Raw genomic sequence first — 144,179 nt, 5'->3', positions numbered from 1 at the left:
CAATTAATGTTGTCAGTCCGAGGATAAATATTCAAAACCAACCAATCATTACATAATAGCGAAGCAACAGATTTGGCCATTGAGAATTGGTGTGACCTAGAAAACAGGCAACATGCAAGTCTTGCTGCAATTTGCAAGTTGAATTGATTTCTCTAAATCTGCTTCAACTCGCCTGAAGGAAAATAATATTCAATACGTTGCTTTCAATTCTAATCAATCTAAATAACAAAGAAAAACTTGCTTTTGAGTGGAACAGAAGTGAAAGTTTTCAAATGTAATTGATCGATTATAAACATGGTGTTTTGTTGCAAAATCTGTGCTGCGCGGGAGCGGCTGCTTTTGTGTGTTGTTTCCTTCCAGTGTGTGTCTGTGGCGGAGGAAGCTAATTATTCTCTCTTTTCACGTTTGAATTAGTGGGGGCGCATGGTTTTTAGGAACCACCTAATTTTTATAAAACTTGATCGTAGTTCGCAGTCGCTACCGTAGAAAAGATTTACTGTCTTGTGTTTAGTAATTCGACGCTTCTGATCATGCATTAATTGATGATATTGAGTAGCGCAGTCGTGACGTGTGGGAACAAATTAACGACGGCCTTTCTGCTCGGAGAAGGCACATGATGATGATTGTGACATCAAATTGCAATTCATTAAACCCTACACTCCTACAGTAATAAGAGAACAAAAATGGTTGAGTTTTGTTGGGTGAAAAGACCTGTTTCAAACAGGGCATACCTACATATTCTGTCTTGGAGTAGCACAGAGCCAACGCAGTCATTCTGAGGGTTTGTGCCCCACCCAGAGTTGGTAAGCTTTTTCATGATATTGTTTCTCATGTTAATAAGGGTAAAAACGGCCATTTCTGCCTGATAGGGTTTTCGGACCCTCATAAAGATCTCTGTTAATAGCACCACAACTTTCCAACGTGATTTGGTGCTACTGAATAACATTATTTTAAAGATGAGTCAACCATGAGAGATATCACATTTACACTGAATGCACCAACATTAGAGAAGCTGTCAAGACTATTGTTGCATGTTATTTACAGGAATATTCACAAGACAATGTAGCATTAAAAAGATAAACCAGCCGTAACAATACCAAGAAACTCATGCAAACGACGTTAGAAAACAAGAAACAAACGTAATTTAGTATTAGTTGAGCAGATATGAAGCCCACCCAGCGTGCGATTGTTTGTTCAGCGCGTGATTTCGTCCATTTTATTTGTAATTGCTTGCAATATTATTCACAGGTATCTTTGTTCTCTTCATATGTTGGATTATTTTTCTGATGACAGAAATGTTGCTGAAAATGTTTGATTTTTGTACGTTTGTAGCTTGTTTCTATGGTTGAAATAATGTTACTTAATCCAGTTAATTTGTTGTCTATGCTTCTAAATCGACCATAGCCATAAAAGCATCGAATTCTCAACTGACTGCCGATTACAAATAAGTTGCTCCATACGCATACGTGTTTCCTTTCCGATGCAGATTCCGCGTAAATGAACTAAGCTTGTTGCACACTGCACGGTGCGATTGACAGAAAATACCTCGCTAAAACGCGCTTTCCTTTTAACTTCAGTGAAAGATTCAAACAATACAACATATGCATTTAATTATGCAACAACACAAAATCACTGCACTGGCATAAAACGATGGAAAATTTATAAATTATATTTCGATATTGTAATGTTTGTCATGAAATTCATTAAATCAAAATACAACAGATGCATCATTACAGAAAAAATTGGGGCGCAAGTAATTTAAAAAAATTGGAGCGATAGTTGATCACTGTTTACCCCAGGAAAAACTGTCACGTTTACACAGAAAATTCAGTTTTAATAAACAATTGACTTTTATCAGCACATTTCAACTAAAGGATTGAATATTTTTTTATTTTCACTAAGCAGTCTATGACATGCATTTGATATTATATTCATGTTTACGTCATTGGAAAGCTTTCATAAAATTATTGCTTTGTACACGCGCCACGGTTGGCAAATGAAGAGTATTCACAACGGTGCATATTTTGCAGCAAAATCCTAATGCGATTGTAAGCAATGATTCCACTTCGTAGGCCTGATACAGAATGGCCATAAAGTGTAACAAATCTGGCCGTACTTTGAAAGGTCGTGACTGCAATTTGCATAATGAACAATGTATAAATATACAGTATATACAGGATTCTAAATAAAATGATTGAACTCTATGTTCAAAAAGCCAACAGAATTAAACAACAAAAAACAATCGACCAATTGTACTTGCATTACAGAGTCTTTAATACGAAATGAACTACAGCAGAGCATACCAGGCAACAGTTACACTTGAATTTTTTTAAATGAACAGCACAGAGCTAAAAAGAAAATTAAAATTGATTAAAAAACAGCACATACAATTCTGAAAACATATAGGTATGTGTAACAAAAACGCACAAGTTTCGTTTAGCATGAGTTGTACCTTGGAAAATTTAATCAATGTTGGAGAGATTACGGAAACGCTCTATGACATTATGGCGTGGTTACTTTGTAGTTAGACTATTTTGGCGACAAGTGATAACTACAGTGTTTGCAAATTACAGTATTTCGAGTAAGTAGATTTTATTGAAAACTAGTTTAAAAAAGTTGGTTGGTTGATTTTATTGAAAACTAGTTTAAAAAAGTCGGACTGAAGGAGGAAGATGCAAGGGACAGGGTGAAATGGAGAAAAGGGATTAAGACAATTGCTGCGCGGAAACAATCGGCCACCTCTACTAGTGGGGAAAAACCGACGATGGATTATGATGATGCCTCAGCTCGGTATATTTTATTAATGCTGGTGAAGATTTAGGCCTAGAAACAGCCATGTAACACAAAACGTTCCTGCAAACAGCCCAATATCTATCAGTTGTATTTATCGTAGTCGTCGCCGTGATAAAATAGAACTAGTAAGTTTATTTAACATGGGTTAAATGCAGATATCGAAGAAATTCCACCGTCATTGAACTGTAAACCCTATGGGAGCCGAACCTACAAAAACGATCAATCTTAACTAGTCAATCGCTTGAACAATTATCTCCAAATTTGTCATTGAGGTGCCCATTAAACTATGTGGTTTCCCTTTTCGACGTCAGCAACAATTTTCAGAGGTTTCAGGAGTTATCACTTGTCTGCTCTTTACAGAACCCAAAATAAACAACCAACAAAAATATCATGAAAAGCATACTGGCTTGACCGCGTCAACGCCGGAAATAAGTTTTTGCCAATTCAGATATCTGTCAACTTCTGAAATCAAAGCAGATATTAAACAAGAAAGACCAAGAAATGCTACACTAGAACATGTTGTGTCTTTTATTTGTTTTCCTGACACAGCAGTGTGAACTTTCATACTTCCAGTCCTACACCACGTTGCTTTAAATGGCTAACCTATCCAAAACCTGTCGGTATTACAGTTCAAGTAATGTTGAACCCACGCGGACTATCGTTGTTCGTTTTCTTCGCCTGTTTATTACCAATTCTGCATTTGATTATTAACCGTAGCTTGCAATTTGCTTTGTCATTTATGCGGCTTCCATTCTGGTGCAGCTTTAGTTAGGTAAACAAAATTTTTTGTTTGCAATATTATAAGCACAAGAAACGAGACCGGTAGTGGATTTGGCAGTTTTAAGATTACACTATCAAATACGCGAATGATATCTAAACGTGACATGAAAAGATTGTGATTAAGCTTGCATACACGCTAAAACTATTAACTAAGTTAGGGACAAGCCTGTGCCTAAATGTTATTAAACTGCGGCCGGGATCACCGGTAATAATCGTATCACAGTTTTCTGAAATAGGTCAACATATGTCCAAGGTTCGAGGTATGGTGATGCTGTAATGAAGTGACAAGACTGCTGTGATTACAATGTGTTGATCGCATTAGTGGGAACGGAGATCAGCAAAAACGTTTAGACACAGCAAGGCCAATGAAATGCACTTGAAATAAAAAGTAAAAAAGTACGGTACCGAAACCGCAGTTAATTCATGACAAAAACGTTGCATATAAAACTTTACATTCAACCGATCTAGCAACCAGGTCACAGAGCTTTGTGGTTTGTAAAAACCGGTTTGCTACGAAAGCTGGGACAACTAATCCAACCGAACACGGTCTTTGCAATGCTGTCGGCTACAAGTGAAACACTGCAGTTCTTGAACATACCAATTTTCTAAAACGCTTTTGCTTTTATAGATAGTCGGATCCTCATAAGAAACCAATATATATACATGTCCCAATTGAAAATATGTTTTCGCTATATGAAAGCTGCAAATAATTCTGAAGCCAAACAAATACGGGCGTAAGACAACATACTATAAACTTTTGGGCGATAAAATATGTCACACAAGAAGTAGTTGATAGTTAAGATACTTAAACAAACTAATCAGAACACGTTCAATAAGATTGATCGCCTGCATGTACGAAGCTGTTTACTTCAGCAAATCATAAGTCAGCTACTAATACGTTAAAAAAACAAGAGGTATTCGAGTTTAGGTAAAAACACCATAGCCTATCAAGTTCTACAAAATTGGACTGCACCATCTAATGGTTTTAGTTGTACAATGTACATTCGTAATGGTTTTAGATGTACAGCCATTAGTTTAAAGAGAGCAAGAGACCAGTCACTGTTTATTGTTAAAAAATGTCTGTTAATGGAAAATATTATACTTCTACTCCATTGAAGTGCACTGTTTATGACCATCCTATACATCTGGCTTTTCTAAAGTCGGTTGTACAGAAATTTTAACATAAATTAAATCTTTTTAGTTGCATTATGGCAAGCTCCACGTACTGTGCTTTTCAAGTTCATTCATGATCCAGAGATGCTCATCGTGATTTAAGATCATAGAGAGCTGATTGCAACTGTAAAAAGAAGTGTGATCCACAGAATTGATAAGAACAAGTTTCAGTTTCATTTTTGAACCACAAACAGATAATAGGATCCACGACTTTGAGGAACATAGTCTACCAGGTAGGCACAGACACTGTGACGCATAACATTACAGACGTAATTATAAGTAAAGTGTAGTTTATTGGGTGATTGGTGCAGGTCTTTAAAGTTTATTATTACTTAAAAAGGTTAAAAGCCGAGCAGAGCAAATTACATCAAAGTCAGTTACTATTTTCTAATAACCTCTACAGCCTGTTTCACCCTTACTGGGGTGGTGATCAATCAGAAGGTCTTTATTCAAATAGAATCCTATTTGAAATAAGGACCTCTATTTAAATAGAATCCTTTTTAAATAGATTCTATTTGAAATAAGGTCCTGCTGATAACCCCAGTAAGGATAAAACCCGCTGTAGAGGTCATTAGAAAATAGTCACGAAATTTGATGTAATATTAAATAAACATAGTTGCTGTTCTTCTAAAAACCTTAACAGATTGTTTCACTCTAGATGAGATTTTTAAAAAGCCCCAGATTTTTCCTTGGCAGATTGCTGTGGTAAACCTTTATGCCATAGACCTATTTGGTATTTTCTGTATATATATTATGCCATTTAAGTTATAAATAGGCTTAATAACAATGTTACCATACAAAACTATTGTCACAAATTTTTGATATTCCAGCTTGATAGGTCAATGTTTGCCACACGAACGTTTGAGTGCTAATGAAGTCTAGCACAATTGTGCCATGGTAAAAGTAAAGCTACCAAGCACCCAATAAAATGCATTTAATTCAGAAATGTGTCTAAACCACCAGGCCTTACAGTGAGGCAGCACGTTACTCACCCTGGTGCCATAGTTTGGGTGTGTATGTATGTGCATGGCACGTGTCTGTGTCTACAAGTTGTGCTCTGCATTTGCAACCTTGTATTGATGACAAACACATAGCAACGCATTCTTTTAAGCGTTTTAAATAGTTTTAATTTTTTGTTACAAACTCACACATTTACACTTTTCATTAAACCAAGGGGTGACTGTACACTGTACAGCATTAAAAAAAAGGAAATTTTGTAACATGCTTCAGGTAACATTTTCAAAATGTGGGTATTGGCAACTCTGCATATAGGCCAACTTGCATAGGGCCAACCTGCATATAGGCCAACGATGCACCAGTGGCCATACAGGGCAATAAAACGATACTAAATTTATTGTGTAACAAAAATATATATAATCATTATCAAGCCATTTTATATTGTATTTTGATTTTATACAAAAATGTATTCTTTTTTAATATATTGAGCTTCCACACTTTACTGAACAAAAAATATCAAATATTTTATTATTGAAAAAAATTGGTATAAACTGATGCTTGTGGGCATAGGCACCGACTTTTATTTTTGCACGGGGTGGCGGATAGCACAATATGGCAACCTAAAAACTTTTAAACTGCATGTTTTTGTTTGATTTTTACTAAGCGTGGTTCGTAGATGCAATTGTCTTTTCACATCTGATTTGTAGCTCGATAATTTACAAAGCAACTTTAAAACAAAGCACAGGAGGTATGTCGTGAATTTTATTGTTACGTTGCTGCTCTGACACTTAACATTTGGCAAAAGTATTTTTGCGAACAGCAGCTTTGTCAATCCAACTGTTAATCAACTGGTCAAGTTGTAACCGTGAAGCTTCAGCTTGATAAACATTTAAAATTAGGACGTGGTTCAATCACTGTTACGTCATGGTAGATCGCAAGTAGGTTTTTATGCGCCTGATTGCACTAAACGATCGCTCTGCCTCGCAGGTGGTGGAAGGCAACAATAAGTATATTTTCACAATGCAGTACTTTGTACATTTTCACAATTTTCACTTATGACAAGTAACAAATAAAACGATCGCAACAACAACAAGGAAAAAACTCGTAGCCACGTGTTGTGTAATCTTCACGTAGCTTGCTTGATGTTACGCGAGCATCATGCTTGTGACAAAAACAATCATTTTCTTCGCAATACTGCATTGGTTCACCTCTTGCTTTACGTTGACTTGAAGCGAAAACCAATGATCAAAAAAAGATTTAAACGTCCGTTCAAATTGTATTTATTTGCAGTAAGTAATGTAACCTAAACGGGGTGGCTGCCACCCCGCCACAGCGGTTATGGGGCGGCGTGGCCACCCCGTAAGTCGGCGCCAGTGCTTGTGGGATTGGAAATTAACAATTATATCAAACGAGCTTCATTTATGACATGAAAAATCACCAACGTGGAATGTTGAAAAGAATAGACCTTAAAATCTATTTGCCTCAAAGCCTGATATATATTGTATTATGATAACCACACAAAATATTTTGATTGAATTATTATTCTGTCAATAAAATGTTATTTTGATAAAGTGTCAGAGCTTCAATATAAAAATATGTATATTGTATATATCATATAAATTCTTATTTTACACTCACCAGTAAGTTTTACTTTCTGAAAATGATCATATATTATCTACACAGTGATTTTATCTTTGTATGATGTCAATAAGAACATGATAAGAAATCCTGACAATAAGCCCATATGCTTCACAATAAGACATTTCCAGGGAGATTTTTTTAATTGCTTTCCTGAACATTGTGCCTGAGCTTCTGGTAACATACCAGCTAAAGAAATATAGAGAAATACTCCTCCAGCTAATGCAAAGATCCACTGGGCAGAGGATATATCATGTCCAATCAGTATTCCAACAATCAGCCCTAAATAACAACAACAGGCAGAAGCAAAGTTATAAAATGCTGCTTGTCCTATGGACATCCCAGAACTGATCAAAATTGCAAAATCACCCAACTCATGAGGAAATTCCTCACAAAAAATAGCTAGAGATGTACTGAGGCCCTGAATCATTGAAGTAGAAAACGATGCACCAATGGCCAATCCATCAATAAAATTATGAATTCCGTCAGCAATGGTTATCATCCATGCAACAGTTTTAATTGTCTTATAGTTCTTGAATATCCACAGCTGCTTTTTCTTAGCTTTCTCATTTGGTTGACAAAACTTTGTATCTATGTAGCTTTTTTCACTTGAATTTTGTGTAACTTCAATCACTGATATCTTTGATGTAGATAAATCTTTTTGGTTTGATAAATTCATTTTGCTATTCCACTCTGATGCACTTGAAGGCGATGAATCTTTTTTTTCAAGGATATGATTATCTTCACTCTTAGATGTTGGTAAATGTGTGAGCTCTGAATCATTGTCATTGATACTATGATTATGCGATTGGTTAAATATTCTTTCCAAAATATTCTCAATAAGGTAAAACATGTAAAAACCCACAAAAATAACTGCTGATCTCCACACGGTCATGGGATCACTGTCAATTCCAAATCCTTCAGGTATCAGCTGAAATAAAGCATTGCTGCATAAAGTACCAACAGCTAGAGTTACCAAATATAACAAAATAAAATCATACTTCTTGGTTTTCATTAAAGGAAGAAAACTAATTCCAACTAAAGAGCACAAGCTAATTATAGTGACAGACAAAAATCCAAAACCCCACACCAAACTTTTACTTGGTGTATCTGTATCACTGGCATCTTTAGGGAATTCTGTGCTATTAGATTCTTGCTTAAAAATGTCAAGCAGGTTTATAATAGTTGGACACATTTCATAAAACACAGTGGAATTTATTAACATATCTTGATGTTCTGAATTCAATAAGTTCATCGTGTTGCAGTCCAAATCAGTCGAGACAAACTTGTCAATAGATTCACCATGTGCTGTAAGACGTTGCAGAAATTCTAATAATTGTGCCACGTTAATAACTTTTTTGGAGCCAAATTTTTTTGCTACATGTTGAAATGGCTCATGAGGAAACCCAACTGGGTCACAATCTTTATAGTTTTCAACAAAAGTATTGAAATCCAATGATGTAGATGTCCAAGGAAGAATTAAAATAAGAAACAATAGAAACATGACGATTCTCAAGTATGCCACAATGACACTGGTCTTACTATTCTGCAAATGAAAACATGAATCAAAATATTTAATTTTTACACAATATAAACAGTTAAACACAGACAATTGTTGGCTTGTGGCATTTCACCATTTTTTTTATGGGTTTTTTGATCTTTTGTATTATGTGCTTAGCTATTGTACTTCATGTGATCTATTCCACTCCAAGTCGGTTGTATCTTGTGCATCATTTGTTAAAAGGGGGATCACTAGAAGGTCCTTAATATTTTATTTGAATAAAGATTTTCTGATGATCTCCCTTTTTGGGTGAAACAGGCTGTCAAGGGTTTAGAGATTAATAACTATATGTGATTTAATTTGCTCTGCTTGGCTTTTTGCTTGGCATTGAGCAGTTTTTGTAGTATTACTGTAATAGTATTTTTAGTTTAATTTCAACTACGGTATTGTTAAAACACTGATATTTCTTATGCTTTTGCCTTCTCAAGAAAGCTACCTGCCATAGATTTTATTCCTTTGAACTACAAGAGAGAAAAATTAAAACCAGTAGACTGGGCAAACTATGGCCTTGTTACTTGATTGTAAGAGAAAAAAACAATTAACTGAATTTGTAAATGCACATCCTGCACTACCAACAGGTCATTGTGGTTACCTAGGATCGAAACTTGTCCAATATAAGGTTTATAGGTACACTTCTAGTTGTTATGAACAACGTTATAGACTGGTAACATAGCTTCGCAATTGTTTTTAACAAAAACCACAAAAAATATCGCTTATCTAAACTAACCACGTTAAAAAAAACTATGATTTGCCCATGCTTGACAATTGACATTTGTCACATTCTGAAGCTGACTGATTAGTCTTTTACTGCTTTCTGTCTGTTGTAGTGTCCACATTGCTATGGTGCTATTTTATTCCTATTGTTTGTTATTGTACCGTGCTATTCTCGCAAGAGACGGAATAAAAGTTTTCTCTCTATGAATACAATACACCAATCTCCACGTTGTACCATGACTCATTTATCCATTCCATCAACTCAACTGACCGAGATAAACAGAATGATGAATAGTGATTTCAGATGGTGTTGCCAGACTATTCCGGATAAATTATTCCACGACAGCTACGTAAATTCTTCAAACATAATCATTTGTCAACTACACTTAATATCTGAAAAAGATCTCCCTTAACACTGTCGTAAAAGCTGATTAAAATTCCACACAACAGACGAATTAAAGCAGTGTTTGTTTAGTTTTATTAAAAGTTCAAAATTCAATAGGTCTAGCTTTCATTGAAGCAAATTCAGAAATTATAAAAAAAAAAATTTTTTTCTATCTCTCTTCCAGGCTTGATGGCTGTACAATTTTAAGAGAGTGGTAGTTTAACTAGTAGCCTACTGTTTTATCGATGTATATTTTAAACTTTTGGGTTTTGCCATCTTTCCCCTTTTGTTGGGGTCAAATTCGTAGGTTTACTTTGTCGTTCTATAGCCTACATATTTGCGCCAGCAGCAAAAAATAAAATTGAATATATTGTTATTACAGTAGAATTCGCCTATAGTGACACCTGAAGGGACCGCGGAAAAATTGTCACCATAACCGAATTGCACTCAACTGTTGCGTATGCAAACGGGACTTTGCAACAGGTGTCACTATAGCCAAAGTCACTATAGACGAATTCTACTGTATTATCATTTATAAGCTGACTTCTTTCAATGATCACTTCGTTGTTTGTTGGCGGATGCCCCCCTGCCCTCAATTTTTCTGTGGATGGAGGCAGTACTGGATTAACCATTAGGCAAAGTAGGCTCGTGCCTACAGGCCAGTCAAAAATCCAGGCCACTTTAAAATAAGTAGAAATTTAGTCATGTTTTCAAAATAATTATTTTCTAAACTGATAAGTAAACTAATAAGTAATAAGTATCTATCTTAATAGCTCTGTTTTTCCAGATGAATTAAAGGTTGCAAAAATCGTTAAAAAAAGACGAATTGAAAGATCAACAATGTGTCAACAACGTCTTGGTACACTGGCACTTTTGTGTATTGAAAGCGATCTACTCCGTAAGATTGACCTCCAAAAACTAGTTTAACGCGTTTTCAATCGCAAAAACGCGCAAAGTTGTTATTTAGTTAGGCATATGACCAAGTTTTTGCACGGTACCCTGTGTTATAGTTGCAACAACGATCTTTGTGACAATGATTTGACAACACTGATAATTCGAATTTTTTAGTTGGCAACCCTGATTTTCGGGCCACTTATAAAATGTGCCTACAGGCCAGCAGACCCTTAATCCGGCACTGGATGGAGGGGCAGCAATGGTGCCCTTTTAAGGTCATGTAGCCTAAGCTACTGCACATTTTGCAAGATAACAACTTTTGCTAGTGCTATTCGCTTTTAGCCTAATTATCTTTCATTTTTGCCTCAAAATAATATTCACGCACAAAATTCTGCAACACAGTAGGTTACATCATTGTAACATAGCATGATGCCCTTCTTTGTATACAGGACACTAATTGTATCATTATAGCTCAGTTGGTTAGCGCGTGACTTCTGAAACGAAGAAGCTTCAAGATCAATTCAATTTATTTTTTTCTTTGTCAGAATGCAAAAGAAATGATATTGTGAAAAACAAATGCAGTAACAAAACCAACAAGTTTTACTGTACATTGTGTTTTATTGTTTATTGTATTGTTTATTGTTTGTTTATTATTGATGAGTTAAGGGTGGCTGCTTGACTTGAAGACCTTGAACGGTCACTTCGCAGCCTCCCGCTGCTGTGATGCTACCATCATTTTTTACTCGTTTTTTTTTTTATTGTAAACTTTTCAACAGTTTTACTGTACATTGTGTTTTGATTTATTGTACATATTTTTTCGCAGCGGCCAATAAACAAACAAACAAACAAAAGAAAAAGGTGGCAAAACCTTAATGGTTTAAGACGTGCATGAAAGGATCTAATATTGCGGTAGCCTATATGCATCAATAAATATAGTTAAGCACGGCCACCAAACCTGAGGGCTGCCCTGGTTCCACTCTCGGGGTGTGCGCTTGAGCAACGCACGGGACTGTCCTCCATTCAGCGACACCTAACGGATGGAATAATTCCAGGCAATAAGACTTCAACAATCGGAAACTTCACTCTATCAATCTCGGTGACCGGGCCTGCGTCAGTGATTCAAAGCCTCTACAATAGGGTGGGTCAAAAAAACTTTTTTTTTCCAAAACATGGCGGCAACCTCTTCAGATTATGAGGTTGGTCCTAGAAACTCCCCAAAAAAAATTGGAGCAGGTTTGTTCAAGTATTCGCCAAGCAATGGCCCTTTGAAATTTTCAGTGTAGGCCATATGGGAAAACGTATGGTAAAAAAAAAAAATCTTTTTTGGGTTTTTTTTTTTAATGATTTTTTTTATCTCTATACCCTTGCCAACATTTAAAATAATCATTTCTGATTGAAATCACCACATATCTGGTATCGATCGATGTTTAAAAGACAAAAGAAAAGTTTAACTTGATCAAAAATAGTAGCAATATTATGCCTATTTTTGTAAGGGCAATCTTAGTTGAAAGCCTGAACACCGCGTCAAGGTGTCGCCCATCATCCAGGTTTCTCTTATTTGCTGGCTGTAAGATCAGGCAAACGAAACTGAACTAAACTCCCAATACGTCAATAATTACATCTTGGAGGATGACAATGTGGCTTTTTTGAAATCTGGATAATCGCACCTTGCCCTTTCAACGCAATGAAGAATACATTTTTTTCTTCTGCACCATGGGTTAAAATCCCTTTGTACTCTTCCATAATTTTCACTTCTCTGTCTGCCACATTGTTTACAACTTTGATACTCTTTATCACTTTTTCCAATCTTTTATAATTCTGAAACTCCGGCCATCTTTCTACTGCATACTTCAAATACTGAATTGCAGCCTATGAAACAATAAAGCAGATCTTGCACCAACAAATTCAAGCAATTTTGTGTCTACAGCAGGGGCTCCGGACACTTCCTGAGAGTGGGGGGGTAATTTTAGCAGGGGCGGGAATGATGTTTTTGACACCGACAAGAGGCTTATTGCATTATCGAATTACATATACTTCTGGGAGGTCGCCCCCAGACCCTTTTCGCATTACTGAAAGCTTTAGTTTCTTATACAGCGCCCTGGGTGACATGTTTCGCGCCGAAATGGCAAAAATTTTTGCTTTTCAGCTTGATTTAAAATCAAAAAATTATTTCAACAAGTCTGAAATCGCGAGCACAAGCTCTTTAACATTTGCCACATTTTTTGAAGATTTGAGACAATTTCGACAGGAAGAGGGGACGTACGCAAAAATCCATCTCAGCATTCTTCCTTGACTCAAGTCCTCCAAATTTTGCACTTCAGACGATAAAAGGTCAAAAGCGTTAAGGTCAAAGCTAAGCCTATATTCAACTCAGAAATAAATAAAATTAAAGCTAAAAAGCATTAACTTTTACAACAACTGAAAATAGAGAGACATCTTGATCGATTCGATACTACATGAAGCCCTACCATCTGCGCCGTGTAAGAAATAACATTAAACAAAAAATGGAATTTTCCAAACAATACTATTATTTAAAAATAAATAGGAATTTTACTTGAGTCAGCAAAAAGCTGTCCCTTGGCTCAGCTATTCCTTGCAATCAATTTTAAAAGCTACCCATCGTCTCGCCATCAGCAAAATCGCATGGCATGGCAAAACCATCAAACCCCGCATGGTTCAAACAAAGGCGAAGAGAAGCTTTCTCCACGAAAAAAGCCGCCGAGTTACAACGATTCAACGCCGAAAGACATTAAAACAGTGCAACTGTAGTAGATTTCGTTTGTGAGAGGTAAAAAAGCGAAATTAAACAGTTTGTAGTAGTGAGAAATTATGACGTCACACATAGCGCATTCTGATGCGTATATTTTTGACAGGATACATAGTTTGGCGTTGTCTTGCGAGTCGGAGTTACCAAGCAAAAAACTCAAAAGTTGTGCAACAAAATAAAAAAATGAAAATAAAACACAAAAGTAAAAAATATTAAGAATGAAACTTCTATCTCTGCATTAGTGGGGGGGGGGGGGGGGGGTAATTTTGCATTAGTTACCCCCCCACTCCAATTAGTGGAGGGGTAATCACCCCCGCGGCCCCCCCTCTAACGGAGCCCATGGTCTACAGAGACCAAAAGAAACACTGGCTTTGTGGAGCCAAATGAACACCATCATTTTTTTGGTAGTTGTGATAGGCCTACAGCTTTTTAAGCAATCGAGTAATGGGTACAGTAGTACCAAATTTAAGTCATAAGTAGAGTATACAACCGGAAGCAAACATTGCCGTCGGCTGCAGCGTGGGTCAGGTGTACGTCGGAAGGTGTACACCGATGCATAGCGCCCAAGTCCGCTTTCCGCAATGCAGGATAAAGATATGAAAAACAAACAAACAAACAAGCAAGTAGCCTATTTCTTTATCCTCTGTGGAAAGCTGATGTGAGCATAAAGCCAATGGTAACAGCTCTTCTGTCAAATACCACATGTGGCCGTGAAGGCTTGTACGGCGACATTTGCAATTCCTAAAAATTCAGTTACAAAGGTATACTCCATCATTTTCTTATAAAAAGGTAAATCATTGACAGCCGCTTCAGAAGCAACGGGACACTGGAACCAATAAGGATCATAAAAAATAGCAACAAATTTTCAGAATTGTTGAAGACTTTGCAAAATGTGTGGCTCCAAGTCTAGTTGGTTTCGCAACAACAGAATCTTCAATGCGTAAATAGGTGTTGATATCCACACAACTAACAAAAAACTGATGGTGTTCATTTGGCTCCACAAAGCCAGTGTTTCCTTCCGTCTCTGTAGACACGAAATTGCTTGAATTTGTTGGTGCAAGATCTGCTTTATTGTTTCATAGGCTGCAATTCAGTATGGGAGACATTGGTTTCTTGAAGTATGCAGTAGAAAGATGGCCGGAGTTTCAAAATTATAAAAGATGTGGCAGACCGAGAATTATGGAAGAGTACAAAGGGATTTTAACCCATGGTGCAGAAGAAAGAAATGTAATTCTTCATTGCGTTGAAAGGGCAATTAAGGCGCGATTATCCAGATTTCAAAAAAGCCACATTGTCATCCTCCAAGATGTAATTATTGACGTATTGGGAGTTTAGTTTGCCTAATCAAACAGCAAATAAGAGAAACCTGGATGATGGGCGACACCTTGACGCGGTGTTCAGGCTTTCTTAAGATTGCCCTTTCAAAAATAGGCATAATATTGCTACGATTTTTTGATCAAATTAAACTTTTCTTGCATCTTTTAAACATCGATCGATACCAGATATGTGGTGATTTCAGTCAGAAATGATTATCTTAGATGTTGGCAAGGGCATAGAGATAAAAAAATCACTTAAAAACCCCCCCCCCAAAAAAAAATTTTTTTTCTTTTAGCATACGTTTTCCCATATGGCCTACACTGAAAATTTCAAAGGGCCATTGCTTGGCGAATACTTGAACAAACCTGCTCAAATTTTTTTTGGGGAGTTTCTAGGACCAATCTTATAATCTGAAGAGGTTGCCGCCATGTTTTTTAAAAAAAAGTTTTTTTTGACCCACCCTACTCTACAAGTAGGGGAAGGTCGGGGCCTATGAGCATATTGGGTCCTATGATCCACCCCTTTATTTTTTTAAATAAAAAGTTTTTCCACTCCTTTTCAGTCGGGATCTTTTCTTCATGCTTGAATGCATTTCTCACAATTTCCAGGACAATCTCCTGTGAGAATTCGGGTAGCCACTTTAACAAGTCGAAATTCTGCCACTGAAATTGACTAGAATGCAACCGCCAACCAATCAGAACATGTTATAAGAAGCTGCCGTCCAATTGTGATCCTTCTAGCACTCATCCAGAGAGTTAATGCTTGTTTTGAACATTATTTGGTAATTAAAGAAGAAAAAGAGCAATAGCAGTAGTGGGAATCGAACCCGCGTCAATGAAATGACTACTTTCTAGCCTTAACCCTAACCCTTAAGCCAACCAGCTGACAAAAAATCCATCACTTAATTTGCTTTCTATCATCTTCTTTTCGCCATTTTTTACGTCACTTAAACCGTAGCTTCTGATTGGTTAGCGGTTTCATTCTAATCAATTTCAGTGGCAGAATTTCGACTTGTTAAAGTGGCTACCGAGAATTCGTAGCGAAAGTAGAGTTTCTTTGTTTTTATGTTGAAAAAGTAAATTTTGAGGGGTTCGGAAATTTTATTAAACTTTCTAGTTTTTCAACAGATATTCAAATGGTTTAATTTGGTGACAAGTAGTGTCCATTTTAAAGGAATAATAAAAGAAGTGAAGTATTAAAGTTAATAGTTTAGAGTCAATACATGTGAACTTGTCAATATGGAGAGTTGGAACCTATGACCCACCTTGTGTGCTGATCCTATGAGGCCGGCTCATAGGATCCTACTTGGTGGAAATTCAGATCACAATTATATTTAAGCTAGTTAAGATTATAGTAAATTGTTTGTGTGTATTTTTCAATTTTTGTTTAACAGTTTAAGATACGTTTGTGGGCTATATCTGTACATAAGCAATTTCAAAAATTAGTCCACAAAACTGACCATATAATGCCTCGAACAACTGCTAAATAAACTCATCGTGGTAAATCGCTGTTCCAGTTTTCTCTGTAGTCCACCCATCACTACTGGGTCAACAAGAAGAGTGAAGGGAATTAGAAAAATTTCGATTGACTTTTCTGCTTTTGTGTAAATAGCCTGCCTAGTAGCCTATATTCGATGGATCGATTTTGTAAGCTTGTGATCATAAAAATGATGGCACGGTTGTGGCATGCTTAATTTGTTTCATATTTTCTAGCCTTTTAGGCCTACACGATCTGTCACTTATAAAAAAATGTAGGCCTAATGGGCTTATTAGAAATTATTATCTTTTTTTTTAAAACTGTGGAAATCTTCCAGTTTTATGCCTCTATTTTCAACTTATCACGTCCCATTATCTTGTAAATGTGTTGTTGTGTATTCATGTAAATACGTTTATTCTTTTGATTGTACTGGTGGCTCATAGGACCCCACGCGTTGGATCCTATGAGCCACTTCAACAAATTTACATTTTTTGCTCTACATTAAAAATCTGACAAGATACGAATTTTCTCTTTGGTGATTCAACAGGTTATATTACAAGTTACGCTAGCATGAAATATGAGGTGAAAATATTCAGAAATAAAAAAGTTATGGGGCTAAATCAAAAAAGGGGATCATAGGCCCCGACCTTCCCCTATGCGAAACTAGGGATGGTAGAAGTAGGGGATTGCTCACTCAAAAGTAAGGTGGACAACTGGAGGGTCATAATGTTATGACAAAATTTGATGCAATTACAGCTTAAGATCTACTGCCATATGTCGCATACTCAGGTGCAGTTTATATGACCTGCCCACGTGTGTGTATCGTAAAAATAAATGTAGGAAATATGTGATATCATGTTTATTTAATAGTATTCAAGTCATGATCTTGCAGGGGTAGAGTCCACGCAAAACCGGTAACAGCAGGTAGCCTCACACTGCTGCAGTAAGGTTTTGCAGATTTACTAGCACCCAAAATTTCAACCGAGTATAGCAATTCATTTGATGAGAATGAATTTACCTAAAAGCAAAGAAAGCGTTGTGCACTTCTGCTAATTTTTGAACTTCTTGATAACCCTTCAGCTGTCCATTTCGCAAGAAAAATCAGTAAAGTGAGTCGTCCCGGTATTCTACTGTCCCTATGCGAAACTGCCAGGATTAAGCTCTGCAAGAAGCTTTCCCAGTCTGAGGATGAAGATTCAATCAATCAATACTCGATAATGAGCTGATAGATGAGCATTATCGCTACCGGGTATATCCTATCTTAAAAAAAATTGGCCTTTCAGCAACAAAAGTGCACTTTTTTCATAATCCTGCCCCTCCCCCAGTAAAACATCGTTCCGGCGCCACTGCTCACTGACTTCAACACCATTTGTCATAGCACATGTCTAGGGAACTGTGTTACGAAAGCTAGTGCAATTCGCTATTAGGCTACCACAGCGAACACGCAGCATCAGGCTAAAACAGGTCGTTAAAATCTACATGGTAAAGTAAGCAACGATCATGCTACTAAAAGCGAAACTCAATCAACTGCATAATCTAAACTTAACTACCAAAGTTGAATTGACTGAACAATGCTATCGCTTACTACTTATGAACGACATTCTATTATGACTTCACACAGTGGTGCCGAAGTTAGTTGAGGATTGGGGGGGGGGATAAATCGAAATTTTATCAAATTTTAGACGATTTTGAACATTGGGGGGGGATGCATACTTTAATACATAATTTTAGTGGTACTCGTACTGGTATTAAGCAATCACCGGACCACGGTAAATTAGCTGCTAACAGCATAATATACAGATAAGAAATCATGGAGACAAAAGTGCTACCAGTGCTCTTGTGAAGACTGCTGCAAGACTAAGAAACAAGTAAAGAAAAATTGGTACCTCCAGCGGGATTCGAATCTATATGACCTTCCAATGAATACTTAGTTCTTCCAAAAAAAAAAACTAAAGTTATTTCTTCTTGTCCTCTCCTTCACTAGAATCACTACACTTAGTGCACTATAAGACAAAGTCAATAGTCCGGAGACTGAAAACAATCGAAGCTACAGACAAACATCTGCAAATTTATGACAAAAATAATAACTTTCAAACACATCACAAGAACTTGTTACAACCAAACATATTGCGTCTTACGGTAGTGCGCATTGAAAACTCATTAGCACTGTCATTTATGCTGATACCATTAAGAATATTTTGGTAAATGTTGCAAACAATGCTAGCATTCAACCTTTCCTGTCCCAAAGTATTTCTCAGCCAGGTTTTCAATCTACGAAGATTGGAAAACGACCTCTCACAAGCAACAGAGCTTACCGGGCAAATTAAGAGGATCTTAATCAGCTGGAGTATTTGACAATAGAGAGGTTTTTCCCACTCGGACAATGCCTGGTAAGCTCTCTTAGTATCGTACAAAGATTTTGCCTCTGTTGCCTTGCTGAGTGAATCAATTTGATAACTCATTGATAGTCTAATTCAGCTCTGGATAATTTTTGACCATTTCAGGAACTAAGCCGGTCTTGAAAATTCGTGCAGGTTCTTTATACTTTGCCGAATCGGAATGCAGGCTACTTTCAAACCGTTTGGTGAGTTCAGAGATAACTCTGTCCATGAACTGATTGAAAAGTATTTTATATTGCCGTTGACCGTTAAGTGTCTGCAGTAGCTGCCATCGAGCCTTTACCCAATCTTTCAGGGACTCTTCGTCCCGTGGTGCTTGCAAAGGCGTGATAAAATTAGCAGTAAATTTTTCCGGAAGTGAAACTGCATTTTTGTAATAATACTGTTCTCAAACTCCAAATCACGATATTTCTCTCAGGTGATTTCCAGGGTCTGAAACAGCTCTTCATAAGAGCCAATGTCAAGCTTTTCTCCTTGCAACGTGATACTAAATTGCTCTATAAGTGTCAAAGGCTTCAAAATCAGCATAAGTCCTAAATGTTTCTGCAGTTTCTTCATTACTGCGGTGCCGTGGCCAGTGGCATGGTCCAACTCGTCCTTATTACCTTCAATCTTCTTCTTGCGTTTGAGGCCGCCACAGATCACGTTATTACATCCAGACGCAGCAGCCAATGAATTGTGCATTCATCGAGCGTTGTTAGGTCCACATGTCTATCTTGTGGTCGGTATACAGGACATTGATAGATAATGTGGTGTGCAGTTTAAAAATCTGAGCCACACGCACAAGATGGTGAATCGGCGAGGCCCTACTGGAACATGTTGCTGCTGAAACGGCCCACTCCAGTTCGCAGGCGATTGAGCTTCACCCATTCCTTCCGGGGTAGTTCTGCTCCAGGTGGGGTGTTGGTATTGGGAAGGACTGTGAATTGGGTTGGTCTCGCAACTTCTCTCCATTCACGGTTCCAAACTTCGGAAATGTGGAAGTTCGATTTGCAGATAGCTGCAGCATGTCGGGAGAACGGGCGTCGAGATTTCAAGCGTTGGGGCTTTTGGGAGTGCGAGTTTAGGACAATCTGGTTGAGGAGGTGGTCATCCCTTGACATAGCTTGTAGGACCAGACTACGTACGTGGTTTTCCCTACGAAGTCTACCTGGGGCGATGCCTGATAGTACCGGCAGAAAGTCAGTGTGAGTTGGAAGCAGGCAACCGGTGATTATTCTCATGGATGGTGGTGTTGAGGGCAGTGTCAATTTTGGAAGTGCGTACGCTGCGGCACCAAGTGGGGGAAGCATATTCGGAGGTGCTGTAAACAAGTGCAAGAGCACTTGTACGGAGTGTGGATGTACTAGCACCCCAGGATGTTCCAGCTAGGCATCTTAGCAAATTGTTGCGTGCTGATAGCTTAGTATTGAGGGCTTCAGCATGGTGTTTGTAGGTTAATTGTCGGTCGAGCTTCACTCCTAGGTAGGTGGGACGCGGGTTGTGTGGGAGTGGGTTTCCATTGAGAGAGACTGACAATTGGCGCGTATTACCTTCAATGAAGGTCCTTCGTTGACTAGCGTCAAATCCAAGACAATTTAGAACTGTGATCAAACATCAATAAAAGAAAAACAACAGCAATTCGAGATGCTCGCAAACAAGCAAATCGAAGTACAACTTCATAGCAAATAATTTTTTTCTAAATTATCGGGGGGATATATCCCCCCATCCCCCCTTACTTCGGCACCACTGACTTCACAGCATAAGTAGGCTACCATTATAGCGTTACAAATACCATATGGTGAGTCACAATTCATAAAAGTTGCAAATTAGTTTAGAGAAATAACTTGTGTAATTTTTTGGCTTCACTTAGATCCGCGTTCACTTAGATCGTTTTAGTCTGAGTCTCTGAGAATAAATCAATGTGACTGCCTTTGGTCGTTTAAAAACGTTATCACATTTTGCCGCCCTCCAGCAACGTGCCGCACCTGGATTTACCTACAAGATCCAATGGGTAGCTACGCTACTGACTCAAACCTACAGTAGCCTACACAGCAACCGATATAGGTCCCGTGGCTAACCAAGGCTTCTCGTACAACCCGTCTTTCTCACGTTGATTCAACAGAAACATGTCCATTGTCCAGTGATTTGAGACTAACGCTCAACGAAAGTTCGACATGTTACAATAAGTAAATATAGTCGAGTTCTTGTTGAACGCAAATAATATTACAACCAAAATATTGGAGTTGGTATACGTCCATTTCGTCATGACTGGATCAGAAATAATACAATTGGCCACGAATTGCAGACGTTTCAAAAAAATAGATTGAGCAAAAAAGGACAGAACCTCATCGCCATAATGCAGTGTTAAAGTGAACTCGGCATCGTTGCTGTTGAATAATCGCAACAAAACAAACGGCAGTGAAACACAAGGGCTAAACCTCTAAACAATAATATTAAAATTTTGATACAAAAAGTCCGCTTTTAAGCAACTCTTTTCGTTTTCTTTGTTTGTTTAACGTTCATGTTCGCAGGAGTGGCCGTATTCAAAACGAGCGCAGTAGGATTCTTACTGGTGGACATAGACTGAGTGTGGCGACTGACTGTCGAGACCCCATCGACAAACTTAGTACGAAACAAGACATTGGCGTTGTTGAACATCCCGTCTTTCAAAGAAACCACTATGAACTGAAACAAGACGGAGATGAGTGGTCATGGTCAATTACAGCAAGTGGTGCACTCAGCTAATTCATAACTGGTTGAGTGGGGATTTCACAACTTGATTCTACCAACTCTTGCATGGTTTTACTTGCTTTTATCACAAGAGCGGGTGGAATAATTCAGACAACACTTCAACAATCGAAAACTTCACTCTGGTAATCTCGGTCTGCGTCAGTGGTTCAAAGCCTCCACATGTATGCGAAACAGCCAGGGATAACCTATCAGAGACTTTCTCAGTCAGAGGATAAAGATTCAAACCAACCCACCAACAACTGTGTGCTAGAATCAAGAATCGCCGGTTCAACCCAAGATGAAATTGGTTGAGCAACTCATTAGTTAAGTTTCAAGAAATCTTTGATTAGAAAAAACAGGTAGTTAGACTAGAATTAGACTAAGCAGCACTTGACACAATGACACAAGAAAAAAGTTCACATCATCAAGCTCGTTCGCTGGACGTCAATCTGCGGCACACTGTCTTTAGAAGGAGACTTTTTGAATCAGAACATGGGTTTCCACATAAAAAGCAAATATGTTACCTGAGAGTGCTTAAAGTGCTCGCGCAGCATCCCGCCAATGTTTTGTGTGTGGGAGAGGTCAAGAGCGGCATCGACTTCGTCAAGAATGTAAATCGGAGCCGGTTTGAGCAGGAGCATGGCAAGTATGAGAGATAGAGCAACCAGTGACCTAACCAGATAACGTTGCATGGTAATTAAAAAAGTATTCAAATAACAACTCCCATTGAGGGTACAATTCGGTTGAATGCAGAAAAAAATATTTTTTTTTTACCTTACACCATACACACAACAAAACGCACAGTGGCCATTAATCTTTTTTTGGAAAGAACAATGAGCCTAGCTCGTAATGAACCAAGTAAAGAAATGGAACTGTAAAAAATGAAAATCTTTTTTTTTTTTCATTATTCTGCAAAATGTTTTATTTTTTGAAGTACAGTACACAAAATTGCGTGATTAGCAGATTAATGTTTTTCACACCTCTGTCCACCACTCAGCTCATTTAAATTCTTCTTCCAAACATCGCCGAACCCGACCTGGAATTCCAGTCCTGCCAGGACACTGCCTCCTTCTGGAGGGGCAAGTTTGGCGGTTGCCCCGGGCAACAAGGTAGAGAAGATGGCACCAAAGTTTTTATTGACCTAAATCGTTTTATTTTCATTAATATCAGAAAATAAAAATGTGGCGATTAAACATGCCTGCATAATTGAAAGTCATTAATCAGCTAAGTGCACAGTTCCACACTGCAAAACCCATATTGTATACCTCAGCTGGTTTTTCAACGAAAAGCGAATCAGGATTTTATGCTCTTAAGGCAGGGATATCTAAAGAAGGGGATACGAAGGCTTTTATTACGTCTGACAATAGAAGGGCTTTTGTTTATCGTAAAATGACAATTGGCACCGATAGTAGTTTAATAAATTTTGTTATGATAACTTGCATTGCGCTATTAGCATCAGGCCTGGATATTCACAGCATGCTCATGGTTGCTTGTTAATTCAACTACCCATATACTTGCTTTACATCTAGCCTACTGCGAAGGCTTTGTTCAAAAAAACAGCTTACTGGTAACTTTTCAACTGTCTTTGTAAGCAAGTATTCTTTAAATATGCTTTACGTAACATTTGCTAACTGTCTCCTGTAGCTCACTGTACCAGCTGCACTACAAAACTTTCTACGATTTTAAACAGAACCACATGTTTAAAGCACTACAAACTACCGCCCTGGTAGTGTCACGAGAATAAGGCAATCGCTGCGAGCCTTCATATCCCCTTCTCTAGATATCCCTGTCTTAAGGTCTCAGAAAATATTTGACTATAAAATGCGACCAAACCAAACTTAAATGTGACTTGTATGAATGGTTCACAGCGTAACAGCAAGATATAAAACGTAAAATGATGACCAATCTACTATCCGAAGTCCTGGGTTTTTTTTTCGCTGAGGCTTTTCGGTCATTTGTCCGAAATGACTTGAAAAAATTCGGTCAATTTTATTTATTTTGGTCATTTTTAGTCATATATAGTAAATTGACTATATATTTTTTCGGACATTTTGACCGAATTAACTATATTTTTTTCGGTCATTTTGCTAAAAAATCGGCCAATGACCGATAAATGACCGAAAAAAAAAACAGAATTCCGAACCATTAAACTATGAGAATAAACGTCTCTAGCATTTGACTTTGAAAAACGCGACACTCACAGAGCTTTATAACAAGCAACCGTGTACGAGGTTGTGTGTCTCAAACACATCAAGAATGTTGGAGGGTAGCTTGGCCATAAGCAACATCAGTGGTTTAAACTTAGATTCACGTGGAAAGAAATGATACCTGAGCGTAAGCTTTCGTTACGGCCTCATTCTTCATTTGATCGAGCTCTTCGATTGTTTTCTTGATCTTCTCTTTGTCGTTTTCAACGATTTTCTTCTTTTTCATTAACTCGTTATACTGCGAACAAACAATACTAAACGTCACAAGAAAATTTACACAACAAACTCCCAGCCGACATCACTAGGGAACTGCATCACGTTTCTTTGAGAAGGTCCCGTACCCATACGACAAACGTGAGGCGTAAGTTTGCATAGTTTTTGTAATACAAAAACCTCGTTGGCAAGTCCATACATTCACGTTCAAGTCTTAACAACTCATCCTTATAGCGCAAAAGCAAGGTCAAGCCAAATTTTATGACACACTGAAGGCAGTCTTTATATCCAGCGAAGACTGCACGAGACTGGATCGATATTCCCAGATGGGAAAAAAAGTATTTTTTTTATAGATTCAATAAATACAACGCTAAATCAATGTAAAAAAAACCAGCTGGGTCGAGGTAAATGGAATGTTTTGCTTATTTAGAAAAATCTTTACCCTTTCTTCGGCTTTTCCCAGGAGGCTCATGGCTCTCATGTTGACAGAGTGGCTTAAGCGTTCTTGAGTTTCCTTGAGCTTTTCAAGTCTTCTAGCAACTTCTTTCGGGGGGTTTGCTTGGAAATCGTAGGGGGAGCCTTCTTGTCCGAACAACGCTTTCTCGTTTTCAATCCACTCGTTCTCGGATATCAAGCCAGAGATCTGTCCACAGAATTTTTTTTATCAAAATAAAGGACAAGACAAAAATATCGCCATCCTGGGGTGATAAAAAAAAATAGCTCATTACGAGTGCAAGCTCAGTTGATACCAACTTTATATGACACATTTGCTTTATTTGTGTTACTAGTATACAGCAGTACTTAAACACAAGGAAAGTGAACGAGTTACCTTTTCTGTTGCGTCTTTGCTGTCACGAACATGCTTCGAAATCGCGCTCTCTTGGTCTTGTGCCTTCTTACGGCAAGCTTGAATTTCATGAAGCAGAACTTCTTTCTCTTTGTTCCTGTTACTTATTTCACGGTTTGTCTCCTGGATGTGAGCCCGGTGCTTTTTCAGTTGGTCTTTGCACGTTTTCGCAACTTCCTAACAACAGTGATAGTATTCTCATTAAAGTGTCACCAAAGTTGAGCACGTGACCGAATACCTACAAAGCCTGGCTTCCTCATCAGCACTTACATTTAATTTAAATTGTCAAGCCACGGTAAGCTTGGATAGTGGATACGCAAAAATACAAGCGATTTAAATGATAAAAATAACAAAAAATATCACAAGGGCCAGTCAAAACCTTCTCGCGGGCCCCGGGTTGGACACCCCTGTATTAAAATGATAAAAATAACAAGCATAAACCAGCCCAACAACCCACGCTCTCCAGTGCTGAGAAAATTGTAAAAAACTTGCTTCCAAACACAGAAAATGTTTGAAGAAAAACCATACGCATAGATCGCTTACCGATGCAGATTGTAGAGCAGCTTTCAAGGTTTCAAAAACTTGTTGAGCTTCAACAACAGACTTCTCGGCAGCGGTGATCTGATCTTCATACTGCGTCGCTTCTTCTTTCAAGCCATGTATCTCCAACTTTAGAGTGTTGACTTCCTGAAGAACAAAAGATTAATTTTAAGCAGAAATCTAAACGCAAAGTTTCCCATTTGTTCAAGAGCTTGTTTGCTGAGAAAGTTAATACATTTTGAATCGCGTCAAGCGGTGACATCAGAAAATACTGTGTGCTGGAATTCGAGCTGGAACGCGGCTACTGACGTCAGTGGTTTTGTCGCCACACGATTTTGTTTGGGCGTGAAGAACATTTTTGACATGTCCAATTGTCCATTCATTCTTTATAACGACAACTTATGAGCATTAAATATGACAAAGGAAGTAAAAGTATCTTGATGTAGGTTTTGATGCGTAAAAAATACAACAAATTTGAGACCATGATAATTAGCAGTCATGGATGCAAAATTGAGTCAGATTAAAATAATTGCAGCAGTAGGATAGAAAATCCCCCCCCCCCTCCAAGCGTCTAACCTCCAATTTAGAGTCGGCATCCCGAGCGGCCTTTTCAGCAACAGCTCCGACTTGATCCAGCTTAGATTTAGCTTTCTTTAATTCCCTTTCCCTCTCTGCGGGCGCATCGGCAAGCTTGCGTTCCAACTCTTTAGCACGAGATTGAAGGTCGGCCATTTTGTCGTTGAAGGTGGAGAGAACTGTCTCACATTCCTCTGCAAAATGATAACATGACATGGAAAAAACGAATGTAGGTTCCAATCTTCGACCACTTTCGCTGACGTAATGCAACCAACTGCATCATTGATCATTGAAATATTTTAACTTGTTATTACCTTGAAGTTCCATAAAAACTCCTTTTAGTTCAAACATAACAAAGCGTTGCATTTCGGCAGCAAAATTAAGCAAAAACTAACTAGTTGAGAGCAGAAAAAACTATGAAGTTACCTTTTGTAGTCTTGAAGTTGTTTATTTCTTCTAGCAGTTGCCCATGGGAGCTGCCGGACAACTTCTGTTTCAGCATTGTGATTTCCCTTTCTTTTAATTCCACTTGATTTTTTAGCTCAAAGTATCGTTCAGCTTGCCTACTCACGTCCATCAATTTCTTCTCAACGTTCATGAGCTCGTTCTGAACAAATTCGAAACGCAATTGGAGTTTTTGAAAATAAGATGGTCAAAAAGTTTAATGCAACATTATAAGCAGGTAAAACAAAAACTTAAAAAACTAGCAACTCATCGGATTCCACACTAAACTTAGCATTTAAAAGAGTCAGTTTCAAATAAATAATAATGGCAGTTCACTCACCTCTGCTTCTCTAAAGTCTTTTTTTAAAGACTTTGCTTTGTGAAGTTCGGCAAGTACTGGTGCTACCCTAGGCCTGGCACCCCCGGTTAATGTTCCGGATGGGTCAAACACCTCCCCAGCCAGGGTTACTGTCCTTGCCATTATTTTCGGATCGAAAGCAACCTGATGAAGGTTTACGTTAGTTTTATTGAACATTAAACATATTTTTCCACTTGCACTTAGGACTGTGAGTTCAAAAACAAACCCATCACGGATCGCGTATGTATAATCTGTATGTCGCTGCAGCAGATGGAGTACTTTAACCGGCAGACAGAGTCAGAGAGTTGATTCTTGCTTTGAACTATGTTTGGTAATTACAGAAGAAAAAAGAGTAATAATAGGAATCGAAACCTCGCCATCGAAATGACTATTCCCTAGCCCTAACCCTGTAGGCCACGCTGGAGATGGCAAAACGTTCATTTAATTACTTTCTAATGAGCGTGAGTGGCATGACTGCAATCAGCTGATTTAAATATTGCCTTCTGATTGGGCAGATTACAAATACGCTTACAGATCAGTGGTTTCCGAACCGCAGTGTTCACTATACTGAAAAAGTTTGGTTTCTCAGTGAGAGCAAATAGGGTAAACTGTGGGCTTTCTTTGTTGCTTTATTTGCTTTAATCGTTTCAATCATTGTTTCATATTACAATGATTTTGACCTGACGGCTCCCACATAGCATCAATCTAAAATTTGTGTCAATAGGAAATGATTGTGTGGTTTCTATTTTTTTGTTTTTTTCTTTATAGTTTTACTGTATTGTCACTTGTGTTTTCTATTAGTGAGAGCACCACAAAAGTTCACTCATTTGCAAATAAAACACCAATAAAAGTTATTTTGAAATCACTACTAAAGATGTACCTTGTTTGCATTTGCCATGTTGTTGCATACAATTGTTGTCCCGAAAACATACTGCAGAGCCTTTTCTATTTCTCTTTCTCCACCGACCAATGAAAGCGCCAAATGCGCGTTGTCATCTCCAACCAACGATTTCGCGTAACGTATTTTCTACATAAAAAGAAGCAGATTAACGGATTAGAAGACTCAGTTACTGCTAAAAAAAAAGAACTACCCAAATCTTGAACCGATGAAAATGCTTTATAGCATTTAACGTCACATAAATACAAAATCCAAGCAGTGCTCGACCAAGCAGAGATAACAGAACAGACTGGCTTTGCGAAACAAAGAAGCACCAAGAGAAGAGATTGTCCATATTGAGAAGAACAAAGTGCGCAAAACATTTGAGCTTTATTGACTAGTCTGAACTAAACCTTTTAACTGTGTCCGTCATAAAGTCAACTGAGAGGTGCCATGACAGAGAATGGATTCTTTAAATACTTGGAGAGGTTCACATTGACAATCTGTACACTGACTAACAGTCACAAATAAGAACTCTATTAAGAAACACAAACAGTTCAGCAATCAACAGATGTGTAGGAACATGGCAAAAATGATGAACGTCAAGGACCAGAACAAGATGCCATGTGATCATACAATGATACATTGATACAAGCATCAAAGAATCAGCGTAAAAAGGATTAACAAAAGTCGTATAAATATCTAGAAACAGAACGGACTGGTGAAAGTTGTAGCTGCCGTAACCTAACACCTCAAAAAAAGAACAGAAAATATGAAACATACATCGGCGGCAAGGCTTCTTGCCGATATCTTGTTGAGAGGAATGATGGTGCATCGGCGCTTCAGCTGGCCATTCTTGAGGAGTTTTGCTCCTGTCTCATTGTGGTCGACAACGACGTTGTACAGGCGACCACCAGCTACTACTTCCAAGGCTGCAACACAACGAAATATGTACCGGTTGTACCCAGATAGCAAATGAGTTGCTTTTTTACATTGATTCAACGTCTGGGTAAGAACAGGAAATCAACTGTACAAGTTCTTTGGTGAAGAACATGTGCAAACTAGATGGTGGTAAGTCTCAGGTGCCCAGTAGTTCACAAGAGCTTCTGTGGAGGTGCGGCAGTCAGTGGTCCTGTGCATGCAATAATTTTCACATTTTGTATTTAAATTACGCAAACACAAAGTGTATTTTACCGTCTTTAAAATAGCTACTGATGTTGCGGTAACAAAAAAGCATTGACACTGCAAGGACTATCACTACTGGTGAAAAAAAAAACGAGTTGGGATGATAAATGACAGCAAATTAGGACAAATTTGTGCAAAAAACGGCAACTAGGCCTACATGATTTCTACGGAACTTCGCTAACACAATACCTAATCAACCTGTATTGTAATTGATTGAAAGTGATTCGCGTTGAAAAAATGCATTTTACCTGTGGCATACATCGGGTCCTCTATGTTAATGAGATCAGCAACTAGACCTTTCACTCTGCGACGATCCCAGTTTTTCTCCGGGTCTCTGTTCAAATTATGACAATTAATTTTGTTTGTCGTATCAAGGCTTACACCTGGTGATTGAAGATTTAGATCAAGTGGACGGGAAGGCAAGGAAGCCAATCATCGTGTCCAGGCTTTAAGTGTCCTGCCAAAGACAAAGCCGCATGCTCTTGAGCGGTGTTAAACCGGCGCCCTTTCGATTGCCGTTCCAGAGCTCTCATCACTCGGCTATGCAGCCGACAATTAATAACAGATATAAAAGACCAATGAGGGAGTTGAAATTGAGCAATACTCTTGGTGTGCTCAGGCCTCGAAATTCAGGGCGGACACGGCAGACTTGTCCGCCGTCACAGCATGTGATGTCCGCGGGAAGTACCCTCTAGATCGGTCATATTTGTCCGCCGAGAAATAACACAGGAACTACCGATACAAATCGTCATTGCATAGCACAAACAATTGTTGCAAGAATATAATTTCCCGCACATCTAGAGAATGTGAATACTGTATCTCCTAGCTTCCATTCAAGAAGGAAAACTTTCGATTTTACGTTGTTTCAACGATTGATGACATTGAATCAGCGTAACAAAGGTGAATTCTTCGCTAAGAATCGATGGGAATACCGGTACTTCTACACTACTCACGCGCAACTTAGTTCAAGTCTCACGTCACAATGTCTGGCTTTGATCGAGTAATATTGATAACACGCAAGGTTGGTTACAAAATTAGATTAAATTCGAGTAGGCTATATTACAGCAAGATGCAGCAAAAGTTGTTAAGTTTTGGTATTACAGTAAGAAAGAAAACGCCCAAGGAAAAGTAAATTTCGTTCACAAGACACGCAAAAATAAACCTTAAGAAAAAAGCCCAATGAAACTTTGCACAGCAGAAAATAGTGGCATTAGTGTAGAAGTTTTCCGACCCGTGCCCAAAGCATTGTGACGCAAGAAGCCACACAACCTCGTTCGGTGGAAGTTAATCAGTTATGCGTCGTATTAAGCATCTACACGGCGCTTTGACTCTTCGAGCGATGAAAGCTTTCAGAGTGACTTCACTGAAATTTTAAAAAGCCTTCTCAACCGTAGCTATACAGTAATTCTCAAATGGCGAAGAATTATCAAGATAAAGTGATTAAACATGACGATCAACGCTAAAACTGGTGTGTCCGCCGTGAGACTTAATTTGTCCGCCGAGATAGCTGCTCAGACCGGACACGTTTGTCCGCCGTCAACAAAAACGAATTTCGAGGCCTGTGTGCTAATAATGTAAAAATTTGTTCACTTGTCATTTTTCAATGCTATTTTCTATAAAAATAAAAAATAATTAACTGCTGAGCAAAAAAGTTTAAAAATCATGAGAGATTTTTTGATAGAATATGAACTATAATACAACAGCAAATTAAAATGTATGGATGCACACAATTTTACACCTAGCTTCTCTCTAGCTTGAAAAGCTCCACTTACCTGTAATGAAATTGGAGGTTGGGAAACTGGTTGTACAAAGCCTGCGTTTGTCTTTGAAGATGAGTCACTTTCGAACTTAAATCTCGCTTCTGTTGGATTAGTTCGTCCTTGAGACTCTCTGCAGCAAGAAACAAACTATTTTATCACTCTGAGATAAGTGACCAGGACAACTTATGACTTAAGAGTGCAATGGAAGTGAAAACCTCAACAAATACATACTCGTAAAAGGATGAGGCCATTTATTTGAAGAAAAATTACAAAATAAAAAACAAGGAAGGTAATCGATACTTTTAACAATTTAAAATATTAGTAGTTTTTAAATGAACCACATGTTAAAAAAAACACACTAATGAAATTTTCAACAAACAAGACAAGAGTTTTTGTGAGAAGACGCAAATGAAATTTCTGTACCTTCTGAAAACCATTTATATTAGTGGAGTTTCTAAATTAAAAGCCAACCTTGAAAATTTAATTTGTTGAGGTCTTTTTTAAGATTGTCCTGCACAGTTACTGCTCGTTTCAAGACGTCTTCATCTTTCTTATAGGCTGCTTCTGTTTTCTTCAGCTGAGCTTGTTTGGACTGAAGTTCCTTCTTGGTGTGCTTCAACCTCATCTCGCTCTGAGATAACGTTAATATTGTAACGTAAAAATAACGCCAATAACAAAAAAGACTTAAGAAACACAAAATATGTTCAACTGACCTGCTTAGTGTCGCTTTGAAGTTGGCTTATGTCTTTCTTGACTTGAATAAGCTGGGCGTTCCATGATGCCTCCTCTCCATTGTCCGCGCTTGCTAATCCAGCAGATACGGCCTACACAAGAGACAGATAAGAAGCAGACAAGGGGGAAAACTATAACGAGGAATCTGTCTTTGAATGCAAGTTTTAATCAGCTATCATCAACATAGACTAATAAACTGCACAAAAAAAAAAACGTGGGAGAACGTGAAAACTTCCCAGCCAGAGGGAAAGGTTGTCTTGATCAAATGATTCAAGCAAAATACCGTACCTGAAACACTTTAGGCACAAAATGCGAAAATAATTTCTCAGCCTAAAATGGTTACATTACAAGATAAAAAAATAAAAATGCTGTACCGTAAATAAGTCTGCAAATAGCACATTGTTAAATTAATGTTGGTTTTTGTTTTGTGTGGCGTTCAATAAATAGCAAGCCTAACGTTGAAAGACGTTTCAGTGACAAATTCTACAAGAGATAGCAGTTCGATTTATTTCTGACTATTATCGAAACCCATAATAACATTAACATAACAGGAGTCTAGTGAAAGGTGCAATTGACAAACGTGAATTTCGACTGTATCGTACAGTGACGCGCGTTGTTCAGAAACCATGGCAGAAACTTAATTGTGCTATGCTACCACTGCAAGAGAAATCTCTGAATAACGCAACTTCAACAACAAACACAAGAAATAACGAAGTGTCGCGTCATTCGGGTATGATCGCGGCATTTGAATTGCGTTATAAAATCGAGTACCGAACACGAAAGTGGTGGCTTGGAAGCAAGATAAATAATGTCAAGATAAATATTTCTTAATCGAAAAACCAACCTCAAAATGTTTTTCTGCTGCTGCCAATGCCTGGATCTGCTTGTTATTTTCCTCTTGTGCTTTCTCGCTTGCGGAAATAAATTTTGCCAAAGCTTTGTTGTTCGTCTCTATGCTGGCATTGCACTGCAACACATTTTCGATTTTACAGTAAAACAACAGTACAATTTGAGGAGATGCGCAAAATAATACAAAGTTTGAACACAAATCCCCAAGAGAATATTTGCGATATACAACATATATACCTCACTTTTACTGGTTTGTAAATTTTTTAACTTTTTGTTCTCTCCCTTGATAATGTCCTTTTGTTTTGTCAGTTCGCTCTGTGCTTTTGCTTCCACTTTTTCTTTGTTTCCAAGGACCTGCTCTAATTCCTTCATTTGGCTCCCGGCCTCCTGCCAACAGTTCAACCGTTTTGTTGAATATTTTTTAAGCAAAGAATAACTGTATGCAAAAGATTTGGCATTACTTGCCACTAAAATATCATATTTTAAATAACAACTCCCAATGGAAATTGATTTAAAGCTTGGCAATGAAACAAAATGCATTATATTGTCATTAAACAGTAAGTTTTAGAAACTTTATTTCAACCTGGTCTAAAACTTTTTCCAGCTCTTCTATCTCCTTTCCCATGTTAACATGTTTTGTCTGTAGTTCATCAATCTGAAAGAAACACAATTAGACACTAGAACACAGAATTTGCACTACTTTTGCCCTACTTTTGCCCCAATTTTCACTACTTTTGCTCCAATTTTCACTACTTTTGCCCCAATTTTCACTACTTTTGCCCCAATTTGCCCTACACAGAATTTGCACTATCGGATAGCTGGTTAAACCGAAACAAAAAACTGAACTGATTCACACTGAAAAACCCAAGTTACATATCGCTTCGAGAGAAACCAAATTTATATAATTAAATGCAGAATATTCTAGAATAACGAATAGGCCTAGAATAGTTTCACATTTAAGACAGAAAGTACAGGAATAAAAACTTAAAATTCAAATAAACTTTAAAAAAATATTTTTGATAACAATTTACCTCCACTTCAATTTGCTCTTTAACTTTCTTTAATTCCTCCAATTCACCAGAAGCATTGTTAGCTGTTTTGCTCGCAAGCAGGAACTGATATGCAATCAAAAGCCGTGTAAGCCGTTCCCCTTCACGCTGAACTTTCTGGTACTCCAAATACGAAGAACGTTCATCTCTCAACTTTTGCAATGTTGGGGTAATTTCCTCATCTAAGGTCTAAAAAAAATTATTGCTCAGAAGTTTTGATAAAAAGTAGACCACCCACTTTGCACTTATTTAGTTATTTATATACCGGCTCGGTGTTTTACTAGGCATGGGTTCGATACCTTGTCGGGTCATACCAAAGACATTTTAAAAATGGTACTGAATCTAATTCCTGCTTGGCACTAAGCAACGGAATGGATTCAGGAAATAATGTGCTCAGTTGCGCCTCTATACGGCTGCACTGATATTGTCTGCTTTGTAAAGCGCTGAGGAGAAACGCATTCTGCGATGGATACAGCACTATACAAAAACAAGCATTATTATTATCAAAACGATTCAGCACAAATTCACAAATGTGCACAAGATTCTTAATCACAGTAAATTGCTTCTATTGAAATCAAACCAGAGAATACTTTATTCTGTTTACTATTGTAAATAATATCAAAACATAACCTAAGATTTGCCAGGTGATTTTCTGTTTCTCAAAAAAGTGACATAATGTCTTGATAGAGGTAAATTTGGTCAAAGTGAGTTGTATTTTATAACTGTAGTATTTTTTTTACAAATCATCACAAAAAAAAGTAGTCGTGACCAGACCAAGTTTACTTTTTTCGGGTGTGCCTGCAACACCTTAATTACAATAACTATCATCACCTCCAGTCAGACCAGACAATCACATACCTACCCTATTAATTTGTGATAGTTTATTTTCTTTTTTTTCTATCATCCTCTGGGCTGACTCCTTTTTTGATTCATACATGCTGGTTCCTGTGGCTTCTTCAATCATGGAAAGAATTTCTGGAGGTTTCATATTCATAACCTGAAGCCAAAACAAATGTAGTATGTTCGTTGGCTATATGTCAACAATCAGTTAGAAAAAATTGTTCACTCTGTAAAGAGGTTTGCAATTGGCTCTGCACTCAAAGGCTGAAATTAAAAGGTCAAGAAAAATTGACTTAGCCCCATGGTCTGACCGATAAATGACTTTAGAAAGAGATTTCCTTCATAGCAAAATGATGTGGATGATGTAGTGCTGAACAGCATACTTTTGTGTGAAAACATTGAAATTTAACTATCACTATGCTACTAGTTTATAAAAATAGTTAATGCAACCATTAACTTTCAAATAATATCTTTATAATCATTCAAATACCATGCAAGTAAAGAAAACTGATGAAAAAATTAACGAGTGCTTGTTTTAAAGTAATCTGCTAAAATACTCCAACTAAACTTTTACTGTTTCTCAATTCAGTTACCTTTGTAACCCTTCCTTGCATGATTAGAAAATGGGGATTATTGACATTCAATCCTACCGATCGAAATAAGTCAGAAACTCGAACATTCTGAGCATTCACGCCATTGATCAAATATTTGTTACGCCCACCAATAACAATTTGTCTGGTAATCTGAAATAAAATTTTAAACATCAAAGTTAAAAAAATAAATTTGTATGTTGTTGATTTAAACTACCAATCGTGCAAGCAACAAAGCAAGGGGTCCACGTCGTTTAGGCGCCCGTCAAATAGACGCACACACTGTGGCGTCAGGATATTTAGGTACAGAGCACTGTGGCGCCCGTTCATTTAGGTGCTATTCCTAGTAAAGTCTGCAAATTGTATCAGCTCAGCTTTGGCAAAACCTAGTTCGGGTTTTGACGGAAAACTAAGTTATTCTTCACTCAAGCCTACCACACGCCTACAACCTGGACAAACAGCAAATAAATGCCAAACACGCGCATTAAAAAACAATATATTTTTCTGTTCAATGTAACATTTTGTGTGAAAAGCATTGCCGGTTTAAGCAGCTTCACTCACGGAAGCAATGACATATTTTTCTGTTCAATACAACATTTTGTGTGAAAAGCATTGCCGGATAAAGCAGCTTCACTCACTGAAGCCATGACTAACAACAAATAAATGCACGCGCACAACATATTTTTCTGTTTGTGTGAAAAAAAGCATTGCCCTACCTGCCAAGCTGATACAATCTGCACTCTGCAGACTTTATTATAATAGGAATAGCACCTAAATGAACAGGCGCAGACGCCACAGTGTGCGCACCTATTTGACGGGCGCCTAACTGTCTGTGCCTAAAAGACTTGCTCCCAAAGCAAGGGTCTCTCAAAATCAAACTGCTATGAAGACCAAATGAATACTTAGCCAAGTTAGCCTGTCTCCTTGAGTTTTCGATCCAAACTCTCCTTCCATAGGTATCTCGACTTCACAACCTGGCCCCGGTAACCATAGCCTGAGGAGTGAGGACCTCCTCCGGGTGCATTGATACTCCAAAAAACATGCCACTCCTGCCAACGCAGGTGTGGCAGGCCGATTCTTTGAAGTCTCTAACCTGTCTGGGTTTATTGTGCTCTTCTCGCCATGTCAATTATTTGTACCTTTGCGTTGTCAATGCTGATAAAACAGTTCATCATCGTTCAACAAACAAAATACCATAGTAAAAACGCAATAAAAGAGGTAGTAAGAATGCACAAAAAAATGTGAGAAAGCAAAAAAAGAAATAGGTAGTAGTAAGAACAAAGAGATAGAAAAACACTGCGATAACAATGCAAATGGAACCACTTGAACCTGGAAAGCAAAAACTTTGCAACCAACTTTCAAAAAGCGTGGAAAAAAACAAACTCCTTGAAGAACTAATTCCAGCAAATAGTCTACCAAGATTACCACTGCGATTGACTCAGAGGCAATGTAACTGTGATGTAACAATGTGGCTTTCTGGCACACAATAGCATTGCGCAAAATTAGCCTAGCACGTAAAAAGTCAGACGGAGTTTGATGGGCATTTTCAGATTTTTTGCGCATTTTTAGAGGAAAGTTTAATGGCTAATTATCTAAAAGTTTAAAAGTACATCGTGGGCTGTGGGTGGGTCAAGGCTTTGAGAGCCTTGCTATAAAGGCTTACAAAAAATATTTTAAAGGTTAAAATGTACATAGCAAATGAGTGACATGAATATAAGTTGTAAGTGATTAATGTGTTTAGCTGTAAATTTACAGTGTGTTGTAAGTTGCTATAGTGACTACATATGATAGGGAACACGTATGGTCTGAAGGGTTATGAGATTATGACCCACTGTTGATTTGAGCATGAAGCTTGTCAATTGTTCGAAAAGGATGATCAGCTAGTTTAATGACCACATCCTGAGTAATATGCTTTTGTATTGTTAACAAATAGGTTTGCAGGCTGTACAAAATTAAGAATAGCCTACTGCTTTCTAAAAAAGAAATTGATCAATGTATTTTTTCTTGTCTTGAATAACAACTAATACTGTATAGGCTACTTCAATATCACCATTAATGTTCTGTTGTTATACTTACAGTTATTTCATTATGAGCTTCCATTCCAATCGGGCTTTGCTCTTTGTCACTATTGTCAAAAGTAATTGAAACAGTTGCTTTGTTGATTCCAGCTTGACCATTCTTATACACTAAATCTTGCAAGTTAGTAGCTCGCACCTATTTTGAATTAAAAAATTCAATTAACAGCTGGCAAGATTGAATAATGCACCAATCCTTTTAAAGATTAACTAACTTTCTAAATGTGTAAAAACTTGATAAATTACATTTCAAAATACAATATTAAAGTTCTTCACAAAAAGTACAAGAAATCTTACTTGTGACAGATTAGTGATTCCCAGAAGAAAGCATATTGAATCTAAAATATTTGACTTTCCACTTCCATTTAATCCAGTGATGGCATTAAACAATGGGTCAAAACCATTTATCTCAGTGCGTTGTGCGTAAGATTTGAACCCATCAACAGTGACACTTTTAATATACATCACCAAAATTGAGTTTATGTCTCAACCAACATAAAGCTATCATAATCCTGTTTGATAAAAAGTAGTTTTTAGAATGTAGAATGCAAATAGCCTACAAAGCCAATCGTTTGAAAACTTCATTGTAGCAAGATATTGCTTGGTTGACTTTTTTATGTAGTGGGGAGCTATCAAAACAAATAAAATCATAATTTTACATCTTAAAACCTTGTGTTTATTAGTGTACCAATTTTTTCAGCTTATCATAGGTCATTTCATCTTTCATGTTTCAGAAATCAGAATGTGAAAAGTTGTTGTTTAGCGCCAAAACTGGTCAAGCTTCCAACAGCGATATTACAAATTGCAAACAAAAGCGATGTTTTTTTAAGTGTAGGGGACTCTGAAGTTTTGGACTCAAAACAAAACATAAGAAAACAAATCAATAGTTTTTTTTTTCTCTACAGTTTAAACTTTTAAAACATTTGGCTAGGCTAAAAATTACTACAGTATTTCAATAAAAGTTATATTTTATAGAAATTATAAATTTATAAATTAATACCTTTTATTGAAATAGGCTACTGTTATTGAAGTTACTGCGTTGGTGGGAAAGCAAAATATTAAGTAGGTTTCCGTTTGTAGCCTTTTTTGCTTCTTTACTTGTGAAAACAGTGTAGGCTATCACTCATGGCCTACTTGCATTGAATATGAATCAACTGGAGTAGGCTAAGCCTAATAAGCCTTGTTAAAGAGACATAACTTTAAGAAAGCCATTCACCAAGCTCGTTTATTTAGAGTTAGCCAAATACAAACTTGGAATAACAATATTATATACATTATGGCTAAAACATTATATTTAAGGTAGGCTATGACAGCTGCAGAGGAAGCGTTTTGCGTGGTTTTATTGAGCTGGACTGTCATTCAATCAGGGCCGTAGCTTAACTTCGTCAGTTGGGGCACTGATGCAGTTAAAAATTTAGAGAACAGTTAGTAGGATAATCATTTAATAAAACTGTAGTAGCCTAACGTAAAAGTATGATATTGGATGGTTCTACTTGCGTTGTAGTCTAATTCAAAATGAAAGCGTATGCGTTGCAAACTAAGGACTTTATAATAGGCTACTATATTATAATAATATAAAGTCCCTAGTTGCAAACTTGTGATGTGACTGTTCCTATTTCGACAGAAAGTAAAATTTCAGTTTCAGTTCTGTTCAGTTGTTTTTATTTCTGACCATCATATCAAAAACAATACACGTCAACATAGCAAAGGTCGAGAAAAAGGTAGAAGAGACAAAACGCAAACGTTAAAACGTGCTTGTGACCGAAGTAAGTTATTAAGTTGAAAAAAATTTGGCACGGTCGTAACACCTTCAGAAAAATTTAAGATGTAAAGGGAAAATAAAAAAAGAAAATGTTACAAAAAAATAAAAAAACATAAATTTAGGCTATAGCTTTATTAGCCTACATAGCTTTAGCTGATATATTTAAGATTTGTATGGACAGTTGCTATGAAGATCGGCCATGGTGCGTTATCAAGAGTGCTGATGGTCGTGAGAGGAACACGTCTTGATGCGTTTAGCTCATAGCAAAGAAGAGCAAGGCAGGCAAAGAAAACCCCACAAAGAAATCCTACCACGGGCAAAGCCTTTTCAAGCGCAACGCACCATGCCTTGCACGAATCACAAAATAGATAGGCCATAACTTGACGACATGAAAACAATGACAAAAACAAATAAAACAAACTAGCAAAAACAACATCTTCATCTTGCGGAAATCCAATTATACCCAGGAAAGTTATGTCTTGAAGATATAAAGTGTGCTTTGTTATAAAAATTGCGTTGATAAAGCGATAATTTTAGACCCCAGTCAGCTAAACTCGTCACCTCCACACCGATCCAACGTTAGCAAACGTTGAATTAATGCAAAAATGACAGGCATCGCTAGCTGGGATGTAGGCTAGTAGTGGCATGTCACAGTAGGATATGAGAAATTTGGGTTACCGTATGTTTTACACGTTAAACCAAAATACAAGTAAAAAAAAATCCAATTCGGCATATTACGTAGAAAAAAATTGCAGACAAATAAACAGACAATAGCATGACGATCCAGTCCAAGACATTGATATAAAAAAATAAAAAAAACTGGTTGGAGCACATGGCCACCGCTTCACCGAAAGATGGCGATTGGTCGAAGAGGATGGAAAAACTTATGCAGACTCTGTAGAACTTCTGTGGACAATAAACACAAGAACAAGAAAGCCAGTAGGAGTAGCCTATCTACAACCTTACTATTTTGCTAATAAATCTACACACATTGGCCTATCATTGCTGGGCAAAGAAATATTAGTATGTTTGGTGTATGTAATACTTAGATAGGATTATTTCAAGGAAGATATAGCTTGTTCATTTTTGATTTAAAGCCTTTTACAGTTTTACATTCATTTCTTATGGTAGTTAGAAGCTTGTTCCAAACTGTTGGCCCCATGTACCGTATTGATTGTTTGCAGGTGTCAATTCTGCAATATATAGGAATATATGGAGAGTTACTTCTTGTTGTTAGGCTACTTGATTGTTTACACATAATTATATCATTGAATGTTGTGGGAAGTAGCTTTTTTGAATATTTAAACATGAAAGTTGCAATCTCTGTATTTTTCATGTGGTAAATTGATTTTAAATTATTGAGTTCCATTATACCTTTTATGCTTTCTCTGCAGTCAATTTCAAATACAGTAGCCTACGAAGAAAGTTATTGCATGTGCATTGTAGCTTTTGCAATGTAGTTTTGTTTCCAGGACACCGTTTTGAGATACAATATAATATCTGACTCTCAACTAACGAATGGTGGTCACAGCGGTAAACCATAATCTCTTCGTGGGAAAATTGTAACATAAGATTCTCGGATCCGTTCGTCTGTATGTAATGACCGAAAGAAACACTCTTTTGAAACCGTCTATCAAAATTGTATTTCTGTAAAATTAACCCGCGGCTATCGAAAATGGGGTGCAACGCGGTACACCACTAAAAACCTGTCACCAAAATCCAAACTACTTAGATAAAAGACGGAAATTTTGTCCAGCTAGCAGCACTATGCGAAACAGTTAAATTTGCGACTAACTTTCAAGCAACAATTTTACGAATGATCAGAATAATTTGCAATATCTTAAACTCACGTAAGGAACATAATAAAAGGAATTGTGAAGCAATTCAAACAGGTGTTCAAAGGTGATGATGCAATGTTTCATCAGGTCTTACGAACGATAGTGCAATATTGGCTCATTTTTTAGGAAAAATTCCATGACGTAATACGCTAAGATTCAGTAGACCTGAACGGTTATTATATGACGTTTAATTTGGTGAACAATTGGCTGGAACATAGCGGCCCCTAGTTATGACAGTCTGACATGGCATAACTAAAAAAGAATTGACGACAATTGTGAGCCAATGAATAAAAACACACGATACACAAATTGTTTGAATCACTCACGTTTAAGTTAATACGCAAATACAAAGGGCATGCAAAGAATGAACAACAATGCGAATAATACACGACGATACATGAAATTGGTACCATAGGTACACGCTAAAATGACGCTATATACAATGGTTGCGATAATAACCGACTGTTCTGGGATCAGACAAGTGTCGGCCACCGCAGACAAAACCAGGCTCAAACCCTAACACTTACGTGTTCTTTACGGGGGCGAGACACGAAATATCCCTCAACACGTAGTCTACTTTCACTTTCCCCGTACTCTCATCATAGTTGCAGACGGCAACTTTAGCTCTACGAACCACAGGCTTCCCTTTCCTAATTTGTGGAACTACCTCATGCACCCTCCCAAGTTGATACTTTCCACGTTTACCAATGTCTTGAAGAGAACCCACCACTACAAGTTGACCAGGCTCCAAATTCTCGGCCATTATTAGCCATTTTTTCCAGCCCTGAAGCCCTGGCAATTAAAAGTCTATCCATTCGCTCCAAAACTGCTGAGAAAGGGACAATTGAACCGATAATCCCTTCTTAATTGGTCACGATCATGTGGTTTCCCAATAGCACAGTATGGATCTAAGTATGGGGTCAAAAGTGAGGCAGGGGTGATGACAGTAAAATCCCTAGGGTCGTCACTCAAAGGTACCAAAGGGCGTTCGTTCACGATCCGAACGGCACTGCCTGTGTACGTAAGCAATTCAATAAAATTGGGCTTACGTATTGAAGAGTCCAAAATGTGAAAAAAGTACTTAGTCATGTCGCCACGAAACCAAATCTACCAAGCCGAAATCTAGCCAAGACATCTGCCAGAGGGTTTAACAAATCAGGACGCGAAAACATTACATCATTAACACAAGTTCCTCGAAATTCAGACTTGCCATCGTAAACAATGCGCTTTTTTAATTGTGACGTCACAAAGTATGGTAAATTCCACTCAAATCCCTTCACATTTTCTGCTTCACCAGCACGCTCAATATAGCCATTAGATTGAAGATCCTTCATGGTGTCAGTAAGGAAATCACAAAGTTCAGGTTGTTTTAAAGCTTTCTTTCTTAAAGCAGCAGCTCTATCTGATGCTAACACAAAATTGTTAGGTAAATCAATATCTTCCTTTAACGGTATAGGTATCTCAAATCGATGATCTTTCAACTCAATATTCGGTTCAACAAGTTCTCTAGCCAAAATGTCACTGCAAGACAATTCACAGGTTTCATTTTGCAACGTCAAATCCTGAATGACTTTGTTCAGGTCTGCTATTTCCATATCACGAGACTCAATTTTACGTTGAAAGCCAGAGATGACATCCGACTCTGAAGACGTCTGCACTCTGCACACATTTGCAACGCTTTCATCTAAGGGTGACTTACCACCACAAGCCAACCAGCCGAGAGGAGTGAGTAAAGCATGTGGTTCACTACGATTCTCACCAACACGTTCTTCTTTAGCACACATCAAATAAGCGTTGTCGTTGCCAATCAGTACATCTACATTCAAATGAAACATATTCACGTCATGAAAATGACGAAAACCACCTAAATCCTGCTTATGCGGTAAAGTTGTAACATCGTCAGCCCAAGCTGGGTTAACCACCGAGGTTATATCACAAAACAGTTCATCCGTCTCTAACGACTGGATGTTGAGTTTAACAAGGTTAGCACAAGTAGGTTTCTGACCAGCCAGAGTATCCATTTTAAACGACGCTTTGTCATACGGTTTAACGCCAAGTTTGCACACCAAATCACTCGAAACAAATGTCAACTGCAAACCAGGATCATGCTGACAATACACCAACTTCGATTTACCCGTCATTGGATGCAAAACACAAGCAGCAGTAACGCGGTTAAAGGCTGCTTTAACATTTCCAATCTTAACATTGCGCACAGGAACTCTGGCACCAGCATCATCTTTGCCGATCGAATCCAGAGAATCACGTGACGTCACATAAAAATCATGCAGAAGAAAAAAGTGTTTCCTATCGTTGTTAGGCTCACATTGACGACAGTTGTTTGCATGATTACAGTCCCTAACCATATGCTGGCGCAAACAATTCAAGCATTTGCCAGCTTTCACAATGACATCTCTCCGATCTTTAGGTGTCAAGCGCAAAAATTCTTTACAATTAGACAAAAAATGATATTCAACTTGACCACGTGACGAACAATAAATACATGCCGGCATGTCTCTACGTCTGGCCATACCACCGTGCGGTGCGCCAACAGCAGTCGAGTACTGCGAACTACCTGAAATCACATTATCATGGGGTTTTACCGACGTCTGCCTAACCGGACATGAAGGCAATTTTCCTTTGCCAAACTTTTTAAAATGCTGCGACTCACCAGAATCGCCCATTAGCATAATGCTAAAATCAGTCGATTTGCGCGTTTCCTCCCGTACTACAAATTCAAACAAACTCTGAAAAGTAGGCTCATCAGTGCCACCATACTGATCACCTAAAAAGTCAAGATAACGTTGCTTAGCGTCAAACGGGAGTCGCTTAGCCAAATCCAAAACAAAACGTCCTTCCAATTTGTCACGCTGACCATAAGCTTGCACATAAAGCAGACACTGCGACAATTCATCTTTAAACTCTTTCAAATCACTGAAAGAGATCGAAGTTAATTTGCTACCATAGCGATACTTTCTAATTTCCGGTTCGGCGAAAAGACCTCCACGAACTTCAAAACGTTGGGACAAGCGAGCTAACGACATTTCTATCCTGTCTTCCTCTGACAAGCCAGGAGTGTCAGAAACCAAATTAGCAATCGTTTGCGCAGCTGTCCTAACACAAGCTGCTTGTAACAAAGTCAAACGAGTTCCTTTAAAGGGCGAAGCTGCCATCAAGGCCGTAACACGATTTTTAAAGAAGATAAATGGCATATTATTACCATCGTAACCAATCAAGGCCGCCTTATCGAAAAACGTCCTACTATTTTGGTATTCAAAAAAGCAATCCTGTTGTTGAGAACTCCATTTAGCGGGAGAAGACAAGCTATATCCCTTAAGGGGCTGAGGGGGCTCAGTCACATGCACAGCCCGATCACGATCCTCACACACGTTAAAATCAGTAGACGCGATACGCCTCTCACAACCACTCAAATTACGTGTAGCTGGGCAATCAAAAACTAGTGGCGCAGAAAACTGTGAAGGGGGCAAAACATTACTTCTAATGGCGGCCCCGTTACCTGTACGCTCTGGGGGAGGAGTTCGGCTAAAATTTGCTGACCTTGGCTTTAGATCCTTCGGAAGATCCTTATCTGCGGCCCCGAGACCTCCTGAAACAGCTTGAAAACATGTGGATTGTACTGGTCCACTTACGGATTGAACAGGCGTCTGGAAAAGGTTATGTAAATTAAACTGCGATTGATGTTACTTCTGGAATGCCTAGAAGAGCCCTTCTTAGAACTACGCCGGGAGCCCAACTCTGAACGACATTCAGCTAAAACTACCTCTTTACGTTGTTCAGCCCTCAACTGAGCGTCTTTGAGTGCGAACTCAGCAGCTCTCGCTTCGGCCTTCGCGGCGGCCTCAGCAGCTCTCGCTTCGGCCTCAGCTCTCGCGGCAGCCTCTGCTCGTGTGGCCTCAGCTCTCGTCATGGCCGCAGCAGCTCTTGCTTCGGCCTCAGCTCTCACGGCAGCCTCAGCTCGTATGGCCTCAGCTCTCGCCATGGCCTCAGCAGCTCTTGCTTCGGCCTCAGCTATCTGGAGCTCCTCTCGTCTTAGCTGTAGGTTAATTTGTGCAACTATCCGTGACGAGCTCTCAGACATCCTAGTGCTTACATTTGAGGCGCTATCCTCAGGATGTATGTCAGCATCCAACATATCTGAGAACTCACTTACTTTTTGTTTGAAGTTATTTTTTAACGAGTTAATTTCGGGATCTACCCTATCACGAAGTTCTGCCAAAATTGCAGAGTTGAAAATTTTACTCAAAAGAGCATGGAAATGCCGTAATTCCTCTTCTAAAGTAGACAACTTAGATCTAAAATTTAACAATTCTTGCTTATCACCCAAAGAACCTAGGGCTACAGAAAGTTCCCCAATTTGAGTCAAAATATCCATTCTAAGATGCCGGGCCTCTCGAACTGACTTAGCCTCATCGTTACTGGGTCCCTCCCCAGAATGGCCTGCCCGACCGCAAAGAACATCATCAGGCTTAAACTCAGTCGAGTCGACGGCGGCCGAGTCCCTGTCGCCACCGAGTGTAGACATATTAAATGTTGGGGCTAAATTTAACAATTAAAAAATTAAGTTACACAAACACACAAAATTATTACAGTAGGCCTAGTTATAAAAAACTTAACTGCAAAGACCGTAAAATATACAAAAAATAGTTTAAATGCACAATACCGTAGTTGTACGGGTATATGAAGTCCTAAAGTTCCACAAAACTTGCTTGGATTCGTCCACTTGAATCTTCAAGCACAGATCGATTGTCTTTAATCTTTTATCTTGCCAATCGTAATGAATGTCAATGTAGTTTTTTCTTCAGAACCAACAAAGAAATGCCTTTAATTTTTAGCTTGAAGTTCTTCAGTACCAACTGAGAAGAAATGTCTTTAATTTTCTTTTGCTTCTGTAGACTACCAACCAACAAGATCTTCTTTTATTATTTCTTTGCTTCTGTAGCCTACCAACCAACAACTTCGTCTTTTATTATTTTTACCTCTGCAGCCTACCAACTGACAAGAACTCGTCTTTTATTATTTATGTCCTGCCTGTGCTTCGGTACCAACACTAGCCAGAGAATCGTCTTTTATTATTTATGGTCACAGCGGTAAACCATAATCTCTTCGTGGGAAAATTGCAACATAAGATTCTCGGATCCGTTCGTCTGTATGTAATGACCGAAAGAAACACTCTTTTGAAACCGTCTATTCAAAATTGTATTTCTGTAAAATTAGCCCGCGGCTATCGAAAATGGGGTGCAACGCGGTACACCACTAAAAACCTGTCACCACAATCCAAACTACTTAGATAAAAGACGGAAATTTTGTCCAGCTAGCAGCACTAAGCGAAACAGTTAAATTTGCGACTAACTTTCAAGCAACAATTTTATGAATGATCAGAATAATTTGCATTATCTCAAACTCACGTAAGCAGCTATGCGACGTAATAATGAAAGGAATTGTGAAGCAATTCAAACAGGTGTTCAAAGTTGATGATGCAATGTTTCATCAGGTCTTACGAACGATAGTGCAATATTGGCTCATTTTTTAGGAAAAATTCCATGACGTAATACGCTAAGATTCAGTAGACCTGAACGGTTATTATATGACGTTTGATTTGGTGAACAATTGGCTGGAACAAATGGTAAATGGAGAGAAGTGCTTGTTTGTTTAGGAAAGGCTTAATTTTTTTTGTCACGCAGAGTGTTGATCTTATTTTTTGAAGCAAGATTTCCATATGAGATTTCCATGACAAATGCTCGTTTACAATTATTCCCAGAAACTTTATTGAGGCAACTTGTTCTATGTAGTTTTTTCGAATATTAGTCGGCAGCAGTGGCCGAGTGGTTAGCGCGTTGGGCTCGCAGTCGAAAGCCTGCATGTTCGACTCCAGCCACCCGCACTTGCTGTTGTTTCTCTGGGCAAGAAACTTTACGATAATTGCCTCTACCCAGTGATCGATTTCGAGTAATGGGTAGTACCAAATTTAAGTCATAAGTAGAGTAGACAACCGGAAACAGACATTGCCGTCGGCTGCAGCGTGGGTCAGGTGTAGGCTACGTCGGAAGGCGTACACCGATGCATAGCGCTCAAGTCCGCTTTCCCGCAATGCAGGATAAAGATAATAAAACAAAAAAACAAAAGAAAATATATTCAAGGGTGGGTTGCATGATAGTGACTTGCTTCCTTGAATTGAAAGTAGTATATGTTTGGTTTTGGTGACATTTAGAGACAATCGATTTGTTGATAGCCATTGATTTATGCATACAAGCTCTTGGTTTGCCACATCATATACAGTAGAAACAGTTTTATATTTATATATAATGGTGGTGTCATCTGCAAACATAATTGCAGTTCCGTGTTGAAGGCAGTTAGGAAAGTCATTTACATAAATCAGAAATAGAAGAGGGCCTAAGATAGACCCTTGTGGGACACTCAAAGATATGTTGTTAACATTAGAAGATAGTGTGCTATTTAGAAGATAAATTGCTAAAAATAGAAATGCTGTTTGATTCTGTGTCAATATATTAGTTCCATAAGAGCAAAAGAAGACGAACCAAACACAAACATTAAGTGAATAGAAACCTGGAGTGACCCTAAGCATATAGGCTAGGCTAAGGTAGAACCTCTGGTAGAACAAAGCATCAAGTAATAAACGAAATTACTGCTACAAGAAAAATTTATAGCGTAAGTGTGGATTCTAAATGAAATAATAACAAGTTTAGGCTACCTACTTTAGTTTTTAACTGAAATATTTCAAAGAAAAATTGATCAATGCGAAGTCCTTTTGTTCAGTGGCCTCGTAAAGTAGGCTATAGCGCTATGCGGCGGTAGTAAGGCCCATGGGCTACGACCCTACAGTAAATTCAATTTTTTTTTCTGAAAATAGATAACTTAATTGTAATACTCAGTCAAGAAACTACTTTTAGTACGGTACAATACGTAGGACTAAAATGAGCGATTTTTCAATCAAAACAACAACCAAAACGTGCAAAACCTATGCTTCACCAGAGATGTACGTATACGCTGCAAATTCTACGCTGTAGACTTACGGCGTAGACTTTTTGTTTACGCTAACGCTTACGGCCACATTTTTTTGGATAGTTGTCGCTTGAGGCTACGCCGTAAAGTTTTCGCGGTTTTTAGCGCATAGCGTCAACGCATGCTTTTTAATGTCTTAGCTGTTGTTTGCATTTTAATTTTGCAGTTGAAACAATGTTTTCAATGGGCAAAGACGTATTGAAACCAAAACGCAGCAAAATGTTAGATGAACACTTTCAGATGCTTGTGTTTCATCGTGGCATTCAAAATAAAACTTGTTTGTTTCGAGTGGTTTATATCGTGTGAATGTTTGGCACCTAGCAAACAAAATGAGTTTACGCCAGTGTATGCACTAACGCTGACGCCTCCAACTTTTTTTACAAGTTACGTTGACGCATACGGCGTATGTTTTTTCGAACGAACGTTTGCGTTTACGCTGACGGCGTCAATATTTTTTGTATACGCGTACATCACTGTGCTTCACTACTACGATTATAGTTCGTGAAGTGGTTTGTTTTCCACGTCACGCTTCATTGGTTGGCTGTGGGGAAAAGTCTATTTGTCGGTGATCTTTCAGCCTTCAGTATGACTATTATCTGCAAATATGACAATCTTGTTCTACTAAATACTGTAAGTAACAGAATCCAAAAATCAACAGCAACCGTGCCGAAAGGGAAGAACTATGTCATCTAATCTATTAATCCACTGTCTCTATAGAATTTCACAGCAATAACGTCTAACAACACAAAAACTCAACAGCCAGCAAAATCAAGCCAAAAAAGAGCCACACTAAAGAACGACTTACTGACTTCAACACCTTTCGTCACAGCACATGACTATGTGTTCAACTGTAGGGAACTGTGTTCCGAAAGCTAGTGCAACTCGCTATTACCACAGCAGCGAACTCGCAGCATCAGGCTAAAACAAGTCGTTAAAATCTACATTGTGAAGTAAATAAGTAACCACAGACCACCGAGTAACCCCAGACCACCGAGCTAGCAAGCTCAGCTGATGCCCAGTGAAAGTTCAAGTGGGCACCTGGACTTGTAGGGGCTGTAGGCGTTCCAATTGGGTTATTCATGGGCCATAAATGTGTTAACACAGGTCCAATTTTTCATGTTTGTTTAATTAATTGCCCCAAAATGAAGCCCATCTCTTAATTTAAACTGCTTATTATTTTCTTTTACTTTGAAAAAAATCAGGAAATATTAGCACTAATGTGGGTTAAACCTGGGTGGCCTAGTAGTAAAATCATCCAAACATGGGTGGTAGGTGGATTGTCAATATTAAAAAAATGTTTTTACAAAACAAAAACATTTGCATTAGCTGTATTAAAACAACTTTGTCAGCGTTGTTTATATACTTCCAATAATTATTGCAAGGGTTAATATGAGATTTATGTGGGTTTAGTTTGGGCAGCCCATTTGTACAACAACATTTTACAAAATTTAGGCTGAGTTGAACTTCCCACATTACTTCAGCAGATTAGAAATTTAAGTCACTAGTATTTATAGTAGCAACATAGGTATTTGAATGCATAATCTTCTTTCCCTTCCCTTCAACGACAAAAAACTTTCATTACCTGTAGCCTACCTCTAAACTGGAAGTTTATGACGTGAGGTTCACTGGTGCATCGCATCTGTCTGTGCTCCAGATTACAAAGGACATCAATTCGACACAGTTCAGAAGAGTCTTTTTTCAAACATTTTCAAACTGGGTGAGGACTGTAGCCCTTAGAAAAATGAAACTGGGACATAGTCGGGCAGCCTAGTTATTGCCCAACATATTGCCCATTTGATGCCCAGATAAGCCCCAGTTGTTATTGCTGGCTAATTAGGCTAAGTCATGTGAAAAACAGTTGGAGCGCAGAAGCATTCTTCTTTCTATTATCAGATACAGTATGATAACAGCATTCGCATCCCTCTATTTTAGATATCCCTGTATTCATCTTTCTAACTTGGCCTATTTGCAAAACTCATACAACATGCACATCACGAAAAAGACTCATAGCAGACAAAAATGAAGACACATGCGCAAGTCGGCCGAAGAATCTTAAATTTCTGGAATTTGCAAGCCGGTTTTGAAAGATCTTCTGCTGATCTCCCTTTTTTGGGTAAAACAGGCTGAAACTAAGGTGAAACAGCAGGCAATTTATTCAAATAGAATCTATAAAATTAAAAGCTAGATTCTATTTGAATAAGGACCTTCTGATGATTCCCCTTTTAGGGTGAAACAGTCTGTAGAGGTTTTAGAGAGTAGTAACTATATTTGATGTAGGGGAAGCTTGGGAGAGTTGGGTCATTTTTTGCATTTGAACATGTAACAGAATCTTTGTTCACAAGAGAGAATTTTTTCCTAGCTTGTAACATACACAGACCTATAGCGCTTATATAGCAGGGATGTTGTTACAAGACAATGTAAATTAATACAACGAGAATAAATTTTTTAAAGGCAATGATTTGACCCAACTCTCCCACGCAGTGGGGAGAGTTGAGCCATGCTATTGGGTGAGTTGGGACATGTAGGGGAGACTTGGGACAGTGAAATTTTCTATAGATGAAACACATACATGTTCACGAAAATCGTTATATTTTGCGCCAATCTGTATTTCAGCAAAATACGCAAACTCGAAATACGAAAGAATGAAGAGAACTGACTCGCTGAAACATGGAAAAAAATGTTAATATCAAAGCTATTGGCCTACAGATCATACACGAAGATGACTAAAAACTACCGGGCTTCTTATTGCCATACCCATATCATTCAGGAGAAAATCACACTAGGAAATCGAAATATGGCGTAGTCGTTAACACTTTGGACTGGCAAACTCAAATTCGTAAATTCGATGCGAGGGCTGCAAACAGCCAAAACAATTGTCATTGTCATCAAAAAGTTTCAAATCCGGATGCTTATAATAGAAGGATGAGAAAAAATCCCATCTTGAAAAGTCACATGAAAATGTAAATTTTTCTGCCCTTCTAGCTGTACCACCGACTTGACAAAGAGCAGGAAGCTTCATAACAATGTCGTGATTAGAAAATGACGCTTTATAGCCTACTCAAAAGTTTGGGTGTTCATCAGGACAATTATCGTTTCTAGCACTAGTTGCAACGTTCATCTGATAAAATTGAAAGTAAATTAACAACAAACAAGATGGTTTATTGCTTCACTGACGTTTCGCGCACCATGACAATGCGCATCCTCAGAGCGAATAACATACAAAATAAAATTTCACCAGGTTATACTGCAGTGCGATTGAAGGCAAGAAAAAATATAAAACACGCAAATTTTTTAAAAAATTGGCCAATGATGTGTGAGCAGTTACTTTCCACGTTAAATTACGTAAAAACTTCCAACAATTAACATAAACATTCGAAGCAGTGACGACCAACGCACTTTTTTTTGTTATTTTGCCATCGCTTTAATAGAGGGAGAGTTGGGACACGGCTCAACTCTTCCAACCATTGGTGTCCCAAGTCTCCCCATATCCAGTCATCTTAACTTTTTGCAACTTTGTAGCTGTAAAGCTAGACGCATGGTTTTCCTTAGCAGCCACAATGAAAGAGTAGCGCACTGGCTACATGACAAAATGTATTAAAATCAAACTGGTAAACATACTTCGATAATATAAAAACTTTTACCTTCAAGTCCAACTTTTACTTTTTTAGTGTAAATATGCTTATTTGTAAAAAAAGTTGTACAACGAGCCTAAACCTGTTAAACATTTTAGGTCAGAAGCAACTTAACTACAAGTTCTTCCAATAGGTGGCGGCAATTCATTTCTATAACAAGTATATTTTGAAAAAGTCGGGGTGGCTCAACTCTCCCTGTGGCTCAACTCTCCCAAGTTTCCCCCTAAGCTTGTAATTTGTTCAATTATTTGTGATCAAACTTGCAAAATTGTTCAGTAAATCTAATCGTCGTTACGTAGTCCACACTTCTTGGTTAAGAACTTTGTCAACTTTTTTGGTTTAGTGGGAAGTATAGTCTAATGCATTTCACTGTCCTTATCGCACTCGGTCTTTGATCGGTCTTTCGTGAGGAGCAGCCTACAAAAAGAATTTTTATGGGAGTTTCAGGACTGCTCTCTATTTAGCGGCATTTAATGGATGAAATAACTCCCCAACAACAACAATTCAACAACATCGCAAGCATCACTCTGTCAACGTTGGTAACCGGCCATGTATCAGTGTTTCAAATCCTCTAGCCACAAGTTAATTGCCAGGAACAATCTATCAAAGACTTTGTCAGTCCGAGACTAGACTAAAGATTCAAAACCAACCAACCAATTAGCATATGTTAGGATTGCATCACAATTCTTGTAGGTTAGTGATTTAGGCTACTGTTACTGTAGCCTACGCCAAAAAAAAATATATCACAATGCTGATAAAAATTTAATATCGTAACACGATCTTGGGTCATCTTAGCTATTAAATGTGGAGTTTCTATAACAGTATTTTAATTTTTGTTTTCATTGGTAAAAATGATTGGACAGACTAAAAATGAGTGGGCCTTTCATCCGAGAGAAATAAGAGAGTGGTCAACACGGCCTTGGAAATAATCATAGGCCTACCCAGTACCCACAACAGTACAGCTAGTAAGTTGGCTATGTAGGCTAATATTTGTATTTTCTTGCTTTAAACCAGATTGGTCCAAGACTACAAGTATGAAGGGCAACATTAAGGTTTGAGAAAAACTTTGCGGCCGCATAACAAGTGATTTTCAGCTTGTTTGCCACTCAAAAAAGCGATTTTTAGCCAGTGAAGAAGATACAATAAGCTACATAACACATCAAAAAAATAGCAAACCAAATACCATTGATGGTTTCTTGCTTTTGGTTATGGAATGATTCTCTGCTTCAAATTCGGTATTCGACCTACGTAAGCAGGTATCCAAGGTTTCATCAAACATGCTGTCCAATGAGGTGCTTTTCAATCGCTTTATAATTGAGAAGGTGCTTTCGAGACTGTAAGTGCTTTTGAACATGGAACATATTTTCAGTGCAAGGCTTTTAAATTAAACTCCTTCGGAACGGATATTACTTCCAAGCACACCAGACGCTGCATAATTATGGTTTACCATTGTCATTGTCAAGTATTGTTCTCCCAAGTAGAAGTGAACTCTCTGTTTTTCTCTGACACTTTTGACTAAATAGGTAAGTTAGCAACTTATTTACAACTGAGTTCGAGAGTCTGTACTAGCAACAAAGAGCAAAATCAACGCAAGCCTGTGTCGTCACAAACCGTAAAAAGAATTAGTCACCTGTTGACAGTGATGGGCATTATCGGCGATAATTTACCGGCGATAATTATCGGCGATAAATTTTTATCGCCTACCGTTATCGCTTAACTATTTTTCAGTTATCGTTTATCGTTATCGCCAAAGGCAATATTTGATTATCGCCGATAAATTTTATTTCGGATCAACACACAAGTGGAAAGACCATGAAAAGTAATATTTTTACTAGCCATTAGTTAATGAAACTAAAATTGAAACCAGTTCTTTTTCAGTGCCTGAAGTGTGTGTGCACAGGTCGTTGTCAGGGGAGGGGGCACGTCCCCCCTGCAGCGACGGCCCTGACAACACAATAATTTTTAGAGTTGCAAATTGCAATGCAATGAAATGCATGCAAAAATTTTGGAATTTTTTTCCATTATTGTTGACTTTGCTGTAAACAGCCCTGCAGAAAGCAAAATACTAAGTTTGGACTTTTTTATGGTATGTTCATTTGATTTAATTATTTTGCCTACTGCACGTAAGCGGCAGTGTAACTCAATTGATAAAAGCATCCAACTGGTATCTGAAGGTATAATTACAAGCACGGCGGTTACCTCAGTGGTTCGATTCTGGATCAAGAGGTTGAAGTTTCGATACCCACTGCCACTGTTGCGATTCTATTCATGCATAACTTACAAAAAGTTTTGTCCCTTTACAGTATATTATTATTATGTTCGATTTTTCGTCATGTTGATGAAAACAGTTCGTGCTGGCTGCATGGGATGGGGCAGCGCTAATCAAGAAAAAAAAATCGTTATCGGGGACATTATCGGCGATAATTTTATCGTTTATCGTTATCGCTTAACCTTTTTTTGTTTTATCGTTTATCGTTATCGCTTTAGGCATTTTTCGTTTATCGATTATCGTTATCGCTTAACTGAAAATGAGTTATCGCGCCCAACACTGCCTGTTGACCTACATATTTGATGATGTGCGACTTATTTAGGGTTGTGACTAATGCAATGCTTTTATGTAAAACGTAGGTAGATGTAGCCTATTATAATATCTGTGAATTTCGCACTTGGAAAATCCGGCATGCAGGAAGTGTTCGCTGGTGGCACAAAAGTGGCACCTCGGCAGCATGCGGCCCGCGCGCCAAGATTTGGACCACCCTGTTTTAAATTATGGATTGGTTTTGCTCAGTGGTTTTGCTGCGTAGACTAACTTTAGCAATGCATAACGAGCGGACCTCTTCTACCATCCGTAGCCTACAATAGACGTGACGTGGATACTGTAGGCCCACCGCTTAAAGCTTCAACGGGCTGAAAAACTAAGCTTAGTTATTATTATTATCACAAAACAAAATTATACATAATAAAACAATTTATTTGCAGAACAACCGATTTCAACATTTTCACGTAGTCGTAACTGTTATCTAATGTCCTGCGAATCATTGTAAAAATGTAACAATTGAATAACAGGCTATCCACTCAGTTTGCAATATTTGTCATTCGTGCATTTATTCGCCGCCTGTAGACGTTGAACCAATGTCACCAATGTAAAAATAACATATTTGGTTACTGGGAAAAGAGTGAAAACATAACACCAATAACTTGTATATTTACAGTAAAAAAAACGTACATAAATGTAAAAATATTGATTTTTAAAAACAGAATCAATGCTCAAGCAGAAAGGTTTTCAAATTTTTGTCGGAAGATGAGCCTTGAGTTTGTAGGCCTACATCAAAGCTATTTTTTGACGTATGAAAATAAATCTTTGCAAAGTTTTAAATCGTATACTTTCTGTTCGTTTTCAAAGCTCAACTCTAAAGGTTTACTAAATGAACAGGATTGCTAAATTCTGTACACGTCGGTAGCCGAGCGCCCTAGTCTTTGCTTGTATGGGGATGCACACGAACAAAAACACATGCATGTTTGATCGCAGAGTCTTTGTTCGGACATGAAAAATCTCAGAAGATAGCTATCACAAAATAAACCTTGTGTTGTAGCCTACCACAAACAACTAGGGATTGTAGAACCGTAACCAAAGCGGGGGCGTTGCTTTGGATAACAATTCTAACGTAGAGACTAGAGACAGTAGGTCTTATTCAGTGCTCTTCATATTTTCTGTCATCACGGAACCCCCTGATTTACTTTCGCGTTTTTCATGGAACCCCACCAACAAAAATTCAAAAGTGACAAAATAGCTTGCAAGTAAATCAAATGGTTTGCTATTAACCTACACTTTAAAAAGTAACCAGATGCTTCAACCAATAAAGGGCTGTATGACTAGCCGAAAACGTTAGCTTAAATAAACAGATAACACAAGTCACCAAATCATAAATAACCTCTAGTTTATGTAACTGGGCTATTTAGAGTGTGAGTGCGGCACGGTGATCTACAAACTCAGCATGGTGCATCAATTATGCTGAAGCAGGAAAACAATTCCCCTAAAAAACGAGGAAACCTTGTGGATAGCCTACGTCACAGAACCCTTTAAACTCACGGAACCCCACGACATGTTGAAAAGCACTGATGTAGATTGTCTTTGACTCACAGGGGTCACTTTTAGTGGGATGTTTTTAAGAAAACAAACTAGTGGGGCGATAAAATGCCATGCAGTAACTTTTGAAAATTACCTTATCCGTTTTTGCCAATAGGCTAAGCTCATATCAATTAATGTAGTGAAACTTTCATGCATTGTAGACAAAAAAATCACAATGAAATTCAAGCTAGATCACGTTGACGAATTCTTCCGGATCGAACTTGTCCAATTTCAGGTAAGCCTCTAAGAGAGTCCGCAGTTTCGAAAATCTCTTCGAGGTTTGTACTAATCAAATAATAAATAAATAAATTTTTAAACGTAAATATACAAACCATAATAATGACTCAATACTTTTTTTCAAGCAAAACAAATCAACAGCAGCAAACTAACCAGATGGGTTTCGACCAATGCCTAATTAAGCTGGTTAAAGTTTAACTGCTAACGCAACTATCTGTCTCGTATCAGAAATAGCCCACGAGTAATTTTATTATTCAATTGTAATCTGAGCATATTCCGCACACAGACCAGAAGATTGCTATCAAATAAAGCGACTATTGTTTTATGTTTAAAGTTAAAAATTACTTTATGATGGCTCTTACCATGGGGTTTCAAGTACTTTCAACCCGTTGGGACAAGTGCGATTAAATTCTTGCCAGGGTTCTCCACATCCATTGCCAAGGTAGCGTAATTGTATGGCAGTGTTGCTCCTAAACAATTATAAGATGGTAAAGGTATGAAAAAGGTCAGAAAAACAAAACGTCTCCTTTTTGCTATTATTTAAAACCTCACTACCACTAAGCAGGGCCGTAGAGAGGATAATTTGGGCTCGGTAGCCTACCAATGAAGTCTTCAGGCCCAAATGAAAGCACACCTAAGACAAACGCTTTGTATCTAAAGAACACGCGATAATTTTTCCAAGCTTCCGGGCCCCTTGAAAAGGTTACGGGTCCCAAAAATTATCCCCGCCCTAGTCCAAAAGTACCCTTGAACCCCTTTAAAAACGCTACTCCCACTAAGCATCATTTTTGTTTCTCATATTTTTCTTCACTGTAGCTTTTCTAATGCAGCAACCGCACTGCGACTAAAACTAATTATATCATATAGCCAGGCAGACGGCAAGTGTAGGCCTACTCAACGCTTGCATTGAAAACTAAGATCATAAAGTTCAAGGTTCTAAATCAGTAGTCCCTGGTTATGCCCATGGTTAATAGTCCCATCCGCTTATTAAGCCCAATTTGGTCCGGTCCGGAATTACTCTTATTCATTCCTACAATAAAACAAACAGGTTAATAAGTCTAAAACGCCACTTAGTCAGCCCAGTTTCGAATACATTTGCTTGAAATTGTGTAAATTGGAGTCATAATTCATTATTTTCCGTCTTGCTTTCGCCAATTTTACGTTTTATTACGCTGCTAACTCAGGTCGTTATGTTCTCCGATTGTTGGGTTGTACCAAACACGGCTCGTTGCTGATACAACTTGCAAAAAAACGCAATTTTCGCCGCTCCGCAAAAATGTCTGGAGTAGACTATACTGTACGGTATAACGGATCGTTTGTGTAGAGTTGTTAACAGATTTAGTAACTTTTATCCGCAGTACACCGGCCATAGTCAATTATGCGTGTAGGAGGGATATATATTATGCGTATCATCATCATCATTTTCAGCCTGTGAGAGCCCACTGCAGAGCGAAGCCTTCCCCTTTTCATGCCAATTTACATGATTATGTGCTAGTTGGTACCAATTAGTTGTATTGCATTGTTTGTCAATGTCGTCCCTCCATCTTACTTTTGGTTTTCCTTTCTTTCTTTTGGTTTCTCGTAGTGTCCATGTTGTTAATTTTTTAGTCCATCTATTGTCCTGATATCTTGCTATATGACCTGCCCAGGACCATTTTAGTTTCTTGATTGTGCTTAATATATCTCGTAATTTCGTTTGATTTCTGATCCATTCGGCAGTCTTTTTATCTCGCCATGTTAAACCATCATGATTCGTTCATGTGCTCTCTGCATAGTTCTTAGTTTAAGTGTTAATTTCTTTGTAAGGTTCCAAGTTTCTGCACCATATGTAGCGGTTGGAAAGATGCATTGATCGTAGACTTGTTTCTTGAGAGAAAGAGGCAGTTTTGACTTAAATATCGAACTTGCTCTTCCGAAGGCTTGCCATCCAAATTATGCGTATACTATGTATTAAATCCACCTCTAAATACTGAGGATACTTACTGAGGATAATCTGGTCTGCAGCAAGCGCTCCACCCACTCCAATCAAAATTACAGCAAGGTCCTAAAGCATAAAAATCATGTAAAGCTAAACGTTCAAATCAGTTCAGTTTAGTTATTTTTAGTTTCCGACCATCATATCAAAAACAACACACGTCAACATAGCAAAGGTCGAGAAAAATTTAGAAGATGATTTCTCAAGTTGGATCCTCACTCTAAGATCCCCCATCTTTATTTTGTATCCGAAATTGCGATATGCAACACGATAACTTGATGTAATTTGGACTAGTCGTAAATTTTCCTTGAATATAAAATTACTGGGCAGTGCATCCTATGGATCCGTAGTTGGGCTTCTCTCTTGCACAAGCTTGCTGGGCGTGCAGTTGTTCTTTTAGGTACGTTTTATTACCACCTCATCATTTTTGCTAAAAAAGGATAGTTTGTAGTAGTCATAGACAACGCTTTTCATGTTTATTTTAACAGCCTGCAACTACGTATGGTTTCAGACCGTTGCGACTTACCAGAATCACAATTTCTAGAATCGATTGCTCCTATGATATTAGTAAAACAGAAACCGCTTCCGGGGTTTCCCCCTTGGCATTTTCGAGATCGAGTCTGAAAAGTACAGTACAGTTTAGTACCTTATTGCCAAAACTATCCTAAAACCTTTATGAATGGTAACTTTCAAACAAACAAATAACCAACCAAGGCTTTGAGCTGCTGTTTTCCCAATGCATCATTTATAGCCTATTGCACACAGCGCTGTTGAAAGAGCAACTTAGGCCCAGTGCCAATGGCATGGCATTGAGCCCCTAAATAAGACACTTTCAAAAAATGGCAGGACTCCAAAAATATGCGTTTCTTTATTTGTTCCCTTCTCCCGGGAAAGATTTCGGGCCCTTACAATGTTCACATGCCCAAGTCCAAAAGCAACCCCTGGATCTCCTTGTCAATGCTATTGATTTCATTACGCAACGCTACAAAACTCATTATCGTGGCTAGACTAAACAGAATAATGAATATTGCAAAGCCTAGCAGACTTTACTACAATGTTCAACGTAACTTGGTTTCAACCACTTACTTCCACTCCAGTGCCGCACGAGGAGCTGCAGGGCCCCCAGTTAGACCACCCGCCCCAAATAGCACAAGGGTGTACTTGACAGGACCTAGACTCAGAAATCCTTTCCCCAGTGCACGATTGAGTTCGTTCGCGATTGTTAAAACCGAACCCACAAGTTGCAGAACATTGGCTCCAAGAACTCCAAGAACTCCAAAAACCTTGAACAAAATTTGAAACTCTTAAATCTTATGTTAATAAAGCTGGTAGAATTTAAGTTAGGCTACAATTTACAATAATTTTGTTCAAAATTTCAAACCACAATGTGATTTGTAGACTAAAATTCCACTACTCACAGTAGAGTAGTAGACTATCATTAGTTGTCAAAGCACGATATTTGTCTTAAAAACTTCAAAAAAAAGTAAGTTACAGAATAAACTGTCAAAACTTACCAGTGTTAGTATTGCATGCTCTGGTTTCATATTCATCGTCCCGTTCACAAGTGTGAGTACGGCGTCTCGACTGTTGACCACCGCCGCAGGTCACTGGGCAGGGCGTCCATTGTTCCCAAGCGTTCCATTGCCCTGGATCGGTGTTACATGGCACAGTCTCACGCTGCGGATCTTGTTCGCAAGTGTTTTGTCGTTCTCTGAAATTATGTTTGTTTTAAAAGACGACAAAGTAACTCGAAGTCGAATGAATATGAGTCAATTTTATATTTGCATTTTCTTGTCTAAAACTAAGTCACATCATTTTTTTTTATGTTTTTCTATTAATTTTCTATTTATATATTATTCATTTTTGATAAAAAAAAAAAAGGGACATTTTGGACCCACCTAGTCATGTAGCCTCCATTACAAGTTGCCGAGCAAGCTGTGAATTGTGTCCACTGAGAAAAGCTCCCCTCTCCAGCATCACAGGGAGATCTTTCAAAATACTCTCCGCTGCATCCTGACATACCCAATATACCGTCCTGACAATCTCTGTTACGTGTACGGAAGCCACTCCCACACGACACCGAACACTCCCCGAACGCTGTCCACCCGGACCAGTATGGACAAAGTTGCGTGCCGCATTCCTTTTAAAAATTATGAATTGTTAACGAAATCTCAGAAGAGCAATCACTTTTCACATGTTTTTTATTCATATTCAGGCTTACGTCCAGTATACTGAAGATTTGGATTAATTGGACGGAAAGGCAAGAAAGCCAACCTTCGTTTCCACCGTCAAGCAAGTCTTCAAGTGTTATGCCAAAGACACAGTCACATGATCTAGAGCGGTGTCGAACTAGTACCCTTTCTAACGTCGACCAGGGCTCTCACCACTCGGCCATGCTGCTGACAGGGCCATCAGACTGAGTCCACCCTACAGTATGAGTTACGAGCAAAAGTCATACGGAAAGTTCAAGAAGCCTATACTACTTGAAAAGTACTTCCGATTAATGGAAGATTTGCATTTTCTGTGAAAGAATCTGTGAATCTGTGAATCAGAATCAGTGAAACTGCTGATTGCATTTCTGTGAAAGAATGCAATCAGTAATTTTACTGATTACAACCATGGCCACCTAAAGATACGGCCTGATTTGTCACATTTTGCAGAAATTTCTAGGTTTTTCTAACTTTGGGCGAACGTTTAAATATATTTTTCAAAAAATTAGATTTTTACGCTTTCTTTATTCTTTTTCCCAGATGACACAATAGGTTTTAACATCCTCACATGTTAAAAAACAAAGAAAATTTGATTTTGTAGATTTTAGTCAGACTGTTAATTTTCAATAACAGTCTGATTTTGCGTTTTTCAACTTACTTTTTCTCATTTGCTACTGCTTCCCCAAGGCAACAAAAAAGTTTTTTGTCATTAGGAAACCGCAAAAAGTAAAAACATCTCAAAAAATGTCAGTTAAGCACTAGCAGTAGCTCTAATCAAAATCTGCAAAATGTGACAAATCAGGCCGCATCTCCAGGTGGCCATGTTACAACATATAATCTAAACCTGCACAATGCGCTTTTAATGAACTTACTTTGACGTCTGTTTGACTTTCTAAACCACAAGAATGTGATCGACTTCTCGTTTGCGTGCTCCCGCCACACGTGACAGAACATCGGCTCCAGGGAGACCAAGCAGAGTAACTTCCAGCAAAAGTGTTGCAAATTCCAGTATCAATCTCATCTTCCAATCCGCAAGTGTGTGATCGTCTCTGAAAGTCGTTCCATTTTAAATACAGTTCTACCACACGAAGAGAAACGATTGATATATATAAATAATATCTACAGTACAGTAAAATGTTACCATAGTTTGTTTCGGCTAGTGAGAACATTAGCAAACTTTCTCTAATCAAAAAACATCTTACTGAACTTATTAAGCAGTCCAAGCTATAACAAAAAACAAAAATTTCTCCATTGCTTGACTGTAAACCAAAGACTTTTTGTATATAATTACAGCTACAACACAATAAAAACGTAATATATCTACCTATATAATTATTATAAGTAATGATACGTATAAATACGCTAACACCAAATACTGTAGAGACATAGGTTACAGTTATTATTCACTAAAAACTAACACGCTATTTCAACCTTATTGGGATCATCAGAAGGTTCTTATTCGAACATAATTTCCAATCTTAATAAGGGAGACAAAACCTGTTAAGGTTTTTAGTGAATAGCAACTGTATTTGATGTAATTCGCTCAACTTGTTTTTTTGCTTAGCATTGAGCGCTTTTTTGTAATATTAGTAGTACTTGTTGTTGTATAAATAAGCTAATATATCTTTAGATTTCAAACATTTGTATAAACCGAGTCTGTTATAGAGTTGTTTTCTTTACGATGTCAAGATTTTTCAGTCAGAAATTATCAGTTTATTCCATTATTTAAAATACTTTTTTTCAAAAAGTTAAATCTTTTGGTGAAAGTTAAGATAATTTATTCCAAAAAACTAGAAAGGGTTTATTTGTGGAAAAACATCTGAAAAGACTAACCCGCGTATAAAAGCCCCCACCACATGTCGCAGAACAAGTCGACCAAGCTGTCCAGGCTGTCCAAGTGCCGGCAAAAATATTACAATTTTCTTCTGCAAGTTCTACAGCTCCAGTACAGGAGTGAATTCGTCTGCGTCCTCTTGTTCCCCCTCCACAAGTTCTCGTGCAAGTCGTCCACTGAGACCATAAGCCAAAATTTCCTTTAAAATAAAATTTGTGTTTTACATAATATAATAAATACAACAAAAACAAAGCGTTATAGTTTCACAAATTTAAACCTATACAAAAATATGTTGAACCATAGGCATACGAAGCCGAGCAACGTTATCAAGTTTAACATATTAAGGATTAATTATTATATTTACAAAAAACACAAAACTACGCAACAATTAAATATCGAACGTTTTCGACATCACAAGATGTCCTCTTCAGGAATAATATACATACAACTTATACATACTATTCCTGAAGAGGACATCTTGTGATGTCGAAAACGTTCGATATTTAATTGTTGCGTAGTTTTGTGTTTTTTGTAAATATAATAATCTTTAATATGTTAAACTTGATAACGTTGCTCGGCTTCGTATGCCTATGGTTCAACAAGACAAACTCTCTACCGAAGCTGTAAAAATATGTTTGTTATGTAAGAATAAGGAAAGGTAGTCTTCAGTTCTGAGCTTTGAGGAACGAGAAGATAAGGTTCTCATCACACTAGTAGGCCTTCGGCACTAATGAGAGTAAGGTGGCCAGTTTCAGATAGAGATAAGCGGTGTTTATCAACAACGAGTTTAAGATTGGTATCGAACGAGGTTCACATTATTGGAAAGGCGACGTCGCTACGCCACCCAACTCAAGACTAAACCAACGCAAAATGACAGCATGGGTTGTGCAAAATTTAAATCTCAATTGTACGACATGACAAAGTTGTTTCATGAAAACCTGAAAATGTGTTGCAAGGACGTGTGTCCATTTCCGGCTCCTGTCCGCAAGTGTGGTCGCGCCGTCGTGTGTGAAACCCTCCCCCACAAGTTACCTGAATACATCAAACTTATAGCAGATGGAAGTGAACTGCTAGGCCTTAGATTTATAGAATAACATCTTATGAAGCGAATTGACAATTTAATGCCAAAGTAGTTGTGAAATAACAGCCACCAGTTGCTTCGTTGTGCCAGTGTCCTTTTATAGGCTTACCAAGCGATCTTTGTGCAATTATAGTTTGGGAAATATGTCTTTCTTGTTTACTCCTTGCAATGCAATTTAACTTTTTTTTCTATAACCCTAACTGCTAACTTTTCTATTTTGCACCCAACTGATGTGAAATAAATTATTATTATCAAGATCAATATGAGGATAAAATGATTGATGTCCGTATACTAATTTCAAACCGCTTACACTGCATTGTGTCCATACACTCCAGTTCTGCCAAACCCCGTCTCCTATGCTGCAAGGAAGAGTCTCAGACGGCTCGCCAAGGCATCCAACACCGACCATTCCCAGAATACATTCTCTGTTACGAGAACGAACTCCTGTAAAGCCGACGAAATTTATTACACTTGAATTAGACAAGTAATTACAGTTGTTACTCAATTTCACAATGATATCCAGAGACAAATGTGAGTGTACTAGTCCATAACAAAGACGATTGAGACCCAACTTTCACTCGTTGAAAAAAGAAACACTCATACAGTATGTACGTGGTTTGACGTAACTTTTTTAGCCTTCTTTTTTTGTATAATGATTATAATCGTCATAAAATAAATCGTTTATTTTATTGCGATGGGCAGTTTCCAATCGTGATTTAGGGCTTGTAACGTATTCTATGCGATACCATAACTTCATACGATACGGTCCATATAGCACAAAGAATATTTATTTTTTGATCTTATAAAATCTTCATAATATAGTATTGTAGTGGGAGGAAGGCAGGAGTGGAATTGATGAAGACCCAACAAAGGAAGCCTTTTTAGGCTAAAATAGTGACGATCATTTTTCGTGCTTGCATTTTGCATCAAAACTGCCACCAGAGCCGCATGTCACTTTTTTCCCTTTGGCATCAATAGTGAATTAACTCATTAGGTAAACGTTGTAAATGGTCAAAACAAGATAAAATTGAAGGAAAAGAAAAGTCATTTTTTTAATTCCTATTCAAACTCGTTCTATAGCCATTTACCTTGAAAACAAGTAACGCTGCAAGTGGACCAAGTTGTCCATGCTGCCCAATAAGGACACCTTGCATTAATGCACTCTTTGGAGACTACTTGCGGTTGACTTTGGCAGGTATTTGTTCTTCTGCGGGTTTGTGTACCTCCACCACATGTTTGAGTACAAGGGGTCCATAGAGTCCACTGCGATGTAACACCGTCTGGAATACATCATTTACATCTGAATTAGCTTACAACGTATTCATCTGCTCAAATCAACAGCTTACGCATTGAATGTCTACTTTTTTTTGTACCGTAGCCTATGTTTATCTGTCTTGCAAAAATCATAATATTGCTGGTTATCAGATTGAGATATCACTTCACAGTAAAGAATAGTTGTAAATTTCTAATAAAGATTGATTTGGTTTTAAAGTTTGTGAGGCATGTTACATTTCCTTACTTCCAGCGTTGCAAGTTCGAACTTGGCTGTCAACTGGTTCATTCGGAGAACAAGTACTAAATCGACGTCGATTCTGTTCTCCATTGCCGCAGCTGACTGAGCAAGGAGTCCAACGGTTCCATGGCTGGACAATGCAGCATATAGCAGTGCCACATTGCCGTGCCTGAAAAGAACATAAAATGAGTGAGTATTGAACAGCTAGGAAGTTTTTAAGCTCAAACACGCCCAATATAATCCATGATAAAATATACAGGCTGAACCCCTCTGCATAATTAATTAGGCCTATTGCAATTCTTGCAGAGAAAAGAAGTCGATTTGTGATTCAAACAGAAACAGTTGATTTAGTGTTTTGGCAAAAAAAATCTTATTTTTAAAGTTAAAATAAATGTGGTTTCCGTTTTTTACGATTATAGCCTACAACTATAGATTTGTATAAAACAATCAGCAAACTACCTCATTTTGATCTTGCAGTCCACAGTATCCTTTGCGCAGTCTTGATTGGGTACCTCCTCCACAAGTTCGGGTGCATGGTCCGTAAAATCCCCAATTTCCGTGAAAAGCCCTTCTTCCACATGGACGAGATTCAGTGTCCGCATTACGGTTGCACAAATGCATTCGACGACGTGTCTGACTTCCTAAAAGCGGTTGTAGGTTCACTATGAGTGGTGCAGTCAGTTGCCTATCAGTGGTTGCCCAACAGCCAGTCCAGTTCAGCGGGTCACAGCCGAAAGAATGGCTATAGGCATTCTCTCCAGAGCAGCTTACTGTATATAATCATGAGAGAATAGCTCAATCGGTTAGCGAGTGACTTCGTGAACGAAGAAGCTTCAAGCTCAAGCGGCGCCGGTTCGACTCTCGGGCAGGGCCGTAGCCAGACCGCAGAGCAAGGGGGGCCCAATTTTTTTTAGGAGGGGGGGGCCGAAAAAATTGAATCATTATAATTGTAGTTGTTGCTCGAGAATGTTGGGATTTTGCCAGGGGGGGCGAATTTTTTTTTCAGGGGAGCAAGGCCCCCTCTGGCCCCCGCCTGGCTACGGGCCTGCTCTCGGAGTGTGCGCTGAGCAACGCATTCTAAAGGCTGCTCTCGATTCAGCGGCACCTAATGGATGGAATAAATATCTGGCAACAACACTTCAACTATTGGAAACTTCACTCTGTCAATCTCGGTAACCGGCCCTGCGTCAAGAGCCTCTACAAGTATGCAAAACTGTTAGAAATAACCTATCAAGGCTTTGTCAGATAAAGATTCAAAATCAACCAAACCAGAAATCAAGGGCTATATTCGAGAGGCCACTCCGCAATCGACGGTTTCTGATCAAGGTTTTCTTCTTTTAAATGACTACGGTTTTTTTCAAGGTTTTCTTCCTACCCTTAAATGACAAGACCTGCAAGGCTATATATGAACAGGGCTACAAAACGTTGTTCATGTGCTACTGCTCGAATCAAAAAGGTATTTTTTCTATCAGGGCGGCTAGTCCTTCCCATGCGCTCATATGTCAGAATCCAGTAGCACTTCTTGAAACATACCGCCGAGTGCTCGGTTTGCGTTGCAGCCGATAGTTCATATATTGTAATTTTTATTGATATAAATTATTTCATTTACGTTCGAGGAAAGAAAAATCAAAACAATATCGATTTCATTCTGCTAAAAGCACGTGTCCTGAGAAGAAATTAAACGTGAATGAAAGTAGAAAACTAACTCTATTATCTACTTGCTTTCTCGTTTTCTTAATTTAAACCGTAACCACCAGAAATAGGCTAAGTTTGAAGAGGAAAAAAACAAATTTCGAAAAAAACAGTTTTAGTTTCACCTCCAGCGCAAGTGGATGAACAAGCGGTCCACAATCCCCATTGGGCGTGGCCTCCTTCGCTTCCACAAGTCTGAGATTCTTCGTTTATTTCTGCTGTGCACTGATGACGTTGCAGTCGAGACTGAAGATATTGGTTATTAGGGTGAAGACAGAATTATATTTAAGTTATTTCTGAGTATATTTCCATCGTTGCATATTATGCCTAGCGTATATTCCATTAATATCATTGAAATTTGTTTCCACTGTTTGACTTATAAAAAAAAACCTGAACTTTAGACGGGAAACTTAAAGCTGACTTAAACTTTGAAATCACATCATTTGACTTTTCCAGCTGTACTTGTTTTTTTACAAATACGACGGGACAGACTAAATAGTAACGCCAGAAACCTATTAATTATCAGCACTGTGTTGAAGAGGTGTGTTTGCTAACCAATGTGGCTAGCAAAATGTAAATGAAATGCTTTACCAATGAGTGCACAGCTCATTACTCACTATAGCCTACCCAGTGGGACTTCTTCTCATTAGCGTTACTATAAGTCTTGCAATTGCTTTAAAACTTTTAAGCTATAGTGATGACATTGTTTTACTTGCCAATAATTAAATTTATAGTTTCAAACATTCTGAATTTAGTTGATAAACTTTGGTTAAAATAGGCTGGGTTGATGATTGGCCAGGGCTTGTAACACAGCTTTCCATCAAAGGTTATAAAGGGCTGTTTTGAATTGCAGGACAGCTTACTTGTTGTAGGCTATGTTTGTTTTTTCAAATGCTCAGTGCGTGCATGTAAGTCTCTACATTAACGTTTTTAAATGTGCTTGTTTACTTACTCTTGTGCCTGTACAAGTTGATGAGCAAGGACTCCAAGTGCCCCAATCGTGGTAAGTTCCTGGACTCCCACAATTCCTTCTTTCCACACGAACAGGCAGACCACACGTGTGAGTGGCTGTACGTGTCTGACTGCCTCCCTGGCAAGTTCTTGAACAAGCTGACCAAGGACCAGGCTCTGAATATCTACCAGGGTCAGTGTTGCACGACCTGGAAAAATAAAAGTAGTTTTGGACACTACCTACTTCGCAGGGGCGCGGGAAGTAGGGGTGATCAAGGGGCTTCAGCCCCTCCTAGAACAAATTTAGCCCCCTTGGAATTTTCAATAATTGCTTTAGCCCCCCCTAGAAAATTCTGACAATTTAAGGTAGGCCTTCATAACATATTTTCAGAATTTTTTTCGAACAATAATTGCTACGATGAATCAAGTTTATGTTAACTTACGTGTGGTCGCGCTCATCATTTGCAATAAAGAGTCGTCAATCACAGGGAGCTATACCTCGCAATAGCGGTACTAGCCACCCTCCCTACCAAAACGGAGGTCCATCGTTTATTGGACATCATTTTGCAATATTTACATTTCATGCGTACTTCTGAACATTACAATAATACAAGATAGCCTATTGCTTTGTCATGTCTGACCGATATGACAGAAGATAGTGCAATGAGAGGAGACGCACATGCAAACATATTCGGCTTGATAAAACAAGCACGCACGATGCGGCTTTATTTTGTGATTACCTGCAGCGGTGAAGTTTTTCAGCCTGCAGAAGCCGTGGCAAGACAGCCCCAAAACAAGATCTTTGCTTCTTCAGTTTTGGAATCAATCACCATTCTCCGCGAACGCATCAAAAATCTCAGAAAAGATGAATCCGTTTCCAAGCTTATGCAAGTAACGAACGTCTTTGCGTCTGTCAATAACCTAAAGACGCCAAAGGATCCCCGAGTGAGCAAAACTCCAGCAAGATTTAGAAATATAGAGGAATCGGATACTTTATCGTCTGCGGGAGAAGGAGCTTGGAAACGGCAATGCATCGAAGCCCTTGATTTGGTTCAAGCTGAGCTTGATGGAAGATTCGACCAGGCGGTTCTGCTTACAGCAGCCAACAGAGAGAAGGCCTTTTTGAGATGTGCAAACGGTGAGGAAAGATAAAGATCTGATACTGAGATCAGCTTACCCGATGCCATCGCCCAAAAGTGGAACTTACTTTGCTTAGCGATGTTGTAAGTGGAAAAACCGCGAACTCCGTTCAAAAGGTTGCTGAGATATTATCGCAACTAAACCCTCAAACACTAGATCTTTTCAAAGAAACGCGAAAATTCGTGAAGCTCTGCCTTTGCCTCTCGGTTTCTGCTGCATCATCACAACGTTCTTTTTCTGCTCTAAGACGCTTGAAAACGTGGTTGAGAAGCTCAATGACACAAAAAAGACTTATGGTACTTATCTTGCGTTGATGCATGTCCACCAAAACATTTTGGACACTGTCGATGTCAAAGAACTCATGACACAGTTCTTACAGAAAACACCTGAGCGAAAATCAATCTTCGGAAGCGTGTGAGAGCACATTTTCACAAACTGTCGTTTTCACATCACTTTCTAAATTGTTCGTTTTCGTTCTTCATTTGTTAAAATTTACAATGTGTGTGTTTTGGCGCCGTTTTTTTTTTTATACAGGAGGTGACCGAATGCCCACTACCAGTTTAAAATTTTCTCCCACATACGGGGGTCTGGGGGGCAAAGTCCCCCAGAAGCTGACAACACTACGGCAGCTTCAGCCCCCCCCCCCTAGAGAAAAATAGTTCCCGCGCCACTGTGCTACTTGTCATACTGAGATAAGCACACTACATTAACAAAGCAATCAATCCTTTGGCATAATAATGGCCGAAACAAAAAAAGTAACATTAAATCATATTCCTTACCAGCTTTTGTCACTTATAAAAATGTATTGATAGCAAATAGTAGAAGCACCAAAACATGACGTTATCTAGGTCAAGATGGAGGTGCCATCTGCGATGCTTAAACAGTTTATTAATGAGTGGCTAAACTCACTGAACATCTCTTTCGTCTGCAAGTGTTCCACAAATATGAACACGTGTTCGTGTCATGAATCCACCTCCACAAGTGCGAGAGCATGGGCTGAATTGGCCGTACGCTCCATACCCCGCATCTTCACCACAAAAAGATGATTGAGGCTGAGTAGCGCTGGTGCATGAATGAGTGCGGGTTCGGGTCCGTTTACCACCAGGACAGCTTTGGCTACACTGTCCCCACACCCCCCAAGTAGTCCACCCACCGTTACTGATGAAACAATACTGCAAAAATATAAAAATGATAAGTTTGCATAGCTGCTAGTTAAAATATAAACTGAAAATCGTCTAAACTGTAATTTTTCAAACGTTTTACTGACGATTTCGTTCCCATAATGATTTGAGAAATGTCATAAAAGTTTGGTTTTAACTGTCTCAATGCTTTCTGTACACAATTGAATAATATACATGCTAAGCAACATAGATACAGATTAATTCACTGCATAATAAAATAGATATCAAGCACGTATTTTCAGTTGCTTACTCTACGCTCAACGTTTGCTGCAATGTCTTCGCATGTGTTCACTCTCTGCCTTGTTACAATCCCATATCCACAAGTAGTTGTGCAGGCTGACCATGTGCTCCAGTCAGAGAAATTGCAGCAAGGTTTAATCGTGCAGACTCTCGCTTCTCGCCCATTTTCACGTTCATTTTCGGGAAGTGTTGACGCTAAAATCAGAATAAACATTAGACTTAATTGACATCGCATGAAATAACTTGCGTTTTTTTTTGGTGACTGCAGCTAGCCTCGGCTACTACAGGATGTTGAAAATTTTGACCAGTTTTATTTTCGACGCTTTGTCAGCCTATTTCAGGGCCCATTGGTGTTTAGTGTGTGCAATATTTTATGTCTGTCTGAAAAAGAAAGATGGAAATGGAAGTGCTGCTCCCAAAGCTCCATGTTCAATAGCGTAGGCTACATTACGCAAAGCTGTGGTAACGGCATCCGACAGCCCTGGTTGGAGGCCTATCTTCGTCTAGGGCACACTTATTTTTGGTTTGTCCACCATGTTTCTGCTATTTGAAATAAAATGAAAAGTATAATGAAGACGATTGCAGAGTTTTAGTAGTCGATATGGAAGTTATTGCCAACTGTAAAGTAGCTGTTGCAAGTAGTAGTGCACATTTATTTTGAAATCGACGAAGACGTTGTTGTTCAAAATTTAATTTCTTTAAGTGCTAGAAGTCGTGAACCATTCGTCAGTTTAAGAATTTTCATCTATCATCTCACAAGTAAAACTACTCGACCATTTATTTGACTGTTTAACGATGGATATCACAATAAACTACGTCACCAAGGTCTCTTTACGTGTAAGAACTAGAAAAAATTGTGACAACCCTCGTAGTGCTTACGCAGTCAGGGCCTCTGAGAGAAATTTTCACTTGGGGTACGAAGAGTCATTCCGGGCCCCCCTCTCACTCCAAGCCCCCTTTGTCTTTGGCAAATGGTGTGATGTTTGCTTAGACGTATTCCACACCATACAACATTTTACTGCAGAATTGGACATCTGTGTGCAATAATAGTATCAAGCTGCAGTAGAACTATTCTTTAATTTTAACAGGCTATGCACAATAATACCGTACTGAATATGAAAGAGGATAAATATGTAATTTCCCTCATATGATATAAGTTAAGCCTACCCTGCCCTGCTGCCAGATAAGACTGAGCATCATACAATACAAGTTTATAACAACAGAGAATGGCATTGGCCTACCCTAGATTAAATTCTATTCCCATGCATCTGAATAATGACATAATGTAAGTCGCTCCGATAGCTCAGTTGGTTAGCGCGTGTGAACGAAGAAGCTTCAAGATCAAGCGGCGCTGGTTCGACTTTCGGGGTGTGCGCTTGAGAAACGCATTTTAAGGACTGCTCTCCATTCAGTGGCACCTAATGGATGTAATAATTCCCCGGCAACAAGACTTCAACAATCGGAAATTTCACTCTGCCAATCTCGGTAACCGGCCCTGCTTCAAGAGCCTCTACAATTTACATCTACAAATATGCGAAACAACCAGGAATAACCTATCAAGGCTTTGGCAGTCCGAGGATAAAGATTCAAAACCAAGTTTGCCCCCTTTTTCAAATAGTTTTTAAAAAACACAAAAAAGCCCAAAAACACCCGGGCATAAAAAACTAGCGGTTCCTCAACCCTGCTATGCCTCCCCCCCCCCCCCGGACAGGACAATAACCACCTTTTATGATTTAATTTAGGGTGCTTTTAACAGAACATGTTTGCATGTAAAGCATTAAGTCACCCATTTGGACACCTAATTTCCTTCCGGGCCCTTTTGCTACATTACAGGCCCCCAAGGACTAACGAATAACAACTTTTATGCTTGAATTTAGTCGTTTAGGATGGTTTTAACCAAACATTTTTGCGCATAAACTATAAAATCACAATTTCGGGCCCCCCAACAATCACAGGCCTGGGCCCTCAAGGGTATGCCGTACCCTCCGTACCCCCCTCTCGTAGGCCTTGTACGCAGTGCCAACAAAAATCAAATTTTACAAATTTTATCTTGAAAATTGTGATCCGACCAACGCACAATAATGTTTGTTTCATTTTTTTCTTAACAAACATTCATCCTATTCTTGAAAACAACATAATTTCTTGAAAATAACTTTGATTTGAGTTACTAACGGACAGATTCTTCAATCATATTGTAGCCGTTTGTTTCAACAATTGAAAAGTAACGAATTGTTACACAAGATATTCATTGAGTTTTCATAAAATAATTATAATTACCACAGGAATGGAGCCGTGTCCGAAATTGATGACCGCTGCCGCACGTACGATCACATGTTGTCCATGGAGAGTACACCCCCCATGATCCCATGGATCCACATTGCTGAGTTTGCTCCTAAATGCCACCAAGAGAAAATCTTCATCACTGACAAAAAGCTACAAATCCAATTTCTGTTGCTCTGAATTTTGTTAAAAACTAGTAACAAAAACTAGTAAAAACTAACAAAAACTGGCAAAAACTAGCTGTGGAACCTGTGCTGTAGTTTGCCATTACAAAAATTGCTGTTGTCAGAATATCAAGCCTACGTAATTTAATCGTATCACCAGAAATCTTGTTAGTGAGATTATGCTTTTCGATATTTTATCACAGTTTTAAAAATTTTGCCACCACTCTTGAAAGAATCTAATATTTATAGTACGAGCTGCAACCAGCTTACCTCATATTCTCCAGTGCACATCCGAACTTTTCTTCTGACTTGCTGACCGCCAACACAGCTTTGTGAGCATATGCTCCATGGCCCCCAAGCACCATAATCGCCTAAAGAGCATTTCAGTAAGTTTATAAATGCAACTTTTGCACCAATAAGTAGTAAAATTTCCAAAAAGAACTGTTTTAAAAAATTTTCAGTTCCGATATTATATTGCTACCAGTTGTTTTGCTTTTATATCAGTTAGCCTATGTAGTTATAGTTAATTATTGCCTCCAACTTTTTCTGGTCTTTGATTTTGGTTTACCAATCACGTCTTAAGATCGGGTGCTCCAATAGCAATTGTTTATGCTACCGATTAATTTAACGATCTGACTAGTTATTCGACAATCAATTTGCCCGAAGTTTATTGGTGGATTAGTAACCGACGGTTTTATTATTAAGCTGATTATGATTGGTACATAAGGAATCAAAATTAGTAATAGGCCTCATACATCCATGCCTATATCACAGGTATGTTGTCACATTACAACCATTATTGTTTTTTCTAGCCGTCTAACTAGTGCTTTGAATGTTCTTTGCGTTGTGCTACTGATACTAAAAATTGCATTTCAGATTTTGGTTTGATCTGGTGTTGATGTGACTGAAATAATTTAGTTCTGTAACTCCTGTTGACTGAGGAAAACACAGAAATAGTCACAAATTTGAGGAAAAGTGCATAAAGTTGTTTGGCGTGAAATCGCTAAGTGCATGTTGTATTAAAACAGATAAAAAAAAAACGAAAAAAACGTTAAAAGTTCCAATGCCCTTGAAGCCATAAAGGTAAAATATATCACTGGAATAAGGCACTCAGCTGTGACCCTTTCATACATGCAGTGCATCTGTGCAGATACCCGACTGTAAAAATATGATACAAATATATCTCTGACTTTATTTCGGTATTTTACCATTGGATCCGCACGGTTGGGACTCGGTTCGAGGAGCCAATCCGCAAGGGTTGAATTGACGCTTTGTCCTTGTTCCAACGCACGTTGAACTGCAAGCACTAAATTCTCCCCATGGACTGTACTCAGCTTCTCTTCCACAAGTAGTAACATCCCGTTCCTGAACATTGGTACAAGAATGGCGCCGAGTGCGTACAGCTTGACCTCCTGGACATGATGATGAGCAGGGACCAAATGAAGTCCTGGTTGAAAATAAAAAAGGCAGACATGACAATGAGTAGGCTACTAAAAATAAATTGATTTTACAACTGATAAATCATAGTAAACTTTTGCTGAAAATATCAGCAATGAATTTTATAATAATAACTTTCATATTAACAAGATCATTTTTTCGTAAAATAGCGGAAGACAAATCCTTGTATCGACCCTCTAAATTTTACCATACATTATCATCCCACCGCCTTAAGAAAGATAGCAAGCACCAAAAGACAATGTTGCATGAGTAGCCTACAGGCACAGACAAAGCAACCGCTACATGGAATTAAAAAAGCAAAGCAAAATAAGATGTTTTTACCATGAAGAGAAAGCCCCAGGTCCACCACAGGACCTCGTTTCTGTATCGGTAGTAGTCAAGCAGGAGTGTCCTCTCTGTCTGGTTTGAACTCCTCCACTGCATGAGGAACTGCAACCACCCCACGGAGTCCAATCTCCGTAGTTTCCGCTTCCTGTTTTCAAAACATTTAGCATCCTTCAATTCAGAAATAAATGAGACTTTAAGTAACAAGCATCTTATTTCAAATATGATACTTCATTTTATTACTTAAGTTAAACGATCATAAGATGTTCTCGATAGTGATCCTCTGAAAATGACAGAAACATCTTCTGACAGGTGTCAAACCCACAATGCTTGATATGAATGACTAGGTTACATGTATTGAAACACAAATAATTTATTTTCTCGCTAGTTATAGAACATGTTAAACAGGTGAAAAATCTATTTCGATCTCCTCCAGTCAAATTTATTCTATAGCTCACTTATAGAATACGCTTTCCTCATGATCATCTAGCAGATTAAAACCGATTTTTTAGTTATTTAAAACTGAAGTGCCGCTTGTTGAAAAATACGTTTGTTTGTGCTGTAGAGCTATTTGGAATATTCTGCATGTATTTCGACATCAAAACGTAGCAATAAATGCTGATAATAATTGTTTTGATAAAAAACAATTATTAGGCCTGTAGGCTACTATTAGTCATTAAAAAATCTTTGTTTGCTTGGTAATGCTAAACTAAATGATAAACTCTCTACAGTCTTTAAATCTACTTATCAAGACAAGACTTAGCACTCCGTAATACATTGAGCATTTCTTTTGCTAACAATGCCGGCTGTGACCAGGGGCGTAGACAGCACAAAAATTCGGAGTGGGGAACGGGGCAAACTAGTATTGTTGCACATGCGAGTGAGTCCAGCAACGAGCCAGCGAATGCAGAGCACCCACAAGAGGGTATAGGTCCCTCTCACAGAAAATTTTGAAAATAATACCTTAAAATCTGAGAGTATTTTCAGCCTAAATCAACAGCCAAATTTGATGCTCTACAGAATGTGAAATTTTTATTTAAAACACTTGGAGTGGTAGCAATTGGCCCCTTTGCCTCCCTGGCTGTGACGTTTGTATAGCTTTCCCGGTAACTTAGAGATTTCCAGTCAATGAAGGTACGTCATAATACATATACATAAATAATCATTATTGTATAATTATAATCATCATCATCATCATAATCCATCGTCGGTTTGTTCCCCACTAGTGGGGGTGGCCGATTGTTTCCTCGCAGCAATTGTTTTAATTCCTTTTCTCCATTTCACTCTGTCCCTTGCATCTTCCTCCTTCAGTCCGACTTTTTTAAATTCATCCTTCACTTGTTGTTTCCACGTTCTTCTTGGACGACCGCGTTTCCTCTTCCCATCCACCTTTAGATCTAGTGCCTTTCTAAGAAAACTTCCTTCCTCCTTATCACATGTCCATACCATCTTACTCCATTTGCCCTTGCCAGTTGGTCTATGGTCTCTCTCATCTCTAGCATATCCAACAATTCTTCAGTCCTTTTTTCCCTTCTCGTTTTCACCCCACACATTGCTCTCACCATTGACCTTTCCGTTCTTCTCAGGATTGCCAGTTCACTCTCTCTCAATATCCATGTCTCGCTACCATATAGCATTGCAGGCCGCACACAGCTCCGATATACTTTCCCTTTCATCCTTAGTGACAATTTTCTGCCATACAACATTTCCCCACATTCCCTGAACTTTGCCCAGCCCAATCTTGCCCTTGTTGTCACCGCTGCTTCACATCCACCACTTCCATTTATCCGATCACCCAGATAACAGAAGTCTGTCACTGTTTCGATGCCATGGCAGAACTCATCATCATGGCTTTCCACTTCATTCCTTCCTTTACTGCATTTCCCACAAACAAAACACTTCGCCAATCTTGTTGCGGCTCTCTTGACATTAGCACATCTTGCATGTACCCACTTTCCACATTCCTTGTATTGCATTGAATAAGTTTATCAATTAAGTTTTATCAGTTTATCATAATAAGTTTATCAATTAAATTCACCTTTATCGGTTTACTCACCAAGGTTACAAGTTAGCGACTCCACGTCATCTGAAATGTGAGGACATTTGTCTGATCTTCGTCTTGTTTTTGTACCCTGATGAAAAAATGGACGTTTTTGCAAATACCTTGCTGCATTTTGTTGCCTCTTTACTGAGCAAATTAACATGTAAAATACTGTAGCAGAATACTGTTTAAAATTAACTCTTCTGTGACATACGAAGCTTCAACTACTTTGGAAGCTGAAGCAGTGCTCGAACAGTAAGGTTGATGTCTGTAAATAACACGGTTGCAAAACATAACAAATATTTATTTCAGTATAAATAGCACTTTAAACACATCATATTACTATTGTTTATAATTTATTATAAAAATTGTTGTCTACAAACGTACCCTTCCGCATGTTGTGCTGCACTCCGTCCACCCAGACCATGGGTATCTTCCACAGCAGGCTTGTGTGTTGCAGTCCCTTCTCTCGGTGTTTGCAGTAAGACACGTATGTTGCTGAAGTAAACAGCTTTGCTTTTACTCAACATGGTAGGCTTTTAGTCTGCCTACCAAGTAGGCTACCAAGTAAAGTTTATATATATGTAGAACTTGAAGGTAAGTTTTCTGTGTGACGCATTTAGGACTTCTGTGAAAAAGTTAACTTTTCAGTTATTCGCTGACAAACACATTCTCTTTGTAATTTATTTACTGGCTACGTGGTGAAAACTTCTGACGTTAGATTGACGTAAATCCGGTGAATCATTCATTTTCTTATAAATTGATTATGATACCAATCCAAACAAGATCTAACGGTGTCCGACGTTTTCTTCGTAAACAGTTCTTCGTAAAGCAATTCTTCGTAAGCAATTTTTCGTAAAACAATTCTTCGTAAAGTTAATTCTTTGTAAAACAATTCTTCCCAAAGCATTTATTCGTGCATGCAATGGAGATTTGATGTATACGAAGAAATGCTTTACGAAAAATTCTTTTACGGATTTCATTTCACCAACAACTGTTTACGAACAATTGTTTTACGAAGAATTGCTTACGAAGAATTGCTTTACGAAGAATTGTTTACGAAGAATTCGCCTATAACCGATGTAACAGAGTAGTCCCCGCTTCTTAAGCCCACCTTGGGACAGGACGATTTAGGCTTATGCCGGTCGGCCTAGCGGGAGACTAATTTCTACCACTCCTATACGGCCGACTGTAATATCGCTAATAGTTACTAAATATTTAAACAACTGTACACAACGATCGGTTCTTTTCGAAAATTGCGTTTTCTGCGAATTGTGTTAACAACGAGCCGTGTTTTGTACAACCCAATAAAATGAGATCCTGGTTAAACGGCTTGTGACGAAACAGTTCAATTAAGAACTGAGTTAGCAGCGTAAATAAGCATGAAATGTTCGAAAGCAAGATGAAAATAGTAAATTGTTAAGCTTTTTACACAAATTCAAGCTACGTTTGATCCGAGTAGCAAAAACGGTAGCGCGTTACTTTTCATCGACTGGTAGCGAGTAACGATAGGCCCGCTCTTTTTTGTCATATTGTAGCGGTAGCCCCGCTCTTTTTTGTCATATTGTAGCGGTAGCGCGCTTACTTTAAAAGTAACATATGTCAACCTCTGCTGATGCTATAGCAAACGTATTTGCAACTGATTCGTGGTGTAAGCAAAACGTTTACTTACTTGACTGCGGCTCTGGGTACCTCCGCCACAAGATTGTGTACAAGCTGACCACAGAGTCCAAGGCATATATCTTCCAAAAGATGAAACACCAGTATTGCAAGGAAGAGATTGTGTGTCTTCTCCACTGCAACCTGCATTTTGTTTTTCAGTAATAAAATTTTTGTGGCTCTAAAATTACTACTGTATACTGTTTGCATTCGTATGCAGTCCCTTGCTTCATAAGCTATAAACAAGTAGCTGCCGCTGCCCATTTCCACGACTCCGTCAGTGGAGCAGATCTATCTAAACAAATTTCCAGCAAGTTTTGAGATAGGAAGTTTTTTCTTGAGGCGGAAAAATGTTCTTTAAGGCATTGATCTTCATTATTCTACTTAGCACATGGAAACTAAATACCACCTTGCAATGAGTTTTTTTCCATCAGTTTTACACAAATTAAACAATAGCCTACAAACCTCTGCCAGGTTCACCACCCAAACACCGACGGGTTCTAGTTCTTGTTCCAACTCCACAAGAAAGACTGCATGGACTGTAGCCAGACCAGCCACCCCAGTAGGCGCAAATGCGTCCAACTGGACTAGCACACGGTCTGAAAAAATATCACTTGTTCAACTCAGGATACCGCATCTTAGGTGTTGCCTGGCCTAAACGTTTAGTCCCCGAAGCAGCCTAGTTTCCAAGCGATATCTTGCATATAGTAGCTAAAATTACCTTCGTGTAAACAGAAAATGATGACAGCAATAGAAAGCTTACATGTTTGGAAAACGCAAAAAAACTGATTACGAACGTACTCAGTAGGCTAACATGTATTTTTTTTCTGTATCTCATATTCGGCAGAAAGAAAGATTAGAAGGAACTTAAAGCAAAATAGGTTTCGAGAGGTTAAAACATCTGTCATAATTGCGTGGCATAGCTTTGTTAACTAGTAGCCTACAGGATGTGCAAAGCATTCTCAGTTTTAAGATTAACCTTCGGTCGCTCCAAGCTCCTTGGCATTCACCGGTTCCTGGGATACAATGCTGACAACGACGAATTCGCATTTGACTTCCAATACCGCAGACTCCTTCGCACGCACCCCACCCACCCCATGGATACCAAAAACATCCTGAAACAAACAAAGTTGTGTCATTGCAACCTGCATTGTTGTTGACGGATTTTGTAAAAAAAATTACGTTCCACTTGATTTTCAAGACAAGCCTAAAGAAATGCAATAAATATCATAGTTTTCTAAAACAAAAATACAAGCATCATCTTTTTGAAATGTGTGTCATCTGCAAATACAATCTGTTGATCTTTCCTGAACTCATATCCTAGATTTCAAACTTAAGAAGAGTTACGTTGATATAGCAAAAGGTGAGTGTTGGGCTATAATAGCTCTAAAAAACGAATAGTGTAAACATTTATCTGTAAGACCTTTACCTTTGTCACGCTTTTGAAGCTCAATCTGGATTTATCACAAATAGTGCACAAGTAGACAATTGGATACATATTTCTTGCTTACGTGGTTTTTCTGTTGTCGACAGTGGAAAATTGGTACTCGGGGTCGGATAAACGGGATATGGAGTGTTTATCGGATTCGTAATGGTAGAAGTAGATGGGTTGACTTGAAGGATGCTGCGCAATGTATTGAACTCATTTGTACCGATTAAACCGGATGTTCGAAGGGCAGTGAGGAATGCGAGTCCTCCATCTTGGATTATCATCACTGCACCTTTGATGCCACGCATTGCGTTGAATACTAAATTGTTTACTTGATTTCTTGTAAGTCCAAAAGCAGAATCTACAAACAACAATAAATCTGTTTATTATATGCAGTAGTTGAAGCTACTAATAGTTTTTCGTTGCTTTTCGTATTTTTCCGCACTTGAGGATATTGGCTCGACGGCTGTAAAGCTTAGTGGTGAGAGCCCTGGTTTGACGTTCGAAAGGCCACCGGTTCGACACCACTCAATGGCATGTGGCTGTGTCTTTGGCAAGACACTTAAAGGTATGTCGGCGATGGCGGAGTGGCGCCTCTTCGACTAGATCCCTTAGTTTCTCTCATGAATATTTACAGTTGGCTGCTCTTGAGAGAAATACCCACAGTTTTTCTTATAGCTATGGTCTGCTGAACTAAACTGAAGGTCTGAAGGACTTTGAAAAATCAATGTATAATAGCCTACCACATTTTACTATATTTTTACAGCATATAGGAGAATGACTGGAATTATTAATAGACCCACAATCAAACATTGCAGCCGCATGTATTTACCATATGCCTAGACATTGTAAAGTTGCCAACTGTCTATTTGTAAAGTTCTAGCCATTTTAAAACGATGGCAAATAGCAAACAAACGACAATCTAAAGTCTTTTTAACAGTGCAAAGCTGGTAATTCATTATTTGAATGATGCACCCTGGGAACAAACGAAAAGTAGCCTAATAAATTACCAAAAAAATGGTCATCCAATTAAAGAAGCACTTTGAGTTGTGACTGATAAAGTGCATTATTCTTAAATTTGCGTTTTCACCTGGACAATTTCTCCCATTCCTTTTGATACATTCAATTAAACCGTCCATGAAAACTCGATAATTGGTTTGCTTTGTGCCTATGCCACTTTTGTCATCTAAGGATAGTTCGTCGAGTTTGGAGTAGATAAAAGTCGATGGTTGCTGCTTTGTACAAACTGGTTCTGCATTCTATAAAAATCGTAGCAAAATAAGTCATGTGAAAAAAATGCAAAACGTTCTGTTCTAACTTATAAACCACACTAGCCGAGCATGCTGGACTTATATTTGGTTGTATCCTCTAATTACGCGGCTGCATAGTCTAGTGGTGAGAGCTCTGGAACGGCAATCGAAAGGGAGCCGATTCGACAACACTCAAGAACATGCGGCTGTGTCTTTGGCAGGACACTTATAGGCATGCCTGAAGTTGGACACGATGATTGGCTTCCTTGCCTTACCGTTCACTTAATCTAAATCTTCAACCACCTGGTTTAAGCCTGGATACGACAAAAGAAAAATTACGGATCCTTCATATAAGTGTTCGAGCTCAAAGAAAAAACTATAGAGAGACGAGTAGAGGAAAATGATTGCCAAAGCTATCCAAAGTTGGCCTCTATTGAGCAGGATATGATTGAGTAGCTCACTAAATTTAATTCAGTTTTATTGTTAATCATGATTAGGTTACATTTAATTTTAATTCTTTTGCAAAGGTGGAAGTTTCAGACATTTGGTAGACTAGATTTTACTTCAAAGAAAAAACATCGCAGAGCTGTTAAAAGTATGAAATAAGAAAATCAAACTCTCGGTTTGCACATACTCAAAGGTAATCACAAAAAACGTCAGTAAAGCATTGAAACAACTCTTAAATCAAATATAGTTATTACTATCTGAAGCCTTTACAAATTGTTTCACCTAACGGATCATCAGAAGGTCTTATTCAAATAGAATCTAAAACAACTCTTATGTTTTTTGATTTTTCTTTCGCATTCATCAGATCATCGTTGCAACTATTGCTAGAAAAGATACCAATAAGGTATCAATAGAAACATATGATCAAATAAGCTACATATTCAAGACATTACTTCTTTGTCATCCAAGTAGCAACACCCTTTTGACAAGCATTCTTTTTCAGTGAAGTTGGTTTTCATGCAAGAAGTTGGTTTCACGAAATTTTCATTGTCATCCTTTTCCGTTTGACAAACGAGTCCTAGAAATATTTCTTGATAAAGTATCTTCATAAAATTTAAGGATTAGGCTTAGTCTGAAAATCTAAAGCTTGATTTTATGTAACAACTCCAACACACATAGTGGCCTACAGGATGACACGAGCAATACCAACCAAAAAATAATTGAGTTCATATCTTGGCTTTTATCCTAACGATTACCCTACAGACCTAATCGAAACGTTGAATCTCAGGTACAGTAATAGTCCGAACTTTAGAAAATACAACATAAAAAATAAAGTCTTGAGTAATAAGTGAACATAGTAGTGTGACCCCGTCAAACCACCTTATTGGCCCCTCAATCGCCGTTTTGGACTACTAAGCCATAACAATTAAACCAGATATGTCTGCGGAACTAATGTGGTAGAAAAACCGACTTATTGAATTCTACTGTATTTTAGCCAAAGTTGTGCGACTAACATCTAGAACTTTCTCAGTCAGTGTGAAGTTCAAGCTTGGGAACAACTTTACTTGGAATGCATTTTTATATGAATTTTTTAAAGCATTTATTGAATTTTATAATTTTCTAGCAAGTGCTAAAAAAATAACATTATCAAGTTATCACAGACAGTGTAAAGCAGATCTTGCGTTCTTTCAGAAATTTTACGCAAGGCACTGCTGTTTCGGCAAGAATATGTATCGTACGGAATCTAGCAGGGACAAGTTGACCAAAATACACTAGACAGGGGACTGAGAAGAACTATAGCCTAAGAGAGCAATTTTGTTATAAAAACAAACTTACTGAAAATGATTTCTATGATTTGTCGTCGTTTGACGAATGCATCAATGTAGGAGTCGTCTTCTTTATTAATTGATTTTGTTGTGTAGCCAAAAGCAGACGCAATCGTCTCCATGTCAGCTTGTTCTGTCGTTGTGGTAGGTGAAGTTGTCGTTCTTGGCGTAACTGTAGGCGTTGTAATGGACACATGTTCTGATGTTGCAGTTGTCCCATTCGTAAATTGTTGTGACACTTCTGCGCCAGAGCCCTCAGTTGAAACATTAGTAACTGCCGTGAAGGTAGAAGTGCTAAAACTTGTGACAATTTGTGCCCCAGAGCAGCTCCAGATGAACAAAGCGATTCCGAAAAACGTCGTTTGTAAGATCCGCATGATGACACGATTGAGTTACCTACAAACAAAAGGTGAGAGTTTTATTGCCAGGTGACACTAAATTGATTAATTAAGCTGTTGCGTCTTTTAAAGGGCGGGGAAACCCTAATTAACTTTGCGAGTTTTTTGTTTCAGCGTGATGTCATTGTGTACAACATGCGTTTTAGCAATAAAAAAATCCAAATTTTGTTGCCCTCCTCTCGCTAAGGCCGCTTTTGTTTCATACCCGTTTGCGAGGTCTCGCGCGCATCAAGCTGTGATTCTGTTCGCTGTGACGTCACAAGGTACATATAGTTGTGGCCAAAAGTTTAAGACCAGACTTGATTTATGACGATTTTTGCATTACTTCAAAATACTGCATCATATATTGTTTCAGTTGCATCATCTTTATGCATCATCTTATATCTGATGCAGTATTTTGAAGTAATGGAAAAATCGTCATAAATCAAGTCTGGTCTTAAACTTTTGGCCACAACTATATGTACCTTGTGACGTCACAGCGAACAGAATCACAGCTTGATGCGCGCGAGACCTCGCAAACGCGTATGAAACAAAAGCGGCCTTAGCGAGAGGAGGGCTACAAAATTTGGATTTTTTTATTGCTAAAACGCATGTTGTACACAATGACATCACGCTGAAACAAAAAACTCGCAAAAAGTTAATTTGGGTTTCCCCGCCCTTTAATGTTACGACTGATAGAAAGAGAACTCCTACACTGTTACCGTTATGCTTTTGAAAACACCAGTTGCATAGTAGCGGACAGTCCATAAATGTTCACGTTTCTGCTTTTATTAGTTATGACCTGATTCAGATTAGCGACTTACAATTAGTGTCGTGCAATAAAAAAATAAATTCTTTTTGCTGTTGTTAAACCTTTTACGCTTCGTTCGAAAGGTACAACACAATTTGCTTTCGTTTACAGCACGTCATAATTGTTTCTTTATAGTGGGATCAATTGTTCTAACTACATCTCGAGAAACTTAACAACGTAATAAACTGATTTTGTTTTCAAAAGTAGCCCATATTTGTTATTTTTTAATTGTTCACAGCGCACTGCTGTTCTCCACAACATTAACAAAAAAGCAGTGATACAAGTTACGTTTTATTTCTGAATGTTTTTGCGCAAACGGTGGTATCAGTTTTGGATTTTCAAGAAAGGTGCAGTATGGTAAAGAAAATATGAATTTTTGTCTTCATTCTGTGACAACAATGGAAAATTAATGGTCTTTATTTAACAAAAATTCTAGTTTCTTCTAGTATTAGATTACTTTAGATGAGCAAGCTGAGGGTTAAAAGCTAAAATATAAATTAATCTTTGACAGACCTCTAAGTTTATACCAAAAACTGCCCTGCGGTATAATTTTATGGACTAAGAATTTTTTTTCACTTTTCAAAGTGTTTTCGAAAATTAAATAAACTTTTCAAATTTTTGATGTAACTTGTTCATTTCTTTCTAATTGTAATTTTTCTAGGATATGTACTTCGATTACTTAATAAAAAAGGTAAAGCTTCTAAACTTTCAATTGAAGCTTGATTATCATTAATCCTTCTTTTTCAAGTTTAATGGAAGGACTTGCGGGACAGAACATGCATTTTGTTACAAACAAATTACAAAATTTTAATTTTTCTGTTCTAATGACCTCAAGAAGTTATCTAACAAGAAAATTATTTTTTGTATTGCATCAACGTTTGCAGATGTTGATTTAACGCAAAAACGGATTGGCTTTCTGCCTCGAGCTTAATGAATAAATATAAATTTGAAGTTGGACGTGCGAGCGCAGAAGTAAAAGCAACGTCACGGATAGGATTAGAAAGCGAGTTGTTCTAACAATGACAGATTGAAAGATAATGTTTATACAAACAAGCCGGATAAGTACAACGCAATACACGTCAGTCAAAAAGCCAACTCTTTGAAACAAACTGCAAGTTTAGAATTTGTAGAAAAAAACTTTCTAACGTTGTATTCTTGTTATTTTGTCAACAATGTTACGCAGTTTAAGATTTATTTATTTTTTGGTAGTTTTAAATGTAATCAAAACGTTAAAAACAAAACAGCATAATGATAGGCCTACAGTAACCTATGATGGATACCTATTATAAGTTAAGCTATATCATGGTACACTAAACTAGTAGCCACACCTATATACATGCAAATCAGTTATCAAGTTGTTTGGCTAAGCTTCCCACAACCAATGTCACAGAAAATAAAAACGAAATAAAATATGAGATAATTATGAAACACAATTTCAGTGCCTGCATTTTTGCTCATTTTTTTGTGCAAATTAATGCTGGCTGATATTGAATATTATTAACACTATATAGCCTACACTTTTTATTTTAACTCTGATTTTCAAGGAAGGCAATTCTTATATTTCGATGGATTCGTTTCAAATTTTTACTTCTAATTAAAAACAGTTTTCTGCTTTAAGTAGACAAGACAATTTTCAATTTTAATCGTGTCTTTAGTATGATATTATTATTATACTGTAAAAAAATTGCACGGACATATTTGCGTAAAATTAGCCTTGCTGTTGAGCAAGAGTTTCTTTTCAACTGCTAAGATCAAATTAAACCGCAGTTTTTACAACAAAATCTATTTCCTATATGTAGCCTACTGTAGCTCCACACAAAAAGAGATTTCAATTGATGAAGTATTAACAACATAAAAAAATTCTCAAGAGTGAAACAGGCTGTAGAGGTTAATTGAGCATAGTAACTAACTTTAATGTAGGCTACCGTAAAAAAATTCTCATAAGTTATACGCTAATGACATTAAAGTCGGTGCATAGAAAATCGACTAGCCTACTTTAGCTGCTTGCTGCAGGATTATTTAAAGGTTGACTTCCAAAATATTGTTATGTGGTCTGGCCGATGGGGTTTAGAAAATATTACGCTACGTATTAGTACTACTTGCATTTTTGGGCGTTTTAAATTCTTTTAAATAACTTTATTAAAAGCAGCATTAAAGTTTTAAGTCACATTCTTGTTATGCCCTGCCCTTTTGGACATATCTTGGTACGTAATCCGCTGCACACTTGGTTTTAACTTATATCATATAGGCCTAAGCCGCAAACGATTTGCATTAACTATTTCATCCTTCAAAACTAAACATTCATGTTGCCAAATAATTTAGCTGCAGCTTTAAATATGTTTAATGCATCGTGGAACATCCCATATGTCGAGTACCTTTAAACATAAATTTGGGCTAGATTGCAAAGTCTCGTTATTGAGCATAGGCTACCCTGTTTTAAGTAAAGAAAAACTATCGTCACTAATTATAACACACTCATACCTTTTAAATGACAGAGGAACCACCTAAAACGGATAACTGGAAGTCGGGCTGCTCAGGAAACAGCAAAAACGCTTATGATTGCTTGCAACTAAAACGTACAGTTTTAAAGTAAAAGCTATGTAAAACCAATAAAGGTTATGGCTGGACATAAAATAAACTAGTTGCCAAAGGGAAAAAAGAGAACCCGGAAGATTGGTTCTTTGTTACCTTGACATTTATTGTGATTCCGGCATTTAAGTGATTGGCAACCAATTGTTGTGCTCTAGTAGAACAGATAACCTAACTGCTCCCACAAAAACTCATCACATTGAAGTTAGGCTACTGCTACTTTACATCACTAAACAACATAATGCAACGATGGGACAAAAATAGATCACAGTCAAACAACTAACGTTTTTAGTTTTGATGCAAATGAAAACAAAAGCACTTATGGCACAAAAAAAGTTCTTCAACTTGCACAAGCTCAAAATTCAAACGTTATATTTCTTGTTGCCTTTTTCTGCAAAACACACGACTTTGTACAATACACTGTCCTTCTAAATTTTAAAAGTTAGTTTTCGACATGACAGTGAAATAGCTCATTCATTAGAATTATCTGTGTTATCGATATGTTTATGTTTCGCATTTCACAAAAACCGAAAATTTTCATTTTAAACCTGAAACATATTCACACCAAAAGAAACGTTTTAAAATTTAGCAAGTTGGCTGAAATTAACAAGCACAGAATATTTTCCAAATAAATAAAAAGAATACGCAATGCACGTCTCATGTAAACATTCTGCAGACGTTGTTTTAATGTAAAAAATGTACAGTATATGTTAGCATTTAGACAAATAGTTCTATGCTATTTCACCCGTCTATCATTGATCTACAATTTCGTATATTAAGTTGCTGGCCTTCTTTTCTTTCAGTGTTAGAAGTTGTACAAAACAAAGCGAAAGAATTTTCCTTGTGTTGTTATTGGGTGTGTCACCAGAGAAGCAACAATTATGCTTTCATAACCCCCATATGGAGAGAAACAAAACAATCAGCCTTACAACCGGGCAAAAAACTCGTTAAAACTCATGTTAAGAAACATAAAAACTTCAAAATCAAACGCATCTTGTAAATAATTTCAGCAATTTTCAACGTTTTTGTGTGTCCGGGTCAAGGTCTAGGTCACATGGTAAGCTTGAGATTTACTGGTAGACATTATTTTGAGTTCACTTAACTAGTTTAGTTCTTGTGTTCCACGCTTGAGCGTAGTTGATTGTTGTGTTTTAAACTTTTAATAGACCTGTGTTGCTTCTTTGTTCAGTTAGCATACCTCGCCATTGAAAGTGTTCAAACCGTCATTCAAAGTGTTCAGCAAAATCAAAAATTATCAGTTCCAGGATATTATCAGGCCCGGATTTAGGGGGGGCAGAGGGGGCAGTTGCCCCGGGCCCCCAATGTGGAAAAAATGTGATTTTGTGTTATTTTTTTCCTTTTGGCCTTTAAAGTTTCTGCAAAATGCTGTGCAGTACTGGACTGATGCTACTGTAGACGTAGAGGTGTTTTTTTGCGCCGTAGGCACGAAAAATCTTTTTGCACGGGGGCCCCCCGATATAAAAGTGCTCCGGGCCCCCCATCAGCTAAATCCGGCCCTGGATATTATGTAGCCTACTACTCATCATCATCATCATCATCATCATCAGCCGGTCATGCCACTGCTGGCAGATGGCCTCCACATATGTTTCCACACCATTCTGTCTTTTGCTGTTCTCATCCAGGTGATGCCAATCTTTTCTTCTATGTCATCTCGCCATCTTCTTTTTGGTCTCCCTCTAGTTCTTCTTGCATAGCTTGGTGTCCATTCTGTGGTTATCCTGGCCCATCTGTTGTCTTTCATTCTTGCTACATGTCCCGCCCATTGCCACTTTAGGTTTGTTGCTGTTTCTATGACATCTTTGATACAAGTTTTGTTTCTGATAACTTATGATAACTCAACAAACAACTAAAAAAGGGACTAGGCTAAGTCTTTCAAGGGTTAACACGTGCTTGAATATTTGTTAAATCGCAAAAGTTATTAATTTCACTAATTAATTAAGCAAAGTTGTTAATTTCTTAAACTCCGTGCTACCCTATCCGCATAACTTTTTTTTATAGCCAACCGTGTTTAATGTTAAAGTGAAAGCATTAAATTAAGTTATATTTGTCTACATGTGCAGATGTACGCTGCCTGCCAATTGTCATTGCATAGTTGTAACGACGGCTGGAGTTTTTATACCAGGTTCAAGCTCAAACTTAAAAAATAGATGTTAAAGGAGGATTTGCCAAAAAAAGATTTAAACAAATAGTTCGTTTTTTCTTTTTTTTTTTGGCATTTTGAATTTGTTACCGTATTACGATGTTATTTATTTATAAATAAATTTTTCTGATTTATTGTCTACTTTGTTTCAAATATTTTATCACACTACTCATCCAAATTGGATCATCAGTTAAATCTTAAGAAGATTTGATAAAAAGTTTAGTAACGAAGTTTTGTCTTTTTAATTTGTAGCTTTTGTAGACATTTCTGTAAAAAGTATAAACCAACTTGTCTTTGCGAACTTGATTAATTCAAACTGGCCTGTAGCGTCAAGGCCTATGGCCATGGTGGTCTTAGTGCATTTGAGTGGCGATGATGACCAGACGAAGTGAAAATTCAATTTTCGCACTTATTTAGGCCACAAATGATTTTTGAGGTTATAGGTCCAGGATGGGTCAGAATTGAAACATAAAATGTAATTCCTATTTACAACTCCACTTGGCTATACAGTAGCTGGACTGGCCATGTGTGTTCATGGCGTCGTAGTCTACGACTGAAAGGGCCACGAAAGAAAAACTTTTCAAACCCCTAAAAAGTGTTTTAAAGTCATATAATGTTCACTTTGTCTGGAGTGACATGTTTTTGAGGGGTTGCTGATCTTTTTGTTTTGACTTGTTGAACCTCTATAAATTATAGTTTTTATCCTTCGTGGATTCTATTCTTCCTGCGTAGGCCAATCCAACAGATGCCGTAGGTGCACAACCTCTTTTTCTTTCGAAGATATTAGTTTGTAACATGAAATAAATTGTCTGCATATAGCTTACCGTACAATGTAAAACTAATAGATCAAAGGTTTAACTGAATATTTGGTCTTTGAAGAATTACACCAAAAGCAATTGCTAAATCGATTAAGCGGCAAATTGGTTGCTAATTGCAAGTATACCGGTACCTAGTCTTTTCAATGAATCCATGTGAACACATGAAGCTTGCAAACTGCAGCTGAATGTTTTTCTACAAAAGAAACAAAATCTCTTTCCAATGACGTGGTTTATGGCTGCCATAACATTTTTGTTTCTAAATCTCTTTGTCATAATAATGCTTTTATGAACAAAGCACTAAATACAACACAAGGTTTTGTGGCATGATGGCTCTTGATTGATGGTTTGACACTTGAAATAAAATTTCCTGAATTAGAAGCCATATGTCTGAATGGGCAACACGTTTTGTCAAGCTCAGCATCTTGAAAAAGTAGCTAAATTTGGGCCCTGATTCTATAATTTTCTAATTTGGTATTGGTAGACTATTTGTTATATTAATTACATCAAGTACAGCTACTACCCTATTTATTAAAACCTTAACAGGCTGTTTCACCCTTAATGGAATCATTAGAAAATTCTTATTCAAATAAAATCTATTAGATTAACTTGCAGACACGATTCGGATTTAAGTATATTTTTTGGAAGTGTCCTCAAGAAGTTGGCCAGCTGTAAATCATGCTCGCTGGCTCACTACCGCTCTTCGAATCTGCCGAATTTGGATTTCCAAGCATAATTTAAAGAGAAAAAAGCTATAAAATCTTCAAAGCATTGTTCAATTTATCATGGGGGTCTATCTTCCTAACTGGTTTAATATTAAAGTGAAACATAAATGGACAGAAGGTCCCGCCAATTTGTTGTTCATGCTAGAACAGATAAGAAAGCAAAAGACCGAAGTGCAGCAGCTGGTCATTCCTGCAGTGCAAAGATCAGCTTGGAACGTCTTCAGCGAGACAATTTTGCAGGCAATGCTTTGTTCCCAGGATGAAAGTGAAAGGGTTTGGGCCGTTAACAAGATCATTGAACTGAGAGGAGAAGGAGAAAGCAAAGTCGGAAATGAAGCAGTGCGAGTGAGACGGGTGGAAGAGATTAATATCGATGCAACTAAGATTTCAGACATGATAAAGTGGGAAGCATCGGCTTATGAGCCACCTCTTACATGTTCTCTTACAAGCACTGAACTGAGAAAGTTTTATGCCGTTCCTATGGACGTGCCCATGTGGTCTAGCCACACACAAAGTGTTGAGAGGTGTGTAAAGATGGTGTCTGAAGCAGCAGCAACTGTTTTTACACAAGAAGGAAGGGAAGGGTACATCAAATCCCAGCAGGTTAGCCGTATGCTGATGTCCAGAAATCATTCCAAACAAGACATAGCAAAGTTGATCCAGTTTGGCAGTTTCAGAACAATTTAAATATCCATTTTGCCAACTCTTGTTGTGTTTCTGTAGTTATGCAACAATTATCTACGTGTTTTACGATGTGTTGCTGTGTTTTAAATGTTTTTTCAATTTTTTTTAATTTTTAAAAAAATTGAAAAAACTTCAAATTTTCTCGAAATTTCAGATGCAAAATGATGTAGGTAAACAAACTTCAATATTGCTAAAACTTTTTTCCCCAGTACTAGGCATAGATTTGCACCATTTGTTGGGGTAGCCGAGAGAATATTTATACAGATTCTAAAAATCAAAAAATATGACACACCTTAATGTGGTAGCCTATTTATTTTTTGCCTATCATTACAGACTTGCTTGGGTAGATTGTTTTCAGCAAAACGGACAATGGATAATTGTGGGTTACAAGGACATCGTCCGTATCACTTGCAATAACCTACAGCTTTAACAAACAGTAGATTTTTAGCGTGAACATTTTTTTCAAGCAGATAGATTGTGTGTTTTGAAGACCTGAAGCAGTAAAGATGTGTTTGTCAAACAGTCAGATTAATTCTATTTGAATAAAAATATTGAAGAAGCTACCTTTACGGTGGGGAAAGCTTTATTTATAATAAAGCTTTATTTACAAGCTTTATTTATAATAAATTTAGTGGTTACCAAACCTGACCGTTTTTTTATGAATGCTTATTCCAACAAGTTTACAAAAAAATGCTTGATCTTGACAACTAATTAACAGAAGGAACTAAAAAGCAAAGCAATCGTAGAATAGGCTTAAGCTACTAATATGTCCGTTTTGCTCCACAGCCGGGGCAAAACGGAGACCTCAAAGAAAAATATTTTTTTGCAAATAAACAAATAAAGAAAAACACGTTAAGTGTCCTACTCTATGCAATTGTTGTTAAGTGACATGTCATTTCAAAAAGCGCAGTAGGTCGTGGTAGGCTATCTGATCCGTTTGCTCAAATGTTTGTACTTCCCACTCTTTTCCTATATCAAAATATAATTGTGTAAATTCTGCTTAACAACATATCCAGGCTAATCTGAATCAAATGTGCCACAAATATGTCCAGAAAGTATGAACATTGGCAATTAACCTTGGCTACATATAGTAAGATATCCGTTCTTGTTAAAGTAGGTTTTGGCCGTACCAATGGCCTACCAATAGATTGCTTACCAAAGATTCAGGTAGGCTAAATCTTTGTTCTAACTTTGTCCGTCCTGTCAGCTCAGTGGTTGGTTCGACTCTTGGGATGTGCGCTTGAGAAACGTAATTCAGGACCCGCTCTTCATTCAGCGTCGTCTTTCGCATGCAGATTGTGATTAGCCGAATGGAATGGAATACATGGAGCAGTCAAAGATAATGTTGCTAGCTGTTTGCTCCGTCGCACCTCACTGACACGTAGCAGGGGCCCTCATGCATCAACATGCCAAGCAAGCGTTAAAACGCCTGACTCCATTGTCAATAGGTTTATTGGTATTCACGCTTTTCCCAGTTATTTCAGGAAAACTTTCGCAAATGCTGTAGCCTATTCTAGCACACAATCTCATATTGATCGTTGGTTAATTCTTGGTCGCTGGTTTGAGTCTTCATTCTCGGCTTACTCAGTCTGAGAATGGGGATTCAAACCAACATCAGTTGCTTCTCAATCTCAGTGGCGAACCCTTTTTATTCATTGAAGTAGTGTGCCTACCTCTGCACACTAGGCTAGTGTGTATGAATGTGTACTTAGATTTACTGTGATGGGGTGGTGGGTGGTGGCTGACTAGATGACTGCTTATAGTCTTTCGTTACCATCCTGATTGCGTCATAATCTAACCAACAATTCTACAATGCATTGTTTTGACAATTACATTTACTCTGCTTGTTTGCTAATATAGGCTTATGGCGCTTTTAAAACAAAATAACTTGACTTGTCTCCGAAGCTCAGAACCAAGTGGATGTGAAGAGGCAGAGAAGATGTAGGCTTTTCTGATGTTGATTAGTCTTTTGCTTAATGAGAGACTCTGAGTCTCTAGCTACAAAAGAATAGTTTAGGCCAGGGGTCACCAACCTTTTTTGCATGTGGGCCACTTTGGCACTAAGGAGAGCTGTGGCGGGCCGCACTAATAAAATGTTAAGTAGGTTGACTCTTATGCTAGAAAAGAACGCATTTCTTACCCAGATTGCTTCCTTGCCTTCCCGTCCACTTAATCTAAATCTTCAACTACCAGGTGTAAACCTGGATACGACAAACAAAAAATCAGAATATTCATCGCCAAGCAAGAGTGGAGTTGTCACTTCGCTTCACAAAAGATATTTTGCAATTAGCAATTTCAGTAAACAAGGAAATGTTTGACACATCGCAATATAGGCAACGATAGTGACCTGCAAACATATCAGCGAAAAATAGGCTCCAATAACAGGGAAAAAGAAACCAGGCAACCATGAAACAAACGCTTGTGGAAATCACCGAAAAATTGTAATTCTATCGTAATTCTTGAACAGTCTTCCCTCTAAAAAAGCAATGAGCTGGTTTTCATTCTTTTTGTGAGAGTCTATAAACCGTCTTTCTTTGATTATTGACAACTGTCACTTGCGGTGCTTATCAGCGTGGCAAGAACTGTTGATTAACAACATTTTGCAGGACTTGCTTTGGCAGTACATATACTAAAATTGGAACGAAAGAGAGAAGATTAGCATGGTCCCTGCGCAAGGATGACACGCAAAATCGTGAAGCGTTCCATGTTTCTTTAAAAAAAAAAACAGTTTGCAGTACTAATGCTAAATATTTTCATAATACAATCAGAAAAAGTCTTTAAATTCATATATAATATTTTGCCAATTTATTATAAATTGAGTTGGCACACCGACCTAATTTTCCAACAAAACTTGCATAAAGAGAACACTGCTCATGAAACAAAATAACGGTGAAACGCACACTAGTGTTTACATGACATTTGCAAACTTAAAATAAGCAACCCTATGCTCACAGACAATTTCGAAATTCGAAAACAGACGTTTTAATCAACCACTGGAGCAGTGTGGCTGGACATCGCATTGGAATAACTTCAAGCAACCCCCACGTACAACTATAATCTGATTGGTAGGTCGGTGGACAGGGGCGTTGACAGGGGGTCTAGATGGTACTTTTGGACCCGGGCCCGGAATATTTAGGGGGCCCGGATTTAAAAGAATCCCCGCGATTTCAAACATTATCAAGATCTTAATATAATCAGATCTAAAGGAATTGCCATCAGAGGTTAAAACAGCCACTTCAGCCGTCAGATGGTAAAGTACCGGGCCCTTTCCGGGTATAGTGATTTCCCTAACCACGATTTTTTTCTCGAAAACACGAAATATTTTTCTTTACCCACTCTTTAATTCTGAATATACATACTTTGGTGGTAATCACTTCTAGCTACTTGCGTCTACTTTTCAAAGAACTAAGTTCAGCCGATTGTCCGCCCCGTTAGCTCAGCGGATACGCGCCCGGCTCAAGATCACACGGCGCTGGTTCGACTCTCGGGGTGTGCGCTTGAGCAACGCATTTCAGGACTGCTCTCCATTCAACAGCACCTAATGGATGGAATAATTCCCCGGCAACAACACTTCAACAATTGGAAACTTCACTCTGCCAATCTTGGTAACCGGCCGTGCGTCAAGAGCCTCTACAAGTATGCGAAACTACCAGGAATAATTTATCAAGGCTTTGTCAGTCCGAAGATAAACATTCAAACCAAAACCAAACTCCAACAATTTTAAACATACCGACGAAGATCGTGATTGAGAGCAAGGATTTCGCGATTTACGAAGAAATTCCTAATGCGTAATTGCGCAGTTGGGGAAATTCGTGGATGCAACAAATCTTTGAAAATATTTTAATATATATATAAATGATATTCCTCTTAATTTTCTACTTTGAACGGCATATGTCATCCTCATTTTAACAACACATCAATAAAAGTTTGTACACAACCTTTATATTCATAACATTGTGCATGAAGGGGGCCCGAAAATAAATTGGTACCGGGCCCGAGAAATCCTGTCAACGGCCCTGCCGGTGGAATCGTATGCAGTGCGAAAATATGCTTCCCGGAAAGTATTTTTTTGCCTTCGTGCTCTTTAACTCCTCAAGAAAAGTATTTTTGGTTATACTTGTACGCTGATACCTTTCGCGGGCCGCAGCGATACAGCGTGGCGGGCCGCATGCGGCCCGCGGGCCGCCATTTGGTGACCCCTGGTTTAGGCCTTAGGGTTTCTGTCTAGGGCAGCAGTTCTCAACCAGTGGGCCATGGCTCACTGGTGGGCCATAGAAGCATTTTGAGGTGGGCCACAGACATAATTGAAAAATTGAAAGATTTATTGAAACTTTGTGTTTCATTTTTGTCACTATAGTTAATTTTACACTTGTGTGTTTGTTTAGTTACAATAAATGATGCTGCTGTTTTCAGGTACAAAGTGGCAATCATCATTCTAATTATTGCAACATACAGGGTTTTACATCAACTCAGTTTATACAACACTTTATGATGTAGTAGACTAGTTTGTGATTACAATTAAGCCATCTTTATAAGCGGTAGCTTAGTTGAACTTCTGCAGATCCGCTTTTTAGTAAGCATTTTATTTTGTGGATTATGTTGGGCAGGAATTGACAATGCTTGAAGCTTTAAGTTTGATGAAAATTACATTCAGTATGTACATCAATTTTTGATAACAGAGAAGAAAAAGGACATTGTGTATAATTTTGTAAAGTTCTTAGTCATTATTCATTGAGGCCATCAAAACTGAAACTTCACCTCGAAAAAGTTCATCCAAATTACAAGGATGAAGATGTGAACTTTTTTTAACGAAAAAAAGATAGTGTAGAGCGTCAGCGCCTGGATTCAACAAGGGGATTCTAGCAACATTCCAAAGGCAATGTTCTGCTGCTTTTTGTTTATAAACCTTTTTTGTAATTTTTTTCTTACATAACAACTGAATGGGCCAAAGAACTTTTATACAAACAAAAATGGGCCCCGAAAGAAAAAAGGTTGAGAACCACTGGTCTATGGGTAACTTATATGATTGCCTACAAAATTTGAACAAGTTAAATGCGATGTTAAATATTTAGGTATAGGCTACTGATTGATGATACCATCAGTGATGACGCGGATATTAAAAGGCAAGTGCGATCTCTTTATGTCGCTGCCAATCAACTTAGGTCCACGTTTGGAAATTGCTCTACCGAAGTTAAAAATGTAATGTAGGCTACCAATCATATTGTATGCTAATGTAGCCTATGGTTCGCAGCTATGGTGTAACTATAAAACTTCTACTTTAAATCGCATACGAGTTGCTTACAACGACTCGTACAGAATTATCCACAAGTTGTCGAGATGCGACAGTGCTAGAGTGTATCAGGTACAGAACGACGTGTTAACATTTGATGCTCTATTAAGAAAAAATTGCTATGCATTTGTAGAACGTTGCAAAAGATCAATTAATCCACTTTTGCGCAATATTATGTCTTCTGATTACTATTTTAATTCTACATTTTATATTCACTACAACAGTATTTTGTACGTTGTTTGATGTAGCCTGCTTGATGTTGCGTTAGTCTGATATTTTGTGTGATGACTGTTAAAAATTTGAATTCTATGGACTTTGAGTCTGATTGCAAATAAATAAATGAAAATAAAATAAACATATTTTTCGTTAATCAAAGTTACAGTATCTTATTCGGGAAATTGAGAAATACTTATTCTGTCTAACTCTAACCAATTTTGTTCATTGCGACGGGTGTCAAAAAAGCGACATTCTCCCGTCGGGAATTTCACCTTCTTGTTTCTAGAATCGTTCGGTCTGTTCTCTACTCTCTCTGTCTCTGAGTATTTTTCAATTCCCCTTTATTTCATAATATCCTATAACGCCTTTTTATCAGTAGGAATGGTGGGAGACAGGAGTTATGAAAGCGAAACGGTTACACCAGTGGTTTTCAACCAGGGTTCCGCGGAACCCTAAGGTTCCGCCAGTAAGTCTAGGGGTTCCGCAAGTTTGCATTCAAATCCGAGAGTCTGTTTTATTATTATATGCATATTGTTTAAATATAATCAAACATTGATTAGGTTTGCCACTATTAATAAATTTGCTACACGTTTGCTGCGATCCCGAATTGTCGTTGTTTTCTTGTGGCAGGGTTGTCAAACAGCTTTTGAGAAAAAGAACCAAACAATGTCGAAAAAAGGGCCAAACTGGGTAAAAAACAGCCAAATTGTTCAATAACGTTAATAACGTTGTTAATAATACATAATAACGCAACGTCAATAACGTTACAACATTACCAGTAGCGTACCTAGGGTATGGCAGGCATGGTTCGAGCCATGGGCGCCACATTGATAGGGCGCAAAAATCGGTTGGTGAAAATTAAAATTTGTGGCTTACACTTTCTTCAAAATCTAATTTGCATCCAATACAATACAAAGATCAAAAAAGAGTCTCTCTTTTACTGTAGCCATTGTTAAACAATTGAATTGTGACGTTGCAAAAGCGACATTGTTCCTCTCCTGGCTCATTTTGAGTTCAGTCAGCAACAATTGGAAGCTTAATAAAGTCGCTAAGCAGCGATTAGTTATAGCTTAGAAGTAGCACCAGAACTTACTTATTCATTTTTATAAGAATTTATAAATCTAATCTGTAAGTTGTATGACTTCAATTTGGCCTGACCAGAGCGCTCAGTCTGTTCTAGGAAGAAATTAGCATTAAAGTATTATTGAGCCTATAAGCATGATTAGATGAAATTTTAAGCATGAGACCAAGAATTAGGCAAGGTTACAAGGTATGATTTATTTTTACGTGCTGTGCTGGCGCTGCCTAGAACTTAGCAGCCTGAAGTTTTGAGGTTCATTGACAACTTCAATGTAACTAATCTGTATAGATTCAGATTCAAGTAATCTGTATTTAAAACAAGACCAGTAGGCTATGAGACACTAGCAAACAATTGACATTAACGGTGTCGGTACATACGACAAACCAACGATAATAGCAAACAGCAGTAACTAGAAGGTCATAACAAACTTATGTCCAATAATTTACTTGGTAGTAGGCTACGCTACACAGTGGCGTAGCCAAGGGGGGGGTTGAGTTGAGGGTTAAAACCCCCCTTTGGCACGCGTGTGACGTCACGATATTGAGAATGATGCTTTCAGTCTCTTTATGCTTGAGAATGATGCTTTCAGTCTAAAAAAATTGCCTAATTTTAAACAAAACTGCATTAAAAGAGCGAGTTTTGCCAATACCAAACATTCAAACATCTCAGCCAGGAATTAGCAACAAGAAAACATAGAGACTTAACTGTATTTCCGAAAAATGCCAAAGAAAACATGATCTTATCCTTTTGCTATGCCACTGGACAGCACCATTTTACAGGAATATTCACACCCACAGTTTTGTTGAAAATGCTCTCAGAATGTCTCAGAATGCACCAAATTCAAAGTAATTTTTCAAAAGTTTCTGGGGGAGGCCCCCCAGACCCCCGCCGCTGGGTCGTCAAAACTCCCCCTTTCGAAATTCCTGGCTACGCTACTGACGCTACAGTATACACAGCGTCAGATGAAAAAAAAAGGGAAGCTGCTTTAGCCAGTTTTTATGTGGGAAATAACTTGGAAGGAAGGCGCAAAGCGCAGCATTCTATCAAATTGATTAGCTCCGCAGAGAGAACAAAACTTGCACGACGAAACAATCTCACGTGACTGCCTTTGAACATAATAAAACGGCAATAACACATTTATTTTCTTCGTGATTTGTTCATAAAAGACTTGTAGCCTATGCAATATTTAACTTAAATTGTTAAAAAGGGCGCACATTTAAACTTTGCCATGGACGCTATTTTGCATAGGTACGCCGCTGAACATTACAACAACAGAGTCTTCTACATTCTACAAGAACAATTCCGAATCTTCATCTTCTACAGTGTTTCCACTCGAATCTTTGGCATTGGCATAAACATTGTCAGCTAAACACTGTCTAAAAAATCGTAATAACACTTTTCAGTCTCAATTTCCGAAAGACATTTATTTAAATAGCTAGTTTGATAGTATGTGCCAACTGCTTCTAAAAAGAGCCAAATATTGAAAACAAAGGGGCCAAACAATTTTTTTTGCGCCAACTGCCTCTAAAAAGGGCCAAATTTGTGAAATTGCCAATCTGGCAAGCCTGTGTTGTGGTGCGATTACCTTTTACTTTCTGCTTTCCTGCCAAATTTCGTCTACATGTTTTTTTCTCTTCAAGGAGTTCTTACTGTATAGTTAAACGATGTTTGACCCGTTGGGTCAAATCGCATCCATACGGTCTACTAGTCAATTGCCACCCTGCGGAAATGACGATTTTGCTATTTAAAGTAGAAGAGAATAATAAAATAAAACGTTCCCGCGCTTCAACATATGCACCAAAAAAGCATATTTAAGATAATGTATAAGCACAAAAAGCAAGCAGAGATAACTCAAGTTTCCAAGTATCATGCACGTTATAGTGTTTGCGTTTGTTTTGTTGCTTCTATCTTTTTCTAGACCACTGCTATATTTGGCATATATTGTTTTTGTCGTGATGTCAGAAACAAAAACAAACTGAAACATGAAATGTCAAAAAACTCTACTTTTCATGTAAAAAGCAGTTCGTCATGACAGGCTTGCCAGATTGGCCCTTTTTAAAGATAGTTGGCACCAAAATAATTGTTAGGCCCCTTGGCCCCTTTGCTTTCAATATTTGGCTCTTTTTGGAAGCAGTTGGCACATACTATCAAACTAGCTATTTAAACAAATGTCTTTCGGAAATTGAGACTGAAAAGTGTTATTACGATTTTTTAGACAGTGTTTAGCTGACAATGTTTATGCCAATGCCCAAGATTCGAGTGGAAACACTGTAGGAAATGAAGATTCGGAATTGTTCTTGTGGAATGTAGACTGTGTTGTTGTAATGATGTAACGTTATTGACGTTGTTAACGTTATTATGTTTTATTAGCAACGTTATTAACATTATTAAACAGTTTGGCTCTTTTTTACCCAGTTTGGTCCTTTTTTCGACATTGTTTGGCTCTTTTTCTCAAAAGCTGTCTGACAACCCTGCGTCATGATTTGCAAAGAACCAGTCAAGCGTGAAGCTTGATTTTCAAGATTTTACTTTGTGTGGAACCATTCCAGAGATAGTGGAACTACATGTACCATTTAGGGTTACCAGATTGGGCGCTTTTACGCCCAATTGGGCTACTTTTGATTTTTCCAGGCGCCAAAAATTCGCGATGGGCGCGCTTTTTTGGCTGGCGCCAAATTGGGCTACTTTTTTTTTAAATATAATATAACTTTTTATCTAAAAATTGTATCATGTATAAGATTTTTATCTAACTCGTAGTTATTTCATTGAGGAGCAGCGTTTTTGGAGACCTCGGTCAGGCAGGGTTACAAATTTGGTATAAAGAATAGATGCCAATTTTCAAAAATGTGCATGTTTAGGCTTTAATATCTGGCAATCCTGGCAACTTAAAGTGATCCAGGTTTTCATAAAAATGCAGTGGACATCAGCTCAGTTTGTTTTTATTTCTGACCATCACAACGAAAAACAATATATGTCAAAGATAGCAGGGGTCTAGAAAAAGGTAGAAGCGACAAAACACGGACGTTATAACCTGCATGATGCCAAAGCAGGACAATCAGTTATGGCATGGTCGCAACACCTTAATAAAGTTTTTACAAATGTAGAAAGATGAGAAAAAAAAGGCTAGTGAATTTTTTTTTAACAATTTACAGTATTATATATGAGTAAAAAAAACAGGACAAAAAGATAGTTTCTACGTTGATCGACCTTGGTGGGTTATCAAAACTGTTGATGGTCTTGAGGGGAACACTCTTGATGCGTTAGCTCATCATGAAAAGCCATTTATCCATTTTTTGTGTTTAGGTACTTGTTTGTAGTTATTTTAACAAACAGTTGAGTGAATGCATGGTTGTCAATCTGTCTGAAAGATGTGAAGAACTGGAAAAACACTTATAATCTGAGGCTGATGATCAAGCGCTCTGGAAGAATTTTGTATAATAGCCTATCTCTTTGCTTGGGCTCCACTTTAGAACCCCCAAAAAAATTGGGCTACTTTTTGCATAAGCTTGGGCTCTTTTTTATATTAACCTCTGGCAACTGTAGTACCATTGTACCTGAGAGGTTACTGTTATTTTTTTGGAAGTGACTATTTTGCCACACTTAATGCCATGGTTACAATCAGGTGTTGCCAGAGTTAGGAAGGGTTGAGGTAAGGGTTAGAGTTAGGAATAAGATTAGGGTTTTGATCTTTGTCCAGGACTAAAAAAAATTTCCAAAATACAAGTTTTTGTTTTTAACAGCTTTAAACGTTTCTCAAATTAGGGCAGAATTCCTTATCTGGCAACACTATTGAAGGTATTATTACACTATATAGTGTAAATATAGCCACAGCCAATTTATAATCACAATTCTAGAAATGCACAGCAATCAAGTGATTAAGAATCAATCAGACACTGGACAATGAAAATAATGTGATTACATACCGGTACTGCAAAGTTGCAGCAAAAATGTGAAACAGTAATGAAAATTATCTACTTTGGATATCAACATTTTAGCTAGGGTAAAGACGGATGCAACCTAATTCGTACCATGAACAATTCGTACCGTCAGTTCGTACCTCGAAAAGATGGAGAGAAAAAATTAAAAAAAGCCGAAGTCGCTGATTGCAGTTTCCGCAAACATTTTAAAATTTTCCACAAACAAACAAAAACTCTTAGGATCATTACCAGAAATTTTAAAATGTTTGCGGAAACTCCGATCAACCCTAACCTTTTTAAAATGTTTGTGGAAACTCCGATCAACCCTAGACCCTTTTAAAATGTTTTGCGGAAACTACAATCAGCAACTTCAGCAAGCTCTTAGGATCATTACCGGAAAATTAAAAATGATTGCGGAAACTGCGATCAGCGACTTCGGCTTTGTTCTATTTTTTTCTCTCAATCTTTTCAGTTTGTTTGTTTGCGGAAACACCTAAACCCTATCCCTTTTAAAATGTTTGCGGAAACTCCGATCAACCCTAACCCTTTTAAAATGTTTGCCGAAACTGCGATCAGCGACTTCGGCAAACTCTTACAATCATTACCGGAAATTTTAAAATGTTTGCGGAAAAACGGAAACTGTGATCAGCGTTGTTCTATTTTTTGTCTCGATCTTTTCAGTTTGTTTGTTTGCGGATACCAATACCTAACTGATACTCCGATACCCTAACCCTTTTAAAATGTTTGCCGAAACTGCGATTAGCAACTTCGGCTTTTTTTTATTTTTTCTCTCAATCTTTTCAAGGTACGAACTGACGGTACGAATTGTTCATGGTACGAATTAGGTTGCACCCGGTAAAGACAATGCTTGCAGCAGAAAATAGTTATTACTTCTAGCAATGTGTGTTCTTAGTCATGACATTACTTAGGCATTATCTTAATGAACCACATATGAGGCTATTAGTATATATCTACAGGTACCGTATTAACTAATAATATTTTAACTGTATTGAACCTATTTTTAGGCCATTTTTTCATAAGCTTACTGTGACATTGTGTGAAGTGTAAATTCTTACACTAGGTAGAATAATTAAATATGGGTTATTTGTCATACTTCACAACACTTGTAGTTGTAGCAATCGCAATATTGATGACACTGCTTTCTTGGAATCCTTCTGCTTTTATGCACTATTTAATCTCGCTTGGAAGAGCAGAACTTTCTATTGAAGGTGTTGTTGCCAACTCTTGGGATAAAGATATGAAGCAAGGTGATTTTCAAAATATTGCTGTTGGGTAAGTTAACATGTATTAATAACACATGTTTCATCGGTATGTTAAAGCCTATCACATATAAAAAAAACTTTTTGCTACAAATGTTTACTATGCAGCAAGCTGTGTACTATTTGTTACGCTTTATTTACTGCCTTGTTGCCTATTTTATATTGTTTTGAACTTTCATTCATTTTGTAATGTGCCTGTTGCAACAAAGTAGCATTTTTGTGCTTTCTTTTTTTTATAATGTGTACCTTGATAAATGAAGCTGTGAATAGAGTAGAACACAGAAAGCTTCTCAACTTGGACCATTTCTTGCAGGATATATCTGCAAGTTTCTAATTGTGTTCTTATAGCTGTATTCCTTTGTCAGTCATTTGTTTTTGGGTGGCAAGAAACAAAATTCAAAAAATGACACCATTCATACAATTTGCCTATAGTGTATTTTAAATTATGTATCATTGTAGCAGACTTAATTGCCACCGTTGATTGATGGAATTTTTCACTTATGTTGAAATGGTGTTGACTGTGGAGCTTTTTGTTTTTGAAGTGTCTATAATTACGAAACTTAGTTGCCATGGTTGTGAGATATTGTGACAGGTGTTGCCAGGGTGAAAGTAAGGGTTTTTCTCTGCCAAGGAGATCAACATATCTCAAATCAGAAGTTTTTGTTTTCAACGACTTTAAACTTTTATCAAATTAGGGTAAAATTCTTTATCGGGCAATATATACTATTGCCGTAGATACAACAGCCACGTCGTTTTGTTTTCCTGGAGTTACTGGAACTTTCATCTACATAAAGATCTTTCACTGAGGGTCAGACATGCCTGTCATGCACCAGATAATCATTTTGTGTGATTAATTCAGCTGTAAGTAACAATTGACACATTCTGTCTTTGTAGACGAATGGTTGTAGAAAAAAAAAATCATTATATATTTCATCACAAACTGCCAAAGTCACACATACTGTACTTAGTTTTTTAGAAATAGCTATTTGCAAAAACTTGTAATAGAGAATCAAGACGAGAAGTGGAAAGTTAAGGACTTAAACACTCTACATACCGTTAACTTTTTGATAGGCTAGCATCTTATGAATTCAGTGCTGTATCACTTTCTTTGCGCAGTACTGTGAGTTGTATGGACCAACCTTGCTGGCTGGATCGACCAACAAGTCGAAGTTTGGTGACTCCTGATGTACATATGGTATCAAAACTTTACATTGTAATTTGATCTACATTCTACGCCTTTGTTTAGTTTACTGCTTTTTCAGGGTAAATGGCAATGTGGACTTGATAATACAAGGAACAACATTGCTGTCTCGGTTGGACCCCAAGTCAAATTCTTCTACCCAAAAGCATATTGATCACAGCAGCTTGAAAAACCTCAACGATCTGCAAGAAACGTTTGGTTTTTTTCATGAGAAGGGAGCAGGTGGCGAAAGATACATGGAATCTTACGAAGAATTCCAGCATATCTTAAAAGTTGCTACTACTGTACCAGAACGTCAGGTATCATACAGGTCTTTGTCTTATAAAAAAAATAATGCAATACATAAGACTGAAAGTGATTAATGGTTCTTCTACTGTCTAAATTGCATTGCTTTCATAGAAGTTGCAAATTAAAATAAATTATAACGAACTTTTCATCAGTTATAATAGTGATCTCAAAAGTGTGCATTTTCATTGCCCAGGCATTGAAACACCTGTGTTTACCACTGTCAATTCTTGCTACAATTGGCTGCCGAATAACCTTAAAGGGCGGGGAAACCCTAATTAATTTTTTGCGAGTTTTTTGTTTCAGCGTGATGTCATTGTGTACAACATGCGTTTTAGCAAAAAAAAATCCAAATTTTGTAGCCCTCGTCTCGCTAAGGCCGCTTTTGTTTGATACCCGTTTGCGAGGTCTCGCGCGCATCAAGCTGTGATGCTGTTCGCTGTGACGTCACAAGGTACAAATAGTTGTAGCCAAAAGTTTAAGACCAGACTTGATTTAAGACGATTTTTGCATTACTTCAAAATACTGCATCATATATTGTTTCAGTTGCATCATCTTATATCTGATGCAGTATTTTGAAGTAATGCAAAAATTGTCATAAATCAAGTCTGGTCTTAAACTTTTGGCCACAACTATATGTACCTTGTGACGTCACAGCGAACAGCATCACAGCTTGATGCGCAACGAGACCTCGCAAACGGGTATCAAACAAAAGCGGCCTTAGCGAGACGAAGGCAACAAAATTTGGATTTTTTTATTGCTAAAACGCATGTTGTACACAATGACATCACGCTGAAACAAAAAACTCGCAAAGTTAATTTGGGTTTCCCCGCCCTTTAAACTTGTAAAATGTGAATGTTGTATGACTGCTGAACTGGCAATAAAAAAGTGGTTGTACCACAATACCATAAACCCTTAATGATATTTTGTAGTATTTTATCGGTGGAAATGCTGCACTGATGGCAGAAAAATTTGCTTCACTAGTGTCTAACACTGGCAAAGTGTTGATTGGCTGTCCGATTGGCCCGGTTTTAAAGCCACTTTTAAACCCAAAAATGAAGATAGCTCAATCACACACCAGGGATGACGAATACCACATGATTTTAGAATATTCTAAAAACGAAAGGTGGGTTGTCAAATTCTTACAATAACAATGTACTTGACAGACAATTACCTTTTGCAATAGAAGACTTTGTTATGCTTGCGCATTGTGATTGTGTAGTGGCAAGTTGTCTGTTTATTTTGCCATACTGAACGCACACCAACTTTAAAAGCATTGCAACAAGTTTTTTGTTTCCTTTAGATGGGACGGCCATTCTTCTCCAATTGCTAGTCGATTTATATTCTCACACGATGAAAGCAATTCCAAAATGGTAGCAATGGAAGAATTTATTGCAAGCTTGAAAGATTTCAAGCCAGACTTGGTAGTGTTGTCAGGTAAAACATTCAGTTTTTTTTTATTAATTTAGAAAGACGTAATGTTACAATATTTGCTGTTGCTGCTGTATTTTTTATTTTAACATTTATTCTCATCATGCAGGGTTTCACCTGTTAGAGGCAAACGAGGAGACGTTTTGGAGAAGGAGAATATCTGAGATAGCTGAGTTAATACGACCTCTTTCCAAAAACGTTCCTATTCACGTGGAGCTAGCTAGCATGGCGAATAAGGCATGCATGGAAGAATTAATGAAAAGGGTGACAGTTAAATATATCATCGACTGTTCTTAAATTATTTTTAGCATTTTTGGTGGTGAAACTGTGATCGAAATCTTTCAGAAATTGCGTTTCGATGTATGGCATTGAAGCTCTTTTTCAGCTTTGGCTTAATCCTTCATGGGCTCATGGACTGGGATGCAATTTTGACGTGGCATGATGTTAACTTTTGGTCATCAATTGATTTGTTTTCTGTACAGATTTTTCCTCTAGCTGATTCAATTGGATTGAACGAGCAAGAGCTATGGCTTGTTTGTCAAGCAGGAAGCGGACCCCATTGCTCCCAAACCAATCTCAATGGTCCTCCTCCTATTCCGCAAGCAGCTGATATCACGAAGTGGATGCTGCGGACTTTTTCTTCCCTTCCGAATTCGCGTGTCACCCGGGTCCACTTCCACACTCTTACCTATCACATCGCTTTAACAGTCGGGCAAGACACGTGGCAAAACCAGCACACGTCTGTTCTAGCTGGTACTAGAACAGCTGCCAGTCAAGCTTGTGAAGATGACCCTGCTTTGCGACCCGATAAATTTGAACTGAGAATCTCAAATCAAATCGAACTTTCTGCCACAAACTCGAACCTGCCAACAACACAATTCAATCCGGAAGAGCCGGTCATAGGGTGGCAAGACGATAATATTTTTGTTTACTTGTGTCCTGTCTTAGTGTGCCGTCACCCAGTGAAAACAGTTGGCCTGGGTGATGCTATATCCGCTTCCGGTTTAATTCATTCGAATTTTTTAAGACAATCGTGAAACGTAGTCACTTAGCAGGCTACGTACTGCAGTAGAGAAAGTAAATGATTTGATTTTTTGCTGCGATTGCGGTGGGTCTGGAAACAATAGTTTAGATTTTACATCAATTTGACTGCAGTATGTTTTATGCTTTCTCTAGTATTCAGTGTGTCCAACCCTATGAACGGACTTGGTGTTAAATAGTGGAATTGTTGACAGTTGAAGTAAGAATATTGTTTTTTTTAAGGACTTTATATTGTGTAGAAGAAGCGATCTACCTGACGTCAGCACAAGGCTGATTTCTCATAATTTATTACAAGCGAGAATTTCGTTTTGATAACCCTACCGGTGTAGCCTCCACGCTAGCCATTAAGACTTTTCTAATCAACAATTATTCCTCGGCAGTGGAGCGTAACAAGAATTGACAGCGATGGACACGTATTTCCCCCATGAAGCTGGGTTCAGCAGTATGGCTAACGAAACGCAATGCTCGCTTTTCTAGTGATTTCTCAGCCTTGTAGTGACTGCCATGAAGAACGTTTTTTTCTACATAATGTATTTTGTTGGCGCTTGCTGGTCTGGTTCTTTTTTTCACGACAGCAAGAAATCATTTGACTGGGGAAAGCAGCGATCGAGGGCTTTGTGGCATGAATTGGTGGTGCGATACTGACGAGTCTAGCCTCATAGGCGAAACTCGTGTTTATCGCTATCAATTCTGGCTGCACTCGACTGCCGAGAAAGACTTCATCTTGATCGTAATGAAATGACATACTTTTGCATGTACACTGTACAGCTGTTTATATAATTTTAGATTAAATACTTCAAAGCGAGGAATTAGTTGAATCAAAATAACGAATTTTTTATGCTTCACTTTTTCGTGCATTGGTGTGCTACTAAAACCATACCCCAACTCTAGGGGTAACCGGGTAACAAAAACACTCTCATCGCTCAATTACCTTGTATTTGTTACTTTTAAGCAACGCCTTTTCTAGAGGTGAAAATATGCAATGGTTGGATGCTCACGTGCAATTTCCCAGAAAGCAAAATTCGTCAAGTGACAAATTTAACGTCTGCAGACGTTGTATCAATGTAAAAAAACGAATGATTTGCTGTCTGGGGACCTGCAACGCTATTCCAATAGTTGTTGTTGCTTTGACGCTGTAGTCATTTTTCTCACATTCACAGCAGCCTTTTTTACATACAAACGCACACGTGCTGTGATGAAACGTAACACTTCACTCAACATAACTTGCCGCTTTTACATCGCTTTAACGTTTAATGCTGTTAAAACGATGTAAAAAATGCAACCTTACCAGTTGAGACACATTAAATCATCTCTGTTAAGGTACATGACCGGTTGATGATTTTAGAGCGATGGTTCTTTGAATGGAGTTCATAGACTCCTTGAAGACCTTTTTTCGTGTTCTAATCAACGGTGGTTGTTTTTCTTCAAAAGCCACTGGAGTATTATTTGTTGTATACCTGTTGGATTTCCACGTTTAAAATAACTTTGCAAAGATTAGACCTCATTAGGTTTTGCACTGCCTTGAAATATTGACCTTGAAGGGCCAGTACTTTAATGTCTGTAGTTCAACAGCTTTTCAGTTGTTAGAGATCTACAGTAGTCAGTACTCTTGTTGCAAACTTTCTCGTCAGTTTTTTCGACAAATAATATTCATGCTGTTTCCTTGTGAACGTGCACTTTTGTCCAGGTTGCCAAAGCATACTGCAGACCTTTTCGTATGCTTTCTATTTTTGTACTTGGAGGTCATGGCTGACGTGGTTAGGATGAAAAATTCACATTCCTTTGCAAATTTCAAGTCTTCGACCTGTCCAAGCAATTTATTTTCTTCAGTAATGCTCAACAAGTTCAAAGTATGCTTTGGCCTCTTGAAAGCCTGTGTGTGGCCCTTAGTTGAAGGAACGGCAAGTAATTTTAATTTCTTTCCCCAGACATAATCTAACTAATCAAGCCACTACCACGTGCTTGCAGTCGGTGTCGAACTTTCGGTGCTTTCATCACTCGGTCATCCTCCACCCAGCAAATCAACGTTTTGTTGCATTGATGCAACGTCTGGGGCTGCCGTCTTTGAAATCTTGACAAATACTGCAGCATCAGTCTGATGCTCTATTTACACAATAGTAGGCTAACTTTTATTAACAAAGCTTTGGTAGAGAGTTCGCTTTGTTATAAAACAGACATACAAACAAAGTAACTTCAATGGGTTTAACCTATTTTATTTTTATCACACAATGAAAATGCTTTCATGTGGAAGTTTATTTTAATCATTTTGCGTTTTCTTTGTGTGATAAAAATAAGATATGTTGAACCCATTGAAGTTACTTTGTTTTATATGTTTGTTGTATAACTTTTATTAGTTTTCTGCGATTATTTATACGTTGTTTCAACGTTGTAATCCAGCGGCATTATTCAGTTTTGCTTGCATGTACTCGACCAAAATATTAGGGTTTTTAACATTGATTCCACGTCTGCCGACATTAAAAAAATGCAAAAAAGGCCGATTGTTTGCATACTTATTACGCTGCTGTTGCTTTCAAATCAGTTTATGTCTTTTTTTTATAGCGTGATTGATATTAATCCTTGTTTGACCAACGCCTAGTAAACTTACGAAACTTCTAGTTTCGTGTTTATTAATTCAATCAGGTACACATACACATATTTCGTTTTAAAATCTAGCTCTTGCTTAATTTTTTTTTTGCAGTTTTTACAGTGACATTTTCAAAAATGTATTTTTCTCTATATCTGCGTTACTGAAACAGTAATGTTGCTATTTTTGTTTACAGTTGAAAGATGGCTCTTTAGACTGACCGATTAACAATGCAGGTTCTATACGAAATTTGAGCATGAAATTCAATTCTTTCACGTCTCTTTTCAAGACCATATTTCGTTCTACATTTTCGGATTTATGTTGATTGTGAATGCAGTTTTCAACTTCGACTTTCTCACTGAATTAAAAATACCTTTTCAATCATTATTCTGCGCACTATGTGGACAACCTTTTGCTGTTTCAACCAGTGGTAGTCCGTTATAGATGATGTATTAAACTGTAGTTGAAATCCCAGACAGCAAAATCCATCATTTTTACATTACATTTTTACGTCTGCAGACGTTGAATCAATGTAAAAATGATGGATATGCTGTCTGGGTATAGCCACTATTGCGACTGCTAGAAAGTTGTGTGGCTTATACCCAGCAAGTCAGTCCTTTTTGCATCAATTTACCTATAGACTTTGAAATTTGAATCATTGTAAAAATGGACATAATCTGCTGACTGGGATACCTACAAAGTGCCGCTTTCTTTAAGTTTAGCTGAGTCATTGCCTTATTATCACTGTTTTGTGGTGGCTGTTGCGTGCCTACTGCGTAGTTGGTTTATCAAAGACTGGCCTGAATTAAACAACATAAAAGTATCCCGCTTGATTTTCTTGATTACGAAGTTAAACCACTGCTAGAGGCCTCACATGTAGCTTCGAATATCGTTTGTCGCTCTGTCATTTTTACGTTTTGGGCCAGCCCACTCGTCATATGACGCATTTTTTGCTTTTCTTTTCTCAGGAAAGGCTTAGCACGAACTGCACGCGATACAAAATTGTTTCAATCACTTTATACTTTTCATGTGGTAATGAGGTTGGCCTTGTTTCACAAGTAAATCTTCGTCGTATGAGCTTTCTTCCGGACTATATGTTAGGGCATGAGGTCATCAGCCACTCGACAGTCTCATCATCCAGGGCCTTCAGTCCAAGCGTTCCATGTGGTGGTTGATGGATTGGGCAGTCATGGACGACATGGTCTACTGTTTGATCTGTGGCACCACACTCGCATCCCGGTGAGGGATCCAGGCCCCATCTGCACATGTCTGAACGCAAGCGACCGACGCCGGTTCGTAGGCGGTTAAGCCGGACCCACGCAAGTCTTGCGAGGGACATTCCCGGAGGGTGGGGATCGACGTCGGGTAGGAAATCACGCAGTCGGGAGGTGTTGTTTTGCCACTCCGTGTTCCATGTGTAGTTCGTCCAGTGTGCCGCACTTATTCCAAGATCTTTAACGTTGTTCAGAAGCTGTCGTGCGGCGGGCGCAAATGGGCGTCTTGATTTCAGTCGCTGCTGTTCTCCAGGTAGGCGCTGGAATGTACTGTGGAGGAGGTGGTCGGGGTCCAGTGCGCGACGAGCAAGGGAAATCATGGCTCCTTTACGGCGAAGCTCAGCAGGTTGGATGTCTGCAAGGATGGGAAGGCATTCCGTTGGAGTGGGACGCAGGCATCCAGTCACAGTGCGTAATGCGTCGTTGATGGCGGTGTCAATGTGGCGGCGTGAGAGCTGCGGCACCACACTGGTGCGCAGTACTCGGCGGTAGAATGGACGAGGGCCAAGGTAGCTGTGCGAAGGGTTTTCGCGCCAGCTCCCCAGCCGCCTCAAAAGTGCAACGCGCGCAGATAGTTTTTTGCGCAGTGACTCCAGGTGTCGTCGGTACGTGAGTGACCTGTCCAGGGTTACGCCGAGGTAAGTGGGTTCGGCGCAGTATGGCAGGCGTTCGTCATCGGTGGTAATGTTGATCTCACGTTTTGCTTCCTTGTTTTTTAGATGGAAGGCCGCCGACACTGTCTTTGCCTTGCTGAGCTGTAGCTTCCATTTCTGGAGATATGTCAATATAGTTGCCAGGTCGTCTGCGTAAGCATACTTTCTGGAGATGGTGTCAGGCAGGTCATCGATGTAAGTGTTAAAGAGGAGGGGGCCCAAGACAGAGCCCTGTGGGACGCCGTTCCTGAGTCGACGTAGTCTACTTCGTCGGCCGCTACCGGTGGAAAGGGTAAAGCTGCGGTTTTGCACAAGTTCCATAATCATATGGACCATGTGCCTGTCAGGAAGGAGACGGAGTAGTTTGCAGGTAAGGCCGCTGTGCCATACAGTATCGTAGGCAGCCGTGAGATCGACAAACACGGCGCCAGCCTTCTTTTTTGCCGAGAAGCAGTCCTCGATGTCTTGGGTCATCAGAGTGACCTGGTCTACGGTTGATCTTCCGTGGCGAAAGCCGGCTTGTTGCTGAGGGTCTATTATCGGTTCGACATGGGCGTAGATAAGTCTCTCGAGTATCTTGAAGGGGATACAGAGCAGAGAGATGGGACGGTAGCTCTTCGGATCCCCTGGGGGCTTCTTCGGCTTTGGGACTGCAACCACTAGGGCTCTTCTCCAGATTCTTGGGATGCGCAGGTGACGCAAGCAGCAGGAAAGGAAGTCTTTTAACCAGGACCTCATAGTGGGGGCAGCTTGGAGTATTAGTTCCGGGCATAGGTGGTCAAGGCCCGGGGATTTGCCTGGCTTTAGGTGCTGGAGGGCGGAGGCAAATTCCTCTGGGGTAAACTCACCAGAGATGTTTCCCTCGACAGGTGTTGGGACCTTCCAGAGGTCCGTCATTTCCTTGAGGACGGACTTGTCTGATTCACGCTCTCTCGTTCTGTGCACTCCATTTTTCACAAGTTGTGAGGCGATGGCATTTGCTGAAATGGGGCATTGGCGATGAGGGGCACGTGATCTGCCAGTGAGGTTGTTGAGTGTACTCCATACTGTGCGGCTGGAGTGCGTGAAGTCGATGGCTTCTGTCCAGCGCTCCTTCCTCTTTGAATCCAATCTTGCCAGCAGGGCTGTTGCTGAGTTGGAGGTGGCGGTGCCCTGGGGGGAACGGAGGAAGTCGCGGTAGAGCCTGTCGCACTCCACATCCCAGCAAGGTATGTAGCTTTTTCGTCGACCTCGCGGGATGGAATCTTTTGCCGCAGATATGATTGCATCACAGAAGTCATGGTAGGCTTCGTCCACTTTGATGGTGTGTGGGGATGGGAGGTACTGCGTAGCTTCGTTTGTGAGGAAGCTGTAGTGTTCCCAATCGGCCTTTCTGAAGTTCCATCGCTTGACAGGCTTGCTCGGAATAGGTGTGGCGAGCAAGTGGGACGTGATAAGCGAGGGTCGATGTTGAGACCTTGGGAACTTCTCTAGCACACGTCTGTCCGGCTGGCGATCATCGGGGTTATCACTTGCGAAAGCCAGGTCTGGGTTCGTGCCAGTGTTCCAACGACCGGAGAGGAAGCTCGCTGCGCGCTTAGGATCGTATAAGAGGGTGAGGTTGTTGTTGGTTGCCCAAGCGGCCAGACTTTCTCCGTCGTTGTTGATCGAGTTGTAGCCCCAGTCAGTGTGGTGGCAGTTAAAGTCGCCAGCGTAGAGGCTGGGGTGGGGGAACACTGGGATGGCTGTTGATGTTATCCGCGAAGGGTGGGGGCTTGTAGACATTGACGATGTTGTAGCCTGCTACATCTACACAAAGCCACTCGATCTCCGATTGAGCTTGGGATTGGTCAACCAAGGACCAGCTCATCCGGTCATGGACAAACGTGGCGAGGCCGTGTTTCCTGCTGCAGGTTGCGCCTGCGAGTGTGAAGTTGGTTAGTACCAACTTATCCACAGATGTGCAGTGGGTCTCCTGGAGGAGGATGATGAGGGCTTGGTGGCCAGGTGCTCGATGATGCTGAGCTTGCTGGCCGTGATGCCCTCGGTGTTCAGCTGCAGTACGGTGGGTCGTCGGTACTTTTCGACAGTGCGAGCACTGCCGTGCCCTGAAAAGGGCATTCCCCTATCCACCCTGCGCTGAACAGTCTCGTTAGCTCTTGTTTGACAAGCTTCGTTTTGCATACGTTTCATTTATGTTTCGTATGTTACTGACGGGGGGGACCACGTGAAGGTGCTTGTCTTCCTCCCCAAGTAAATCGATCTTGCGTAAGTCATGTTCAACAGAAATTTTGACGCAAAAAGTCGTTGAAATGCCAATTTGTTTCTTTGCGCAATGTTAAGCATCTTACGATTTTTAATATGTTTTTTTTTTTTTTTTTTTCAAGGAACGAAAACGTTTTGCATTTCATAGAGGTTAGACCAGTGGTACGCGGGAGCTTTCCAAGCGGTACGATAGTAGTTTTCTGCTGTGCTCAATATTTTAAAGTCAGATCAAGAATTGCAACAAATTACTGTTGAGTTAGCCAAAATAAATCGGCAAGGGTTTCTCTTCTTCCCTAATGTATTTGTTTGTTTGTTTTGTTTTATTATCTTTATCCTGCATTGCGGGAAAGGGGACTTGAGCGCTATGCATCGGTGTACGCCTTCCGACGTACACCTGACCCACGCTGCAGCCGACTGCAATGCGTCTGTTTCCGGTTGTCTACTCTACTTATGACTTAAATTTGGTACTACCCATTAGGCTACTCGAAATCGATCACTGGGTAGAGGCAATTATCGTAAAGTTTCTTGCCCAGAGAAACAACAGCAAGTGAGGGTGGCTGGAGTCGAACATGCAGGCTCTCGACTGCCAGCCCAACGCGCTAACCACTCGGCCACTGCTGCCGACTAATGTTGGCAGCAGTGGCCGAGTGGTTAGCGCGTTTATTGGCTGAATAGCGTTTATCGCATTACTATTGCTGGAGAAGAACTTGCAGATCATCTGAGATTACTCAGAACGGAACCGATGCATTATTTTCCTAATACAAAACGTTGCACATACATTGTTAAACCGTTAAGTGTGAGGAGGAGATTTCAGTCATGATGGCAATGAAAACGAAAAGCCGGGACTTGATTTCCAATGCGCTTTAAATGAGGTTACACCTCGCACGGAGTAGCGTGTAGAGAAAAAACAGTTGCAGCTCTCGCAATAAATTGTGTTTTTAATAAATTCGTAGCCTATGTGGTGTTTTGTAATAATAAGTGCATGTGAGCAAATCGAGTCTTTCTGAGACTACCGGTGGTACGCAATCAGTAAAAGGTTGAGAACCACTGGATTAGACATGATCGTGGTTGGTTCAAAGAAAATAACCTCTTTACCAAAATTGCATCATAGAGGTTAGTAACTAGAGTCTAGACATTCGTAGCTGTTACTAGACATTCATGCTGTTTAACTCGCATAAATGTTGCAGCCTGTAAAATATTTATTCTTCAGCCTATCGACAATTTCTCCTTGTTGAAAAATTGTTTGAACAGCCGGTGTGGAAATTAGATGTTTAAGTTTCTAACAAAAGGGTTACTGTAGTATTAGCAAAAGGCGAGAACGCTTACCGGTATGTTTTATTTGCCAAGCAAAACGTTGCCGTTTGAATTAGGACGATTCATTTTGATCAGTTCTTGCTCTCTGGTTGCGCGAGAATTTCCAGGTGTTTATTTTCACACGCAAGCAGGTTCACCAGGCCAATTTTTTTCAAACGTTTTGAAGAAAATGTCATTCCTTTTTTCGGATCTATTCCAATGAAGTTGCCTATAGCCCAGTTTTATGCCGCACGTAATGTTGCAATATTTATTATTTTGGTATTACAGTTTGAAAAGACTGGTGCATTTTTCAACGGCTTCTAAGTTAATCATTAGGAGATTTAGGGAGAGGACTTAAGCTACTTGGAAACGCTCAGCAATGAGAAAAGATGCAGACATGCTGATGCTACTAAAAAAAGCCAAGTTTTTTTAAATAGTAAACTAATTCGACTCTAAACAAAATCTTCTACCCAAATCCCATTTTACTTTTATAAATTTGGGTACAAACAAAACGACCTGTGTCCAGTCATCAAATCAGTCGTTTTTTACATTTATTCAACGTCTGCAGACGTTGAAAACGTTAAATCGACTGATTTGCTCTCTGAGTGGTTACATACAAAGTGTGTACTGTGTATATTGATAAAAAAAAAAGCATTATTGCACCAAAAATGATTAAAAAGTGACCAAAACAATATCATATTTGTCAAACGTTTCGGGGTGCTACCCCACACACCCTTATCCGCCTTAACTTTTTTGGAAGTAAAGTTTTGCATTGTTCATTTTTCTTTTAAATTTTGCTTTAACTCTGGTCCTTCTCCAACTTTTTCCAGATCCGCTACTGAGTTGTCGGCATATTTTCTATTGTTTTCTAAACAAATCTTACTGTTGTTTACTCTTTGCTGAAATGATGGATGTGATTTTTTTTATTCAGTGAAGGAGTTTGCGGCCATAACCTAACGCTTTCTTGTCCTATTTTTAAGAGCCATCACAAAACATAGGAGGCCATTAGTAGATTTCGGGAAGGGGAGCTTAAGAAGATGCTCACACGGCCCTGGTGGTAGGCTACTCCCATCAAATTTTTGTCAGAATTCAGGGATGAATGAACAGAACCATGTTGGTTTACATTGAAATTCTTTTTCTCTGCCTATCGCATGTCTCGACCTTCAGCGGTTTTAGAACACTGAGTCTAGTGTCCTTTCACTTATCTATTTATAAAAGTGATACAATATATTACCGCATAGAACAAAATACACATTTGAGCTGAATTGTTACATTTAGGCGCACACAAAGCACTTATCGCCATATGAAGCAAATAATAACCTAAATTTTCCAGCTGAGTTCATGCAAGAAGACTTAATTTTGGATCTTTGATTGAAGATACCGATAGAGCCACCTAGGTGAGCAGAGGGTGGTCCATTCCGAGTCCGTTTGGAACAATCTGAAAATTGAAATATGCACCGTGTAAACAATTAGGTCACTGACTCTTTGATGTGTTGTTTTACCTTACCAAACGTGTTGTTTTACCTACGAAACGTGTTCTTTTACCTTAGTTAGCCTACCTCCAGCGCAACAAACAATAACAGATAAGTGAACTGCTGCCTCATAACGAAGGCGAAGCTTTACCTTTTCATTTCACGAGGCTCATTGAGTGCAGCAGGACTTTTGGTTAACCAAGAAAAAAGAAGAGAATGAAGTTGGTTTCGCCTACATTCATCTATAGGAGCGGATCAGTAAATCGAACCGGTCCGGGAATATAGAAACGAAAGTGGCGCATTTTTCTCAAAGTTACAATTATCATTTCAGGAACCATTAAAAAAGTAGTTTGCAAGAGAATATCTTATGCAAAATTAACAAAATTATGATACATGTATTGCAACACTACTGTCTTCGCATTTCAGTATTCAATCTTGCTAGTTCATCAATGATCATGTCATTCGAAATTCGTGTTAGCATATCACGTTCGACACACTACCTTCGCTTATTTTTCACTTCGCAGAATTTAGAGTTAAGTTTGTCCCAACTTGTCAAACGTTTTGGTTGTGCGACCCCATTTCAAAAAATAATCTTTTATGCGACCCCTTGGTGGACAGTTTGCGGGGTAAGCTACCTATTTTTGGCCCATTCTTTAATTTATTTGGCAATCCTAAAACTATGATTTGCGACTCCATTTGGGTTTGTGACCCATAATTGAGAAGCCCTGTCCAACGTCACATATGCTTCAAAATAAAAATGAACAATTATTGAAAAATGATTATTATATCCTAAATGTAGCTTACTAGACATTTGATTCATTTTTTGTGAGCTGTTTAAATTAAAAATCATGCTTTGGTAAGAGTTAAAACAAATAGCCACAGGAGTAAACTTCAACACATTTTTTTCTTCCTACACAGTGAAAGACAGTGATAGCCCGAATAGCATACATCCCAAAATCCAACCGGCCCACATTAAAAAGTTTAACCGTCCTGCCGGAAAAGTTCCCGAGTTCCGGTGGGCTAATCCGCCCTCGCACCCACCCATGTAGTAAACAGTACAATAATTCCTTTCTTACATGCAAAGTTAGTCTATTGAATACAGGGCCTTTGAATACCAAGCAAAAACACGAACCAAGGTAATCACGTTCACACCGAACCCTGTAATCTATGGTAAAAAATTTAGTAAAGTTTTACTTACATGCAAACGGATTTTGGGTATTCACAGCATTCCGCCGAAGAAGAGCACGCTTCGCTGACATCTGCACACCTGTTTGAATCACTTGCATCATCGTGTTCACTGTACACGTTTACGCCATCAGGAATGAGAGAAAAGTAATTGGAACTATTTGACTTTTCCCATATGGCTTGCAAGGCGCTCATCCCATCAAATTCTGGTATTTCACTGCAATAAAGTAAAGTAAAAACTACGCCCAGTTAACTGTAGTGCAAACAGCAGCGGATTCACTTGGGCCATTGGGGTGATCGCCTTCCCCCCACTTAAAACACAGAAAATCAACTTTCATGGTGTTTTTGTAAGGTCAGATCAATGTAGATTTACACATCATGCATTTTATTAAACTCGCCCTTCCCTCCAAAACATAACTACTTGCTGAATCCACCTCTGAGTGCGACAGCAGCAACACCACTGTAATCTACTTCTAACCAGAAAAATCTGAAACGTTTTTTCAGGTATGCTGCAAATCAAAAAAGCGTAGGCTACAATGCATCCCACAGTTAAACTACGGTAGGCTACTCATCTTGCAAACCAGATGGAAAACTAAGGCCCACTAGTACCCTTCATTACTTGCATCAAATTTGTAGCAAGAAGCTATACTTTGATAACGTTTGCTTTCTAAAATTTCTAACAGCATTGTAGGCCTATATAAGTTTTGTTTCCATGAGAAAGAAGATCCGCATACTGTTCGTTAATAGACGCATTAGGAGCTACCCAGCACTACTCGTGCAATGCAAGTTGGGTAAAACGGCTACTTGTGCCTCGGAAATAAAAAGGTAAGCTTACAAGAAAACTGCACCACCGAACAAAAATCCTGCAGGCTACTTTTTCTTACTGGGATTTAACTTGGCCTCTTAAAGATTTAACTTTTTTCACTAGTTTTCAATTGAAACTTGGCCACATAACCCTTAAAGTACGGATTTTTTTGATTTTTTATTGGTTAATTACTACACCAATATCGCAGTATGAAACTCATCATATAAAAATGGAGAATATCAATATTCATAATAATATTTTCAGGTTTGTCACCTCAATGTAACATTTGTCACTGCAGCACAAACATATTAACCTATTGTAAAATGGAAGTTACTTCTATTAAAAAAGTTAAAAAATCTTTTGAGACCCATCACCAAAGTCTAACGTAAACTAAAATTTGTGTTTTATCTCAAAAATTTTGGAGCTCCCATTCTTTTTTTCGTGAGTCCTACAGCTCTACTTGGCAAGCTAATATTTGGAACCCTATTGGGCTGCACAGTTCCTTGATCTTGAATGTCAACCATTGAGAGCTTACACACAAGTGGAGTGTTTGTGGAATGAACGCAATATCACTAAACAAATAAAAATTCCTTAATTAAAAGTTTATCCTCAACGACTTTCACATTTTCCCAAATGTTATCAAATTGTAGACAAACTTTCCCATTAGGTAACACAGCCTCTTCTGATTTTTGACTGACTTTGTTTCCAAAGATTACTTAATTGTGTTGTTAACTCATACAGTAACTGCAATAAAATTATCTTGAAAACTCTATCAATACAAAATATAAAAGCGTAACAAATAGAAAAATAATAAATAAAAAATCAAGCTAATGCCTAATTTTGCATTTAATTAACCAACAAATTTTTGCATTTGTTATTCAAAAAATTAATATTTTTTTTATTACGACAGATTTTTCTACAACATTTGTCCAACTTAATTCATTAAAAAATTACGAAGCAAAAAAAAGTGATTGAAAACTGTTAATTTTTGTTGATATTCCTGAGAATTCTGACCTACCTAAGCTGGTTCAAAAGCCACAGAGGGAAAACAAATGTATTTAAATTAAAAAAAAAAAAAAACGACAAAATTCTTAATTTATGTGATCCACCGGACATGTAGGTATAGTATGTTGCTTAGATGCAAAAATAGACGAATGCAACTTTATTCGTTTTGAAAATACGCAGCTAAACAAAATGTGGTACGTTGCCTCAAGTTAACATCAGACATTTAAGGGTTTAAAGTTTATGATCCGCAAACTATTCCATCCACTAGGTGGCACTAAATAGCAAGCATGTCTTCAAAGCACTTTGCCTTTGCTACAATGGTCAAACGCACACCCAACATAAGGTCGTCGTTGTTGTCTGGATCTTGTAGTTTGTTTGCTGGACAATATTTATCAATTGAACTATCGGTAGGCGATCTTTAATTTGATAAACAACTAAAGGTCTGCAAAACTAATGCAAGTTTTCAGATTGGTTGCACTTTTGCATCAATTGTTCAAAAGTTTTTAATTCAATTGTCACGTTTCTGAAGCTGTATTTGCTAATTCAAATTTAATTTGGACTTTTACCTTGTCGCCGGATCTTCTTCGGATTCAGACAAGTTTGCTGGATGAGTCTGAAATAATCCAGAATATTATACGTCACAATGAACACATTTGATGTGCAGTCTTATACAAATAACCTACATGAAAAGATTTCTGTGGTAAGGCAACTAAAACATACGTCCAAAGGGCGTTGATAGGTTTATTTGATCCCGGAACCAATAAAATTACCGGGCGTTCAAATCAAAACATTGCTAATTAAACATGATGTTTAATTCTAACTAAGCTGTTTTCGAATTGTTTTATAATGTAACTTAAAGATTTTGCATCATTTATGCATTTTATAAGCAGTTCGAGAATTTTCGATCCGGATTTGTTCTTAAAAATTGTGCAAAGCAAAAGGCCGAAACGTTTATTTTACTCAAGACACAATAAACAGATTAGACTACTTGAAGTTAATAAATTATGTCCTTAAAAGTGTTTTTATCAAATGATACAAAAGAGATAGCACTTACGAAACATATTCCTGCCAAGCAAAGCAATGATATCCAAAAAAGTGTTGTAGTTTTTTCTGCATTCATGCTGTTTTTTTAATCTTTAACGCTGTTATATCCTTCAGTGCACAGTTGACTAAACACTGTAGATCAAAACAACTTTTTCAATTTATACCTAATCTTTGCCTGTTTACACTAGAAACCGAGCGCACGAGTTATTGAAGGACAAGCAGCCGCTTATATTGAAGTAACCACTTATTTCGTTATTGATTCAATGAATGAAAAATAAATATTTGAGCACCTTTGAGACAAAGGAACACCCAACTGCTAATTGGCCTCAATGAAAAGTGCTGCGTGTAAAAAAAACTTGTTTTCGTATTTGACGCATCACAATAATCAATCAAATATTTTAGTGCAAACCGCATGCTAACCATAAATTTATTGTGATCAACAGAGGTGGGCGGTAGCGCTCTACTTTTGTAGCGCCGCTACATTTCTGTTGGGGTAGCGGCGCTACTTTAGGCGCTACAGTTCTTCCAGTGGCACTCCCGCTATATATTACTTCCATTTTAAAGTTAAAAAATGACTCGGTTTTGGAGATGTTCATGGAAATAATACGTGAAAAAATTAATGTGGAAATCATTTCACTATTGCGGGAAACATCAAGCCACGTGAATACCGACAAGAGTGACACCAACACTAGTCACGACTAGGAGGATGAAGCTTTTTTGGTGTGCTGGTGTCATCGCATTGTGTGTCGGTGCCATCGCATGAAACGACGGTACGGAAAAAAGTCAATGTGGAGGCTTTATTTCAAACAGAACAAGTCCTTGAGCTTTCCTAGTGCCAGTTTCTAACGTCGCTTTATTAAATACAAAGCCCCATTCCTTCCAGTGCCGTTGGTGGAGAGATTTTTTTCAGTTGGAAAAGACGTGCTGATGCTAAAGCGGGCAAGACTCAGCCACTCACAGTTTAAATTGTTCGTGTTTAGTTTTCTATGACGACATTGAAGTCGCAGAGTAAACGAATGATGTCATTCGTTTTCAAGATCATTTTGACGTCACAAAGTGCTTCCTGTGTCAATTTAAGTAAAGAGAAAAGTAGCGGGAGAAGCAGCGGTAGCTGGTAGCACGCTACTTCTAAAGTAGCGAATGCCAATCTCTGGTGATCAACTAGAACGGTAGTGGACAGTTAGTGACCTACGGCTTAAGCGTAAAGATTCATACACACACTTTAAATTGGAAAATCTTCTAACTTCTCACGGAAAATTTTAATGTTGAGACTATTATCGGAGCCAAGACTCGCTTTAATTTTCATCTCATTCTTTTAGGACTTGTTGAACGTTTGAGATGTTACATTAATCTTATTGACTACTTGCGCAAGCACAACCCACAACAAAGTCTTTTCTAAATATCATTATTAAGTTATTAAATTGAAAGGTAAGTGTAAACTTTCCAAAGTCGTACTGAGAAAAATTAATTGCTCACCCCTGAACCACAAAAATGTTTTCCGTTAAAAGTTTTATTTTTGCTTCCAGTTACATTCGGAATATTTTGCTTTTGACCAATCATAATGCTAGCTACTGAGTAGATTACTTGTAATTTGTCCATTTTTTCCATTAAGTGATGCGTTTTTTTTTTCTAATTTTGAAAATTACATATGAAGAGCTTAGTTCTAAAAGTACCTAAGTCACATTTGCGAAAATCGAGTTGACTATTGCTAAAAAACGCTTGCAGTCGCGTAGGTCCAACGGAGCAAACTTGGCGCTAGAAAAAGTGACTGAGTGCCTGTGCGACAGGTTGCTCTTTTGTTGCAACTTTGCTCGGGTGGACTTACGCGACTGCAAGCATGTCTTAGCAATAGTCAACTCGATTTTTGCAAAATGTGGCTTAGGTACTTTTAGAACTAAGCTCTTCATATTCAGATTTCAAAATGAAAAACAAAGGATGAATTGTTCTCTTCGTTCTGTAACTTTCACCATGGCAAGTGTGGCATTCACTGGGTGTTTTAATCACTTTAAAATCACGAAATTATTTAATTAATAAATTCGAATAACTTTTGTTCTACTGCAGATTAAAGAGAGCAATTCTAATTTATGGTTAAAAGACAGTTCAATAGCTTCCCGTTGAAAAACAGTTTAATACCTTTTTGATTCAACGTCTGCAGACGTTAAATCAATGTAAAGACATCGGATTTACTGTCTGGGTTGTTTGTATGGCATTCAGAAAAGACAAACATGGTACTTGCAGTCGCAATAGAAAATCAGTTTTGGGCCAAGAAACATGTTGTTTGAATTAGGCTGAAGCTATTGTCCTGTTGTGGCCAACATTTTGTAAGCACATGTGACCAACATTTTGTAAGCACATGCCGAATTTCGCTTTTTTGCGAGTAGTGGCAGGTTGCAATAAAATTTTCACAATATTTTTCCTTGAAATTCGTCCCAAGTTTGTATATTCTAAATCCCAGACGGGCCGCACATATTGTTCTCACGGGTCGCATGCACCCCTCAGACTACATTTTGGACAACGCTGCTGTTGTATTTCCAGACGTTTAATATAAAATAAGCAATAATAATAGTGGCCAACCAAGTGAGAAAAACATTTACCTCTTGTACTTACTAATAATAATAATAATGTTATGGTTTTATTTATTGTCGCTCTACAACAGCTAAGGTCTTTTAGCGACATGGCTCATTTTTAATTTGTATCAGGTTTAAGATGTTATCACATTATTACCCGACTCATTCTCACTGCGCTATGCAGGATAGAACACAATCGGTACCGTTTTTTAAAGTCTTCAGTTTGACCCGACCTGGAATCGATCTCAGATCTACCAGCACCAGAGCCGAAGGCGAAACCACTCGGCCACTGAGCTGGTTCCTTCTTGTACTTACTAATAATAATAATGTTATGGTTTTATTTATTGTCGCTCTACAACAGCTAAGGTCTTTTAGCGACAGGGCTCATTTTCAATTTATATCAGGTTTACGATGTTATCACATTATTACCCGACTCACTCTCACTGCGCTATGCAGGATAGAACACAATCGGTACCGTTTTTAAAGTCTTCGGTTTGACCCGACCTGGAATCGATCTAAGATCTACCAGCACCAGAGCCGAAGGCGAAACCACTCGGCCACTGAGCTGGTTCCTTCTTGTACTTACTGATTCAGTGTATCAAAGCAACGCAATATATAGTATGAAAAAAACGCAAAACAATCAACTAAGGAACGTGGTACAGAACGCTTAATTGATTACACGCGTTGGTGGTAATCAATTCCAGCGTCTTGTACCAGAAAACGCTGAATGTTATTATGTAGTGAGGCAGGTCACAAGTTACATAAAATCAACGTAAATAAAATGACGACTATAACAGCTGCTTTATACCATCTCAATAACAAGCAATAAATGTAAATGGCTTCAGAAAGAAAGATGAAGCAATGTTACGCAAGTCTGTTTGACTCAACAAATATACGTGTTGCGTGATGCGTCATCTATTTGGGCTCACCTGGACACCATTACAGTAGCGTTGTTCTTCCAAACACCCTTGAGTTTCATCAAATATGACAGTTCGTATTTCTGCACTTGGGGAAAAGTTTTTGCTTGCAACCCCCTTTTACTAATGCTATGGTTCTCAAAGAAGGACATTAGAAATTATTTCTTATTGACTTCTAAAGCAATAACCTGCGAGCTGTAATCTTCTTCTTCTGATCTTATCAGTGAGAGGTGGCAGGTCACTGGTTTAGAGTCTTTTTTTTGGTGAAATGTTGCTCTTTTGGCAGGGTAGGTAAAAACACTTTCAACTGTTGTTCGAAAGAATGTATTTTTAGATTATTTCTTATGTCTGATTTCCATATCCAATTTGACGTATTACTTAGCTGCTGCCTAAGTCTTTACTTTTCGAAAGTTTATATCATTCCATGTGAAATCAAGCCAAGAACTTATAATTATTTGAAATCATGACATTTTTTTTATGTAAGTTTCATTTAATTGTGAATAATGCCATCTTGATCGTAAGATATAAGTTCTGTTTTGGTTTCATTTATTTGCAGTCTATAAAATAAAAAGTAAAAATACACTAGAATGAAATGTTTATTGGAAAAGTTTTTATTCCAAATGATCATTTTCTATGGAAACTTCTTACACATGAATTGTGAATAGCAAAGTGGTCTGACGCAGGTCATAAGATGCCATTGCTTACGTCACTGGCCTTCCATAACGTTGGATTCAAGTCAAAAATGGAAGGACTAGTGTGATGGGTGCAGGATTATGTGCATGTCAGCACGTATTTCTGCCTAGCATAAACAAGTCTGTTTGTGTTGCAGGTCCCCTACTTGCACACCTCATTGCATTCAGTCGATTCAATAAAAAATTATGTAAAAATGACGTAAAGAGTTCAAGGGGTCAATGGATATGTATGCTGGCAATTGATTGATAAAGAAAAGACGGAAACAGGATGAGTTTCTATGCACCTTTTGGCGCGTGAGATCACAGGAAATTCGTTACTCTCCCCTTCTGTCTCAATTGAATAGAAAAGTATGCAGCCTATTTAAATCTGCTGACTTTTAGCCACAAGAAGTCCATTGGTGACTTTATTAATTCAAATTGATAATTTTTCCTATGTAAATGCTTCAAAGGTTTAAAAGTGTGTTGTATGATAATACCTTTTTACAAAACTTAAAATGTGGTTTAAAAAAAATATTGATCCGGTTATTTTGAATATATGAAGTGTATATATTTGGCAATTAATTATCAAAGTATTTTTTTTGTATAAAACACGATGCAACCTATATATAAAGAAAACTTTAGAAAAGTTTGAAAAAGATACAACTAGTTTTGTCTTATAGAAAAAGCCTTTTTCTCAATGTTTGTATTCTCAGCGTAATGAAAGTACATTGCTTAGCTTGTTAGCCTACTGACCAAATAAAACAACAATTTGTGAAAACATCTGTGCCATGTCAAAGCCAGTTCAGATAAAAATCGCAAAAAAGAAACAATATCGATTTACAGTACGTTGATAAGCTCTGTTTGTTTTCTCAATGTTGCCGCTTAGTCCAAGCACAGTCAATAAAACTACAAGAGTTTTTACTAGTTTGACAGCAGCTTGAATGTAAGAATTGTAAAATTTTGTCTAGCAAAACACACAAAATACGATGTAATTTTCATCATAGTGTTATTGTAGTAGCATCACCTTTAATTGGAAATGTGATGGCAATTGAAATAAATGTTTTGACTTATCGGTAGTGAGCATTCAGTATAATGCACGTTGCTAGTAGCCTCAGTCATTGACTGGCTTACATTTATTTTCAGCTTCTAGATAGAATTATTTATTATAAACTTTTTTGCCCAAATAGACTTCATCTTAGCCAGTAAGTTTACAGTTTGCATTTTTACATCGTTTCAACGTTGCAAGACGTTGAATGAATTCAATGACGGCAACTTTTTTTGGCCAGTGAGTACAGTGCATATTGAAAAAATATGTTCTTCATAAAGAAATTTCTTAGGTCATAAATAGGTTAATCTAAATATAAAAATTGGGAATTTGACCGAGAATCGAGATATTGCCGTGAGTAGCAGCTGCATAGCCGAAACTTAGTGTCGTAACGCCTTCTACATACTGTAAGCGGACGTATAGCGAGAACAGTATTTCACAAAATTGTTTTGTTAAAGCTTTGTAAATAATCGGTGAAACAGAAACACAATTTTTCTAAAAACGCATCAAAAAGTTTGGAGTTTTTATTGGTTACAATTTTTATCCAAAAGCCCTAAAATTGTTTCAAAACATTCGCCTAATTGCTATTTCTGCAGAACAAGGCTATCGAGAAAAGGAAAAGTGTTTTCATTCTTGATATATTCTACAGTAGTTCAGAGTTTCATGATAAGTTTGATTAGCGTTTTATTTTTAGGCTTTTAATCGCCTTTGTCAAGTTTTAATTGGAAGCTTAATTAATGTCTTGTAAGAACATTTCATTAGTAGATTTCAATCACCCTGTTGTTCTAACTACGTCTTTTTTTTTATTTTGGATTAAATTTTAAGGTTTGATGCAGCTGATAGTCGATTTCTGCTTAGCAGTGCTGCAAACGACGTTGGCCTTGCAGGACAATGAGCTACTCAACCATTCTTTTCAGAACACGAGTTAGGTCAGGAAGTTTAAATTAAAGTAAAGATCATGTAAAATGTTAAATTGCATTTAGTATGTTGATGGCAATCAATAACAATCGTGTAGGTCTACTGATACAATTGCAACGCAGAAAGGAATGCGTGGAAAGGTTGGAGATTTGTGCAGATGAGCTGTAGAGCGATAAGAAATAAATTCTGTTCAGCGAAACGTATTGAGGGCAAAGAAAGTGAAATGAAACAAAATTGGTTTAGTTTAGAAATTATTTTGAGGTTTCTTGGTTTTAACAAACATATTTAAGTTTCACCCGTTTTTGTCTTGAACACGTGATGTGAAACGTTACCTTCACTTAATTTGAAGGTTTTAGCCATAGCAATCTATAGACTATATGCACCGGCTTTGACAACGTGCAAACTAGAGCTCTCATTGATGTAATTTCGATTTTGAACTCTAAGCTAAATTTACTTTATATCTCTTTGAAATGACAGTTTGAGAATCCAAATTGCCAAAGTGTGATCATTGAATCTCAAATCACTGCAAAACTCCTAATTTTATCTAAAAAGATGACAAATCTTTCCCTATTACTAGTGCTGCCAAACGCTTTTGGGATTTCCAGCACTAGTGCCAAAATCTGGTTCATTATTTGTATGATAATAACAGTAGCACAAAAGTAACTCAAAATCACCCAAAGATTACCAGCAATTTTAGCAACTAACAGATCGGCTTTCAGTCAAATTTGAAGCTGCACGTTGTCATGGCCTGTGTAGGCCTATTTAAACTTCGGTAAATTGGTATCACTGCATGAGATCTTGTCATGTGTGTTCAATAAAATTTTCAAGCTCTGATTAGCCCACTTTACATCATTTTGTCTTTGTTTCGAGGCAGATAAAATATCTCACGCGGAATAGTAGGCTGCAGCTAGTGGACCACGCTTCGGATTTTCTCCACCTCCGCCTTTAGTCGTCGAATCGGTTATGTAGCCCTTATCATTCATCGTTTTACTATAGTATTACTACGAATGGCTGGTGTGGCCTAATCAAAAGTGTCAGTCTATTTTAGGTGTGGTTTATCTTTTTAATGGCTTCATCATGGGTTTTTATCGTTGTTTGATAAGGTCAGCGAATCAGAACAATAGACAGTTCCTGTTACAATTCAATTAAATGTTTCCAAGTGTGCATAGAAATTTAACTCGCAAGCCTCAACTGTTCGATGCAATGTATTCAGACAAATCTGCTGACTTTGCAACGCAACGGCACAAAACAATGATGCTATATTTTGATGATGTCCTGTGTTTAACCCTATTTCCTTTGAGCATCTTTGAGCTATTTTGACTAGTTGACCTGTGAACACGAAAACTACCCAAAATAAGTTAATCAAATTTTCACTTGGTGAAGGCTAATTATTTGAAAATGCCGCATCGAGACCCATTTGCAATTTGTTCGAAAGCAGCACTTGAAAAATGACATGGTTTGATGTTTGGTCATATTTTTGAGTTTGCCTGGCTTGTGAAATGGCTTCTTAAAAATAAGTTCTTTGTGTTTAATATTTTAACCGTTCACGCCAATGAGAATGTGGTTGTCGTGTGACTTGCGTTGGGTTTGCTCGTTGCTTTTCTCGAAACGTTTTTAATATCTTTTGATTTTTTCCCCATTTGTAACTTTTTGATTCTCAATGAAGTTTACAGTTGCTATCAAACCATGCCAAAAATATTTCAGTTTGTTTTTCAGTCGCATTGTCTATGCTTTTTCAAATGCACTGGTACCACTTGAGGTTAGAGTTAAATCAAAATTGAAAAATGAATAGATTTTGCAGCTATCGTATAATTGAATAAACAAAATCTTGCAAAAAATATGTTTTTTATTAGCTGATAGCTATTGCCGTATAAGAAAAAATTTCTGCGAAAATCAATGCAAGAAAACTCTTCACTATGGTTTTGACTTTTTATTCTGAAAAATTAACGGTTATTAAAACTTTTCAAGTATGTTTCTAGCACTAGTTGCAACGTTTATCTGATAAATGTTGCAACTAGTGCTTGAAACGATAATTGTCTTGATGAACACCCAAGCTTTTCAGTTTTCATTTTAAAAATAGGTAGATTTTTGTCTAAAATTAATCAAAGTAGTTTTTTATGTTGTCAATAAGTTCTAAACGACAACAAACGAAATGTTTGATAGGATAGATAATATTTTTCCTAATTTCTTGATGCAGGTTTTGTAGCAAGCTGTTTCTTCGCATCAGAAGCATTCTTTCAGTTCGAACTTTGATATAGCATTTTAGATGCAGTTTGTGGTTGACAGCGTAACAACAAAGCCGGTTCTTTGTGCGTTATTCACATTTGTTCGAAATCAAAAGACCCAAGAACTCCTGACATAGAATACGTCACAATGCGTTACGAAGATGATGTATTTCTGAACTAAAAACCCAGCAAGCCAGTTCTTTTTTTCATTGGTCCAGACGTCTACAGACATTAAACCAATGCAAAAAAAACTTGATTTGCTGGTGTTTCGGCACAGCAATCATATAATTTTAATAAAAAAATATTACTGAACGCTTGACGAATGATGATTTATTGTTTAGAATACGATCAATGACCATCCAACTGTCTTTTATCAAAGAGAACTGGGAGGACTTTAGGGATAAATCGCCACCCCACACAAATTTTATCTTGCGTTCCCAAAAATATGTTTTAATAATATTAAAACGTTTTGCTGACGTTGTATTTCATGTTGAATGAAGGTTTATGAAAAAAACTGTTTCAACCAAAAACATATTCGTCTTGAAGTTAAAACGCCTGTTGGAACTCTTGTAAATTTCTCCCAATTTTATTCACAAATTGTTACATTATTTTGTCATAAAATTGTTTTTTATTGTATTGTATCATGTTACAATTTTAGAAACTTTCACGGACCCCAGGAAAATGCTTTGCAGACCTCCGGTTAAGAACCGCTAGTTTAACGTTTTGAGACGTCTTATCATTGTTGAAAGCCTTCATCAAGCATACCCCAGCTAGCACAATCTGTCCTGGTTACGTTAGTGTAACAACTAAAAATTTTCAATCAATGCAAAAAGCACAAATTTTTACTCCAGCTAAAACTCGACAAAGTGCTTTTCAACCATCTTAGAGTAGATCGACCTCGATGGCGCGCTTTTGCATTGTTGCTAAAGACTCCCTGTTGTGCACGTCTAAACGTTGCCATTGTGTTTTCAGAAAAACTTCATTGAAGAAATTATATATAAAGTAAAAATTGCTTTTCTGTCGTCAATGGGAATCTAGAAGCCCAGAAGATTTTGTCGCTACCTGACATTTCGCAAGAAGTTCAAAAAACAACATTGAAAAATGACTTCAAATCTATATGAGGACATGGGAAGTGCAGATGTGACAAGTGCCACTGACAGCGGTAAACTAATACGTCAAATCACGTAAATTGAGTATTTCGTGTTTGATGATTTTTTTCTTGATTGCTGAAATGAAAAGCAGAGTGTGGTTAGATGTTGACTTGATTCGCTCCCTATATGGGTATTGTCACACCCTAAGGGTATTGTTATGGAGCAAATGAGCATTGTGTTTGAATTATTCATTATTAATTTGGCGTTCTTGCTTTGGAGGGGTGGCTCTATTTTGTGCAAAAAGAATAATTAAAACTATTTCCGAAGCAAAAAACTTGCTTTCAAAATTTTGTTTTTGTTAGAATTTTAAGAAGCCTTTAACACCAGGGCTGAAAACCTGGATCCCACCTTCGCCAACATTTAGGCTCAACTTCGACAGACTCCAAGTATCCAGCCCCTTACAAAGGTCACGTTCCTGGGAGCTCTGGAGGCACATCCTTCCAAAGTTGGAAAAAGTTTGATAAAGGGGTGCTTTCGAGGCGGCTCTGTTCACTGATATATATAACTATAGAGATTAAAAATGAATACAAAAACAAGTGCTCTAAATCTAAACGAAAGAAAAAGAATAATTTTAAAATTAATTAGTTAAAAGCAGACCAAACAATATTTGAATGCGGTTCCTTAATATCCCAACAACGCACTTTGAACAAAATCTTCGACCACAATTCAACGGCCCTCGTTGATACTGGATGATTTTGTATTCAATTATTTTACAGACTTGTCTGGTGATGGTGAGACTCACGAGCTTTCCTGCCCGTCTCATGTGCATGTTGTCGTGCCAATTCTTTATTCTCTCATTGCTGCTGTTGGTCTGCTTGCCAACTTCCTTGTGGTTTATATAATTGTAGTTTTGAAGTAAGTTTGCTAACGAATATTTTGATTCATTGCTCTGTTTTTATTCTTGTATGGCTTATTGCTTCTGTAAATGGCAATTTTTTTTTGCAATGAGTTGACTCCGTAGCTCAGTGGTTAAGCACCTGACTCAAGGTTAAGCGACGCTGGCTCGACTCTAGGGGGTTCGACTGGTTCGACGGGGTTCTCGCTGGTTCGACTCAAAACTCCATTTCAGGACTGCTCTCCATTCAGCAGCACGTAATGGGTGGAATAATTCCCCATTTCACCGACACGAACTCTTTAATAACAATCGTAAACTTCACTGTAAATCTTGGTGACCGGTCCTGCGTCAAAAGCCACTACAAGTAGCCTACGCGAAACTATCAGGAATAACCTGTCAGAGGCTTTGTCAGTCAGAGGATAAAGATTCAAAACCAACCGCCCACTAAGCTTATCCAAAACTCCACTGTGTCAGTCTCGATGCCCAGCCTGTGTCAGTTGTTCAAAAATTCTACAATCTGCAAGTATGCGAAACTGCCATGACTAAGATTTCAAAAGACTTTCTCAGTCTGATAGTAAAGGTTCCCACACTCAATCGATCAGTGAATGCTTTTTTAATTCTTGTTTACCTTACATTACCAATTAGAATCGAAGCTGTTATTTTTATTGGCAGAATAATGTTTTCTACAACTAAAATTTTATGAGTTTTTGACTACTAGCCTCATTGTTTAGCGACCGTTGATGACGCAACAATTCGATAATAATGAGCTAGCCTATTGAAAAACAAGCTTGAATTAATCAATAATTAAATAACTTCATACAGAGTTTTATGTAATCATAATCAATGAAAGAAATGTGTATGAGCAATCTACTGCACTTGCAAAAGCAACTTACAAAACTGTGCTTAAAAGCGGTGACGTACGTGGAGAAGGCAGATCGGTCTATGCACCCCTCACTTTTAAAAAATGTCTAACGATTAACAAAAACTTGTTCTTGAATTGTAAAACTTAAAAATCCCGCCGCCAGAAACGTATCAAAAGCTAAAATCACAAGTCAACGCTCACTCATGCGTGTCTGACGCCAGTTGATTCCCACCAAGGCTGGTGGATTTACTCGTAGCCTACGGACATTTTTTAAACTTTGTCCAGGAAATTGTTCGTTTTTAGTTTTCTGCTGATATTTCAAAGATATGTCGAAATAACTTTCATATTGTTTTATATAACACTGGTATAATATATTTATCAACTTTCGTAAACTGTTCTGTCTGTGCTGCTTTTAACCGACAACGCTTTTCAATACCATATACTCATTTTTATTTTATTTTTTATCTCAAAACACATCGCATTGTATTCAGGGAGAGCAGCCTACAGTAATTTTGCTCATCCACTCAATCTCACTAGTACCCTACAGGCACTCAAGTTTGTTTTAAATGGCGAACAAGAGCTGGATATTATAGTCTTACGAGATAATTATTTGAAGCAAAGTTAAGATAGTTTACCAGGGCAATTCGGAAAAGTTTTAACTGAAAATAAAAAAGTCTAAACTAAAAAAAATTTGCTTCAAGTAGTGTTGATTGCAAAGTCCGTCCAAGTCGAACCAATGTGGAAAAAATAGATTTTGCCAGCTTGACATACTTTCACTAGTTACTGATTATTATATTAGCCTAAATATAGATCCATTATTCATTTCATTGTTTTCTTGTTTATTATTTTTTAAACACCGTTGAATTAAATGTTGTGGTTTGCAGGGAATATCAAAAAACAGTCACAAACGTTTATGTAGTTCAGCTGGCAGTGGCTGATTTCTTGTTTCTTTTCATTCTTCCATTCGAAGCCTCACAATTGGTGCATGGAGCTTGGGATTTTGGCGACGGATGGTGCAAAATAACTAAAAGCATTCAGTGAGTTTGTGGTGTTGAAAATATTAAAACAATAAACAATCGAAACCTCACTTTTATATTTATTACAACTTTGATTATTGACTGTGCATTGCCTTTTTTTTTAACAGTTTTTTTTGAAATAAATGCAAATAAAAAACACGACTTGGTTTCAGTCAAATCTGTAGACTAGAGCAATATTGAACCAATCAAATTTACCTGGTAACAACATATTGGAGGTTCAGCAATAGCCTACACGACCATAAAACAGATGGGTAAAGGGCAATGAAATTATTGATTGTTATTTCATAATGTTTATTTAATTAATCTCTAGAATCTACAACGGGCAATTGTAACGAAATTCACTTCTGTTTCAGAATGCTGAATTACTACTCGTCTATCTTGTTTTTGACTGTGATGTCAATAGATCGATATCTGGCCATTAATCATGCGATGAATGCTAAGATGGCGCGATTTCGCACTAAACGAGCAGTAGGCATCATCAGTGCTTTAGTTTGGAGTCTTGGCTTGTTAAGCGTTGTTTTCTTGATGATAAAATCTCGAGTTGTGGACTGCGAATGCACGATTGAATTTGACTCCATCTCCAACGGTAAGTGTATTTGTAATCTGCATGTTGCTGCTGCAGATAAGGTTTAATAAGTCCAATCATAAGGCAAGATTTAATCCAGCTGAGAAAAATTTCAAATGCTGAAAAAAAGGCCTGTTGCTAGGTTATGCTTGTACAAAAAGTCCAGCTGAAAGTAGTATTATTTTCTCAAAAATAATAATTTTTTACCGATTTTTGCACCGGCAAAACGGACCACAAGCGGACAAAACGGACTCAAGGGTCCGTTTTGTCTCGCTTTCATCTATAGACAAACACATGCAAAAATAAATCATCATAATTACTGCAAAGTGTTGATCAAATTTGCTCCCTCCCCGCAAGTCGTATGCAAAAGCCCAGCGCAGTCAGAACATTTTCTCAGTGAAACCAGTTTTTACGTCTGCTGCTCTGAATCTAATCTTCTTTAATAAAAGCTTGGTAGAGATCTCCACAAAACAAGCAACACTCCTTAGTAAAAGAACTATCAACAACAACAGCAAACAACAACAACAGCTGCTTTAGAATGCTTGGAAAAAAAATTCTTCCTACAAAATTTTCTGAGTTTTTACCCGTTTGTTAGTCTCTTAACAACAGACTTTACTGGAAAGCTTTTTAAAACTTCTTATAGTCGAGTCTTATTTTTCCTGGAAGTGAACTTAGCAGAAGGCAGTAAAAGTATGTCTGCTATCGAAATCCTTATTGGGCCCTTTGACGAGGTGCAAAAGTTCACCCTAAACAATCAAATTTATAGTTCCGTTTTCGTCTGGTTTTTGAAGCGTCCCAAAACTATATGCTTCGCATAAAACACTTTTAGGAAACAAATTGCTTAACTAAGACCCCAACTGTATATTATACATAGGAAAGTATTTCCCTACAATTAATTTAGCAAATAAGCAACTTCATCTTCAATTCAATTTACGCATCCAACATCCACTTTTACTAGGCTTTCTTACATCAACATTCTCAAAATCGAATCGTCCTCGTATTTTCAAAGAAACAATTTTTTGACTTTCGCCACGATTTTGTAATAGAATGGTGGTGCAATAGCATATTTTGTTTTTGAGAAAAATGTGGGTTCCGTTTTGCCCCATCTTCCCCTAAGCATTTTTATCACAACTCGCAACATTATTTGTTAAAATCGAATTTGGAAAGAATTAAAAAGCAATTTTTGAAAGAAATTGCCACAAAAGTAGGCCTAAATAAGGTTTGCGTACAAATTTTTGAATGCTAACGTTTAAGGTGGGCTACTTGTCAGATTTATTGAAGTGTGTTGCTGGCATACTTATGGAAATTTCGATATCACAGGAAAATTTGAGGAACTAGATTTACAAAACTTTTTCGCTGCAAACTTTCCTTCAAACTTTCCTTTAAATCCTGCCTTCTGATTGGTCAGAACACCCATCTGCTGCAGTGACCTGCAGATTACAAATACGCCAACGGCAATAAGACAAATGTATCATAGCAAGTAGCACTTTCACATTAAGCAAAAATTGAACTTGTCAACCTCTTGGTTATTTAAAGTAGGAGCATTTTGCTTATTGAGTAACACTGTTCTCGGTGTTACCACAATGGACGCTATATAAAATGATTGTTAATATTATTAGTTAATAGCAAACAACGAATAGCGTTAAAGGAAAATATATATATATATTTTTTTTTGGTATTGTTAAGCCTAACTCTTGAGCCCTTGTTGTTGAGGCTGCAATGATTCACCAACTTGTTTGGTTGGTGAACCCTTTTTCTTCTTGGAATAATACCCGAGGCCCTCAAATTTATGAAAAACAATTGGAATGTTTAAATTATAAATAGCCTATAATAAATATATTATTAAACAACACACTAAATACCATTAATACTACAAAAAGTGGTCAATGCCAAGCAAAAAAACAAACAGAGCGAATGAAACCAAATATAGTTATTACTCTTTAAACCCTTGACAGCCTGTTTGACCCTAAAAGGGGGGTCATCTCAAGGTCCTTATTGAAATATGATCATATTATAAAATATGTTTAATAAATATAAAGCTCCAACAAGATTTGCTCTTTTCCAATTGGGTAACTATGATGTGATTGGAAATAGTTGGACAAATCTGGAGGCGAAAGCTACTAAAAATCATGTTTCAAAAACAAATTAGCCTAGGCCTAGTTGAAGACCAAGTAGGCCTACTTGAGGTTGCTTGTGAGAGAACATCTGACCCTACATACAACATCACGAAAACTAATTCTCTTTTCTTTCTTAGCATACCTATCGCTAACAAGACGTAGGCTATTACCGAAAAGAACTGACTTACATGTCATGCTAGTTTTACTGACATTCTATTTTGGTGTTTATCCAGCTGAACAAAAAGAATCAAGTGCAGACTATGACTACAGTGACGAAGACTATGATTACAACATTAGCCTTGAGTATTCTGGTAACGATAGTTCGTATGACAAGTAAGTTGAAGTTTGGAAAGATTCGTTTTTTTTCTGGTTAGTTGCTGTGTTTCAACCAAGATATAACACTGAACTAGTGAATTAATGTGTTGGCCCCTGATCATTTAAGTAGCCTAACATATTTTAAACTTACAACATAAAAAGTAATATCCGATATTGAGGAAATATGCGATAAAATAGCGGACAGTAGCGGATCTATAGAGTAGCACCACATGCAAAAGTTGTCACAAAATGTTGCGCCTCTCAGATTCTAGAACCTCTCAACTTAGTTGTTGGTCTTTAAAAATGAAGCAATGCTTTTTCTCAATTTAACCAAAACTGAGATGCTTTCTGCAAAATCTTGTTAGGCCCGCTATTGATCTTGGATAAACTTCCTAGCAGAACATCAAAGATAGATCCGAAAAAAGGTGTATTGATTACATTTTTAGTTTTATATATCTAAACATTACGTTTTATGTTTTCATGAAAGTTTCAAAGCAGCATTGTACAACGTGAAAGGAGCATGCAGTTTCAAAGGTCAATACCAACTAAGCTTGTGGGTGACTTGCAATTTTATTGTTGCGTTCATCTTGCCTTTGCTAATCATATCAGCATGCTATTCCCAGATTCTTTTGAAAATATCTAAACCGATGACAGTAGGTAAGCAAACTCAAAGAACCTATCTACAGGCAGTGAGATACTCTATACCGTATTTGATACATTTACTACACTTACTGTTACTTTTACAGCACTTAGTCAGACGATAAGTTACTTGATCAAACTAGGTCAACAACTATAAGTCGTTTTTCAAAAATTTGAAAATCATGAGTCGAACGTGTTTTTATAAAATGCGGATACGTTTCATGGATTCATTGATCGAATCAATCTACTGCAGTTTAAGATAGAATAAATAAACAACCGAGTTGCAATGTTTTGAAATGTTACCGCGACGTTGATGATGCGTAGTAGAGTTGTCAAAGGGGTCCAGGCCAGGGTGTACTTTTGAACTTCGGCCCAGGATGATTTTAGGGACCTGGGACCTTACCAAAGGCCTGGGAACTTAAACAAATCAATGCGTATTCTTTAGATGTAGTGCCCTTTTTTAATAGTGTCTTGATTTAAGGCGTGAAGATTTAATTATTACGGGCCTAAAATATCCTCTCAACGACTCTGATGATGAGTAAAGCCATTAGACTATCTTTTACATATTCTGGCAAGGGGCCACATTCATATGAAGTATTTCCCCTGGATTAGAAACAACAATTAAATTTGCCAGTTTGACTGATTGAAGATTTTTAAAGCCATTTCTTTTCTCTTTCTTTTTAAAATAGTCGAATGGTAATTAACCTACCGTAATGCTCTCAATCACGCACCTTATCAATTGCTTGCGTACTTTTTAGTATATTTGCTAAAAAAAATGTTCATTAGATGAGAGAAGCAAAAACATATAAATTATAGTTTGTAATTTGAAATTTTTATCAGCTGGTAAAACTAGAGTAAATTCAATTTTTTTTTAGCAATATGTTACAATTAGTTATTCACCCTCCTTGTCTCTTTCCTTCATTTGAATTTTTTTTTATCGCAGGCTCAAAATCCCACAAATCAAACAAAACCAGAAAGCGTGTCACTATCATGGTTACAGCCCTTGTCACAGTCTTTATTGTGTGCTGGCTGCCATATCATTCCTTCAACTTAGCGAGAGTTAACGATAGCCAACTGCCCCTCAGTGTTTGTATTCCTATCACTCAGTTTACCTTGGTGTTTGCATATTTGAGCAGGTATGTAGCTATAAATTTGCCAACTAGCATTCGTCTTTTCAATGCTTGATGTTTGAAGGATTGGTAGGTTAGAAAGTTAGTACCGGTAATGATAGTTTCCATCCATCTCTTTGTTCTGGAATTAAAACCAGAGCTGTGGAGTAGGGAGAAAAATTTACGACTCCAACTACTTGGTTTATAACTGGCCGACTGCGAACAAGCCAAAACCCCTCTGACTTCACAGCCCTGCAACAACAATTTATATCGCATTTATTAATTATGATAATCTTTTAATGATTTTTTTTCTCGTAACCATCAATACAGTAACTTACGTATAGTAAGCCCTACACTTATTAACCTTGGTATAGACTAGGCCTGCACGAGTAAAGAAACGGTTTCTTTTAAGCAAGAGAAACTCCTCTCGAGAAAACTCCATAACATGGAAAACTTTCGAAGATGTTATCACTGAGACTAAAATTAGGAAAGCACTTTTTGCACGCTGCACAAATTTGCCTAACAAAGTTCGATGAATGGCACGCAAACAATGGTGTCATGCGACGTGACAGCAAGCGTGACCAATGCGCATATCTTGCGATTATTGAGCATTTTAAACTTTTTTTTTTTCATTGAGCTTTAGTTTAAGTAAAAACTTAACTACAGCAAAATGTTCTAATTTTGATGTGACAAGAGAAAAAAAATCAGTTTTAATGAGACTCCTTTGATCTTGCCGATTACACTTATAATTGTGTATGAAACATTTAGGGCATCATATTTTTCAGTGCTTTGAATCCATTCCTATACACGTTTCTCGGGACAAACTTTCGCAAACGATGGGCAAACGCGGTTGGAAGAACCCGGTCATTCAGACCAAGCTTCGGAAGCAGAAGTGAATACATTCAAGGACAAGGAAGAAAATCTAGGTAACGTAGCCTACTGGGAAACATATAAGAAAATAAGCTTATTATGTTTTGCGTTTATTTACTAATAACAAATATAAATGCTGTAACCGTGCTTTTCCGAATATAGGCTAGATGCATTATAAAGTATAGCTACCAATAAACATGGTTTTTATGCAGGAGAAAGTCTTCGAGAATTTCTGTGACAGGTCACAAAGGCCAAGACGATGACACGCTGAGTCATTCAAACGTCACCAAAAACACAATTGTTCCATTAAATAACTTGATCGTTCAAAATCACGAAGAAGATGCCGTTTAACAACATTGAGCAACATCACTATCTACCGCACGCTAAGGTCTACAACAATATAGCAAGAGCCTGTCAATTGGACGACAAAGATTGAGAAAAGATGGGCCTATAGCTAAAGTGTGACCGTGAAAGCAAAAAAACAATTAAAGTTTTGTCCAAAAATTTACTTAGGCTACAACATAAACATTTCATTCTTCTAATAATGCTATGACTGATTGCTGCAAGAATGGCTCAGGCAGTAATGTTGACAGGGAAGTCCAGGGGCACTTCTGGACAGAGGTGTACAGGAGTCGCAGTTTTGGAGTATTTGGGGCCGGAGACTCGGGTTTCAGCCTTTGGAAAGCTCAAGAACTTGCTTCTGGCTGAACAAAATATCAACGTGGCTTGATGTTTCCCGCAATAGTGCAATTTCTATAAATATAACGCAATTTTTTACGCATTATCTCCAAAAACGAATCATTTTTTTCACTTCATATTTGGCTGTATTTTTCACTTTATTAGGATTGCGTCTAAAAGAAATGCAGTGCCTCTTCGCTATCGCTACATTGAAAAAAGTAGCGCCGTTACTGCAGCCGCTATTCCAACAAAATGTAGAGGCACTACCGCACCTTTTACCAAAACGTAGCGCGCTACTGCCCAGGTCTGAAACTAATTTGTTGATACATGTAAGCGCCAGGGCAGGATTGTAAAATCTACAATCGGCCGACATCTCATAAGAATCTTTTGCATGTACCTGTCAGGCACTTTACGCTAGTATATGGAACAAACGACAAGCAGTGGCTGCAACTTAGATTATTATAAGCATAATGAAAGTGTTCGACCTTGAACTTTCCCTCATGTAGAGTGCACTAAGTTCACTTTAACTGGATGACATCAATCAACACATTTTCCTACTCTGCTGAAAGCCAATTAGAAATTCTCTACCATTGCCTTGAATAAGTAAATTGTTAGATATGCAACCCTGCTTCAAACCTTTTGCGTTCCTGTTCTCAATCTACTGAAAATACCACAAAATTTTGAATTGGGCAAGATTGTATTTTGTGAAGAGGACCAACAAAAACCTGTTTCAAAGGAATGGACCATGGAGTTATGGAAAAATGTGTCAACGAAAAATATCCAATGTCAAACAGGCTAAACTTAATTACGACACCATTAAGTCCATTAATGTGCGGGTCAACATATGTCTGTGAGTCTGTGTTTTCTGCCCTAATGGCCTACACGTGAAATCGATTCATTGATCTGTTCTGACCGACACCATGTGAACAAATTGCTGTGATTGGTAACAACGAAATACAAGCCAAACAAAAGTTGGCAAAAATGCCAACATAGGCTACATAATAATAAATAGCTTGTTAGTTTTTGTCACTTTGCTTGCTTGTGTGAACATTTACAATAAATCCAGCTGAGTAAAAGCATGTGTCTGGGTGAGGAAAACGGGATAATATTTGTCCTAGCTCATGTGTATGATGTGGCTCTTTGTTGAACAAATGAGTTAACAAATAAAAAATGACGCTCTTAGCATCTGACTAGTTGATCACCCCTGTTTTAGGCTGCCAGTAAGTTGGTAGAAAACTGTCAGGCATTAGGTTAACCTTCTATTACCATATTGTTCTACCATACGGTGATATCAGGGTTCAAGCGAACACTATCGAACTTGAAAGAAAATATAGGAAGTGAAATTTGTGTTTTGTTATATTTATAGAATTGCGTGTTGCACCTTTTTCACCAAGTCAGCGAAGCTATTCAAAAACCGCCACTGTTATTCAGTAACCTACTTGTGCATGTTTGCATAGTTTACTTTGAAAATTTTTATGAAAAATTAGGAATGATGTTGATGAACTTGTGCAAGAAACAAAAACCACCTTTCGGGCGTTAATTGCAGAGCAGTCGCATGGCGACAAATATGAATAAGAAAAAGACGAGGAAATGAGGGCAGTGTACAGTATACCTGGTTAAACTGTCACCAAAAGATAAGTTCAGAATAAAATCCTTTAGTCCCAATGCCCCATAGCCTAATAATTGATGCAGTTAAAGCCAACTTAAGAAAAAGAGCAGCTACGCATATTAAACTTGCACAAATGTTTTCCTTTCTTGCGAATCGGACATCTGACGGCATCCAAGCAAGAAATCCAGCACGGTGTTGAATTACTGATGGAAGCCTTTTGTTTGGTTTTGAATCTTTATTTTCGGTCTGACAAAGTCTTTGATATGATATTTCAGGCAGTTTCGCATAGGCTACTTGCATATATATAAAATTTGAACCGTTGACGCAGGACCAGGTAGTCTACTAAGATTGGCAGAGTGAAGTTTCCATAGTTGTTGAAGTGTTGTTGTTTGTGAGCCATTCCATTCATTAGGTGCCGCTGAATTGAGAGCAGTCCTGAAATGTGTTGCTTCAGCGCAGACCCCGAGAGCCGAACCAGCGCCGCTTGATCTTGAATGGGGCGAGTTGAAGCATGCCCAAAAGATGTTGATTTGAAATTACTGATGAACGTTTAAATTTCACGTGTATACGAGACAAGACAATACCATAGGCCTAAGTGACAACATAAGGGAAATAAATTGATGAGATTTTAGGTGATTTTTTTGTGAGGAAGGTTAGAAATTTTTTTTTTAGTCAATTTAAAGGGATACTAAAGGAAAAACCTGACTTGGCGATTTTCCACGTTCTTTGTGTTTAACATGCTACCATAAAACGATTTTCAATAAATTTTTGCCCCATTGTGGTCATCAGCATTCCGCGCGTGCTTTTGTCAGAGGTTTCAAAACGGGAATAGGCGTGAGCAGCGAAGCGTGCGACTGTACAGTCTACGTCACTAAGGACAAGCAATCAGCTGATCGGGCAATATTTCTTACTGCGGGCGATTTAACTGTAGTCTGTAGGCTATGTATTCTCTCATTAACCAGAGTTTCTATGATTACAATCCGTAGTTTTTATAATTGGAGAATGAAATAATGTTTTGTCTAGTTCAAATACTGCATTCAAAGAAATGGCATGCGGCAGCCTACACATGATTTTACACAACCAACCAAGCCAACTCTACATAGGCTACTGCGTAAATTCACGCTCGTCTGAACACATAGGCTACATTTCCTAGACCAACAAAATGAGCGATTTTATGTAGATTTAACAGGACATTGAATTGCTTTTCATAGTTTAGTGCATTTTTTACTCGGTGCAGACTTACAGTACATATTACTAAGGCCATTTTAATTTAATCTAAAAAAAAAGCTTTTTTGCTTTATTTTGATTGATTGATTGAATTTTTTATCCTCGGACTGGGAAAGCTTCTATAGCAGAGCTTAATCCTGGCAGTTTCGCATACTTGTAGAGGCTTTGAATCACTGACGCAGGCCCGGTCACCGAGATTGACAGAGTGAAGTTTCCGATTGTTGAAGTCTTGTTGCCGGTGAACTATTCCATCCATTAGATGCCGCTGAATGGAGAGCAGTCCTTAACGTGCGTTGCTCAAGCGCACACCCCGAGAGTCGAACCAGCGCCGCTTGATCTAGAAGCTTCTTCGTTCCAGAAGTGACGCGCTAACCAATTGAGCTATCGGAATTGCTAACTTGCTAACGGAATTGCTAACTTGGAAACAAATAAGGCGATAGCAAGTCAAGTCAATTTATTTTGTTTCAATAGCGCCATATATTAACAAACAAGCAGAGTAAATATAATCATGCATGTCCAATTGTCCATCTAGCATGTCTTGCATCAGTGCTGTATCTATCTCACAGTAGCACAAAGCTTGATGTTGCTCATCCATTGCCACACAGTGACAGCATGAACACCTGTTGATATAAAATTGGTAATAATTAGGGCGATTACTTTTTTACTTGTCAAAAAAAGTCAAAAATTCATCAAAATTGTGGCGCTAGGTCAAAAATTGTCAAAATTGTTTACAAACTGCATTGTCGTGGTGTCGTAGAGGTTGCACTGTCAGTGAATTTTTCATTTTACACCTTGTAGCCTACTTTGGTGCAGAGGGATGGTGTATGGGATGGTGTAGAGGGATGGTGTATTGTAACGGATAAGGCGTTGGCTTTCTTATTAGGCCTAGCTCAGTGGTTACGCGCCCGGCTCAAGATCATGCAGAGCTGGTTTGACTCTCGGGGTGTGCGCTTGAGCAACGCATTTCGAACGGCTCTCCATTCAGCGGTACCAAGTGAATGAAATAATTCCCCGGCAACAACACTTCAACAATATGAAAACTTCACCTTGTCAATCTCGATAATCGGCCCTGTGTCAAGAGCCTCTACGTTTACAAGTATGCGAAACTACCAGGAACAACCTATCAAGGCTTTGTCAGTCCGCGGATAAAGATTCAAAACCAACCAAACCTGGTTCGACTCCCGGCATAAGCTGGTTGTTGAAAACATCGCTCACCTCTACCTAGGGTATAATAAGTTGGGTAGGCATAATTGCTGCAGGAAAGGTGGCCGAGAGAAAGGAACTGGCCACTCTACTTTCTTAGTGCCAAAGGCTTAGTACAATGAGTACCTATCTTCTCATACCCAACACTTGAATCAAGTATGGGATCGCATTTGCCTTTTTAGCCTACTTTATACTGGTGTAAATGGCTCATTGTCTACTTATGGTGAATCATAAGCCATTAGGTGGAATAATTAGGTTAATATGGCGTGGTGCTCAACAGACCTCAAAATGTGTAAAATTTTTGATAGGTTGTTTTGCGGCAGCTGTGTTGTACAGCATTTTGTACAGTGATGCGTAATTTAACTACTTGAGTTTTTCATACGTCAAAATTTGTCAAAAAAATTTTAATGTCAAAAGTTTCAATTTTTAGGCCAAAAAATAATTGCCCTAATAATAATTCATTGCATAGGCCACCGATACGGGAAAATGCAACTTTGCAATATGATTAGTATTAGGCAAGGTAAACGAGCGTTAAGATCTCATTTTCTTATAATTTTGGTTGCATTTGTAAAGTTGTTTTCAACGTGTTGTAGGTTTAAGGCCTTATAAACCTATAGGGAAATGCAATGCAAAGCTGAGCACTTATCCCGCTACGGTTGGTGATTTAATTCTTTTGTGTTAAGTAATGCTAAACAAATGCAGTATATGATGTCAAATATCTAAATTTGCTTACCAGTCAGTGTTTCCCACTCGATCCTCCTGCTGAGAAACGTCAGCCACATCAGCAAGGTGAAGCTGATTGATCTCTGCCTCTGTGTACTCAGGCTCAAAACGATAGGGTTCAGGTTCTAGCACACTTTCTTCTTCATCATCACTTACTTCTGCAACCACCGTACTATCTTCCTCTTCGTATTGGAAACTAACGTCAGAGTCAGACATTCTCCAACATGACACATAAAATTTATAGTAACCTACAGCACCTAAAAATTGACAACTATATAAACCATGCATACAATAACGATGTTATAATTAAAGTAACTTGCGTTCTTCAGGTGACTATAGGCTACCGTACTAGGTTGCGTTCTTCTGGGAACCTCCTGAGAAGAACGCAAGTTACTTTATTTATCAAATGCCTGGTAAACCATTTCACTCTGTTTTTAACGATGTTATAAGTTGAATTCAATTCAATTTTATTTTTTGCTGCTGGCGCAAACATGTACAGAACGACAAAGTAAACATACGAATTTGACACCAACAAAAGGGAAAATTCCTTGAAAACGGTAGCTTTGCTTCAAGAGCTATTCCATCTACCATACATGGTAGGATGCTAGCCATTGGCAGGCCCCAGGCCAGTGGTTCTTAACTTGCTTAATCCCTGCAGCCTTAGTTAACTGCTGATTAGTTCTTTTGCCCCAAAGACAACAAGCACTAGGTTAATGGCTTTGTTGTAAATTAGGCCCTGGGGTACAGGTTATTAAAACCTAATACTAAAATTCTAACTAAATACAATAAACTATAAAATCATCATTACTTTATTAACTTGGCGTCTTCTATAAGCTGGTCGCCAGGAAGAAGTCAAATGTGATCTTTCAGCTGTTGCACTAGTTCCTGGTGGAGAAGGAAAGATTGATGGACATGCAACAGGTTTCAAATCAAGTCTTTTGGCATATCTCATTTTGAATCGAAGAAAAATTTTGAAGTCTGCTTCTTGAAAATGCAGACTACAAATTCTGTGGTGTGGTTTTGGTCCACTCCAATGACTTGTGGTGTTGACAAATTTATTCCATTTCTTTTTTTGCGTACTGTCTTTGGGAAACCCAAACATACCAACTTTATACAATGCTGTCGTGTCACAGCCAAACACAACACAAAAGTCAGGCATAGTATTTGCTATGATGCAATATTGTTTCTACAATACAGTAGTCAAACTATGATGCAATATTGATTTTATGGACATTTAATTTTAAGCAATGTTACTACATTTATACTACCGTACCTCACCTTTCTCGTAACATTGCTACTATTACTCAATGAAATATCCTAGAAACTTAAAAAACGTGTAAAACTATCCTGCAAAACTTCTTGCAACGCAACGCGTCCGAACTTTTAATATTGCTTGCTGGAGCTTTCGTCTCTTGTGACGTATTCTCGAGCAGTGTTTCCACTTTTTGGTCATTTTAAAAAAAATAAATGAAACATTGGACTTTGAGCCTTGCCAGCGCCATTGAAAACCAATTTTTTTGGGTAATTTTTAAAAAAATGTATTCTTGAATGTTCAGTTTACGCATTTTAATGCCTAATTCCCGTTTGAAAATTTCATGTATTAGGCCTTTAAGTATTTTTAATGATTTACTGTAATAGTTCATTTGTTATTATGTGTTTACACCAGGCTATTTAGTGAGAATATATATGGTAGGATTTACGCATTATGTGATCACTATTGTTGTAAAGTACTTGTATAGTTATAATTAGGCTATATCTTGTTAGTAGCATTTCTCATACATGCAGTGTGGTTTGGTCTGATTTTTTGAATCTTTATCCTCGGACTAACAAAGCCTTGGTAAGTATTCCTGGTAGTTTTTCATACTTGTAGATGCTTTTAACGCAGCGCAACTTTT

General features: G+C 38.0%; 6 protein-coding genes and 1 non-coding gene across 7 annotated transcripts; 3 read left to right on the top strand and 4 right to left on the bottom strand.

Moving 5' to 3' along the window:
* Window positions 1-7,261: 7,261 nt before the first annotated feature.
* On the bottom strand, window positions 7,262-8,536 carry LOC145782335 (metal cation symporter ZIP14-like). Its single transcript, XM_082594125.1, has one exon. It carries the CDS (start codon window positions 8,534-8,536, stop codon window positions 7,379-7,381), a length of 1,158 nt encoding a protein of 385 aa, XP_082450251.1. The 3' UTR covers window positions 7,262-7,378.
* A 12,403-nt stretch (window positions 8,537-20,939) lies between these two features.
* Window positions 20,940-37,213, bottom strand: LOC145781596 (structural maintenance of chromosomes protein 2-like). The gene is made up of 24 exons (XM_082593266.1): window positions 37,006-37,213; window positions 36,710-36,847; window positions 34,637-34,786; window positions 34,066-34,200; window positions 33,186-33,392; window positions 32,738-32,809; window positions 32,392-32,541; window positions 32,150-32,272; window positions 31,287-31,397; window positions 31,045-31,204; window positions 30,586-30,703; window positions 29,062-29,147; window positions 28,412-28,560; window positions 27,632-27,778; window positions 26,734-26,895; window positions 26,376-26,556; window positions 25,950-26,143; window positions 25,377-25,520; window positions 24,816-25,010; window positions 24,429-24,629; window positions 23,895-24,011; window positions 22,547-22,707; window positions 22,091-22,238; window positions 20,940-21,521 (listed from the first exon to the last, which is right to left on the bottom strand). Exons 1-24 carry the CDS (start codon window positions 37,171-37,173, stop codon window positions 21,318-21,320), a joined length of 3,621 nt encoding a protein of 1,206 aa, XP_082449392.1. The 5' UTR covers window positions 37,174-37,213; the 3' UTR covers window positions 20,940-21,317.
* An 18,076-nt stretch (window positions 37,214-55,289) lies between these two features.
* On the bottom strand, window positions 55,290-81,915 carry LOC145782334 (uncharacterized). Its single transcript, XM_082594124.1, has 31 exons — window positions 81,549-81,915; window positions 80,666-80,790; window positions 79,607-79,775; window positions 78,635-78,877; window positions 78,067-78,202; window positions 77,553-77,686; window positions 77,101-77,231; window positions 75,816-75,926; window positions 75,444-75,519; window positions 73,385-73,535; window positions 72,814-73,052; window positions 71,876-71,976; window positions 71,439-71,553; window positions 69,172-69,356; window positions 68,650-68,912; window positions 66,602-66,809; window positions 65,775-65,895; window positions 64,417-64,598; window positions 63,964-64,126; window positions 63,533-63,724; window positions 62,755-62,888; window positions 62,302-62,395; window positions 61,363-61,562; window positions 60,402-60,578; window positions 59,218-59,459; window positions 58,834-59,030; window positions 58,406-58,602; window positions 57,846-57,939; window positions 57,328-57,388; window positions 55,707-55,814; window positions 55,290-55,392 (listed from the first exon to the last, which is right to left on the bottom strand). The coding sequence occupies exons 1-31, from the start codon at window positions 81,913-81,915 to the stop codon at window positions 55,290-55,292; spliced, it is 5,019 nt and encodes a 1,672-aa protein (XP_082450250.1).
* Window positions 81,916-92,305: 10,390 nt separating this feature from the next.
* Window positions 92,306-92,412, top strand: LOC145782643 (U6 spliceosomal RNA). Its single transcript, XR_014290870.1, has one exon. It is a non-coding gene; the product is annotated as a U6 spliceosomal RNA (small nuclear RNA).
* Window positions 92,413-101,406: 8,994 nt separating this feature from the next.
* LOC145781968 (ADP-dependent glucokinase-like) lies at window positions 101,407-109,109 on the top strand. The gene is made up of 6 exons (XM_082593682.1): window positions 101,407-101,497; window positions 102,747-102,984; window positions 103,903-104,096; window positions 104,274-104,407; window positions 104,511-104,665; window positions 104,884-109,109. The coding sequence occupies exons 1-6, from the start codon at window positions 101,463-101,465 to the stop codon at window positions 105,436-105,438; spliced, it is 1,311 nt and encodes a 436-aa protein (XP_082449808.1). The 5' UTR covers window positions 101,407-101,462; the 3' UTR covers window positions 105,439-109,109.
* A 5,578-nt stretch (window positions 109,110-114,687) lies between these two features.
* Window positions 114,688-119,180, bottom strand: LOC145782628 (uncharacterized). Its single transcript, XM_082594442.1, has 4 exons — window positions 119,012-119,180; window positions 118,524-118,570; window positions 116,161-116,364; window positions 114,688-114,928 (listed from the first exon to the last, which is right to left on the bottom strand). Exons 1-4 carry the CDS (start codon window positions 119,075-119,077, stop codon window positions 114,844-114,846), a joined length of 402 nt encoding a protein of 133 aa, XP_082450568.1. The 5' UTR covers window positions 119,078-119,180; the 3' UTR covers window positions 114,688-114,843.
* Window positions 119,181-128,397: 9,217 nt separating this feature from the next.
* On the top strand, window positions 128,398-138,693 carry LOC145782249 (somatostatin receptor type 2-like). The gene is made up of 9 exons (XM_082594033.1): window positions 128,398-128,506; window positions 129,212-129,350; window positions 131,077-131,229; window positions 131,583-131,815; window positions 134,145-134,244; window positions 134,714-134,883; window positions 135,809-136,001; window positions 136,760-136,900; window positions 137,057-138,693. Exons 1-9 carry the CDS (start codon window positions 128,446-128,448, stop codon window positions 137,193-137,195), a joined length of 1,329 nt encoding a protein of 442 aa, XP_082450159.1. The 5' UTR covers window positions 128,398-128,445; the 3' UTR covers window positions 137,196-138,693.
* Window positions 138,694-144,179: the final 5,486 nt, after the last annotated feature.

The sequence above is a fragment of the Aplidium turbinatum genome, chromosome 13 (genome assembly GCF_918807975.1).
Source record: "Aplidium turbinatum chromosome 13, kaAplTurb1.1, whole genome shotgun sequence".
NCBI lineage: Eukaryota > Metazoa > Chordata > Ascidiacea > Aplousobranchia > Polyclinidae > Aplidium > Aplidium turbinatum.
The sequence above is the reverse complement of the archived record's forward strand: the minus strand, read 5'-3'. Positions and strand labels throughout refer to the sequence as shown.

What these genes read in the sequence shown, in the direction of transcription:
- LOC145781596 (XM_082593266.1), bottom strand. Translation starts at nt 37,173, where the DNA reads ATGTATATTAAAAGTGTCACTGTTGATGGGTTCAAATCTTACGCACAA. An exon ending in TGGAAAAAGTTTTAGACCAG is followed by an intron (nt 32,542 to 32,737) that starts GTTGAAATAAAG and finishes AACTGTTGGCAG; the next exon opens with GAGGCCGGGAGCCAAATGAA. An exon ending in CAACAAATTAAATTTTCAAG is followed by an intron (nt 30,704 to 31,044) that starts GTTGGCTTTTAA and finishes TTCTTGCTGCAG; the next exon opens with AGAGTCTCAAGGACGAACTA.
- LOC145781968 (XM_082593682.1), top strand. Translation starts at nt 101,463, where the DNA reads ATGAAGCAAGGTGATTTTCAAAATATTGCTGTTGG. An exon ending in TTTCAAAATATTGCTGTTGG is followed by an intron (nt 101,498 to 102,746) that starts GTAAGTTAACAT and finishes CTGCTTTTTCAG; the next exon opens with GGTAAATGGCAATGTGGACT. An exon ending in GAATATTCTAAAAACGAAAG is followed by an intron (nt 104,097 to 104,273) that starts GTGGGTTGTCAA and finishes TGTTTCCTTTAG; the next exon opens with ATGGGACGGCCATTCTTCTC.
- LOC145782334 (XM_082594124.1), bottom strand. Translation starts at nt 81,915, where the DNA reads ATGCGGATCTTACAAACGACGTTTTTCGGAATCGCTTTGTTCATCTGG. An exon ending in GCTACTTGGATGACAAAGAA is followed by an intron (nt 79,776 to 80,665) that starts GTAATGTCTTGA and finishes CGATTTTTATAG; the next exon opens with AATGCAGAACCAGTTTGTAC. An exon ending in TTCATCCACTTGCGCTGGAG is followed by an intron (nt 64,599 to 65,774) that starts GTGAAACTAAAA and finishes AACCGCTTTTAG; the next exon opens with GAAGTCAGACACGTCGTCGA.
- LOC145782249 (XM_082594033.1), top strand. Translation starts at nt 128,446, where the DNA reads ATGACTTCAAATCTATATGAGGACATGGGAAGTGCAGATGTGACAAGT. An exon ending in GACAAGTGCCACTGACAGCG is followed by an intron (nt 128,507 to 129,211) that starts GTAAACTAATAC and finishes ATTATTTTACAG; the next exon opens with ACTTGTCTGGTGATGGTGAG. An exon ending in GGACAAGGAAGAAAATCTAG is followed by an intron (nt 136,901 to 137,056) that starts GTAACGTAGCCT and finishes GTTTTTATGCAG; the next exon opens with GAGAAAGTCTTCGAGAATTT.
- LOC145782335 (XM_082594125.1), bottom strand. Translation starts at nt 8,536, where the DNA reads ATGTGTCCAACTATTATAAACCTGCTTGACATTTTTAAGCAAGAATCT.
- LOC145782628 (XM_082594442.1), bottom strand. Translation starts at nt 119,077, where the DNA reads ATGAATGCAGAAAAAACTACAACACTTTTTTGGATATCATTGCTTTGC. An exon ending in GCTTGGCAGGAATATGTTTC is followed by an intron (nt 118,571 to 119,011) that starts GTAAGTGCTATC and finishes GGATTATTTCAG; the next exon opens with ACTCATCCAGCAAACTTGTC. An exon ending in TACCCAAAATCCGTTTGCAT is followed by an intron (nt 114,929 to 116,160) that starts GTAAGTAAAACT and finishes TTCAATTTTCAG; the next exon opens with ATTGTTCCAAACGGACTCGG.